The following is a 138,048-nucleotide window of genomic DNA, read 5'->3' as shown; positions in this document are numbered from 1 at the left end:
ATATTTTAAAAAAACAAATACATGTTAATAATCATAAACACCTCCGAAATGTAATACATATTTTTCAAATAGTATAAGTGATTACTTTTTATAATAAAGTTCAGTATGGATATCCAAAACCGAGAGGGCACCATTGTCTGGTCAGTTAAGTTGCTTCTTCCTAGCGAAGTGGGAGTAGGTTGCTAACCAACTCACGAGGGAACTAACATGTGGCACAAGCGGATAAAACAAAATGGGGGGGAAAAAAATGACATGGAAAATAAAAACTAAAATCTTGCCAGTTTCAGATAGGCTTCGATGTACCACTGATTGGCTATGAATGGGTGGCATCTAGCTCCACCATACAAACCATTTTTGCCTGAATTTTCACAATATTTTAATATGTGGAATAGCTTCAGATGTTCAGGTTATAAAGTGTACTTTCACAACAAAAAACTTGCTGTAAAATTTCCTGAATGAGCGAATAGAGTTTTTGAATTTTGTGTAACTTTGGAGCATTATGATGGTCACAATGGGCGCTGCACTCACATGAACACTGAACCCCACTACTCAACGATGCAGCATTGGTGGTGCCACTGTAGAGTCGCTTCAGCCCCACAACCACCCCGAGATATCCGCGCTCCTCTAATTCTGCCCTCTGGAGCATCCCTGATTATAATCGCTCAACCTTTGGTGGCCGTGCCTTCTGTTGCCTAGGCCCTAAGCTCTGGAATTCCCTGCCTAAACCTCTCCGCCTCTCTATCCTCCTTTAAGGCGCTCCTTAAGACCTACCTCTTTGACCAAGCTTTTGGTCACCTGCCCTAATTTCTCCTTATGTGGCTCGGTGTCAAATTTTTTGTCTTTTAATACTCCTGTGAAGCACCTTGGGACGTTTTACTACGTTAAAGGCGCTATATAAATACAAGTTGTTGTTGTTGCTGCGTAAAGTGGATGGAAGGAAGATTGGCCCATGACACTGCAACGCCTCCGTCTCACAGGACTGCGGTTTCAAACTATGGCAGGAGGTGTTTTGAAGGCCAGTTAAAAGGCAGTTTCCACAGGTAGGTCCACGTTGATGCATAGAGTGATTGGCAAAAAGAGTGCATCAGGGTTAACAAATCCATGCTTTTCCACTAGTCTATACACCAGTAATAGTACGGGGCACCCACCATACGCTCTTGACCTTTCCGACAGATGAAAATAACCACACTGACAGGCCACATGGTTCAAGCTAAAACCACTTAAGAATTCATTATTACAAAAAAGAAATATATGCAGAAGCAGATAAAACAGCACTTAACATGATATTTACGATAGTTTCACCCTCAGTAACAAAGCAGTTTAGATCCTGAAAATCCCATTTCAGAGTCCTTTAAAAGTGTTTAAATGAACTTTCTCGTGCTGCTGCACTCCCCAAGTTCTCTCTTAGAACCGTCACCAGGAAGTACGGTTGAACAGAGTGACCTAAAGAAATGGCGAAAGCTTGACATGTTTACCTCAGACTAAAAGATCGCTGATTATCATAATGTCAATCGTTCCAGAACAAAGACACACTAGAACCTTTGGAGCATATAACGCGATGAACAAATATGTCATACCTTATCTGGACTTGCCATATCCAATTAATACTTTTACACAACATAATCTGATTAGACATAGGAAAAGGCAGCTGATCTGCAGATCAAAGCTCCAGGTGCGTGTTTTCCAAATCCCCTACCCCTCAAGCTCCAACAAATGAGGTTGAAGGGTGAAGTGGTCACCATCTTAACATGTTAGTTCAAAATCATTCACATTTCTCTATATGTAATTGAAGTCATAAAATTAACAAACTATATAAATGGCAGAGTTTTATCATTCGCAGCAGGACAGAACTTAGCTTCCATTACAGGAAGATGCGTGCAGCGTGAATTAAACAGGAATTTGGCAAAAGGAATCCCTGTCTGATTTTTAAGCCTGGAATGCCTATTCCATGCCAGGGGCACAGATCCCAATGGCTGGAAAATCTACCGAAAGATTCATTTGGTACTTAAGCAATCTTTCATAATTTATATTACCACTGAGGTAGAATCTGGGATTAGTACCAAGATGCATGTCGGAGCCAGGATGTAAGTGCTGGTCCCCTGTGGCATAATATTTGGGATGCTAGTGCTGGGATTTGATCATTTTTGGACACCAATTCAAGTACAACATAATCAGATGTTCAAGTAAAACATTCTCTGCTTCGGACTAAAAACAGGCATCCGCCCCAACCTGGATTTTTTCCTTTTCCCAATACAAAGCACCTGTGGCCTCACCGAGCAAATTTTGTGCCAAATTCGGATCAATATTGTGCTGTGGGCCTGCAGCCACCAGGAACTGTATTTCACGGAGCTCTCTTACAAGTAACATTTAGTCAGCCATGGCTCAGCAGTAGTACTCTCCGAGCCAGAGGATCTTGGGTTCAAGCCCCACTTCAGCGCACATAATATAGGGGATACTTTAGTGCAGTGCTGAAGGAGTGCTGCACTGTCAGAGGTGCCATCTTTCAGATAAATTCACGACTCTGGATGGATTTCTGTGCTTAGCTTCATTGTTGATGGTATTAAGGGAAAATGGCAGTATTGAATTTTAATATTTAAAGGATTCATTCTGGCCGGTGGAAAATAACAGAGGAAAATATCCAGGCTGATGTTTGTTGGCTGCAAGGCGTAGGTTCCCTGTTCTATTTCTGATATTTCTTTTTTAGTGGTGGGTCTCACAGTGGAAATGAACACCCAGGGCATTCTACTGCTGCATGGTGATTGAAGAATTTAATCACTGCACGCTCGTTAAATAAAAATCTAGAGTTGATTTCAGGAAATAACAGTACTGATGTATTGTATACATTTTTTTTTTAAGATTATATATATTGTCCAGGAATCAAACCACAGATCAACGTTAAGTAACCTACAAAATGCCTGTACTTTACTCACTGTAAATACTCTGATCCACATTTATTATTTATCTTAGGAATCAATGTGATTTATGATTTCAGTAATTGTGGAACAATAAAATTTTACACACAGAAGTAGGTCGTTCAGACCATCGTGCCTATGCCAGCTCTCTGAAAGATTTATCCACTTGGGTCCATTCCTCTAGCCTTTTTCATTTTTTTCTTTTTCAAATTTGGATCTACTTCTTTGATAAAGCTCTAATAGATTCTGTTTCCACCACTGTTTCTGGTAGGGAATTCCCTGTCGTAACAACCCGTTGCAAAAAAAATGTCCCAACCTCACCTTTTGGCGATGATCTTAAATTTATGCCTTCGAGTTACTGACTGATCGACCAGCGGAAAAGGCTTTTCCTGCTTTACTCTATCAAACCATCTCAATTTGCTCACTGGGTGGGGATTGCAGTAGACAACTTTGCATTGTGTGAATTGTAGCATCTCTGTAAAGAGCAGGGGGCTGTCCCTGTTATTTTTCGATCTTACAGTTCTTGCAAACGATTACGCATAATAAAACATTCCATCGAACTAGTTAAATATTCATTCTGCTAACTACCAATCTACTATCTTTCACATTCCGTCACGTCATACTTTTACTTGAATTTGTTCCTTTCATTTTAACTTTTTGTGTGTGGGGTCATGCAAGAACAGCGTGTGCTGAAAACACTCAGATTATCAACGTACGATAGCAAAATACTGCAGATGTTGGAAATCCGAAATAACAACAGAAAATGCTGGAAAAACTCAGCAGGTCAGGCAACATCCGTGGAGAGAAATTTGAGTTGACGTTTCGGGTCGAACCCTTCTTCAAAACCGGAAAGAAAAGAAAATAGATCGAAGGCAGGGCTGCGATCGGACAAAAGAATAAAAGAAACAAAAGAGCTAGACGAGATGGTAATAGGCTGAGATTAGGTGTGAAGTGCACTGGCAGGGCAAGAGATAGCTGCCAGGTGTGAGAGAGAAACAAAAGGAAAGGGGGGGGGGGGAAAAGGAGTGGAAAAATTACAAGAAAAAATGTGTAATAGGGGCCGAGGTTATGGTCTGAAATTGTTGAACTCGATATTGAGTCCGGAAGGCTGCAGAGTGCCTAATCGGAAGATGAGGTGCTGTTCCTCGAGTTTACGTTGAGCTTCCGTGGAACAATACAAGAGGCCAAGGACGGTGAGGTCCGAGTGGGAATGGAGCGGTGAATTAAAATGACAGGCGACCGGAAGCTCGGGGTCACCCTTACGGACTGAACGGAGGTGTTCCCTGAGCTTCCGGTCGCCTGTCATTTTAATTCACCGCTCCATTCCCACTCGGACCTCACCGTCCTTGGCCTCTTGTATTGTTCCACGGAAGCTCAACGTAAACTCGAGGAACAGCACCTCATCTTCCGATTAGGCACTCTGCAGCCTTCCGGACTCAATATCGAGTTCAACAATTTCAGATCATAACCTCGGCCCCCTATTACACATTTTTTCTTGTAATTTTTCCACTCCTTTCCCCCCCCCCCCCCCTTTCCTTTTGTTTCTCTCTCACACCTGGCAGCTATCTCTTGCCCTGCCAGTGCACTTTACACCTAATCTCGGCCTATTACCATCTCGTCTAGCTCTTTTGTTTCTTTCACTTCTTTTGTCCGATCGCAGCCCTGCCTTCGATCTATTTTCTTTTCTTTCCAGTTTTGAAGAAGGGTTCGACCCGAAACGTCAACTCAAATTTCTCTCCACGGATGTTGCCTGACCTGCTGAGTTTTTCCAGCATTTTCTGTTGTTAACTCAGATTATCCACCTTGGCTCCATCCACTATTCTCAGCTGTCAGGAGTGAGCAGTTGAGAAATATGATCCACTCAGATTTTCCAGAAAAGGGGTTCTCTCATTCCGGGTTTGGGGGAAGGGAGGACAAAGTGGAAAACCTGGGGGAGTCAAACTCACAATTTCCAAAAGTCTTTCAGCTTTCTGTAATGCATTTTCAATCCACTTGAGTGCAACAGCTCTGCTCCAAAATCCAGGGGCGCCGCGTTGCTCACCTTAGCACAGACAGCGCTGAACAGGGCGAAATTTGGAACCATCCAAATAGATCCGAATTAAGCCAGGTTGAATTTGGAAAGAACTCTGGAGGCCATCACTAGTAGTTATGGTAACAATCGTTACCATAGCAACACAGTGTCTGAGTACTGAACTTGGACTGGCCAAATAAAATCAATTATGGCATTGGAAAATATGAATAGACTGCATATAAAAGCTTTCGCAATAAAGTTTGCATTTCTGAATCTGCCCAAAATCAACTTTATTGTAGAAAACTTGCATCTTTTGACATTGGTGCAATCAGAATGATGCCATCCCATGATTCAACAAGGAGGAGCCTCAATTAAAATGCAGCAGGACAGCTTGGAATGTGGAAGCCAAGAAGAATGAGCTGTCATCCAAGAGCAGTTTAGCTGTAGCTAGCATTTATATAATTTAACTAGCTGGGGGGGCCCGGCGTTGCCAAGGCTTTTTTGTAAAACGGCAGTTTACAGGGCCGCGTGGTTTACGGCCGGCCGCTGCCACCCCCCCGCTCTGTGTCTCGGGCCGAGCGGTTGTGAGGCCCGGCCCGAGTGACACCAACTCACCTCCCGCTCTGGCGGGCCGGGAGCGGGATACTGTGACGGAGCCGCACTGTGGGGGTTTGTTGTGCTGGTTGGTGCTGTCGCTGTCGGTATTAAAAAAATGGCGGCGACGTTTCAGGAGGCTGCAGTATTAGGCCCGCCCACACATGGAATGAAACGCTCCCCGTGATGCGAGAGAGAGAGAAGGAAGGAGAGAGAGAGGGAAGGAGAGAGAGAGAGAGAGAGGGAAGGAGAGAGAGACAAAGAGAGAGGGAAGGAGAGAGAGACAGAGAGAGGGAAGGAGAGAGAGACAGAGAGAGAGAGAAAGGGAAGGAGAGAGAGACAGAGAGAGAGGGAAGGAGAGAGAGACAGAGAGGGAAGGAGAGAGAGACAGAGAGGGAAGGAGAGAGAGATGGGGGAGAGAGAGACGGGGGGAGAGAGAGAGACGGGGAGAGAGAAAGAGTAGAGAGACTGGGGGGAGAGAGGGAGAGAGAGATGGGAAGATAGAGAGAGAGAGAGAGACTGGGGAGACAGAGAGAGAGACTGAGGGGGAGAGAGAGAGACTGGGGTAGAGAGAGAGAGAGACGGGAGAGAGAGAGAGAGAGAGAGAGAGAGAGAGTATAGAGAAACTGGGGGGAGAGAGAAGAGAGAGACTGGGGAGAGAGAGAATGGGGAGATAGAGAGAGAGAGGGAAGGAGAGAGACAGAGAGAGGGAAGGAGAGAGAGACAGAGAGAGGGAAGGAGAGAAAGACAGAGAGAGAGAGAGAGAGAGAGAGGGAAGGAGAGAGACAGAGAGAGAGGGAAGGAGAGAGAGACACAGAGAGGGAAGGAGAGAGAGACAGACAGAGACAGAGAGGGAAGGAGAGGGAGACGGAGGGAGAGAGAGAGAGACGGGGAGAGAGAAAGAGTAGAGAGACTGGGGGGGAGAGAGGGAGAGAGAGATGGGAAGATAGAGAGAGAGAGAGACTGGGGAGAGAGAGAGAGAGAGACTGAGGGGGAGAGAGAGAGACTGAGGGGGAGAGAGAGAGAGAGAGAGAGTAGAGAGACTGGGAGGGGAGAGAGAAGAGAGAGACTGGGGAGAGAGAGAGAGAATGGGGAGATAGAGAGAGAGAGAGAGAGACTGAGGGGGAGAGAGAGAGCGACTGAGGGGGGAGAGAGATAGAGAGAGATGGGGAGAGAGAGAGAGGGAGAGACTGGGGAGAGAGAGAGACTGGGGAGATAGAGAGAGAGAGAGACTGAGGGGGGAGAGAGAGAGCGACTGAGGGGGAGAGAGAGAGACTGGGGGAGAGAGAGAGACGGGGGGAGAGAGAGAGTAGAGAGACTGAGGGGAGAGAGAGAGAGAATGGGAGATAGATAGAGAGAGAGAGAGAGAGACTGGGGGAGAGAGACGGGGAGAGAGAGACTGGGGGAGAGAGAGAGAGAGAGAGAGACGGGGGAAGGGAGAGAGAGACTGGGGAGAGAGAGAGATGGGGAGATAGAGAGAGAGAGAGACTTGGGGGAGAGGGAGAGAGTGGAGGGAGAGGGAGAGAGTGGGGGAGAGAGAGAGAGATAGACTGGGGGGAGAGGGAGAGAGTGGGGGAGAGAGAGAGAGAGATAGACTGGGGGAGAGGGAGAGAGTGGGGAGAGAGAGAGAGAGAGACTGGGGGGAGAGAGAGACTGGGGAGAGAGACTGGAGGAGAGAGAGAGAGAGACTGGGGGGAGAGAGAGAGACTGGGGGAGAGAGAGAGAGACTGGGAGAGAGAGAGAGACGGGGAGAGAGAGAGATGGGGAGAGAGAGAGAGACTGGGGAGATAGAGAGCGCGAGACTGGAGGAGGGAGAGTCTGGAGGAGAGAGAGAGACTGGGAGACTGGGGGAGAGAGAGAGACTGGGAGATAGAGAGAGAGAGAGAGAGAGAGAGAGAGAGGGAGAGGGGGAGAGAGAGAGACTGAGGGGGGAGAGAGAGAGAGACGGGGAGAGAGAAGAGAGGAAGAGGCCCGGCCCGAGTCACCCCAGCTGAGTAGGCTGGGCACAGTGAAAGCATTGATTTCTTTATGACAGCACAAAAACTGTTCTGACATCATAGCAGCTCTTCGACATCATAGTCACTCAATGCTAATGGAGGGGATAATGAGCGGAATTTTGAACGTTTTTTGGATACCGACGGCACAATTTTTGTCTCACCGAAAAGTAAATACGCTTATGACCGTTCCGGAATCGTAAGCTTTCTTTTGATGTAACACACATGTAGGTACACTCTATAACTTTTGAGTGTATAGAGGACAGACAGAAATTTTAAAGAAGAGCTTTAAATTAAATTATTGAGTGTAGCTCTGGAGCTGCTACTTATTGTGCCAGGACAGTAAAGCACAGGTTCACGACCATGACCTCTTGCATTGTTTGCTTCCAGTGTCAACTACAGCAGCAGAGGATCTGCAGATGCCAGGTACTTCGAATCATAGAATCTTACAGCACAGAGGGAGGCCATTCGGCCCATCGTGCCTATGCCGGCTCATTGAACGAGGTTTCCAATTTAGTCCCACACCCCAGCTTTTTCCCCATAACCCTGCAAATTAGTCGGATTAAGTACACGTCCAATTGCCTTTCGAAAGTTACTATGGAATCTGATTCTACCACACTTTCAGGAAGTGCGTTCCAGATTTTAACAACCCTACGTGTGAAGAAAGTTTTCCTCATATCCCCTCTAGTTCTTTTCCCAATTATTTTAAACCTATGACCTCTGGTTACTGATCCACTTCCCAGAGGAAATAGTTTCTCCCTATTTGCTCTATCAAAGCCCCTTGTAAATTTGGATACCTTAACCTTCTCTGCTCTAAGGAGAACAATGCCAGCTTCTCCGCATCACTGAACTCCCTAATCACTGGTGCCATCCTGGCAAACCTCCTTTGTACTCTCTCCTCGAGAACTAAGTGGAGAGTCAATCACACCGAACCATTCTCATGCGGACCACTGTGACCAGAGTGTGTCATTACCAAAGACCAAGAGAGCTCTGGCTAGCTTGGGGTTGCCACTGGCTTGTGCAAGACCTGGCACCTGGCTAAACCCAATATAAAAGTCGCTCAACATCGCAGTGCCACTTCAGGAGATGAAGTCAAACAAAACCAGAGCTGTGAGCTTTGCTGCCCATTCTGGAGGTCATGCTGGGTCGCTGCCACATGCCCCCAAGCCATCATGTAGCACAAACACACCAGAATTACTGCTGTGAATTAGGCATCTGACAGCAAAGAGGTGGCAGGTCTCCCAGACAACAAGCACCTCAAACAAGAGACTTCTCAGCTTCCATTTTACACCATTTTCAGCACCTGTAAAAACATACGCTGCACAGATGATAAACAGGTTGACAATTTTTTGCCAGTTCTATTCTACTTTTGTCACTTACAATCACAAAGATTTCCATTAGCATCCCAGATGAGTAAGTTGGAAGTGAAATCACCTCTGCATGGGTGTCGTCAGCGCACTGATAGATGTGACAAATGGTTTCCAATTAGTACAGGGGGGAAAATCTTGCTCTGGGGAAATTTTTGAATATAGTGGACTGAGTCACAAAGTGACTGCTGAGTTATCAGCTACTTCTTGTGCAATAAGTTCTATATTTCACGGTTTGGCGTTGAGTCACTTTAAATAAATGAGGATTTTAACAAAACATCTGCTGTATAAAGAAAAATACAAACTATTTCTGTCTGTTCATGTCTATTTAGAGATTTGTCCTGTTAACACCATACTTTGTGAAGTTATGCAGACAGAAACAATTTGTCATGCAGTTATGAATAACAATTTAAACTGCACTTCTGAATTGGAAACTGCCGTTTTATCTTTCTGCTGCCAATGCTCATCTCTCTTCCTTCAAAAACCCTCCTAAATGCATCTCTCCTCGATTGACCCTTTTGTTTCCCTCCCCCCTCCTCCCCACACATAATCCTTCCTGTCCCTGGGTTGCCAGCATCCTGGCCTCTACTCCTTTAAAACACACCGCAATTTGTCTTTACGTGAAGGGTGGTGTATAAGTGTAAGCTGTTTGCACGTCATCAACGCCTGCCACTATCCCTGACAATTGATGAGCTCCCACAGGGGAGGTAGAGACATGAAACTTTGATATCCTGCTCTCAACAGTGGTAAACTTGAGCATTACTGCAACATATTGCCACTTCTCTGTTATTCTCATCAATATTCAGCACCAGCCCAACCAATTCCTTTTGTTCACGTTGCTTTTGTTCCGAGCCTGTTGTTCTCCCTCTCGACATCCCGAGGTTGCCAACTCCCCGACCAGACTCTCATGGTGCTTCAAGATTCAGATCGAACATTTATTAAAAAATGAACAAATACTATAAGGGCTCCATTGATGCATGCTCAATGCCTCTTCCTTAAATTCGTTTTTGGAAATTATACCATTTGGATAAAAAATGCATTCAACTATACCAACCTACAAGCCCCTTTCATGTAACAAACCTTCCGAGGGTCCTTTACTTTGGGCACCTGTGCTGAAACAGAGAACTGGGAGAGCTGACCGAAAGCACGGTCAAAGTAGCTTTGAGGAAGCTCGCGAAGGTTGGTAGAGAATTAGAACATGGAAGGTTTTAGGCAAAGCAATTCAGAATGTAAGGTGTGATGGTTAAAGCCTGTATCACGGATGAGAGAGCGAGGAACGAGTTATGCAGAGGAGACCAGAGGGTGCATATTGAGTGTAGATTGCATAGGCAAGGGATTTGAAAATGAGCATGAGAATTGTAACGCTTGGCATGCTGGGTTTTAATGGAGGGTCGCATTTATTTCTGTTGTGTTTGTACCGCTACACACAACTACATAAAATAATAAAGTAGCAGAGACTGAGAGTAACTTCAAGTGATCTTTACTGGGTAACTGGAACTTCGGCACTGACTGTACAAATCGATACGCGTCTGTTATATACGCTCGCAACTAAGGATGTACATCCGCAATACAAAGTAGTCCCTTCAATGTTGTATACATTACAATTTCCAACACCAAATCTCGGATTGGTCACCTTGAAGGCAACATCAGCAGCAGGGGATCAGGTGCGCATGCGCGGCTCCGGATATCGTGCGCATGCGCAGAAGGCCGCAAAAATGTTCGTGTAGATAATCACAGCGTTAATGGAGAATGGCGGTGCAGGATAGGACTCGCTCAGTAGAGTCCTGGACAAGTGGAGTTTAGGGAGGTTGGTGAGGAAAGCCTTTGAGAAATCAAGTTAGTGGCTTGGCGGCCATGAGGGTGGCATAAAGAAAGACTTGCATTTATATAGCGCTTTTCACAATCTCAGGACATTCGAAAGTGTAGTCACTGTTGTAATGTAGAAAACGCGGCAGCCAATTTGCACACTCTAAGGTCCCACAAACAGCAATGTGATAATGACCAGATAATTTGTTTTTTGGTATCGGTTGAAGGATAAATATTGGCCCAGGACACCCAGGGCGAACTCCCCTGCTCTTCTTCAAAATAGTGTCATGCGATCTTTTACATCCGTCCGAGAGGGCAGACAGGGCATCGTCCGAAAGATGCCACCTCCAACAGTGCAGCACTCCCTCAGTACTGTACTGGACTATCAGCCTAGATTTTGCGTTCAAATCTCTGGAGTGGGACTTGAACCCATGACCTTCTGACTCAGAGGCAAGAGTGCTACCCACTGAGCCACGGCTGACACTTCTATGATAAGAGATAAGCGTGAGTGAGTGATGCTGTGACTGTGGAAGGAGGTCGTCTTACTGACGGACCAAATGTGTAATTCAAAGTTCAGCTGAAGACCGAGCAGATAGACAAATTTCCAGAATGCCTGAGCGAGCAACCCCGAGATGTGCTGGACAATCACTGCTCATTTCTAATATAGAAACTCTCAAACATAGAGGGCGATTTTGCCAGCCCTGGAGAGGAAGGTTTGGAGGCGGGACTGCCGGGAAAATGGGAAAATCTGGGGGCGGGTGCCCATCCCGCCTCCGTACCATCTTCCCAGGAGGCGGGTAGCCGACCAGCGCCGGGTCCCGTCTCCTGGAGGCGGGAAGGGGACTACAGCCACTTATCTGCCTGTTAACAGATAGTTAACAGGCAGTTAAGAGGATTATCCCCATTTTTCCACCAGAGGCGCGGGCTTCCCGACGTCGGACAACCCCGCCAGGGTCACCGAGGCGAGCAGTGGGTCTGCGAGGGTCAGAGGGGTGGAAAAGTGCGCTGTGAAGCTAAGTGATGGGTGCAAGTGTGGAGAGGTGAGTATGTGAGGTGAGTGGAAAGCGATAGAAAATGTTTATTTACCTGCGTTTCTTCCTGCAGGCTTCAACCGTTGGGGATGCGGAGAGTCTCGCATCTCACCGGCAGAGATGACAGATTGCTGCTGCATTCTCCGATGCAACAACCATCTAATTTCTGCTCACAAAAGAGGTTTGATGAGTCTTGCATACAAGAACTCATCAAACAACAGAGAATGTCAGTGTTTGACAGCTTCACACAGCTGTCAAATGATGACAATTCATCTGTCGAAACATCATACGCTGACATTTTCTGTAACCAGCTTCCCCTTAATTGGCCTGCTAAGCCCGCTGGGTGGGCTTAACAAGGTCAATCAAGGGAAAATATCGTGGGTTGGCCACAAGTCAATGGAGGCGGGACTAAAACCCGACAAGTGGGAGTCCCGCCTCCAAAAATTCAGCTCATGGGATCAGCTCCCATGTTTGCAGTTCTTGTATTACAATGATGACAGAATCGTAGACCCACATTTTTGTAAAAGCTCCTTTATTGTGTCCATGCATCCTCACCAGCTTGCTGTATCTGGTACAACAGATTAGTTGTAGAGAGACAGACCGTTACAACAACAACAACTTGTATTTAAACAGCACCTTTAAAGTTGTAAAATGTCCCAAGTCGCTTCACAGGAACGTTATCAAACAAAATTTGACACTGAGCCACATGAGATATTAGGGCAGATGAGCAAAAGCTTGGCCAAAGAGGTAGGTTTTCAGGAGCATCTTAAAGGAGGAAAGAAAGGTAGCGAGGTGGAGAGGTTTAGGGAGGGAATTCCAGAGCTTAGGGCCTTGGCAGCTGAAGGCACGGCCACCAAAGGTGGAGCGATTAAAATCAGGGATGCTCCAGAGGCCAGAATTAGTGGAGCACAGATATCTCGGTGCGTTTTGGGGCTGTAGGAGGTTACAGAGATAGGGAGGGGATGAGGCCATGGAGGGATTTGAAAGCAAAGATGAGAATTTTGAAATCGAGGTGTTGCTTAACCGGGAGCCAATGTAGGTTCAACACAACAACACAAAAGTACCCACCAGACTTTCCTGCTGAGGAAAAGACCCCCCACCTCTAAACTTAGGTAGTTGAGGGGAGAGAGCAATGATTGTGATGGACTTATGGGGTTTAAAGCTGTAATTCTTTTCCAGCAGCCACAATCATCTCGTATGGGTTGCAGAAGATTTCCTTCTTTGCTTCTCCAGGCTGCCTGATTCAGACACGATGGCGTGGTCTGTCTTTTTTCCTTTTTTGGTCTCTCCCAACAAGCTGAGTCACTCTGCTTCCTGTGAACTTCCTCAACTGGCTTGAAGAGGAAGTATCGTTAACCTATCCATTCTCACCCCAGGGGTCCTTTTGTTATCTCACTAATGGCTGCTTGCAACTCAAGGCAAAAATAATAATTGTGACAGGATGCATTTCCATTATTTTTAAATGGAGTCAATTCAACTGGTGGCTGGCAAATTGACTCTCGACAGAGACACATAATCCAGTAAAGGATATCATTTTAAATACTTATCACTTAAGAGCACCATACATGTTATTATCCAGTCAAACACATTCATGATTGCCTGACAAATCCACAGGAAACCTATACAAACTTCCATGGCCTCGCCACCCCCATATCTCTGTAAACTCCTCCAGCCCTACAACCCTCCGAGATCTCTGCGCTCCTCCAGCTCTGGCCTCTTGCGCATCCCTGATTATAATCGCTCCACCATTGGTGGCCGTGCCTTCAGTTGCCTCGGCCCGAAGCTCTGGAATTGCCTCCCTAAACCTCTCCAGCTCTCTCTCCTCCTTTAAGATGCTCCTTAAAACCTACCTCTTTGGCCAAGCTTTTGGTCATCTTGGTCATATAGAAATGCAAGTCTTTCTTTTCTTTTTCGTCTGTCCTAATATCTGCTTATGTGGCTCGGTGTCAAATTTTGTTAGATAACGCTCATGTGAAGTGCCTTGGGATATTTTACTACATTAAAGGCGCTATATAAATGCAAGTTGTTGTTATTAAGATATTCACCTTGTGCTTTACTGCAGAGTAAAATAACATTTGTCTTATGCTCCATGAAGTAAATGTTAAAAGTTTGTAAAAACTGAGGGCTTCCATTATTGTTCGGGGAAATTCCAAACTTAATCTTTGAATATAGAGAGAAAAAGAAAAAGACAAGTGCTGGCAATCTGAAATAAAAACAGAACATGCTGGAAACACACAGAAGGTTCACCCACATTTCAAAAGAAAACAAACAAGTAGCATTTTGTTGTGTCCGTGTATAATAAGACACAGACTGCAGGAGAAACAGTACAACAGGTGTTTACTCAACGTGGCTCACAGTGGAACTGATCTGTACAGATTACTACTCAGTGCTATATACAGGTGTGGTCACTGCCGGTACTGCAGTACACATGAGCTGTAAAAGATAGTTCCCCTCTTAAAAGGTATATACGTTACACATTTCAGGTATGGACCCCTCATATTTCAGTTCTCTCTAATGCTCTACACTTGCAGCATGAACACTCATTTTCCCTTTGAATGCAGATACTGTATTAACTTCCAGAAACAAACCAGTCACCAATGTAAAAATGCCAGTGAATAGGTGTTGAAGAAGCTGTAATGTCAGACACCTAACACCTGTTGTTTTCAATAGATAATTTGGGTGTCAAGGGATGTGGAGCAAAAGTGGGTGTCATGAATCTTATCATGACTCATGAAATAACACTGGGCGGCCAGCTGGTGGCGCAGTCCAAAGAGTATAAATACTCGGGCGTGAGCCCAGCTTGCTCAGGATATTTCTGTAACCAGGAACTAGTGATGTAACTAGAAATCTCATGGTTCTGAAACAGTTGATTAAAGCCTTGTTTTATACTCAAATCAAGCGCTTAGTAGTCTGTTTACATCCGTGGGTATATGGAGTTGAGGTAGAGATCATCCATGATCTAATTTAATGGCAGAACAGGCACTAATGGCTGAATCCAAGGCAAATTTAGAGTTTTGCCTTAGATATTCTCTTGGGCACATCAGGTCTGGTCAACCTCCTAAGTGCCTTATATTTAGTGTGCTCTTGTTACCCAATATTATGATAGCGTAACCCGGGATGTAGCAAGTACCTCCCTTGTGATCTGAGCTGGATATTCATGTCGTTCTCAATTGCTTACCATTGATAGCCTTTGGGGAAACAACAAAGCTTCGCTCATTAGCATTTTAACCACCTTTTGTCTCTGCATTTTTTAAAAACTCACGTGAATGTACTTTGGTTTAAAACATAACCCTTAAAAGTAACTTATTCTCAAATTCTTTGTGGAAAAATGGTCAAAAAATCTCAAATCGTGACGCTCCATTTCAAAATGCATTGAAAACTCCAATGCCAATCTCGTCTCGATGATAATACCGAAAGTGTCCACATTAACTGATATCTGTTATGCCTGTAGAAGGCGCTGTGATGGGGTTTTTTAATGTAAAGCTTTGCTAACATTAGAGCCACCATAACGCTTTATCTTAGAAACAAATCTGCAGATGTTGGCGCCTGTTCAAAAAATATGCCAGTACAGGTAGGCATTCCCGCCTACCCTACTGAGGTAGTTTCTCTCCACTCCCACTGAGGTTGTTTTCCAACCCTGCCGAGGTAATAGTTCAACCCTGCCACTCTACCCCCCGCCCCGCTGAGGTACTTTTACAACCTGCACGACCTCTTCAGCTCCCCCCACTGAGGTAGTTTCAGTTTTCCCCAGTGAGGTACTTTTCAAATTCTCTGCAGTTTTTGCACTTCCCCGTGCGCCGCCACCCACCCACAAACGAAGCAGCTTCCCCCACCCTCTCCTCAACTACCTTTCTTGATTCCTTCCTTATCCCCACCCTTCTCCCTCTGCCATGGTCCAATTATCTCCCTGCCCTTTAACCCAGCTTGGCCTGAAGACAGCCGTTGCTCTTGACTACCCATGCGGAATGCCACAGGAGATCGACTCGTAATATGAAAATATGTTGCTTTATACTCTGTTCTCCCTCTCTCAGGCTCTCTTTTTCATAGCGCAGTCTAACTATTAACAGCTGTAAATACTATTCCAGTCACTGAAAAGTTTGGTGTATGTGCAGTATATTTGTGTGATTACTCATGTTAAATGATTCAAGCCTTGCTCTGCTGTTTTGTGCAGAGTAAATCCCCACTATATTAATCTGCGAACTTGTTGCTGTGTCTAAGTGACCTGCTTTTGCCCTACCCAACAACTTTCACTTCTATAGCACTCGTCCTAGACAGACTAACATTTTAAGGCATTTTACAGGGCATATTATTCTCCCAAGAGTAATGTTTTATTTAGCAGAAGTGTGAAAAATGTACTTCTCAGGAGTAGCTAACAATCTTTCAGATTGAAAATCACAATTTGGACCCAATGGCAACTTTATCTCCAGCCCCTCCTCCCTCCTGCTCTCTCTCTCTCAAGTTTCTCGATTCTTTTCCAAGCTGCAGGTTTCTAAAATCCCTTCTACTCACTTACATATTCCCAAGACCATCACTCCCACTCGGTGTCTCTGAGATGCACTGAAATGGCAGGATATTCTGATCTTTGAGTAGCCGTGGGAGCTGCCATGACAGGCATGATATAAGACAGGTCCAAGGAGATAAGGCATGGTGAAATTTCTCCCTGACCTCAGGATATTCACCCAATTTTACAACCTATAATATTTCAGCAGCACGGGAACCATCATGCTCTTTAGAGCACCTATATCCATCCTTAAACCCATAGTTCCGTTCTTAACCAAGCATTTACGTAGTTCTTTTATTTTAAAATGGTGACTGATATAGCACTAATTCCTTGTCCTGGGACGCAATGCCATATATCCCAGTATTCTGATTAGCCATAATTCTCCAAACCAAGTTTTCTAGCTTAAGGGCAGCAGTAAAGTTGGGGCAGAATCCATACAAATATCCCTCAATATTATTCTATTCTTGGAAGTCAAAAGACTAGACACTTGAGCACAAAAGTCTAGGTTGACTCTCCAGGGCAGTACTGAGAGTACTGCACTGTCAGAGGTGCCGTTAAACCGAGGCCCCGTCTGCCCTCTCAGGTGGACGTAAAAGATCCCATGGCACTATTTTGAAGAGGAGCAGGGAAGTTATCCTCGGTGTCAGGGCCAATATTTATCTCTCAATCAACATCACTAAAAAAACATTTATCTGGTCATTATCAGATTGCTGTTTGTGGGAGCTTGCTGTGCACAAATTGGCTCCCGTGTTTCCCACATTTCAACAGTGACTACACTTCAAAAGTACTTCATTGGCTGTAAAACGCTTTGGGATATCCGGAGGTTGTGAACGGCGCTATAGAAATGCGAGACTTTTTAAAAATTAACTTGTTTGGTCGGGGAACGGCCGACTGCTTTCCCACCGGAACAGGGATGAACAGAACTGCAGGACTAGCATTTTATTCTTAAAGAAAGATGAATATGAGTAAATGTTAAAAAGACCGGAGGTGGAGCTTGAAGTGAATGTGCGTATTCCTGTAAACTGTATCGTCTGCTGTTTGACTTAGTGATTGACTGTACTGATAAGAAGTTTCAAGACCATTTCATCTTAAATATCTTGCTGTTCCTTGTACTAATGACTATTTAACCTCTGTCTAGTTTTGTTCATTCCCCCAATCATTGGCTTTACTGTGGATAAGGTTAATTTGAGAAAGAAGTGTTGACTATTCCATTAAAAAAATGTTTTTATTGGTTTATGGGATGTGGGCATCGCTGGCAAGGCCAGCATTTATTGCCCATCCCTAATTGCCCTTGAGAAGTGGTTGGGCTGCTTTCTTGAACCACTGCAGTCCGTGTGGTGAATGTACTCCCACAGTGCTGTTAAGGAGGGAGTTCCAGGATTCTGACCCAGCGACAATGAAGGATCGGCGATATACTTCCAAGTCAGGATGGTGTGTGACTTGGTGGGGAACTTGGAGGTGGTGGTGTTCCCATGTGTCTGCTGCCCTTGTCCTTCTAGGTGTTAGAGGTGTTTGGGAGGTGCTGCCAAAGGAGCCTTGGCGAGTTGCTGCAGTGCATCTTGTAGATGGTACACACTGCAGCCACGGTACGCCAGTGGTGGAGAGAGTGAATGTTTAAGGTGGTAGATGGGGTGCCAATCAAGCGGGCTGCTTTGTCCTGGATGGTGTCGAGCTTCTTGAGTGTTGTTGGAGCTGCACTCATCCAGGCAAGTGGAGAGTATTCCATCACACTCCTTACTTGTGCCTTGTAGATGGTGGAAAGGCTTTGGGGAGTCAGGAGGTGAGACCTCGCCACAGAATACCCCTAGCCTCTGACCTGCTCTTGTTGCCACAGTATTTATGTAGCTGGTCCAGGTAAGTTTCTGGTCAATGGTGACCCCCAGGATGTTGATGGTGGGGGATTCGGCGATGGTAATGCCATTGACTGTCAAGGGGCGGTGGTTAGACTCTCGCTTGTTGGAGATAGTCATGACACTTGTGTGGCATGAATGTTACCTGCCACTTATCAGCCCAAGCAAATTGGGATTGCTATTAACTATTTTACTGAAATATATTCTGATCAGAAATATTTGAAATTCTTGCCAGATTAATCTTTGCCTCCATCAAATCGTTACCAGCTGACAACGGATTAATGGTCATGAAGCTGGTTTTGAGGAGCACAGCTGGCCGCCATCCACTTGGCTTGAACAGCAGTGATGGATTAGTTACAAGCGATGAATTAGCATGCACTATAATTGATCCATCACTAATAGGAGACTCTCCCCACCAGTAGCAAGATACCATTTTTTTTTACACTGCTTGGAGTTGCACAACATTCATGCTGCTTAGCAATAATTATTAACTGCTCAACAGTACGAATTTGGTGCAATTCAGTGTGAAAAATACAGTGTGATTTCAGGAGGCCTGCAGAAACGGCACTGTATCTGAAATGGTGTTGTTAAAGAGACGGTTGTAACAAAGGACAACGGTATCACTTTGTAAAGACACCATCAGGCAGCAGTGTGCTAAAGACATCAGCTGGCAAGAAACTGTTACTGCACCGATTGTTTGATCACTAAATATAAAAAGCTCGGTTTCACTTTTCCTTGTCGAAAATTTTGTACTTTGCTGGTTTTTTTGCAACAAATATTCTATTTACAGCAGATTTACCAATTTTCTTTAGAATAAATGCTGTTTGGACTGTGAAAAATGGTTGATCTCAGCAGGATGTTTGTCCTTATTTATGGAAGAGCTGTTTTAGTTCTGAATTTTGAGCGTTTAAAAAAAAATTAAAGGAAGTTACCTTTAAATAATCTTAATTCGAAGTAATTGTGATTTTAATCTACTTTCAGTCTTGCACTTATCAGTTATTGTTCACCATAAAATGAAAGTGACAATTCCCCCATACGATGCCTAAACTCTACAGTACAAACATTTCAATTTAAAACAACTTTCTAATCCTAATCCCCCCCCACCCCAAGCATGCCACCTTACATATCAGGGATGCACAGCAAAATCCACAGAAACTACGCAAAGTTTTTCACGCTGAATATAATCAATAAACATGTCATACACGTGTAGCATTTCCTGATATAAACATAAACAAACTTATAATTTGATCTTCTAAGAAGATAAGAAATAAGTGTAGGAGTAGGCCATACGGCCCCTCGAGCCAGCTCCGCCATTCAATAAGATCATGGCTGATCTTCGACCTCAACTCCGAAGGGGGGCACGGTGACATAGTGGTTAGCACTGTTGCCTCACAGCGCCAGGGACCCGGGTTCAAATCTGGCCTCGGGCGACTGTCTGTGTGGAGTTTGCACATTCTCCTTGTGTCTGCGTGGGTTTCCTCCGGTTTCCTCCCACAGTCCAAAGATGTGCAGGTTAGGTTGATTTGGCTATGATAAATTGACCCTTAGTGTTAGGGGATTAAATACATGGGGTTACGGGGATAGGGTGGGATATGTGTCGGTGCAGGCTCGATGGGCCGAAATGGCCTCTATCTGCACTGTAGATTCTGTGAACTCCACTTTCCCACCCGATCCCCATATCCCTTGATTCCCCTAGAGTCCAAAAACCTATCGATCTCAGCCTTGAATATTTGTTTAGTTTGGTGCAGACATTCAAATGCAGTCTTTCAATTACTCCCCCCCCCCCCCCATGATGACTTATGTTGGGAGTAGTTTCATGGGTGACCCATGCTACCTTGTCCAAATGGGTATTCTTCCTGCTCGAACCTTAAAATCAGCCACGTGAAGCAAAATACCTTGGTTTTAAAGTCAAGGCATTTGTATATCTTCTTGCACTTTCACTCATGTATATTTTACAAAGGTTTTACATCAAAAATGGTTTATTTTTAATTGCCTGATTAAAACAAATCTTCCTTCAATTACTTTTTGTTAACATTTACTAACAACCTCTCCAAAACAGTAAATGGTTGGTGAGTGGAAAATATTCATCCTGAAACTTGTGGGGAAAAAAATTATTACAGAAGCTAGCTACTGTAGGTATGTTTATCATACATAATTTGGAAACTGGAATTTTAACTGAAAACTGCTCCAACAGCCACAGCGTATCCTGACCCCAGTTCACTGGGAATGTTCGATGATGGACAAAGTCGGAAGAACAAACCTTACTGCTTATATATATATATATATATATACTTTATTCTGTATATATATACTTTATTCTATATATTACTGTTCTAATGACTAAGTAATTACCAAGACTAACAACAACAACTTGCATTTATACAGTGCCTTTAATGTAGCAAAGCATCCCAAGGCACTTCACAGGAGAGTTATCAAACTAAATTTGAGACCGAGCCACATGAAGAGGTATTGGTCAAACTTGGCTAGACTTGGTCAAAGAGGTAGGTTTTAATGAGCGTCTTAAAGGAGGAGAGGTAGAGGGGCGGGGAGGTTTAGGGAGGGAATTCCAGAGCTTAGGGCCGAGGCAGCTGAAGGCACAGCTGCCAATGGTGGAGCGATGAAAATCAGGAATGGGCAAGAGGCCAGAATTGGAGGAGCGCAGAGATCTCGGAGGGTTGTAGGCTGGAGGAGGATGCAGAGATAGGGAGGTCCGTCAGCACAGGGGTGATGGGCGAACGGGACTTGGTGAGAGTTAGGATGCGGGCAGCTGAGTTTTGGATGAGCTCAAGTTTATGGAAGATGGGAGACCGGCCTGGAGTGCGTTGGAATAGTCAAGTCTAGAGGTAACAAAGACATGGATGAGGGTTTCAGCAGCAGATGAGCTGAGGCAGGGGCAGACAGTCATATTTAAAAGAGCTTCAAGAGCAGTTATTGCGAGCTAACAGACAAATGATAGTCCTCCATTAATATTTATCCAATGTGAGAGATGGCACAATACATTACCCATAAGATTGCTAATTAATCAGGACGTGTAGGCAGCTGGTACCAAGAAACATTTACCAATTTCCTCTACCTCTCCCCAAAGAAAACAGAATTGCAACATTAGTCTTGAATTATGACTTTAGATTTCAGCTTCAGGAAATTAATTCACTTTTTTTAAGCAGCAAAGTGAAGGTTCACTGAGGTTGGACATTTTTGGAGGCCAAGCTATTAATGAGATTTAAACAGCGTGCACCATCCTTCGCCCCTCTCAGATTAAACCATGCCATGTCACTTTAAAATTCAAGAGGTCAGCCGGCTCCAGCCTGGCTGGACTTGCTGTGTGGGATTTGGGACATTTGGTTTGAAATTCAAAATTGACGGATCCTCACAGCAGCAGCAGCTGCTTCTGTTGACTGGCTTCGTAGGGTGGTGGTTCTCTGCCTGCAAACACAAAGGTATTATATTGGCTGTAGCTCCTGGGATTACCAATGCTGCAGTCTTGGTTGCATTTCAATGTGCCGGAGTCAATTTTTCATTTCTTGTTTCAAGTACATCATTGTGCATTTAAAAGAAAATCTAGATGTGTTAAGGAAATCTCTCACTTTTCATGCAACTTCATTGTTAATTGCCTATCTCAAAAAAAAACCTCAACCTTATGTCAAAGAAAATGCCGTTTAGAAACTGGTATTTTGTTCTTGTTGCAGAGATAAAGGGGGAGAAATTCGGTGGAGCCGCAAACGGGGCGCCCAGCTCGCCTGGGCGCCGGAATTACCGCTGCAATCGGAGCAGTTGCGCCCGCCGGAAATTCATCTTGAACGCCCCAAGAGGGACTCGGGGCGCTGTTCAAGGTGCCCCGCGTCCCTCTTAGGGCGCTGAAACTGAATATCGCAGCGCCAAGTGCCGCAGCGCCACACGGGGGGGGGGGTGTATCAGGAGGCCGGGGACGGAGGTGCTGGCAGGCGGCCACCGAAAAAACAGCCGCCCCGCACCTCCACCTTAATTTGCGCCACTGCCGTCACAGGTAGGCCCCGTGAACCGGGCGCGATTTGCGACCGGCATTACAGAGGCGGGCGCTAACAAATATCGTGATCGGGGCAGTAGCGGGGCGCTGCGCACACCGATGGCGTCATCGGTGGTGGCGCAGCACAACAGGCTAACGCCGCCATTAGCGCCCCGCTAAATATCGCGGGAGGCGTGGCCAGTGGCGCTAAAGCCACTGAGTGCCCTCTTTAGGCGCTAACTGATGGCACAGCCCACCGAATTTCTAAGCCAGAGCATCTAAAAGAGCTGATTTTCGCAGGCAGCGTTCTTCCTCCCAGGTTTGAATAGGAAGAAATCAAAGCTTGTTGATGAACTGCTTGTATTTTCCCGTGGCGTCTGGAGGCCTTGGTTTGTTTCTAGTAGAGAGGAGTTAATAACAACAACTTGTATTTATATAGCACCTTTAACGTAATAAAACATCCCAAGGTGCTTCACAGGAGTATTATACAGGAAACTTTTTTTTATCCGGATAACCGAGAGCTATAGTAAAAGATACGGAGAGCTGAGAGCTCTGTATAAAGCAACAAACCCTGTTGCTTAGCAACAGGTGCAGAACAATGGCCAAAAGTTCCAAGTGTCTCTGTAGCTTAGCAACAGCTGCAACCACACCCAACTGCACAGCAACAGATCGAGGAAGGCAAGTAATATGAAGTAAAACTTACCTGAACCTAATCCTGAATTTTGCCGGTTAACCGAGATTTCCGGTTATTTAGGTGCCGGTAAATCGAAAGTTTCCTGTAAGACAAAAAATTTGACACCGATCCACATAAGGAGAAATTAGGGCAGGTGACCAAAGGCTTGGTCAAAGAGGTAGGTTTAAGGAGCGTCTTAAAGGAGGAAAGAGAGGTAGAGAGGCGGAGAGGTTTAGGCAGGGAATTCCAGAACTTTGGGCCTAGGCAACAGAAGGCACGGCCACCAATGGTTGAGCGATTATAATCAGGGATGCTCAAGAGGGCAGAATTAGAGGAGCGCAGATATCTCGGGGGGTTGCGGGGCTGAAGGAGATTCGAGATATGGAGAGGCGAGGCTATGGAGGGATTTGAAAACAAGGATGAGAATTTTGAAATCGAGGTGTTGATTAACCGGGAGCCAATGTAGGTCAGCGAGCACAGGGGTGATGGGTGAACGGGACTTGGTGCGAGTTAGGACACGGGCAGCCAAGTTTTGGATCACCTCAAGTTTACGTAGGATGGAATGTGGGAGGCCAGCCAGGAGTGTGTTGGAATAGTCAAGTCTAGAGGTAACAAAGGCATGGATGAGGGTTTCAGCAGCGGATGAGCTGAGGCAAGGACAGAAACGGGCGATGTTACGGAGGTGGGAACAGGCGGTCTTAGTTATGCTGCGGATATGTAGCTGTAAGTTCATTTCAGGGTTGCGAACAGTGTGGTTCAGCCTCAGACAGATGTTAGGGAGAGGGTTGGAGTCAGTTGCTAGGGAATGAAGTTTGAGGCGGGAACCGAAAACAATGGCTTCGGTCTTCCCAATATTTAATTGGAGAAAATTTTTGCTCATCCAGAACTGGATGTCGGACAAGCAGTCTGACAATTTAGAGACCGTGGAGGGGTCGAGAGAAGTGGTAGTGAGGTAAAGCTGGGTGTTGTCAGTGTACATGCTGTGTTTTCAGATGATGTCGCCAAGGGGCAACATGTAGATGAGAACCAGGAGGGGGCCAAGGATAGATCCTTGGGGGACACCAGAGGTAACGATGCGAGAGCAGGAAGAGAAGCCGTTGCAGGTGATTCTCTGATGTAGAGATTCACGTATCTCTGGTAAACAGGATCGAGTGCAAACCAATATGGTGGGTATATTGTGTTTAATCAGAGTTTAGGATGGAATATAGCACACTAGTAATACAGCAAAAACATACGACCGTGACAAGCAGGTTGTACTGGACCCGATCAGACAGACGGCTGGCATGTGTGAACAGTTCTCTGGCTTCTGGCCTCTCTCTCTTTCTCTCTCTAGGGCCTTCGATGGTGAGCATGGGATCACTCTCAAAAGAGCGTTCGACCAGCCCAACTTTTCTTTGGCTCTCCCTTCCACCGTCTGTGTGCAAGCCCTTGGGGTGTCACTTTTTATTCTCTTTTTAAGGGCGGGCCTGAGGCCAAGCTATTGACAAGACCATTTAACCTGTAGAGGTTCCTCCAAAACTTCAACCACCAATGACAGCTCAAGTTCTTTGTCTTGGTTCTTGGATGAAAGCCCTCCCCAAAAGAGGGTCTCATTACTTCATCCAATTTATCTTTCTTGTTTTTACATTTTGAAGGTTCTTCCACTGGAATCCATCTCATCTCTTTTGATTCGATCCTCCTTAACCCAGCAAGTACAAGGCCTGGCCCTGTCCTTCTTAATCATGGCCCCAGCCAGAGCTGTCGCACATTAACCAGTCACTGTCTCACCATTCTGACCTTCACAAGGTCGGTCTATGATTCCCTCCCCTTGTCTGCTGTGAGCTTTACTATGAGAAATACATAGCAACTTGCAGCTGCTTGGGCTATCTCACCTTCATCTAACAAATGGCCCATTCTAAGATGGATACCTTAGCCTCCTCAAATTCCTTTCATTCTATGTCTTTTCCTAATTAACTTTTAATTATCTTCACAAGCAGTTCTGCTAAATAAACTCCAAATTCTATCTGTGGAGATTATAATATGGTTATTAGTAATAATGGAAGAAACATAGGTTGGGCCTTCACTAGCCAAATTAAAGATACATTAACAAAGTCAAAACCCTAACTTACAAACAACAGATAACTAGCCTGGCAGGACCATCCTATGGGCCCTCGTGTGGAATGTTTATGTTTCACCAAATCTAACTGATTGATTAAAAAGACTGTCTCAAATTCTAATGTAAGCTTTCCAGGAAAATGAAACTTATCATTTAAACACAGTATTATTCGTGTAGCCATATACATTTTTAGGCACCCCTAGTTTCTAACTCTGATTACAATTAGATAGATAAGAATGGAACCAGGCGAGTGCAGTCCCACCCAGCTGGACGACGGTGGAGAGGCGCTGGAGAAGGATGGAGTGGTCAACCATGTCAAAGGCTGCAAACAAGTCAATAAGGACGAGGAGGGATAGTTTACCTTTGTCACAGTCACAAAGCATGTCATTTGTGACTTTGATGAGAGCCGTTTTGGTACTGTGGCAGGGGCGGAAACCTGATTGGAGGGATTCAAACATGGAATTGCGGGAAAGATGGGCATGGATTTGGGAGGCAACAACATGTTCAAGGACTTTGGAGAGGAAAGGGAGGTTGGAGATGGGGTGGAGGTTTGCAAGGACAGAGGGGTCAAGGGTTATTTGCTAATGGACTTTCTGTGCTGTGCATTTATGACAATTACCCTGTGCTCTTGGGTTTTGTGCTGTCTTTAGCCTGTAACAGCTCAGATCGGAGTGGTCATACACTATTTAAAGTGTAGGTCAACTCTGCAATTGAGGTAATTGTTAGGCCTGACTGCTTGTAAGGAAGGGCTCAAAGAAGCGAAGCTTCCTAACCATGAGGGACAAGATCCATTCATGGGAAGTGAAGCGAAACTGCTGAAGGGAAAAAGATTATTTTTTTAAAATGGTTACAGCTTTATCTATTTATTACTCAATTTCAATGCCTGAGTATTTCACACCTCGTTTGAGAGAATCAGATTACAAGTGACGCCTTACTATGACACAGTCATGCAATGAATTCCACAGCTGGAGCACAGGCATGCGTGGAATCTCACACCTAGCTGTGACAACACAAAAAGAAATAAAAGGCCGAGGAACAGCACCTCATCTTTCAATTAGGCACTTTAGTGTCTTCTGGACTCAACATAGAGTTCATCAATTTCAGACCATTACCTCGGCCCCTATCCTTTTTTTTCCCTATTTATTTCATTTTTTTTTCTCTGTCCCCCATGGCAGCTGTCCTTCATTCTGCCAGTGTCATTTACACATCATCTAGAGCCATCTTTTGTTTCTTAACTTGTCCCATTACCATCGCCTTTTGCCTCACACCATCTCTTAATCTCTCCTGCCTTCCACCCTATCACAGACCTTCCCTTTTGTTCTTTCCTCCCCTCCTCCCTTTCCCTGCCCCTACACTTGCTTAAAATCTGTTACATCTCCAGCTTTTTCCAGTTCTGACAAAGGGTCATTGACCTGAAACGTTCACCCTGTTTCTCTCTCCACAGATGCTGCCTGACCTGCTGAGTATCTCCAGCATTTTCTGTTTTTATTTCAGATTTCCAGCATCTGCAGTATTTTGCTTTTGTAATAAAGGGCCGACTTGGCTAGGCTTCCACCAGTAATTTGCCAGCAGGCTGTTTTTCTATACAAGTACAAATTGCATGTCGGGCCTTGGAATGGAGATACAACAGGAAAAGTGAGACTGGCTCAAACCTGAGGGCCTCAACAGAGCCTCCTTAAGGCCATAGTTAGCGCCTGACCCATTTAATGACTATCACTGACTTAGCTCATTTAAAGGAATCAGTACAATTGAATGAAAGGCAAATGACAGTGTATTGATATTTTCTGAAAGTAAAAAAAAATGCTACCGGCACATAATTTGTTTATATCACGTTGACGACCATTTCCTTTCAACTAGATAATATTTTTCTGAATATATAGTGTACTAAAGCCAGACCATTGAAACAGGTTCACACAGTTCCATGTGCTGAGGCTAAGAGTGATTACAATTAAACATTGTATACTATCTTTCAATGACAGTATACCCCAGATACCATCCACACGCTGTTAAGGCAATAGGCAAAAAAGCACAGGAACGCCAGTAGCTTTAAGACATTTGTGGATCAAAAATTGTAATCTTTCCCCCCCTCTCTGCTGTTTAAGGATACATTCAGGCAGCTGTCACTATTATTTTTGACTGCTGGCGGCACAGGCAAAAGATCATCAAATGATCACAGAAAGACTCAAAAACCTAAGCATAAGGGCTGTGGTAAAAATGAACTTTATCAGCAGCCTCTTTATAATTTTTTACCAAAGTACTTTCTTTAAAAAAATAATGTATGCTTTACAAAAGCAGATTTAGTGCTTTGATATACGGTTCAATTTCCCTGGTGGCATAGAAAGTTTATCAAGCAAGTCGCCACGCCATATAGATTAGGAAGGCCCAAGGTTCTATCCCAGTCTGTTCCGAATGAACTAATCTCAGCTGGAGCAATGGGTCCAATGACATGGAGTTAGAGGGTGAACAATTTGCCAGGGTTCCCACTCCTGGTCACTATCCAGGGACCCTTGCTGGATGTTCATGTGTGTTAGACACTGGGTGATGACAGCTTTTCCTAGCCCCTGCACTAGTCATTGAACAAGCCTGCCAATATTCACCATCAAAGCTCGCACATGACTAAATGCTCACTGGGGTAAAGCACAGGAGGCCAATAAATACCCGTGTACCTGAACCACAAGGGATGAAAATTGGGGAGAAAAAGTGAAGAGAAAAAAAAAAAAAAAATTTATATAGTGACTTTCACATCCTCAGGATGTCCCAAAGTGCTTTATACCCAATTACTTTTTGTTTTAGTGTAGTCATAGGTAAGCACTGCAGCCAATTTGCAGCAAATGAGGTGAATGACTGGTTAAGCTGTTTTTTTTGGTGATGGCTGAGTGAGGAATATGGGCCAGGACACCAGGAGAACTCTCCTGCTCGCCTTCAAAAAGTGCCATGGGATCTTTTACATCCACCTGAACATGTGATCAGGGCCTTGGTTTAATGTTTTATCCAAAAGATAGCACCTCTGACAATGCAATGCTCCCACAGTACTATAATGGGGTATCAACATAGATTACATGCACAATCCTGGAGTAGGACTTGACCCATAACATTCTGACTCAGACAAAAATGCTATTGTAGTGTATGTACCTTTAAGAGCCCCTGTGTACTGTAATACCGGTAGTAACCACTCGGGTATATAAGCCTGTATAGCGTCTTGTATCTTTTAGTTCAGCCCTGACCTTCGACTAGTAAAGACCTGTTAAAGTTATTCTTGTGGTCTGTGTGCAGTGATTCATATTAACCATAACTGGAACACACAGACTTAACAGTGGCGACGAGTACGATCTTACCCTGCGGCAGAGACATATCCAAGGCAGTTTAACGGGCGTCGAGAAGAGGCATCTGCCCTCATCATCCTGCTGAGAAGAGACTCGGGTCTGAAGAGCAAGGAAGAATCCTGACACGAAGCCTTCCATCAGCAACAGGCAGTGATCATCCCTTCTATCACGGTGGTGGGTAAGCCGATCAGCGACGAGCAGCAAGTCGGCCACGTTGGCTGTGAAGTAGGGGAGGGAAAAACGGAGGATATAAGGGCGGAGAACTCGACCACGGCCGGGGAAAAGAGCCGGACAGAAGTCGGGGCCAGAGGCGCTGAGACTGGGGCAGCGTAAGGCACGGGGGCCGCGGTGAATGCAAACGCAGCCGGTGTAAAAGACCGGGCTGCAAGCGGGCTGGGAGACGCAACAGCGTCGAGAGAGAGCTCGACCGCGACCGGTGAAAAAGGCCGGGCAGCTACTGAGGCCGCGAGGCGCAGCGACCGGGACAGCGTAAGGCGCGGGAGAAAAAAAAAACCGTGGAGAACTCAGCCGCAGCCGGGGGAAAGGACCGGACTGCAAGAGGGGCTTAGAGGCACGATTTGAGAACCGCTGGGGAGGATGAACGCAGCAATACGGCAATCGCCATTACAGCCAGCGGGGGAGAAAGGCAAACGCGGGAAGCCGCCATTTTCGTAGGCGGGGGAAGAAGACAAGCGCGGGAAACCACCATTTAAAAAAAAAAAAATTAAAGAAAAATTTATTTTTGTTTCTCAAGAAGTGCGAGGATGCCTAAGCGTGGTAACATCAACGATTTCGATCCCGATGTTGAAGATTGGGCCACGTATGTGGAACGCATAGGGATTTATTGTAAGGCAAATAAAATATCCGATGAAGATAAAGCACTAACCTTACTAAACTCAATGGGTGTGAAGACATACGGGCTATTGAAGCAACTTCTATCACCAGCTAAACCGGCGGATCAGGCTTTCGCTAATATTGTTGCTGTCCTGAGAAATCATTTGAACCCCACACCGCTGATGTTAGCGGAACGATTTAAATTTTATGCGAGAACGCAACTGAAAGAGGAAAGCAACGCGGAGTATTTAATTGAACTGCGTAAGCTAGCGAAATACTGTCAGTTTGGGGAAAGACTGACAGAGGCACTGAGAGACAAATTCGTGTGTGGATTGTCGAAAGAAGGAACACAAAAGCGGCTGCTTGAAGAGAATGATCTTACACTTGATAAGGCTGTCACTATTGCAGCATCGCACGAAGCCGCAGCGAGAGGCACTGCGGAAATGCAGCTGAAGGCAGCGGTACTCAGCGTAGATCAAATGGCTTTGGGTACAGCAAAATGTTATCGTTGTGGAAAGACAACACACGATCAGAACCAATGCTGGTTTAAAAACCAGGAATGTAGAAAATGTGGCAAGCTTGGTCACATAGCTAAAGTATGCTGGTCAGGAAAGAAGACCAGCAACAAAAAGTCACCGCAGGAAAAGTGCAGAAAGGTACATAAGGTGGCTGAGAAGAGTTCGGATGAACAGAATTCGGATTCAGACTCCAACAGCAAGGAACTGGGTAGTCTGAGAATTCACAATGTGAGTAAGGAAGCTGACCTACAAACTATCTGGGTCACACTGCAGATAGCAGGAGTCCAAGTGAAGATGGAATTGGACACCGGATCGGCGTTGACGGTCATGAATAAGCAAGATTACAAAAGGTTATTCACACATATTCCCCTACGGGATACGGAGATAGTATTGCAGACATACACGGGGCAAAGAGTATACCCCATCGGAAAGATAAAAGTCAAGGTGATACACAAGGGAAAAGAACACCAAGGAATGGACTTATATGTACTACCTGAGGGAGGTCCACCACTTCTGGGACGCGAGTGGATCAGGAAAATAAATATGGACTGGCACTCCCTAAAAGCAATAACGGTAGATTCCGGAAAAAAAATGTCAAACCTGAACGATTGTCCAGAATATTGGATGAGGCTAAAGAGGTGTTCCAACAGGGACTGGGAACACTGAGAGGAATTAAGGCAAAAATCAAGATTGCAGAACATGCAAACCCAAAATTTTTCAAAGCCAGACCGGTACCTTATGCGATACGACCTGCTGTGGAAGCTGAGCTGGAAGGGCTAGAACGTTCAGGAGTACTGTCTAAGGTGGACTGGAGTGAGTGGGCCACGCCCATTGTTCCTGTCATGAAGTGTTCATCGAGTAACAAGCCAGGGGAACCGGGGAAGGTCCGCATCTGTGGAGACTTCAAGATCACAGTTAATCCGGTGCTTCACACGGTGCAATATCCGCTTCCGCGGATTGAGGATATCTTTGCTTCATTGTCTGGCGGGAAACACTTTACCAAGATAGACCTGGCGCAAGCGTACTTACAGATGGAAGTTGAGGAAGAGTCGCGCCAGTATCTCACAATCAACACGCACAGAGGCTTGTATCGATATAATAGACTGGTTTTTGGAGTGGCTTCGGCTCCAGCAATTTGGCAGAGGGCCATGGAGCAGGTATTACAGGGAATTCCAAGCACTCAATGTTACTTGGACGATATCCTGATTACAGGAGATGACGATGAGGAACACCTTGCAAATTTGAAACTGGTGCTCACCAGATTGAAGGAATATGGACTTCGAGTTAATCGCCAGAAATGTGAGTTCTTTCAGAAACGGATCTCGTACTGTGGTCATGTCATTGACCAGGAGGGGCTGCACAAGTCACCTGACAAGATCGAAGCTGTTGCGAAGGCTCCCGCTCCGGAAAATGTATCCCAGTTGAGGTCGTTCCTAGGGTTGATTAACTATTACCATAAGTTTCTGCCAAATCTATCCACGGTGCTGCACCCGCTGAACGCTCTTTTGCAGAAAGAAGTACCATGGAAGTGGAGCGAGGACTGTAAAAAGGCCTTTCGCAAAAGCAAGACATTGATCACCTCAGAGGAAGTGTTGGCTCACTTCAACCCAACGCTACCTATTCGTTTAGCTTGTGATGCTTCTCCTTATGGTATTGGAGCAGTACTCTCACACAAGTTGCCAAATGGCTTGGAAAGGCCAGTCGCATTTGCATCCAGATCATTGACCTCTGCTGAGTGCAACTATGCTCAGATAGATAGGGAGGCTCTCAGCCTTATGTGGGGAGTAAAGAAGTTTAATCATTACCTGCAGGGCCAGAAGTTTACACTGCTGACAAACCACCAGCCGTTGGTATCCATATTCAACCCTAAAAAGGGCGTTCCCATTATGACAGCGCAAAGGCTACAGAGGTGGTCCCTTTTCCTAGGGGCACACCAATATGACATAGAATACAAAGGATCAAAACAGCATGGGAATGCTGATGGTTTATCGCGCCTACCGTTGCCAACGGTAGAAGAGGCGCCTACAGTGGACCCAGTGGAGATGTTCCACTCAACCATAGTGGAATGTCTACCAGTAACAAATTCTACCATTGAAAAGGAAACGAGAAATGACCCGACTCTCTCATGAGTCTACGATTTAACGGTGAAGGGATGGCCAGCACATGGCGAACCACTGTTGCCAGCATTCTCGCAAAGAAGAGAACAGCTGTCAGTGTGCCGAGGAACCTTGATGTGTGGATCCAGAGTGGTGATTCCACCCAAACTCCAGTATAAAGTGCTAAAGGAGCTTCACGAGGGGCATCTGGGTGGAGTGAAAATGAAGAACCTAGCCAGAGCGTTTGTGTGGTGGCCAGGTATCGATGGAGACATCGAGGAAATGACCAAGAGCTGTCTAGGATGCCAGAAGGTCCAAAACGCCCCACCACAAGCCCCTCTACATCCATGGGAGTGGCCCTCATCTCCATGGCAAAGGGTACATATCGACTTTGCTGGTCCATTTATGGACTCAATGTTCTTAATCGCGGTGGATGCACACTCCAAGTGGCCGGAGGTAATAAAGATGTCCTCCACCACCATGGAAAAAACCATCACAGTATTAAGAACCATATTTGCCAGGAATGGGCTGCCGGAACAGATCTGTTCTGATAATGGACCGCAATTTGTGTCCGAAGAATTCAGGAAGTTCTTAAAAAACAATGGGGTTAAGCACTACACGTCCGCCCCATACCATCCCGCCACCAATGGATTAGCTGAAAGGTTTGTCCAGACCTTCAAGAAGGCCATAAAGGCCATGGGTAATGAAGACATAAATCTACAACATAAGGTAGATAACTTCTTGTTTGCATACAGGAATGCAACACATGTGGTTACAAACCAAACTCCCGCCATGATGTTTTTCAATAGAAGACTAAGATGCCGGCTGGATTTGATCAAGCCAAACATCAGAAGGGACGTAGAGAACCGGCAATTTCAAGGCATGAATGAAAGGCCAACTAGAACCTTCCAAATAGGTCAACAAGTTTTGGCCCAGGACTACCGTACCGAGAAATGGCAGCCTGGAACTATTTGCACACGACTAGGACCGCTGATGTATACCGTGGACATTGGTGACCAGATCATAGAGTCATCCGAAAAGGGACAGCCTACACCACAACTCTATACGCCTAATGATGAAGCAGAGATAACCATAGTATCTACCTCCGATCCGGTGATACTGGAACCAGCTGAACCCGACACTGGCATTCAAGCCGAATCGACCTTGCCAAAAGAACCTACTACACCACCGAAAACTACTACACCACCGAGGCGTTATCCGGACCGAGTCAGGAAGCCTCCAGAGAGACTGACTTATAATTGATTAACTGCAGCAAATGTGTAGATTATTGTTCTTGTAAACATGTTAATTAATGATTACTTAAAATGTTATGTACTAATTATCTAAAAGGGGAGGAATTGTAGTGTATGTACCTTTAAGAGCCCCTGTGTACTGTAATACCGGTAGTGACCACTCGGGTATATAAGCCTGTATAGCATCTTGTATCTTTTAGTTCAGCCCTGACCTTCGACTAGTAAAGACCTGTTAAAGTTATTCTTGTGGTCTGTGTGCAGTGATTCATATTAACCATAACTGGAACACACAGACTTAACAGCTATCACTGACTCAAACTGACACTTAACATTAGCATGCTAAGGAGGTTAATACACCGAACCTCTTTCATTAAACTCGGCTTTGTGTGATATGATTCCAAGGAGCTCTAGTTCAGATGAAAAGCAGTGGTGGCATTGGGCTTAATGTCTATATCTGAACACACCTGGAGTTAGTTTAGGACCTGGTACTTCAGTCTTGAGGTGTCTATTTATCCACCTGCGAAAAATGCTTCAATTAGTTTGCTTGCAAGAGATAAGAATATATCACCAGAAATGGAACGAAGTGGTTTCCAGGGCCAAGAATGATATGTCAAGATGCTCTGCCTCTCCATTGGACAGCCATGGCTCAGTGTGTAGCACACTCGCCTCGGAGTCAGAAGGCTGTGGGTTCAAGTCCCACTCCAGAGACATGAGCACACAATCTAGGCTGACACGCCAGTGCGGTACTGAGCGGGTGCTGCACTGTCGGAGGTGCCATCTTTCAGATGAGACATTAAACCGAGGCCCCGTCTGCTCTCTCGGGTAAAAGATCCCATGGCATTATTTCGAAGAGGAGCAGGGGAGTTATCCCTGGTGTCCTGGCCAATATTTATCCCTCAATCAACATTACTAAAAAAAAAAGCAGATTACAGGAAACTTTGGTTTATCCGGAGGTTGTATGTCTGGAATACTTGATCTAACGGCAAAAATCAGGAGCCATTTTCTGTAAGTTTTTTTTAGATCTCGTTTTTTCCTCCCCAGTCAGCCACTGCAAGATCTGTAGCTACAGCAACAGCTTCAGCTAGAGACACTTGCAGCTGCAGCCGACTCTTTAGAAGCTGTTGCTAAGCAAGTGTTTGTTGTCAGATACGGAGATGAAAACCTCCGTAGGCTTCAACATTAACTTTGTATGTCCGGCAGTTTTGATAGATCAGCAACACGCCGGTCCCATCGGTGCCGGATATCACAAAGTTTCCTGTATCTGGTCATTATCAGATTGCTGTTTGTGGGAGCTTGCTGTGGGCAAATTGGCTGCCGCATTTCTTACATTACAACAGTGACTACACTTCAAAAGTGCTTCATTGGCAGTAAAGCGCTTTGGGATGTCCTGAGGTCATGAAAGGCGCTATATAAATGCAAGTCTTTCTTTTTTGCTAAAGATTCTGGAAAATCAGACAAAATTGGGAGGGGAGACAGATAAAGGAACCTCCCTTACTAGGGAAGTGACTGACTTGCTACGTCCAAGGTTCTGAGTCTGGGGTTGGGGTTGAGACGGACCCACCATTCCCACCCTCACTAAAGGCAAATAAGTCCACTTGTGGATGTCCCCATACTTGCCTACAAATCGGGACCAGAAAGAATATTTTACTGTCAGGAAATAAGATAACAATCTCGGGTTATAACAGCACAACAGCTGTGTGCATGGAAACAAAATGGAAGAAACAGCTTTTATTAAGTGAATTGAATCAACACATTTAATCTTCAAGGATAAAAATAAAACTGATGATAATTAGACACCCACAAGAGGTTGGTGGATGTTAAACTGCTACATTCAGATTGATGCATTCACAAAAACTCAATCTCATCCTTCTTTTTGATGAAATATATAACTATGTGGTGCTTTAAATTTAAATTGCCACTTAATCACAGGTCACCTTCAAGATTAGACACTTACAATTTTTTTAATGTAAAATTAAATTAAAGCATCTACTGGAAAATGACAGCCACCATAAACCTATAATTAGCCTGAAGTTTCCACAGTATTTTCTATGTTTTCAGAATTTTATACAAAATTGGCAAATTTCTACAGGACAATCAAGCCTTCAGGCTGAGCAGAATTACATATTCAACCAGAGAAAGATTTGAGATAAAAAGAAAAACTGCAAGTGCTGGACCTCTGAAGTAAAAATGAAACATGCCCCAACTCTGACAAAGGATATATTTTTTGCACTTTCAGATCCTGGGATGTGGGCGTCGCCGGTAAGGCCAGCATATTGCCCATCCCTAATTGCCCTCGAGAAGGTGGTGGTGAGCCGCTTTCTTCAATACAACTAAATACAAGTGGCTCGGCCATTTCAGGGGGCAGTTAAGAGTCAACCACGTTGCTGTGGGTCTGGAGTCACATATAGGCCCAGACCGGGTGAGGATGGCAGGTTTCCTTCCCTAAAGGACATTAGTGAACCAGATGGGGTTTTTACGACAATCTCATTACTGACACGAGCTTTTTATTCCATTTAATTAACTGAATTTAAATTCCCCAGTTACCGTGGTGGAATTTTAACTCGTGTCTCCAGATCATTAATCAAGGGCCCTGGATTACTAGTTCAGTAACATAACCACTATGCTACTATAACCCCTATATCCAGCATTTTCTGTTATTTTGGGGAATAAAATCTAATTTGCATGTAATTACCTTTGCATGCAACATTATCTCAAAATATTGTTTTAGTGCTATACATTCCATCAACAATTTTCTTTTGAGTTCCAATTTGCAAAATAATTGCTATTAAATCTGAACAACTAAAACCCTTCTGTTAACTACAGCCAAGTGTAATGCGACAAGGTGGACAAGCAAACTGAGTAAATGCTGATTTATGCAACAGTGTGCTTGTAGCTCACCAGTTTCAACTTGATTGGTTCGTCCAATTGTTCCCTTAGACATATGGCAAGGGCTTAAGTTACAATCCTATCCATTAAATTTTGCAATGTGATCTTTGGGCTATGTAAAACTTCACAAGAATCTGCAAGAGCAAAGTTATTTGTGCCACATGATCTAGGCACATGGAAAATGATAAGAAGGTCAAATCCATCATTCCCTATCCAGGAACAGGTGTGGTTGCTTTGTATCGGCTTCATACTGGGTAGGAACGGAAACAACACGGTTAAACTCTGTCATTAGTTCAGTTAATTTTACAGTTAATCATTAGATTGTTAGGCAAGTTTATATACATTGCAAAGATGGATAAAATAAAAGGAAAACAGAACACGCACCAAAGGTGTAGTGTCCAATTAAGGGGGAGGTGTTGAGTGCAGTTCCACAGGGAACAGTGCATGGATCTCGGTTATTCTAATCTACATTAATGACCTTGAAATCAAAACCAAACAGAAGCTTTTCAAGTTCAATGACAAGGAGAATACAGACAGACAATGCAGCAAATTATTTGCAGAAAGATTTAGATTGCATATGCATTGGACAGGCAAATAAAAAATGTAATTTAATAATAAACTATTGCACATTATGGATCATAAGTATACAATGAATGGAATTGCATTGGCAGAGGGAGACTTGGAAAGGGAGAGGGGAGTAATAGCAGATTCATCACTTGCAATATTTGGACAATGTGGTGAAGTAAACAGAAGGCTGGGATAAATAGCAAGTAGAGTGTAAGTCTCCAGAAGTGCTAAAGTTTTACAATGCACTAGTGAGGCCGCGATTGGAGTACTACTCAACATGAATTTAAAAATCTACACATTCACTGGACAGTGTACAAAGAAGACGGATCCCAAGTGTAAAGAGGAAGAGGAAAGATTAAAGACGCTCCAGCTGTACAGTCTGGAAGGAAGGTGGTTAAAAGGAGAGAGGGGAACTTCAAGTGATACAAGATATTAAATGTATTGGCAAGGTAAACCCATAACAACTTCAAATGAAACCAGGAAAGTAGGACCAGAGGACATCAACTTAAATTGATGAAAAGTAAATTTGAAACAGAAATTAGAAAGAACATATTTACTAAGTGTAATAAATATTTGGAGTAATGTCAGGTGGCATAGTAGACACAAATCTTAGGATGTTCAAAATACCATTGGATGCTATAATGGGAGGGCGGGGGTACTAGAAGGATGAGCTTCAATGGGCTTGAATGGCTTTTTCTTACCCTTAACTTTTCTTATGTTATATATATGCACACACACTTCTAAATTTGGGTGCTTTTCAACGAGGAATGTTTTCTACAATAAATTGCCTGGTGCACAGGCTAAAAAGTGTACAAAGAGCTTGAGCCTGAAGCACAAGAGAAGAAACTCCAGATAAGGAGACAGATGGCACGCACTCCGCATTCTCAACTGTAACATATTGTCCCGGAATTTGTGGTCAGCTGCAAAGCAAGGGCGTTCTTGCGATCTCTGTGGCGAGAAGCTTGCCTTTTTCGACACATAATTGATTTCAGTGCAGTGGGAATTCCTTAGTGCGATCTGCTGTGATGTCAACAAGCTGCCTAAGCAGCCAATCACATTGCAGAATTCTCATAGACCGGGAACCAGGAAATGAGAAGCTGCTTTTATCCCAACTTTTTAAAAATGTTACAGAGCAAAACAAAGATTGGGGCTCTCACATGGGGATAAGGTAGAATCTGAAATATCGTGAACAAATTAAAAAAGTTTTTAAAAAGTTTCTTAAAAATGGTAATTTTTATCAATGTAGAAATTCTCACTTTACAAATGAGTTTTTTCAGGGCCATAACGTTTATTTAGCAGTCACTACACTGTTAAAACCCGTTACACCTAATCCAACAAGGCCTAACATTTAATGGGGTATTTAACAGCAATATTACCGCGGAAAAGCCCCCATTTTCGGCAGCTTCACTGATTACATCGATTGCCGGCTATGGGGTTGGGGAGATGGGGGGGTGGGGGGAGAGTGGGGGAGCCACAGCGGAGCCAGTGTCGGAGCAGTGAATGACTGACTGCAACTTCAGGTTTTCTGCTTTCAGTTGCGCATGCGCTACATCCTGAAGTTGCAGTCAGTTTCAAAGGGGTAATAACGGCTTACCAGTGCAAATTCTGGCCAATTAATCATTTCAGTGACCAGTGAACGACACTGATTGAGACATGGCTTAGGCTATTTACATGGCACTGCCAGTGCATCTTTCTTCTCATTGTGTAGCCAAAATTCCACTGTATTTCAGTCCAAATGTCGCTGATCAATCATCCATGGTTGTCACAATGGTGCTAACTATTGCATAGATGATAGATGCTGATAAACAACCACTCACACTTTGTCTAGTTCCCAAGGAACGGTTAGTACCTTGGCAATTTATAATTTAATTGGCACTTAGAACAAGGCACCTGTATCCCAACTATTTAAAGTTCATCTAACATGGTCTATTGCCACAAGCAATTCATCTCCAGGCCATCATTTTGAAATTGGACAAGACAGTTTCCATTTTAACTAAATTGTAGGAAATAAGAATAATTTTGTTACAATTTTTGGGCTCTCTCAACGTAGACTTTTTAAGCTTACACATTATTTTGACACCAATGACAATCCTGAGCTACCACGGGCATTGAAATAATGCTAATTAGAAATTCTAGCCCATTAACTCCCAGAAGTTATCAGTATTTTGTTTGGTACAGAGGCAGGCAAGGAGGATGATTCCAGGCATTAAAAAGTTAAATTATGAGGAAAAAGTTTGGAAAGTTTGAGGTGATTTATTTGAAGATTTAAAAGCCAGACTAAGTTGATCTGAGCAAATTGTTCACAATGGTAAAGGGCGCCACATCACTGGCACAAGTTAAAAATGAATGTTAGGATAGGAAGAGATATCAGGCAGAACTTTAACAAGGGTAATGTTTCCAGAGAAGGCTGTTGAAATGGACAATTTAAATGGGTTTCAAAAGAGAATTAGCTGTATTTCTGCAGAGAAAGTGGATTGAGTGATATGGGGAGAAAGTGGTTTAAGATCTTTTAAAAATGGACAGGCTTGTTGACCTGAATGTTCCTATAAATTATTATGCTCATATGCTTTTGTCATTTTGTAAATAGTTTCAACAGTATGTAATTGTTTCTAGCTGAAAGATGGATTATCACTATACTGTTACAGCACGTGGAACAACCGTTACTTATGCAGAGTGACTTAGTCCCACATGCTTAGTAATCAAATAGCTAAATATTGCTTTAAAGGTATATGTTAAATGGGAGAAATTGGCAGTTCATTACAAAATACCAATGTCTTGTGAAGGAAGGCCTGTAAACGGTCACATCAGGGACCTCTTCAAACAGGTTTATGTTTACTTTGTTTTTTTAACTAAAAACAGTGCAGCATGAGGTACTTTAAGACTTTTATTTTAGCATTATTAATTATTGAATTGTACATGATTTTACAAAATTATAATTTTATTAGAATGGTACAGCAAAAAGGCTTATAACGCTTCTGTGAAGTGCTTTGGTACTTTTTTCCTACATTAAAGGCACAATCTAAATGCAAGTAGTGGTTATACCTTTGAAAAATACAAGCAGTCATGCTCAATGGCAAAATTACACTGAATTGATCCACTCATACAAAATATGAGCAGAAAAATTCTCAGAAAAAGTAACTTTGTATTTGAAAAGGTTTAGCTTAAACCAACTATGCTTTTTCATAATATAAAAAGGGAAACATTTGTTTTATTTTTGCCATTAGAATTATATAACTGTTGATAATCGTGTTTAGATTCCACACAAATATCAAGCCAAAGTTAACTTTTTCTTTCTTTGAGACTGGTTGCAAATAAATGAATCAATTCTAGTTATGAAGTAGTTACATGCACATTTTAGGCTCCATATCAGAGCTCAAATGAGTACAAATTCTGTGAAAGCAATTTAATAATTCTTCATATAAAGTTTGTGAATGGTTTTGTAACAAAGCTTCACTTACAGATAATCCATTCAAAAAACAGTACTCCCGAGATGTTAGCATTTCATATACCTGAGGTAAGCTTTTATGCAATTCCCGATTATAATGCAAAAGCTTTAATACTGCTTAAAAGTATTTAAGATAGCATCTCTGCTGCAATATTGTTTACCCAGTCGCCAAAATGCACAGCCATCGGGTGATCTCTCATTCATTCCAATTACTCTCCCCATCCAAAGTGTAAAATGCGAAAGGATTCTATTTATGAAAGACTATCTTCATCTGTTCTGATCACTGCTGGCTGGCAATGTCAGGTACCAGGTTTCAGAGGACATTAGGGCAGAGACTAGGGGACAGCCCAGAAGCTGGGAGGAAGGTGGCAGGCTCTGGAGGTGGAACAGTGAACCATAATAAACGCTTACTGCACTCTGTGCTAGAATTATAAGAAGCTTAGTTTTTGCAACCCAGGCATCAAGTCAAAGTTTGAGTGTATAAAAAAAATCCAATTTGTTTCCTTCCTTGTTGATGCCATTCTATTTTCATTAGTTCAATTTTTACTTCTAAAGTATTTTTTTTATGCATTTATGATTTTTCTGTTAATTTTCCATTTCTCCTTAATCGCTTTTGTGTCTTTTTATTCATCCTTTTTTTGATCTTATCCAACCCCTTCTGTTTTTGTCCCATTTTATTTTGTCCCATCGTCAGCTTTTTATCTATGCCGTCTGATGTAGGTCATGTTCTTGGCTTCCTTTAGTGGAAGCAGCTGGAGAAACGGCTCAGCAAGACTTGGCAGGAAAACATCCAGACACGGCCAGGACGATAACAGTGCAAGAAAACACAGACATGGAAGATGCAAGAAGTCCATGTGAGAGATTTTCCTCTTATTGTACATGGGCATCAAGGATCGCCTGGCTGCAGCATACAGAGGAAATTCGGGAAGGGTGGTGGGGTGGGAGGGGAAAGTAGGATATGTGTGTGTACAAAGAACCCTGCCTGAAATTGCCCAAGCACAGTAAGATGGAAATATGTCCCATGCAAGTCCTGGTTGAATCATGTACAAGAAAGATTAGGGCTAACGCTACGAGGTCACAGGTCATTCTAATCAGAGCAATAATTAACATTTAAAAAGGACCCATGCATATTGTTAATTATGATTCTCAGCAATGAAACCCAACTATAGAACCACATGGAGAAGAAAAACCAAGGGAGCAAATTAAAAAGGGCTAGAAATATATGTGTTGTTTAAAGACATAATATCATTGCTTATGATGGTATGGCTTGGAACAAAGAGTCAAAACAACTAATTCCATCAGTGCTGTTAGATAGGAAGTTCCAGGATTTTGAACCAGCGACGATGAGGGAACGCCGATATATTTTCAAATCAGGATGGTGTGTGACTTGGAGGGGAACTTGCAGGGAGTGGTGTTCCCATGCGTCTGCTGCCCTTGTCCTTCTAGGTGTTAGAGGTGTTTGGGAGGTGCTGCCGAAGAAGCCTTGGCGAATTGCTGTAGTGCATCTTGTAGGTGGTACACATTGCAGCCACGGTGCGCCGGTGGTGGAGGGAGTGAATGTTTAAGGTGGTAGATATGGTGCCAATCAAGCGGGCTGCTTTGTCCTGGATGGTGTCGAGCTTCTTGAGTGTTGTTGGAGCTGCACTCATCCAGGCAAGTGGAGAGTATCCCATCACACTCCTGACTTGTGCCTTGGAGATGGTGGAAAGGCTTTGGGGAGTCAGGAGGTGAGACACTCACCACAGAATACCCAGCCTCTGACCTGCTCTTGTTGCCACAGTATTTATGTAGCTGGTCCAGTTAAGTTTCTGGTCAATGGTGACCCCCAGGATGTTGATGGCAGGGGATTCAGCGATGGTAATGCCACTGAATGTCAAGGGGCGTGGTTAGACTCTCGCTTATTGGAAATAGTTATTGCCTGGCACTTGTGTGGCTGTTCCCATCCACCTTCCCAAGCCCTTGTCCTTCTCGGTGGTAGAGGTCCCAGGTTTGGGAGGTGCTGTCGAAGAAGCATTGGCGAGTTGCTCCAGTGCATCTTGTAGATGGTACACACTGCAGCCACGATACGCCGGTAGTGGAAGGAGTGAATGTTTAAGGTGCTAGATGGGGTACCAATCAAACAGGCTGCTTTGTCCTGGATAGTGTCGAGCTTCATGAGTGTTGTTGGAGCTGCACCCATCCAGGCAAGTGGAGAGTATTCCATCACACTAATGACTTGTGCCTTGTAGATGGTGGAAAGGCTTTGGTGAGTCACTCGCTGCAGAATACCTTGCCTCAGACCTGCACTTGTAGCCACCCTGTTTATGTGACTGGTCAAGTTAAGTTTCTGGTCAATGGTGTCCGCAGGATGTTGATGGTGGGGGATTAGACGATGGTAATGCTGTTGAATGTCAAGGGGAGGTGGTTAGACTCTCTCTTGTTGGAGATGACCATTGCCTGGCAGACCTGAAATGTTAACTCGGTTTCTACCTTCACAGATGCTGCCTGACCTGCTGAGTATTTCCACCATTTTCATTTTTTTTAAATTTCCAGCAGCCTCAGTATTTGGCTGTTGTAAATTTAGGACTTAATAAATTCTTCTTTACGTAAGGTGTATAGAGCTACTGATAACTAATATTTATACAGAAAAAATATTTGTGTTGTGTTACAGGGGGGTCCGGGCGAGGGGGGCCTCGGAAGCAAAAAGTTTTGAGAACCCCTGATCGAGGTGACTGCTATTTGTAAGGCCCAGCTAAGTTTTAAAATGCTGCAGCTGTGTTTGTTGTAACTCAGTATCCATAAATCAGATGTTACCACAGAATAAGAGAGACCTTTAAAAAACAGACAAGAGTTATGTTTATTCCAACTAGATAATGAGCGACATAGATGGAGAAATCCAGAGGATTTGTATCAAATCACAAGCAGCAAATTAGGTGGAAAGTACCATACCAGGCTGATGAATGCTACAATGAGTAAAGGTATTGTTGGTATGCTTCTGGTTATGTGCTGTGCTAGATTTTAGACATATGAAAGTAGTTACTGTAATCATGAAAAAAAAGGGTTTAGGTACTACTCAACTGTTGTTTTTGTTGGAATGCAGCCCATTTACCACTGCCAAAATGTGTACTGCTGCTAGTAAAGTAACTGGAACAAGAACATGATCAGAGGATTTTTTAAAAAATGCCAAGTAACTGATCTGTTCCACATGCTCTTCTCTCAAGATTTTACTGTGACATTTTTCAGTAGATATATGCTTATATTCTCTGATCATATTAGGAAGAGAATACCGTGACTATAAGGCAACAAGAATTTAAATCTTACTGTACACGGACACATAATAGATGTAGGACTGTTTCTAGTTATTATGCCAACAACTGGGCTATGCAGTCGTTGGTTCTCGCTCTTTTCGATCAGTGAAAGGAGAGGTTAAGCTCAAGGTGAAGTCTATTTCACCGAGTGCCACACAAATGTAAATGTAATAAAGAGAAATACCTGTAAACTTACCAGTCCCTTTCTCCAGTGACAGTTGGGGACAGGAGACCACAGACCCCATTTCCATATTCAAGATCACCGAGGAGAGGATTCCACACAAAATGTCTCCTCCCAGGCTAACTCTTGACTAGCATTAAGGAATATGAAAACACAGAGATAATGGAGGCCTAATGCACACGAGTAAGAATCATTACAACTTTTAAGCTTATGTGGCATTTCAGTGGAATACAGGAACGTCATATTATGTAATGACCATCAACAAGTCGTTAATGTATGATGGATTAACCTCTGGATCAATAAAGTAGTACAATTGAACAGGCTGGTCACAAAAAGGTTTCAGGCGACTGCCTGAGCAGCTGCTTGTGTGTGTAAATAAACAAAATGGTCAAAACACAAATTGTAAAATACATTTGACAGTGCAGACTCCTCCAGTACTTAAACTATCACTATCTTTCTGGTCAACCTTACAATACATTCAACATTAATATTCATTCCAAAATGTACTATTTATTTATATAGAATAACTTTCGTTTGGTCTGTAATGACCATGCACATTTAGGGCTGTTCCTATGCCTGCTGATTGGCCCAAAGTGTCTCATGGGCAGGGCAGTGGGCCAATGAGTTTTAAGATATGACAGCGCCTCGCCGAATGGGGATGGGTAGGGCAGGAACCACAGTTAAGATTCTTCCTCCCACAAAAATAATTTACAGTATATTACCAGCTGATGTTTTAATGCCTGAAATCTATTAAAATTTGAGGCAGTTAGAGGCTCAAATGCCGATTGAAGTCTGAGAGATTTTTAAACGAAAATACTGCTGAAAGTGCAGGGTCATGTCTGAGACACCTACCCCTTGAGATCCCTGGGACTAGTTCTATAAGCAGCTCATGAACTACTCACTGGAGTTTGCTGCTCAAGTGTATTCAACTTTATATTTTTTGGAAGTCCATGAGCAATGCCACAGAAATTACCATACAATTTAAAAGAACATTAACAGACAGTTGGCTGATAATACTAAAAGCTACATGCCAGAAATGCACATTATGAAAAACAATTAACTTCATAACAGTTCAGTGAGTAAACCAACCTCTCACTGAAGCAACATGTAATTACCCATTTACCAACTTTATATTCTATAAAACTTTACAGCTTCTTACATGAAAATGTGTCACATTTTTTTCCATTTACTTTGTTTTATTCCACAGTTGTAAACTAAAGAAATCTAGCAGTGGTTTGTATTTTGGCCAACACCAATTTTGATCACACGTCTCTTGACTCATTAGCTGATCATTGCACAAATTGACATAATAAATCAATGGTGTAATGGAAAATTTCTAAGTGGATATGCTATACTGACTGCTGCCTGTAGTTGGTGCAGTTCCAGGTGGCTGCCCGCAACCTGGTTCTGTTCTACTTGCCCCCATAGCGATCCAGGAACTGGTGCCCCTCCCAGTCACCTGGACCCAGACAGCGGAGTGGGGTGCGGTCACTGACCAGAGGAAAGCTGGTGATTGGGAGAGACTTACCCGAAAGATGGAGATGAGGAGGGAAATAGGGAGGACACCACCAGTAACGACAACAGCCAGAGACTGTGGATCATTGACAGTCTGAGGTAAGATGCAGACTCACAATCATGGACACTGGTGTGAAGCAAAACAATCTTAAGATAAAAAGAAAGCAAGGCATTTCATCATAGTTTCTGAACTGGAGCCTGAAGCATAAAAAAGGAAGTACATTTTCCGTGACTTAACTGACAATTCTAACAAAAACAAGACAAACCACAGTCCTTTTGGAATTGGTTATTCAACATCACTACTTAATGGCCTATTTTTTTTTTTAAAAAACAGCTCTCCAACATCTGAACACGAGTTGTGAAATTGTTAGCATACAAGTTGCTTATAACTAATTGTTTTATTATATAAATATTTTATTTGAGATTGAAATTGTGGTTTATTACCAAATAGATTGTAATGCCCAGGTTTTGCCAAATGAAAGAAAACTACAAATAGGAAAAAAAATGTTATCTAAACAGTGCAATTAACCACCTCATACAAAGTTTTCTTTGACCTTTAAGCAGTTATGCCAAAATGGGTTTCCTTTTATTTATTGGTTCGCAGTTTTCCCCCTTGAGCTTACATTAAACATCACCTTCCAGGTGACAGACGTTCAAAGTGCGTCGGAGTTTGACGTTTAAAAAATGACAAGAAATCTTCACTAGAAATTAACGATTCCCCAGAGGTGTGTGAATCATAATAGTTTTCAGTACGAGCTGAAAAGGATCATAATCTTTCCAAAGTTTTCTGAAAGCTTGATGTAGTCTTGCAAATCATAAAGGCATACTGAATATCATGGTTGGAACTTCCTATAGAACCGTGCTATTCAGAGCGTTCCGACTTTCCAATGTCTCTTCCAAGTTCTGACAGCAGTTCATTCGTCATGAGATCTGTCAGCTAAGCAGTTCAAAAACCTGTAGACACTTGATAGAGCAGCAGTATGCTACAAAGCTCATTTTTGTCCTCCTATGAAAACAGATAAATCATAATCTTGGTATTCATCAGATATATTTTGATGGATGAAATAAGGTTCAATTATTAGTCAACAGCTCTGGTTTGTATCTGGGTCAGTTTGTTTTTATTGCAGAATTACTCTCTCCAAGAATACAATTTCACTATCCTGGTGAGAAATTATTTTCACTGAGTATTGCCTATGTCAGAGTTTATATTATTGGCCATTCTATGCTCTAGCCCATATAAATTAACCACCTCAAGACTTGCTTTCTTGATTTCATTTCAAAAATATTATTTTGAGAACTTCAGCATTCAACAGTATTTAACATAGGGCTGTATTTTCCAGCAATTTACTAAAAACAGGGAAAAAAATGTCATGAATGATGGGCACAGTATCAAGAAGATGTACTCCAGCTTCCAAATTGCAAGTTGGTAAATGCACTGTATGGTATGGTACTGAGCCATATAGATTAGGACCATCTCAGAATTGATCTCCGTTCTAGGCTGAGTTAGCTAATCTCAGCTAGAGTAGGGGAGGATGCACGTACAATTGGCTTCAGTATCCTGAGGCTAAAGCACAGAGTTAAAATTAAAGACAAACTTCCCAACTCCTAATCACAATCCAATGGCTCCTACTGGAAAGGGCACATGGACATTGGAATCTTACATGGCTGTGACGCCCTCACACTCAAAGGGTCTACCACACACTGCGTAGGTTCATACATAAAGTACTCCCAACATAGGGGAGGCACTAGAGGTTGTGGCATCATACCCGCGCATAAGTCACTGCCTTCAGGAGAACAGAATAGAAAAGGTGAGAAAATTGAGAAATAAAACTAACCCTTGAAAAGCTAATCATCATGATGAACAAGAAAAAAATAATTTAGCAGTACTGGGAGATCTTCCATACCATTGGCATCAGTCTTGGCTCAGTTGTGGGTTAAATCCCCACTCGAGAGACTTGAGCACGTAATACAGGAAACTTTTTTTTATCCGGCACAGACGGGACCGACGTGGTGCCGGTTCATCAAAAATTCCGGATAACCGAACGCTATAGTAAAAGATACGGAGCGGAGAGCTCCGTATAAAGCAACAAACCCTGTTGCTTAGCAACAAGTTCAGAACAATGGCCACAAGTTGCAAGCATCTCTGTAGCTTAGCAACAGCTGCAGCCACACCCTTGCACAGCAACAGATGGGGGAACGCAAGTACAATATGAAGTAAAAACCTACTCCTGAATTTTGCCGGTTAACCGAGATTTCCGGTTATTTAGGTGCCGGTAAATCGAAAGTTTCCTGTAGAGGCTGACAATTCAGTGCAATACTGAGGGAGTGCTGGGCTGTAGGAGTTGCCAGGTTTTGGCTGAGGCTGAGGCCCCGTCTGCTTTCTCAGGTGGGCGCAAAAGATGCCACGGCACTATTCGGAGACCACGGGGAGTTCTTCCAATGTCCTAGCCAATATTTATCCCTCAACCCATCGTCGCTAAAACAGATTATCTGCTCATTCATTTCATTGTTGTTTGTAGTACAGGAAACTTTGTGCTATCCGGCACCGAGCTGTTGCCGTCCCATCAAAACTGCCGGACAAACCAGCGCTAATGTTGAAACATACGGAGATTTTGAGCTCCGTATCTGGCAACAAACCCACAGCTTCTAAACAGTCGGCCGTACCTTGCAAGCGTCTCTGTAGCTTAGCAACAGCTTCAGCGAGACCTTGCAGAGCCTGACTGGTGATTGGTTGCCTTCGGGTTACCTACATTACAACAGTGACTACACTTCAAAAAGTACTTGGGCTTGTACTCGCTGGAGTTTAGAAGAATGAGAGGGGATCTCATTGAAACTTATAAAATTCTGACAGGACTGGACAGACTAGATGCAGGAAGGATATTCCCGATGGTCGGGGAGTCCAGAACCAGGGGTCACAGTCTAAGGATAAGGGGTAGGCCATTTAGGACAGAAATGAGGAGGAATTTCTTCACCCAGAGAGTGGTGAACCTGTGGAATTCTCTGCCACAGAAGGCAGTAGAGGCCAATTCATTAAATATATTCAAGAAGGAGTTGGATATATTTCTTACGGCTAAAGGGATCAAGGGGTATGGGAAGAAAGCAGGGACCAGGTACTGAATTTGGATGATCAGCCATGATCGCATTGAATGGCGGAGCAGGCTCGAGGGGCCGAATGGCCTACTCCTGCTCCTATCTTCTATGTTTCTATGTTAATTGGCTATGAAGCGCTTTGGGACATCCTGAGGTTGTGAAAGGCACTATATAAATGCAACTTATTTCTCTTTATTGCTTATAGTAACTCAGAGTGCATGCTGTTTTATGAGGACAGAAGCATTATAGCATACATTTAGGCATATCCAAGGTAAACGAGCATCTTCTCTCTGTATACTTCTAAAAACACGCCATAGACTTTTTTTTAAACTCCAAGTAGGGCATGAATAAAGGCAGTAGATGCCATGTCTTTAATCTTGTATGCCATTACATAATACAACTCAGTGTAATGTTGACAGTGTGATTTAAAGATCGATTCTAATTTCTAATATATCTTGTCTATTTTCTTATATATCTTCTGTCTATTTTTAAGTACTTGCACTTTTTGTATCTTGAAAGGAAGTTGAACTCTCAGGCCCTTTCTGGAGAAAGAGTCCCAACTGCAGTTTTCTCAGGCAAACCTAAGACGACACACTTTAAAGACTTGCATTTATATAGTAACTTTTCACATCTCTCAAACATCCCAAAGCACTTCATAAACAATGAATCACTTATGAAGTGGAATGACTTGTTACATGGGAAAAATGCAGTCAATTTGCACATGAGCCACTGAACGAATGAACAGTTCATCTGTTCTTGGCGATGTTGTTTGAGGAATGAATGTTGGTCGCGACTTCAAGAGAACTCCCTTGTGTTCTTCAAATTGTGCCACAAGATCCTTAGGCTGCGATTTCGCCAGCCGTGGCGAGTTCGGTGTGGCCGGAGTAGGCGGCAGCCTCAAACCCTGCTCCCGTCTTCATCCAGCCGCCTCCAAATGATTTTGCCCTGATTGGGCTTGTTAAGCCCACCCTGCGAGGTTCCCGGCCAATTAAAAGGAAGTGGGTCCGATGATGTCATCTGATGACGCGTCATCAGCCGGTTTCCTTAAAGGGACCATGTCCACATTCATTTTGACAGTTTTGCTGTCAGTGTTCTACAACACTGAGGTGCTGCAAACACTGACAAGCACGGCTGCACCCAGGCTCTCCCATGACTCTCTCCATGTGCTTAAGGAGGGAGTCACAGTATGCAGGGAGGTTCGCTTCCCTTCCAATGGGCGGAAGAGACCTCCCCAGGACACCAACGCAGCCTGGCTACACACTGCACAGGAGGGCACAAACAGGGATGTTGTCAGGAGGACCTGGCAGCAATGATGCAAACCTTTCAATGATCTCGGTAGATCATGGAACATTACTGCAAAGCCACACTCAACCTCATCCTCCTGTGCCACTCATCACATCCCCATCACTCTGCCTTCCCTACCCTACTCCTGCACAGCCTTACTCACACCAACTTACCTTGCACTTCCATCCATCCCTCTCTATCTACATTATCACATCCCCATCTCACTGACCACCACTCACACTCACCTTCATCCGATCATTCAAACTAACAACACACAAGGGTAGGCACTTTTGTGCTTTAGCCAATGTTTGTGTAAAGTTTCTGTTAATGCATTGTCAAGCATTGAAATCCTTATTTTCACCACTTTGCCTTCTTGGACAGATTTGTGTGCACCTTTGAAAGTATCTTAGTGAGTTCCAGTGAATGGTGAGACATAATGTTCCCCCCTCCCCCAATGGTGATAAGTGTGAAGGGAATGGGTTGGACATTGTAGGGATGCTTTATGGTGCTGGTGTGGGGTGGTGCCAACCTGGTGCATCATGTGGCAGCCAGGGTGTACAGTGTTAAGTGAAGCAAATCTGGACATGGTGAGGCCATCGTTGGTGTCCCGGGCAGCAATGTGCATGGCTGATGGTGTCCTGTGTCCAGTGCAGCATCAGTTGATTGCTGAGAAGGTTGGTGGTGTTGTTGGTGCTACTGGTGTTGGGGCTGATCGTGGTGGGATTCTGAGGACCAAGGTGAAATTTTTTCAAGAGCATCCATGCTGATGGAATAGATGGCAGGTGAGGCTGAGATGACAGAAGCGATCTGTCAGTGGTGAGAGGAGTTGTTCCAATGAGGTGACACTGGATAGAGAGTTTGCTGCAAACACTTGCAAGCTGCATAAAGGTCAATCTGTCTTCCAAATGCAGTAAGCAACAGCTTCTAACCTTGGAAAGTGAATAGCTATGAAATGGGAGCTTTCATAGACCATTTGCAGCTGTCAGGTTAGTAAATCATTCCATGCTGACACAATACCTGACCTACTTACCTGATGTGATCACCATGCTCCGGGAGACACGTGGAAAAGCTGGTAAAATGGTAAGTACATGGTAAAATGGTGTTTAACTACCTTTTAACAAGCTTTTAAGTATCTAAATTGGCTGACCCGCCGCTTGGTGTCGGATCTGCTCAGGGATGGCAGACCCGACGCTTGGGAAACCTGCAAGGAGGCGGGTTTACAGCGGGATACCGATTCCCTGTCAATCTTTTTGATTTTGACAGCGGCCCCGCCTCCAAAACCGCACTCTATGAGTGCCGACAAAATTCTGGCCCTCATGTCCACCTGAACCACCAAGATAGACAGACAGGGTCCTGGTTTAACATCTGATCCAAAAGATAGCACCTAAGGCAATGCAGTACTCCCTCAGCACTGTAATGGAGTGTCAGTTCAGATTATGTGGCCAAGTCCTGAAATGAGCCTTGAACCCATGACCTTCCGACTCTGGAGCAAGAATGTTACCAACTAAGACTAGTCAGTTAACACAGACATACAGATCAGATTCTAAATGTTCAACAGAATTTTGAAACAACAGCGAGACCTTCAGAAAGGCACCATAAATTTAATGTACTCAAATTTGCGTAATGCAAAGAACCTGAATTATCTTCAGGAGACCTCCAGAAACAGGCTTCAGGCCCCATCCCTACCATAATTAATTTAAACATGATTGAAGAATTTCTGAACAGCAAGTGCAAAAGTGTAAAATGTTATTACAATAACATCTCTGCAGTTTATCGGAAAATATGTAAAGGTTTCGCTTTTGCATTCATTGCAATCTAAATAGGCAGGCTGTTTAATCAAATAAGAAGTGTTGTGCTTTTGGGTGTTGATGTTTTTCCCTTCAGTGAAAACCTCAATGGACATTCAAAACACAAGACCAATTTCTTTATAATTACCCATTATACAAGGCAGCCATAGGGGTCTCTGTCAGAGGAAAACACTTCGGATAGACGATGGTAAACATTGGCTGGCTGCAGTGATGACAATGTCCCAGTGGGTAGAATAGCAACTTGCACAGATTCCTTGGTAATGAGATTGGGGACAGAAGATCCAGATCTACAGGAGAACATAACATTGTAATTTTTCTTTGCAATAAACATCCTACTTACCGCAGCTTAATCTTTGTAAAGCTTAGTAGCAGCTATACAAACAGAACAGTTTGAATCTAAACCTGCTCATGTACCCGTGTCAAACCATTGCAGCAGACAGAAACAGATGGCTTCACTCACAGTAAATATTATTAATTATCTAACAGGTTCTATAGTTACTGGAAGACTTTTTGTTATTTTCTTTGTATTTGTTCTCCTTCCTTCAGGTATGCTCATACCACAAACTATTTCTTTGGCTCTAAGAGCAGGTAGAGTACCTGCTCCCTGGCCGCTGCCAAACCTGTTCTAAAACTGATCATTACAAGATACTAGGGGCAATCAGATAGTATTTCTCTCTCTTTCTCCCTCCTATTTTCTTCTCCCAATATGTGGTGAAGCGTGCAACTTCTGCTCAGAGCCTACCCTCGGCGCACTGGAGACCAGAAACTTACTGTGTGGGGAGCTGTGTCCCCACATACTATCACTCCGTAACACATGCTCCGTAACACCAATAGACAATAGTACAGGGTATAGCACGGATTTTTCTCAAATTCAGCAGCTGGATGGAAGAGCATTAAACTGTGCCAAATCACTATTAACACGAAGAATGGTGGAAATGTAAAATTATAAGCATGTATTTGTTCTAGCTTCCTCTGAAGATTCCCACATTCACTTACAAATGATAAGCAATTAAAAAAAACTGTATTCCACTAACAATAGTAGTCAATTAGCCAAACTGAAAATGCATTGGGTACCTTTTAGGTTCACTTGTCAACCTATTAAATGCAAAATACATCTCTCAAGGCATTGCTTATAGATTTAAAAAAGTGCATAAAATATGTGCTCCTCACCCACTGCAGAATGAAGAAATAAATTTGTGCCGTTAGAAATTTAACAGAGAAATAATGCAGTTACATAATTTTGTGCATATCACATGCTTGGTTTAAAAAAATCATAAATTGTGTCACAGATTTTGCAAATAAATATATATCCAGAATAGAAATATAAGAAGTCAACATAAGACAGACAATATATATATTACCTATGAATAGAATATAAATATATCAGAAATGTATATTAAAATGTATATAATTCATCTGGCGATCTATTCCAATATGACACACTGCAGATGTTACACACTGTCTAATGCAAATATCTGTCTCCCACTTAAAAAGGTGTAAAGAAATAAAGACAATCATTTATCAAGCACAGAAAAATTCTGCAAAAACACAAAATACCAAAACCACATCTGTAGGCTTTTAACCGATCTTCTCACAAAACCAAGCTTCTAATCTCCAACTTAAATATCAATTAACCTTTTAATTAATTCACCCAATGATTCATCAGACGTTGAAGCCATAAAGAGACACAACCTGCAATTTAGCAATTGAATAATACTGTTTAACATGATTTCGTAATCCTGTCCTTATAAAACAGCGCATCATCTGAATTACCACAAGTAATCCCATGGGAGGTTCATTATTAGAAAAATTTTACATGAGTGTGCACTTGACATTTCAGACATCACGCAGTATGTCTGCAACACCAAATATGTCCTACCTCAGTTTAAACTTCTTCCACCTGATTGACAGAGAAGCAATGTGATTCAAATGTATTAATTGCAACTTGTCAAATTTCTAAGAAATCAAGCAATCAAATTGCTTAAAAAAGCTTCCTGAAAACTTTGTCAGCCACCATTTCCACCCCCCCCCCTTCCAATTCAGATTTACAAATAGGATAAAAAAAATACAAGTTTTACTGGTACATGTAAAAGATCACATTTATGTCTATCTACCTACAGTGAATAAAGAAAATACTAATTTAATTTCCAGAAACCACTTATCTCAGTGCCTCTGGAGAGACCGCGTCCAAACTTACCAATTTTTTTTGTGGCAAGGAGCATCCCTCCCCTACTTCCACTCGAACCGCTCAACACCTGACTCACTATGATCCTGGCCGAGAAAGATGTTCTAACTGCACAAATATGGAACTGCAGATTTAATTCAAGTAATGCAATTGTTTTAAAATGCATATAAATGTGTGTTTGGCTTATTAAGTAGTTTAGCACTGATGGTACTTTTTCCACTCATACAAAGCTCTTTCCAGTTCTATGTCAAAATTGTGCTGCAGTATTTAAAAATTGCATTTATAGTTATTTTTTTTAACCAGACTCAGTACTATATATTCTGTATTATACCAAGGCATGACGAAATGTGAACCTTTAAGCCCAAGGGTAAGGTTCAATCTTCCCATAGATACAATTACTTTTTAAGATCAGTTCTCCTACAGGTATGCAGGCCTTTAGACCACTTGAGGTCTTTTTTTTCCTATCCCAGACGGGCTCCACTGAATCAATAAACCCAAAGTTTTTGTAATTTTCCTCAGAACCATCACCAGCCCCAGTGGAAGACGTAACCCGTTTTCATTTTTAAAAAACCTACTAAAAACCACAGGGTGAAAGCCTGAAGAGAGACAACTGCAGACTGGCAGAAAGATGCACATCACAGTTCCCTGGGGGCCAAGAAAGGAATAGTGCAGGCTCCCATGGCATTGCTCATTGTAAGTCAGATGAGAGGCTAATTTACAAAGACAAGAATGTCACACAATGTAATCCACATTGTATTACAGGAAACTTTGTTATCCGGAGGCTAAATGTCCGGCAAGCTCGAGCCACCGGCAAAAATCAGGAGCCGTTTTGTTAGGTTTTTTTTTCTTCTCGTGGCTTTTTTTTCTTTCTTCTCGTGGCTTTTTTTTCCAACAGTCAGGCTCTGCAAAGTCTCTCTGAAGCTGTTGCTAAGCTAGAGACGCTACAGAGAGTACGGCCGACTGTTTAGAAGCTGTTGCTAAGCAACAGTGTTTGTTGCCAGATAGGGAGCTGAAAAGCTCCGTATGCTTCAACATTAACGCTGATTTGTCCGGCAGTTTTGAGGGAACGGCAACAGCGCGGTCCCGTCGGTGCCGGATAGCACAAAGTTTCCTGTATTCTGCTGCTAAGTTGACATGTGTCCTGCTAAGGCCATGCATCTATGCGGTAAGTAAATACAGCTTCAGATTAATGCGAGTTGAACGGTTTGGTGAGGGAACATTGGAAACTGAAAAATGTTCATCAGTTTCAGGCAACGGTCCGAGGTACTATACAACTTTCTTTTTAAAAAAAACAGGGTGTCGTATCGGCAATGAAGTGTGATGTATGATGCATAAAACAGTATTAGATAGAAATATATTTTATTACAAAGTGAAACCACACTGTGCATAATGCCAGCTTACACAGCTGGTGAAATTAATTCATTTTCAGATCATTAACACACAAAGCCCAAATCACATTATTTGTTGTTTCCAGCAAAATAGTAAAGAATGTGTTTGAAGTGGCTGTTAGGGTGCATGCAAAAGGTGATTTGATTTCCCATCTCCAATTTTCTTTCACCAACACCCGCCCACCCCCCCATGCCAAATTATTGAGCCTCCACTCTGCCCTTCCCTCTAATGACAAAATTGAGATCAAGAACTTGCCACATGAAAAAGTCAGGGCACAAAATGGAATCCTATCACTTTGTGCCCTTGTGCACTGCCACAGCAATGCATCACTAAAAGAACAGATTTTTTTCCATTCTTAACCCTCGGAATGTACTGCAGATCTGTATGGCAAGCAGACATCTAATACAAGTTGCTGAAAATTGTACATGGGCAATGTGTCAGTTATCAGCGACATTCTAGTCGATCCCTTGCAGTGCAGTTTAAAAGTGGAATCCATGCAGACAGAGAGAAAGTAAATAGAACGTTCTTATAAATTCAGTGAGCTGCTTTTATCATCATTAATTGTGCATAGAGACAGTCATATGGTTGGGAATATCCAGCAATCGTCCCCAGTTCCCAATTAGCATGCAAAACTAATGAAATATTTCCCATCTTTACTGTACTGTAATAAAGGTGTTTTTAATATTAGAAGCTTTAAAATCAACCTTACATTTTCTTTCAGACTTGAATCTGTGACCAGCAATAAAAAGAATACTAGTTAGACATGCCTTTCTTTGATGTGCTGTAAAAATTGAAGATAGTCCTCATAACCATTTCTTGAAGTGGTGGTACAGTGTCATTTTCAGTTCCTATTGCCTGGATTTCATCTGGTACAGTAATGGTCAGCTGCCTATGGGTGAATGAAAGCTTCACTTCTTCATTTTGCACACAGGAACCACAACTGTGATTAAACAGGGAAGAAAAACACATCCAAAAGTCACTGCAATGTTAGAGTCACCATTGTATTTGACGGTACAACAACCATTGATCAAATCAAAAGTTCTACTACCGTATCATAGAGTAAAGAAATTTCTAGTATTACATTTCCCAATGTCTTCTGTATATCAAGTATTCTTTTTGGCAATGTTTAGCTTGACAAAAGTCTGATTCCTTCTCAACACTGATGTAGATGATCTCTCCTTATTCTTTAATGTTTTGGGAAAGGCACAGCAAATATGGCCTGAATATTTTAATTTCTATATAGACACAGTTGAAATAATTACATTCGGCCAGATTTTGTGATCAGCGGCGAATGAATGGCGCCAGCCGCTCATTACATGTACACACAGACTTTCTATGGGATTTTACACTGGAACTTGCTGTAAATTAGATAGCCAAACAGGTGTGGTGCCCTCTACATGGAATCTGGGACCTGTATGAAGAGGGAAAGCAACCAATCAGATTGAAGAATTGTTAATGAGCTGCGCAGAGTCTGAAGCAGGAAGTGTCAGTTAGAATATTTAATTCAATGTCAAATCAGGTAGAGAAAGCAAAATAAAGACAGGGAAAGAAAAATGGGATTGAGAGAGAGATAAAAGAGACAGAAAAAAAGTTTTCAAAAAATGTTTTATTTAAAGGTTTTATTTAAAAAAAATCTCCAACAGTAATTAAAATCTGAAGGAATGAGACTTCACACTAAAATTAATTTTCAGTGCTAGAGGTTGTTTGGCAGTCATTAAGACTTATCATGCCGTTAAAATTTGCTTACACTGGAATGGACAAGCCCTAACTTTTTCTGCTGAGTTTAGTGAGTAACTAGTGGATAAATACTGCAACTTCACGCCGTTCCATGTATTTTAATGGGTAGCTCAGCGAGATGCCAGTTTCGCACGGCTTCTGGAGGAGCAGGGCCTATCAGACAGCAACTTCCTGAATTTTGTGTTTAACTGCGCAAGTGTGGTCACCGGAAGTTGCTGTCCAATTTACACTTTAATAACAGTAAGCCTCACCATTATTTCTACAGCAAAATCAGGCCCAATATTTTAAAAACTACATATTTAAGTTGTGTGAACAATGGTTTCACAGCCCAGCACTTTGAAAACTCACTGAAAAACAGATTAATACAAAAATTTACCACATAATGATCTGATTCATTAAGTCATTGAAATATGCATGGAAAGCAAAATAAATCACCCGTGCAATGAAAATAATGATGCAACTTTGATGTTGCGCTACAGATATTTTTTGGAAATGAGTGTTGGCATACAACTCACTTACCCTTTTGCCTTATATGAGTCTGATAATTAACTCATTAGGGAAAAAGTGTTTAAGAAGGGCACATTTCAATAGTTATATCCCTGAGATTTCTTCCAGTGCACAGATCTCTGTGGAGATGACATCAGTCCCAGTAATTCCTCAGGTTTCATTTATATTCACTATAAGCTACATCTCAACTTATAGATCTTGTGCCCGCACAACTTTATATAGAGTATTTCTACGAGAAACTGCTTTTATTTATGTGGAGCTTTTCTGCGGGATCATCTTGAATTCACTATTAGGATGAAGATAGATGCAATGGTCACCATTCTTTGGACGCAGATTAAAAAGCAGATAAAATGGAGAAGGCAAGATCTGGCAACTGTGAAAATCAAAGATGTCCCTTGGTTTACCCTCAAGAAAAGAATCACATGGCTCTGCTATCCTCCACAGGCAACAACCTCCCCATATCCCAGTAGCACGGAGCCACAAAAAATACATAGAAACATAGAAGATAGGAGCAGGAGTAGGCCATTCAGCCCTTCGAGCCTGCTCCGCCATTCAATGAGATCATGGCTGATCATCCAAATTCAGTACCCTGTCTCTGCCTTCTCCCCATATCCCTTGATCCCTTTAGTCTTAAGAAATATATCCAACTCCTTCTTGAATATATTTAATGAACTGGCCTCCACCGCCCTCTGTGGCAGAGAATTCCACAGTTCACCACTCTGGGTGAAGAAATTCCTCCTCATTTCAGTCCTAAATGGCTTACCCCTTATCCTTAGACTATGACCCCTGGTTCTGGACTCCCCGGCCATCAGAAACATCCTTTCTGCATCTAGTCTGTCCAGACCTGACAGAATTTTATAGGTTTCGATGAGATCCCCTCTCAATCTTCTAAACTCCAGTGAGTATAAGCCCAATCGACACAATCTCTCCTCATACGTCATTCCTGCCATCCCAGGTATCAGCCTGGTGAATCTTCGCTGCACTCCCTCCATGGCAAGAACGTCCTTCCTCAGGTAAGGTGACCAAAACTGCACACAATACTCAAGGTGCGGTCTCACCAAGGCCCTGTACAACTGCAGCAAGACATCCTTGTTCTTGTATTCGAACCCTCTTGCTACGAAGGCCAACATACCATTTGCCTTCTTAACCGCCTGCTGCACCTGCATGCTTACCTTCAGCGACTGGTGCACAATAACACCCAGGTCTCTTTGCACTTCCCCTTCTCCCAATCTATTGCCATTCAAATAATCTGCCTTCCTGTTTTTGCCACCAAAGTGGATAACCTCACATTTATCCACATTATAGTGCATTTGCCATGTTTCTGCCCAATCACCCAACCCGTCCAAATCGTACTGGAGTTTCACGACATCCTCCTCACAGCTTACCCTCCCACCCAGCTTTGTGTCGCAGGAATTTACTTTCTCGGACTGATGGCTGTACATCTTTTTGCTTTCATGGTTTTTAGGATTTTATCGGAACCCTTTGACCAAATTAAGCCTTATAATTCTCTATTGGGAAAATAACAGGCAATTAAAGGAAGTGAATCCCAAGCCTCAGGCAACACATGTTCAAGCTCCAGTGACATCATTTATGACCTCATCTAAATCCCGTGCTTACATTACTACATTGCAACTCCCTCAATACCTATCCATTACTCTGTGCACATCACAAAGGAGAACAAACACACCAAAAGGAGATTACATGGCTGGCAGATAATTAAACTTATTCAAAAATTGCAGAAGAACCTTTTATTTACAGATGAAAGCATAATTAAAGTTTCTAGAGTTTTAATTTGTACAGTTATCTATGAAAAGGCTACAGATTTAAAATCGACATATTCCAAGTCTCCAGAATTGACTCCTGCTGAGGGTAACAGTTGCATAAGGTTTTTGGCTGCTTTTAATACCAGCTGCACAGCATACTCTAGTTTTCACAGAATGTGGCCACTGCTACTGATGAACTGTGGCAATTATAATTGGTTTTTAATCTGTTAAAATAGCATTTTGCACACTTAGTGGTATCACTGAACAGTTAACTATCTGATTAATAACACATTAAAATAGCAAACTGTTCTTACCCACTGTGGCCAATAACTTTGTTGTACAGATAAGATGGTAGTCCATATAACTGAACGTTGTTGTCTACATATACGTACTGCAGCTCTGGATATCGGCCTAGGTCTTAAAAAAAGAAAATCGACACAAGAATGACCCAAACAGATTAACATTGGATAAATTTACTTACAAAATAACTATCAAATGGTGTTGACATAGGTTTTTATATGTTCAAAAAGACAGTCCCATTGTAAACAGAACTATACTGATCATTGTGAACTAACACAAATCTTGTTAGACAACTTGCTGCAAACCTGCTGAATGACTCTTCCATTTTGATTTGGCTGCTGGCAAAAAGGTTAAAAAAAATTTCCTCTGCAAACCAAATGGTAGATGCCTCACCTGTAAGTGCTGGTTTTCATACTTGCATTACCCTCAGTTGCTTGATTTACCTTGCGCATGGTATTGAATTCAGAGAAACATAGCAACAACAAAAATTTGGGTGCAAGGATCAGCAAAGAACTATTGAACATTATCACTTGGCAACGTCCTGATTCTAGAAAGCTCTGAAGCCCACTTAAAACCCCTGCCGCAGTTCAAAGGAGGGACTGATGTTCCTGTAATTTACCAACTATGAGATAATTAGAATTTGATTGTTGACTGACACTCTGAATGCCAAAGCTATGTTAATTTTGAGGGAGATGATCATTGTATTAAGCTGCTTAAACAAGATCTGTCCTAAGTTTGGTCGACTGGAAGGGTCGATAATGTTCAATTCCACATTCTCCCATTCAGTATCCTCACCGAGTGAGCACAAGTATTTGGAGGCTTTTTCCTCACCTTCAGTCATTCTGGTAACAACTTGTTGCCCAGTTTTCAGCTTATAGGACTTGTCAGGCATGTCAACCTAGAACACCATTGTATTTTCTAACATCAAAGACTGTCATTTTCAGAAAGAAAACGAGAGAGGGGTGGAAGGTATACAACACCAGAGCTGCCCAATCACATAGTAGGGATAGAAACCTATAGTCTGTTTGATAATAGCTGGCATTTCCAGAACTTAGTAGTGTAGTGCTGGGATGGTTTAAACGGCACTTTATCATCCGGAATACTTTAATAACCGGCATCTTCCTACCATACATTTAACGGAACATTCTGTAGGTGAGTACCCAATTTTGCAGTGGTAGACTATCCTTTATCCGAACTTCCGAAAACCTCTGAAAACCGAAAGTTTTTTCGTTCAGCGTAAGTCGTGCGCATGACATGACCCGAGTGGCGCAAAACATGACAGGAGTGGTCCTCCGGGGCCCAGAACAAGAATTCCTGCAGATTGTCGACACGCCAGCCTTCGCTCTCGATGTTAAGTGTGACTGAGGGAGCTCTGCCTTTCCCTGTGAGCAGGGCAGAGGGTCACAGAGTTCCCTCCTGGGTAGGAGATTGCAGGCCGAGCCGGGCAGTGTGAAGGAGGTACCGGGAGAGTGAACCCAACAATACAGCGGCCCGTCCGATAGCTGCAGCGGCCTGTCCGATATGCTACCGTTCTATCCAAACTTCCGGATAGATCAGCGCTAATGTTGTCAGATACGAAGGTTTTCATCTCCGTATCTGACAACAAACACTGTTGCTCAGCAACAGCTTGTAAACACTCGGCCCGTGGCTTGGAAGCGTCTCTGAAGCTGTTGCTAAGCTACAGAGACGCTTTCCAGAGCCTGCCGTATCTGACAACAAACACTGTTGCTCAGCAACAGCTTGTAAACACTCGGCCCAGTAGCTTGGAAGCGTCTCTGAAGCTGTTGCTAAGCTACAGAGACGCTTTCCAGAGCCTGCCTGTGAAAAGAATGCTAGGAGTTTCCCAGTCTGAAATAATACCTTCTGAAATCCGAAAATTTCCGAAAACCGAAACACAGCTGGTCCCAAGGTTTTCGGATAAGGGATAGTCAACCTGTACATTTCTTGATTTTTTATTTTTGTTTGTGTTAAAATTGCCGTGGTAGGTATACCTCTCTGTTATCCAGAATTTTGCATCAACCGGCACCACCCCGGTCCCATAGGTGCCGGATAAGAAAGAGTTCACTGTAGTAAGCAGATTATCTAAGTTTTTCCAAGTACATACCACTGTAAGGGCAAATCTTAGAAAAGGTGTTTCTGGATCGTGAAGGATAAGATTCACTTTAAAAATTGGCTGCTATTAAACCGTTGAAAGATATGATGGTTCCATAAAACAAAGTTATATAAACAGGATCTGAAACAGTGCAAGAGGCATTCTGATGCCCATGTGGTACTTCAAACTACGTGGAAATCAAATTCACAATAACCAACAATGTTTTCATAGTGGGATATCAATATAGTGCAAATTTGTAATATAATTTCCTCCACATCAGATTATTCAGTTCAGAATGCCTCTAAAATGGAGTAAACATTTGGTGATCAGAACCATAGATGTCATGAACAAATACATTAAAACTGTGGATCAGTTGAGTCTTAATAAGTCCAGCTTAATGTGGGTGCACCTGAATTTATTCCAGAAGGACCTGCTCCAATTTCTTAGCCAAGACCTTACAATCTCTCTCAATCAAGGAGATGGCCTTTAAACTATTTTTATTCTACAAGTTCTTTTCTGGATCCAAGAATAACAATAATAAAATCAAGGTGATTCTTTCTTTAAAGTTATTAAATACATTCACAAAGTCTGTCATTTTAAATTTAAATTTTGAGAAGACTGAAAAACCATCTGGGCCACACTATCTGCCTCCACCGACACTGGGTTTTCAAGATTATGTCGGCTAATTTCCAGTTCCTTGGCACAATTTTCATCTGAGGATTAAAAAATGTTGGTCAGAGTCTCTGCTATCTCCTCTCTGACTTCCTTCAACAGTCTGCAATGTATACCAGCAGGGACCAGTGACCTACCCACCTATTCTATTTTTTTTAGTACAAATTCCTTTTCTACTCTTATGTCTACAATTATTTCACAACCTCCTCTAGTACACTTGGATTCTCACTTCAATCTCTTTGCCATATTTTCAGGCCCCACAACTAGATTTTACTCTATCACCAAGCAGCCCTACCCTCTATTATTTTCATTTATAATTTGCTTATATAAAAAGCCTTTACTATTTCTTTTGCTGGCCATTTTCATATCCTCTTTCAGCCCTTCTAACCCCCTTTTCACTTTCCCACTACTTTCCATATCCCTTGTGATTTTTAGTATTGCTAGCCCTAGTTTCATCATATACCTCCCTTTTAGGTTTGTTTAGTTTCAGTCACAGAACTTTATCCTTTTGAGCACCTCCTTCACCTTGAAACTATATCTATATTGTACTCTATCCTTATCACAGTTACAGTTTTCCTACTCTGATCTATTGTTCTGATGGCTAACTGATCTGTCCAGCTAATATGGGCCAGATCGTTTCTTATCTCCATGCACTGTGCCTTTTACCAATTCACCACCTTTATCTATAAATGTTTATTGTCCTTTTCAGTTTTCACACCAACTATGTTGTAGCCACTATTTCTGAATTACTATCCTACTTGCTCAATAGTTATTTGCCCACTTCATTTGAGTGAGTTTGCAAGACACACACACTTTGCATATGCAGTTCAGCCCTGTAGTTTTTATTTCACATTATACACTTCTGTGCATGTTGTTTGTTAATACTGGAGTCCTTATATTGGACCTCGAAATACAGGAAACTTTCGATTAACCGGCCCCTAAATAACCAGAAATGTCGGTTAACCGGCAAAATTCAGGAGTCGGTTTCAGGTAAGTTTTATAACTTTTATTACTTGCACAGCAACAAATGGAGGAAGACAAGGGTTTGGCTGCAGCTGTTGCTAAGCTACAGAGACGCTTGCAACTTGTGGACGTTCTTCTGAAGCTGTTGCTAAGCAACAGGGTTTGTTGCTTTATACGGAGCTCTGAGCTCCATATAGCGTTTGGTTATCCGGAATTGTTGATGAACCGGCACCACGTCGGTCCCGTCTGTGCCGGATACCAGAAAGTTTCCTGTATGTGGAGTCAACTGGCTGACTGGGAATTATAAAATATGCAGGGGGAGGAAGTGCACAGGATATTCTGAGGCCCAACAGAGGGCATCATGCTGTTTGTGGAAAAAGGTAATGGGGGTAGAAAGCAGAAAGAGGCCTGACCTGTTGAGTTTTTCTAGCATTTTCTGTTGTTATAAGCAGAAAGAGATGCTGTCAGAGCCAAGTTTATGGGTTAAATTATGATTTTTTTTTGTGAATTTAAGTGAATTTCTATTTTTGGTTGGGTGAAGAATCGTCATGGTTACTGCATCTCTTTTGTTGCTGGTTTGTGATTGGGCAGAAATGTTTTCTAGAACATGACCAGTGAATATTAAAAGTAGTAAAAAAAAAAAAATCAGAAAAGGATTAAAAACAAGCATAAATACTTAACTAAAAACTAGCAAAGAAGAAAAAAATTGACCAACAATTTGAGAGTCATGATACAGATGGGAGTCTCACGGCACACAGACACAGGAAAATGTCGTAAAACATAAAAATTAAAAAATACATACCTTTCCAATACAGGAAGCAAATTGCATGCGGTTTGATATTTCCCAATGGCTAAACTCTAACGAATTGCTCTGAAGATCTATACATTTCAACTTCAAAGTTACCATTGCACACCCCAAAATCACAAATTAATTGGTGGCAGAACCAAACGGTTATTATTGCAATGGATGTAATTTGAGTTACTGCTGGCATGTTGCTCTGCTCAAAAACTCTAGGCCTCTCTAAGCAACTTTGTTAGAAACCAGCAGTGGCAGTATTAATGGTGACACTACTATAATAACATTAAGATTTGGGTTGCAACTGCACCAAAATTTAGGATCCAAGTAATACTAGAGAAGAAAAGTGGCAGGAAAAGGCGAGATCATATTTCTTTACAGAACTCTCCTCTGGGGAAACAGAATGACTACCACAGCCATGAGTAGACTCCCAAAACAATTACACCCAAGAGGATAGCTGTAATAAAATAAACATACAAAAACCCCCAGTAGGGGGGGGGGAAAAGCAGCCTTGTGCACATTCTAGAAGATCAGTTTATGCTCCAGAGAGTAGGATAAGACGGAAGAAAGTTTTATTAGCATTATGGACTGATTGAGGCAAAAATTCAAATACTTCAGGGAGCTGTTAAGCATGGGATGATAGCCAATGCAGGCCTCAAGGAACTGTGCAAATAGAGAAATCAGCAACTAAAATCCAGAGTTCTCATGTGCATCGAGCTAACTTCATGCTGTGAAGCACACTAGTTTCCCCCGAGAGTAACTTACTGCTGTGTTACTGATACCTCAGAGGTGTGGGCTTGAATATCAGTCGGTCTGGATCCCACAAAAGGAGGGGCTTTTAACTCATGAGTATAAGATAAAGATAAAACTCGAGGAACAGCATCTCATCTTCCGATTAGGCACTTTACAGCCTTCTGGACTCAATATCGAGTTCAACAATTTCAGATCATAACCTCGGCCCCTATTACATTTTTACTTATATTTTTTATCCACACCTTTGTTTTGGCCTTACCCCCCACCCCACCCTTTCATTTTTTTTCTCTCTCCTACATGGCAGCTGTCTCCCATTCTGCCAGTGCATTTCACACCTAATCTAGAGCTGTCTTTTGTCTCCACTAGTCCTATCACCATCTCGTCTCGTTTTGAACACTTCTTAATGTCTCTTCTCTTTTATTCTCTCCCAGCCTGGCCTCTTAATCTATTTCATGTCCTGTGCTTCTTTAGTCTTGACAAAGGGTTTTCACCCGAAACATTGACTCTATTTTCTCTCCACGGATGTTGCCTGGCCTGCTGAGTTTTCCAGCATTTTCTGTTGTTATTTTAAGATAAAGATGCCTTTCTTAAACCAAGTGAGAGGACTGTGACCTGGGGTTAAAATGTCCTCAAATATTTGCTGGAAGGGAAACAAGTGCAAACCCCAAGCAAACTGGATTTGAACCCAGAGTCCCAGCAACCTGAAGATACAACGTCAAGGAGAGCAGCTGACTGGGTCGCTGTAACAATCAAGGCATCAGACACTGTATCACTCTACGACTTCATATTATAAAACAGCCTTAGTGGAAGAACAAGAAAAATGATGTCGTGATGAGCAGGTGCAGTGGCACAGCGTGTTGGAGCTCTAACATTCTGTGCCACTTTGAGACAGGATGTGGATTTGTTCTTTCATTCTCCATGTGGTGCGTTCCGTGCTGTTGTGGGAAGGTACGGAGTGAATGGCAGGTGCATCCTCACAGGGAGGGAGTAAAACTAATGGAGAGTAAACCTGCTGCTGTCTCACCACCTTGTGACTACACATAAGTATGCAGCTCTGGGGCATTTAATGAAGTGTTATTTTAAATATTTATAGTTATGATGTGCATACCTTGACATATCTATCTATTTTAATATTAAAAATCAGTCCCATCTGCCACCCTCTGATGTCACACTTTTTGACTGGCTGAAATAAAAAACATTATAGCTAACTATTCCATCTCAAAACAAACCGGAAACTCAACCAATCAAATGGAGTAAAATATTTGGACATTTTTTTCATTTGCCATTTTGCCCCTCAGCCTGCTGGCTTAAGGGCTCAAATTAAGGTTTCGAACATAATGGCCCAGTAATTCCTGTCACAACGCGCGAGTACGGACAGGGTACTCACACGTGTGCCAGGAGGAATTGCCGGTTTTCAGCATGCACAGCGCATGCGCTGAAAACCGGCATTTCCTGTCCTCTGACCCAAGGGGTTAAGAGGCTGAACGCATGCGCGGTATTGGGCAGCGCGTGCGACTTGGATTTCCTGTATTTTTACAGATTTGCGCGTGTGTAAAGGGCTCCGGTTTTTACGCATTGAAAAACCACACGTAAGTACTTAGTTTTACAGGTAAGTGGTCTTTTAGTACGATTTAGAATTTTTTTTTCCCACAGGTTTATTATTTTTAAAGAATCTACAGTAAGGTAAGTTTACTTTTAGACCCTATTTTTTAAAAATTTATTTTTTTCAAAAATTTGATTAATTGTTTAAAATAGTTTTTTTAAAGTTATTCATAGTTAATTTAATTATTGGGATGCTTTTTAAAATTTTATTTAAAGTTTTAGTGTTTTGGGGTGCCGTACTTTTCATGAGTTTGACAGTCTTTACTATCAAACTTATGAATGAAGTTTCCCCTCCCCTGATTGGCTGAACAGTGCTCACCTGATCCCAGCCGGCACATCGCACTAACTACGCCGCTGGGTCAGGTTAGCACAGCGCGCCGAGATCAGAACCGGGCCACTTACAGGAAATCCACTGCGGGCCAGGTTTCAGATGTCGGCGCGCCAGGTAAGTGCACATCGGGGGCTTGCACGCGCGGCAAGCCCCCGACACCAAGTTCTGGGCCATAAGTATTAAAAAATTAGATACTTCACAACAGGATTAAAGTCAACTATAACATTTTCTTTTGCGTCTTTAGAATACCTGCAATAAGGGTTGTACTTCAAGGCTTCAGCCTCTCACTAAAGCATGGTGGCTTAAGTTAATATTTTTCCCCACAGATATCACTCTGTGTCTGCAATTCCTTGACTGTTAAAATCTGAGCGTGAACAGAGTGGACAATTTTACAGCGTACATTAAGATTATTCTCCCAGTGTACAACGTGAAGACATGGGGGGCGATTTTGCCAGCCCCGAGGGGACGTGTTTGGAGGCGGGACAGTTGGCAAAATGATTACTATGTGTAACCTGTTCTGGCAACTTTGCCGGAGGCGTTTTTGATGGGTGCGATTCGGTCCCGCCTCCAGCAGTCCAGAGAGGTAGTTAAGACCCTTAAATGGTAGTTAAGGGCCTCTATAATCCTATTTTTACAGGCCCTCATTATTTTTCCACATTTTCAGCGTGTTCCAGGACCCTCCTAAACCACGCCAGCTAAACCTGGCGGGTTGACAAGTGGGTGGCCTCCTCACAGCTGCAGCTCCACCATTAAAACGGAGCTTTCATCAGGGATTAGTTACAGGTGGCAGAACTTTGGTTGAAAAGGTCTTTCAGCACTTTTAGCAGGCCTACCGAAGTCAGAGGTGCTGCATCTTCTACCTCTCAACTGTGGGACCTCCTTGGAAGACCCCCTCCCCACTTGGGCCGCGCGCTTCCCCAACGGAGGCATCTGCCAGCAGCATGGGAACCATTTATTTCCTTTCACCATGGAGCTCAGATTCAGATGAGGAGCAGCCACGGCAGCAGCAGAGCCAGGCAGCTCAGCAGCGACAGCAGCAGGAGCCCCAATCTCCTGCTCATCCACCTGATGCTGCACAGGGCAGAAGGTGCCAGTGCATGGAAGTACGTCGCCACAGGAGATACCCCCAACACAGGGTTTACAGACAGGATGAGCTACCTCAACATGAGTGAGCAGCAGTGCCAAAGGAGGCTGAGGCTTTCGCAAGAGGTTGTCCCGAGACATCTATGCACTACTGCACCAACACCTGGCGCCCAGAGGAGCAGGTGGACACCCCTTACCAGTGGTTGTGAAAGTCATCACCGCACTCAACAACTTTGCCTCAGGCTCCTTCCAGGGATCATCAGCAGACATCAGCAGCATCTCCCAGTCGGCCACCCACAGTTGCATCACGCAGGTTACCGATGCCCTTTTCGCAAAGGCCCACAATTACATCCACTTCTCAAGGGATCAAGCGAGTATAACCGCGCATGCGGTTGGCTTTGCAAATATGGCAGGCCTGCCAAAGGTGCAGCGCGTCATAGACTGCACACATGTGGCCCTTAGGGCACCCTAACACAACCCAGCTATCTTTGTCAACCGCAAGGGCTTCCACTCCCTCAACGTACAGCTGGTGTGTAACCACAAGGAGTTTTTGCATGTTTGCACCAAGTTCTGTGGTAGTTGCCATGACTCTTTCATCCTGCGGAACTCTAGTGTTCCTCCGCTCTTCAATCCGCCAAACCAACTTAATGGATGGCTCCTTGGTGACAAAGGCTACCCCCTGAAGAAATGGCTAATGACGCCGATAAGGAGGCCAGCTAACGAGGCTGAAGAGTGCTACAACGCCAGCCACACTTCAACCAGGTCCATCATCGAGCAAACCATTGGCTTGTTGAAGATGCGCTTCCGATGCCTTGACAGATCAGGTGGAGCCCTGCAGTATTCAGCAGCCAGGGTCTCCAGAATGGTCGTGGTCTGCTGTGCACTGCACAACATAAGAACATAAGAAATAGGAGCAGGAGTAGGCCAATCGGCCCCTCGAGCCTGCTCCGCCATTTAATAAGATCATGGCTGATCTGATCCTAACCGCCAATCTACTATCACAGAACCATCTCCTGAATCTAACAGAATTAGACACACGAAATAGGAGCAGGATCAGGCTACACGGCCCCTGGGCCCGCTCCGCTACCCACAGGGCCATGTCCGATCCGAACCTAGACTCGTCCAAATTCCTGCCCGCTCCCCGTAACCCTTAATTCCCTTTACTTCTAGGAAACTGTCTATTTCTGTTTTAAATTTATGTAATGATGTAGCTTCTACAGCTTTTTGGGGCAGCATATTCCATGGACCTACCACCCTCTGAGTGAAGTAGTTCCTCCTCATCTCAGTTTTGAAAGAGCAGCCCCTTATTCTAAACTATGCCCCCTAGTTCTAGTTTCACCCATCATCGGGAACATCCTCCCCGCATCCACCCGATCCAACCCCTTCATAATCTTATATGTTTCAATAAGATCGCCTCTCATTCTTCTGAACTCCAATGAGTAGAGTCCCAATCAGTGTCGTGGCTTGCAGCTTCCTGATGAGCAAGTGACTCAGTTCCTAGCCTCTTCAGATGAGGATGACGAGGAGCAGGAGGACAGAGCGCCGGCCTATCGACCAGTAGCAGCGGCAGCACGCGAGCACATGGCTGCACGTGATGCAAGGCAAGCACTTATCCTGGCCAGGTTTGCATAGGTTGCCCATGTTGGCACATGTCCTTGGATCCATTTTAAGACATGATAAGACAATGGACATCACTCTCTGGCCATCAAACTGATCACGCAAGTGTCACGGACCCCGCAATGTGGAGCTGCCTAAGGTGAAATAACAGATGCCATCAAATCATTTATTAATTTTCCAACAGGGATGGCATTTCCTCAACACACAAACATTCACCCAAGTGGCTACCCCTGTGACTAATGGTGCTTTATTTTTCTCTTACGCGTGCTCCTATGTGGTGCTCCCCCTGTGGCTTCAGCAGAAGTGGAGGCCCCTTGCTCACTTTGATGCTGCTCCTGCTTCGACACCTTTGGCGGGCGTCCCCTGGGTTTACGAGCCTGTGAGGGCTCGCCAAATGTCTGCTCCTCCTGCGGCAGTGCAGGGGCTGAGACGCCCATCTCAGTTGGGTGCAGACTCTGGTGGGGCTCTGACCGAGGGCTACGCAGTGGCATGGAAGTATGAGCGCTTGAAGAGGAGCCCCCACTTCCTTGTTCTCTGCCACCAACTTCCCTCTCATGGGTCAGGTCCACCTCAGCGCTTGCAAGTGGCTTGAGAGCACCTTGCTGCACATCAGGGGGGCCATGGGGACCCGTCTCTGCACTGGCAGTCCTACTCAAAAGAACTTCCATGAATCTCTGGTTTCTCTGTTCAATAGCTGCCCATCGCTCCTCCAGAGATGTCAGTCTATTCTGAACAATCGCCATGTTTTCCTCACTCCGGCGACTTATTGCCTCCATGGCCGTAGCCAGCCTTTCCTCGGAGGTTGCCATCCTCTCCGTGGTGCTGCATATATGCGCCATTGCCTTCCCAACGGCACTGCATAGGTTAGAGTTGGACTCCTCCATCCTCTCCACACTCGCAGCGACCCTGGAGACAAGGCCTGTCAGAGACCTGGTTACTGTTAATGACTGAAGACACATTTATTTTACAAGAAGCAATCAAAAAATGCTTACTTCAGTATTTCTGGGGTGCTTCTGTATAACTTCATTTCAAATTCGCCCTCCCCACCTCCCTTCCCTCATGCTGCAAGACCCTACATTACACCCCCAAGTTCTGCCAAACCACAGATTTGTCCTCACCAGTTTTGCGAAACCAAAGAATTACATACTACCATCAAACCCCAGGACCACCCCCTCAGTACTACCAATCCAAATGACCACCCTCTCAGTGCTACTGAAACCTGCTCCTGTTCTACTAAGGATTCTGAAGTTTGGCAAAATGGGGGAGGTGGTTTAGGGATTAGGTAGGACATGCAGATGCTTGAATGTTTGGCAACTGTGGAAAGTAAAGGTGTAATGAGGAGGGGGAAGAGTATGTAAAGGTTAGTAGCTGTTTTGTCCTGTTGTTTCTCAGTTGTGATGCACTATGCCAGGCTTATAATTCAACGAGTGAAAAAAAAAAATCACATAGTAAAGCTGGAGAAATACATTTGCCCTATGCTACACTGTCATGTCCAGCTGCTCATTCGATTATCTTCATCTGTGTCCAGCTCCAATTGGACTGTCTCACTAAGGGGAATGTCCCTCTCCTTTATAGTGTACAGTAAATTACCGCCATCTTGCCAACACATTCAGGAGCATATTGTAAAGCAACCCTGGATCAATCCAGGCAATGGAAACATTGCTTCAGAACCCAAAATGTTTGCTCCAAGACAGTCCACAGTTTGATGCTGCCTCAGTAGAGACATGATTCGTGGTAACAAGCCATAAACCTTGTCCCCCTCCCAATTGACTTTCTTTCATGATAGCAAAATACTGCGGATGCTGGAAATCCGAAATAACAACAGAAAACGCTGGAAAAACTCAGCAGGCCAGGCAACATCCGTGGAGAGAGAAACAGAGTTAACGTTTCAGGTCGAAACCCTTAGGCTATGGTCTGCTGTTGGCAGCTACAAACCATCCGTAGGTTCAGGGATTAGAAGCAAGCCTCCAGATTTTAATTGGTGGCTTAAGTAGGTGAATCAACTTCATGCACCTTTGGGAAGCAAGACAAATCCATTCCTTCTCTGCTGCAGCAGCTTTTGTTGAGAGATTCTTATACAAGTCTCGCAATTCATTGAACAGCAGGAATTCCCAGAAAGTACCTGCGTTGGCCAATTAACAAGCAATCGCATGCATTGTAAGTTACTAGTTGGCTCAGTACACGGTGAGATTTCACAACTAGCGATCACAGCGGAAGAAACCTTTGTTACCTCCCGCACTAGAAATCCCACTGGAGGAACATAGTTTCCCCATTTCTTCATTCCACGAACAGCACTATTTTGGGGACATGGTATTATAACTATGAATAAATCATAAATGTCAATGGCAGAAAATTACAGCAAGTACTAGTATCACTTAGATTCTTAAACACTTCAATTTAGTTTCCCACAATCTATAGCTGGTACGGTCTGAATGTCCTAAGTCATTTTCCAGCCATTAAAAAAAAAATGAATTCTTCACACTTGACTTTTCAATCTTTGTACTTTGCAATATTAAATGATCAATTTCTGCAGCGGAAATGTAAGACTTCTGCTGGGAACACAATAACAGCATTAATCAATAAGTTAATAAAAACTTAAGCTGTACGCAGCCTGGAGCAACTCTTTTTTTTTTTAACATTATAACAAAATGATAAATTCCTAACTATTACACAATGCAGGGCATAATGCATTCTGGCAGGTATAACTAATATGAAATCTAAAATGCCGGCACACAACCAAAATCAAAAGTGACTCAACTTGGAGTGCACTGAATAATTTTCAAATCAACTAACTGGTCACACTTCACAGGCTAAATGCCAAAGAAATAATGAGACATATGACCACTTTAGACATGGCTCATTTCCATCTGCAATGGATAATTTATTTAGCTAATAAGCTGTAAATTAAAGTGAAACTTTTAACAGATTAGTGTCTTGCACTGAAACAGCTATAGTCTTGGATAAATTAATAAGATCAGGATTTCATTTTTATTCTGTATTTAAGCATAAAATCATTATGCACCTTTCATGGGGGTACAAGCCTTTGAGATACAATGAAAACTTCAATTAAAAGGATTCTTTACAGTGCGGTAAATATTTGGACCTCAGGGCGCATTCACGCTGCAAGTTTAGCGACTGTGAAGCAATTTCCTCTTTGCCCAACGCTAATTCCAGAATGAAGGCCCGACCTAAATCCCAAGCAAAGTAAGGCGCCCTGGAGGGGATTGTCTCACACCACATAGAATCATAGAATGGTCACAGCACAGAAGGAGGCCAGTCGGCCGGTCAAGCCCGTGCCGGCTCTCTGCAAGAGCACTTCAGCGAGTCCCACTCCCCCGCCCTTTCTCTGTAGCCCTGCAATTTTTTTTCCTTCAGGTACTTATCCAATTCCCTTTTGAAAGCCACGAATGAGTCTTCCGCCATCACCCTCTCAGGCAGTGCATTCCAGATCTTAATCACTCGCTGCGTAAAAAAGTTTTCCCTCATGTCGCCTTTGGTTCTTTTGTCAATCACCTTGAATCTGTCCTCTGATTCTCGACGCTTCCGCCAATGGGAACAGTTTCCCTCTATCTGCTCTGTCTAGACAGCTCATGATTTTGAATACCTCCATCAAATCTCCTCTCAACCTTCTCTGCTCTAAGGAGAACAACCCCAGCTTCTCTAGTCTATCCACATAACTGAAGTCCTTCATCCCTGGAATCATTCTCGTAAATCTTTTCTGCACCCTCTCTAAGGCCTTCATATCCTTCCTAAAGTGCGGTGCCCAGAATTGGACACAATACTCCAGTTGAGGCCGAACCAGTGTTTTATAAAGGTTCATCATCACTTCCTTGCTTTTGTGCTCTATGCCTCTATTTATGAAGCCCAGGATCCCATATGCTTTTTTAACCACTTTCGCAACCTGCCCTGACACTTTCAACGATTTGTGCACATGTGCCCCCAGGTCTCTCTGTTCATGCACCCCCTTTAGGATTGTACCCTTTAGTTTATATTGCCTCTCCTCGTTCTTCCTACCAAAATGTATCGCTTCGCACTTTTCTGCGTTAAATTTCATCTGCCATGTGCCGCCCATTTCACCAGCCTCTCTATGTCTTCTTGAAGTCTATCCTCCTCACTGTTCACTATACCTCCAAGTGTATTGTCATCTGCAAATTTTGAAATTGTGCCCTGTACACCGAAGTCCAAGTCATTAATATATATTAAGAAAAGCAGTGGTTCTAGTACCGACCCCTGGGGAACACCACTGTATACCTTCCTTTAGTCTGAAAAACAAACGTTCACCACTACTCTGTTTCGTTACTTAGCCAATTTCGTATCCATGCTGCCACTGTCCCTTTTATTCCATGGGCTTCAACTTTACTGGCAAGCTTATAATGTGCCACTTTATCAAACGCCTTTTGGAAGTCCATGTATGCCACATCAACCGCACTGCCCTCATCAACCCTCTCTGTTACCTCATCAAAAAACTTAATCAAGTTAGTTAAATGCGATTTGCCTTTAACAAATCCGTGCTGGCTTTCCTCAATTAATCCACACTCGCCCAAGTGACTGTTAATTTTGTCCTGGATTATCATTTCCAAAAGCTTCCCCACTACCGAGGTTAAACTGACTGGTCTGTAGTTGCTGGGTTTATTCTTACATCGTTTTTTGAAAAAGGGTGCAACATTTGCAATTCTCCTGTCCTCTGGCACCACCCTCATATCTAAGGAGGATTGGAAGATTATGGCGAGTACCTCCGCGATTTCCTCCTTAACCTCCCTCAGCATCCTAGGATGCATTTCTATCCGCTCCTGGTGACTTATCAATTCAGTTCAGACAGCCTTTCTAGTACCGCCTCTTTATCAATGCCAGCAAAGTATGCCTGCTGTTAGACTGACTCCCCCCTCCCAGTACTCCAGAGAGATCACCTCCAGGATCCCCGCTAAGTCACACACCATTCTGAGCTGGACATATACCACTGTTCCTTCCTCATCATTGGGTCATAATTCAGTAATTCACTACCTAATACCATCAGCACCAAGACTGTAGTGGTTCAAGGAGAAGACCCAGCACCAACCTCTCAGGTCAACTAGAGATGGGCAACAAATGTGGCCTTGCCAGCATAAGCCACAACTCAAGGGACCCCTCCTTCCCTGCAGATGTTTCCCCTTCTTGCCACAAAGCCACCTCATAGACTGAATTTTTCGAGGGGGTGACTAGGTGTGTGGATGAGGGTAGTGCAGTTGATGTAGTCTACATGGACTTCAGTAAGGCTTTTGATAAAGTCCCACATGGGAGACTGGTCAAGAAGGTAAGAGCCCAAGGGATCCAGGGCAATTTGGCACACTGGATCCAAAATTGGCTTAGTGGCAGGAGGCAGAGGGTGATGGTCAAAGGTTGTTTTTGTGACTGGAAGCCTGTGTTCAGTGGTGTACAGGGATCGGTGCTGGGTCCTTTGCTGTTTGTAGTGTACATTAATGATTTAGATATGAATGTAAGAAGTATGATCAGTAAGTTCGCAGATGACACGAAAATTGGTGGAGTGGTAAATAGCAAGGAGGGAAGCCTCAGGCTACAGGACGATATAGATGGGTTGGTCAGATGGGCAGAACAGTGGCAAATAGAATTTAACCCTGAAAATTGTGAGGGGTGATGCATTTTGGGAGGACTAACAAGGCAAGGGAATACACAATGAATGGTAAGACCCTAGGAAAGACAGAGGATCAGAGGGGCCTTGGTGTGCATGTACATAGATCCCTGAAGGCAGCAGGACAGGTAGATAAGGTGGTTAAAAAGGCATATGGGATACATGCCTTCATTAGCCGAGGCATAGAATATAAGAGCAGGGAGGTTCTATATTTCTTAAGGCTAAAGGGATCAAGGGATATGGGGAGAAAGCAGGGACAGGGTACTGAATTTGGATGATCAGCCATGATCGCATTGAATGGCGGAGCAGGCTCGAGGGGCCGAATGGCCTACTCCTGCTCCTATCTTCTATGTTTCTATGATGGAGCTGTACAAAACGCTAGTTAGGCCACAGCTGGAATACTGTGTGCAGTTCTGGTCGCCACACTATAGGAAGGGTGTGATTGCATTGGAGAGGGTGCAGAGGAGATTCACCAGGATGTTACCTGGGCTGGAGCGCTTCAGCTATGAAGAGAGATTGGACAGGCTGGGGTTGTTTTCCTTAGAGCAGGGAAGGCTGAGGGGGGATCTGATTGAGGTGTACAAAATTATGAGGGGCATAGATAGGGTAGATAGAAAGGAACTTTTCCCCTTAGTAGGGGGGTCAATAACCAGGGGCATAGTTTCAAGGTAAGGGGCAGGAGGTTTAGAGGGGATTTGAGGAAAAACTTTTTCACCCAGAGGGTGGTTGTAATCTGGAACTCATTGCCTGAAAGGGTGGTAGAGGCAGGAACCCTCACAACATTCAAGAAGCATTTAGATGAGCACTTGAAACGCCATAGCATACAAGGCTACGGGCCACGTGCTGGAAAATGGGATTAGAATAGACAGGGCTTGATGGCCGGCACGGACACGATGGGCTGAAGGGCCTCTTTCTGTGCTGTATAACTCTATGACTCTATAGCTTATTCCATTACTAGCATGGCAGCAGGAGTAACTGAAAAATTTTCCATGTTAAGATTTCTGAAACAACGGCCTACAACTGAATTTATGACATCCAATACCAGTCAAATTATTTTTCTTATTAAACAATTGCCATCATTCCCCAAACAAACCTTCCCAAGGAGCAAAGCCTGGCCAATTTACAAACCATGTACATATTGGGCCTGAATTTACAGTCGGAGGCTTCCCACGGGCGAATGCCTCCGAACCGCAAGAAAAGTACGAACCTACCTAATGGTGCTGGAGGTTCGTAGGCTCGTGCTCCTGGGCCTCTATGCGTGCACATGCGTAAAGGCCCATGTATCCCGGGGGCGCATGCGGTTCGCGAGCACCCTGGATCACGCGGTTCGCGAGCACCCTGGGATCACGTGGGCCGGCCCAACCAATGAGGAAGGGGGATCCCCATTATGCTTATGGGGATTCCATTTACGTACGGAATCCCCATAAGCGTAATAGGAATCACCTAAAAAAACACAAATTTCTCACAACCTAAATAAAAATAAATCATTACGTTTAAAATTAATTAAAATACAATTAAACAGTTAAAACAAAAAGGTAATTTTTTGAAAAATAAATTTAAACGTTTTAAAGGGGCTAAAATAACCTATAATTGATTTTAAAGTTTTTTTTATGTTTAAATAATTTTTAAAAATAATTTTAATATTTATTTAAACTCTTACACTGGTAAAAGAAGGCCCTACGCCTTCGTAAGAGTTTCATGAGCATTCGCTGGGTAGTAGTTGGGCAAATAGCCCAACTCTCCGCCGGCAAATGTCCATTTCCTGGGGATGCGGAGGATCTGTCGAGCTGAAACATGACAGATCACAAGTTCCGGGTTTTCGCGCATGCGTTGCGCAAGCGTAAACCCGGAACTTGCGGGGCACTTACTGCCACGTACGCATCATAGGCCCCGGAAAATCCGGGCCAATATGAGCGGTAATACATCTTGAATCCATGAAAGCTTCATTTCTCAATTCAGTACATGGCCAGAATATTTTATTGATAGCATATCAAAGAATTTCTAATTTGTTTTAATGATTGGGAAAATAAGCATGGTCAAGAAACCCAGTAACATTTACCCAGCTATCACTAAAATCCAGTCTTACTCATTAAAGTCGTACACATTTTAAATGATCAACTTCCTTGGTAATCTTTTGTCTCAGTTGCTTATGAAAATGCAACACGATTAAAAAAAATGCAAAATCTACCTAAATAAATGTTCATACATGCTATTTAGTTGCCCAATTTTAGATTTTCCCAGATCTGCTTTATGTATATATATATATGCACTTAATTTTTCAAAGCAAACAGCCAGGGAAAAACTGAACAAAAAAATCCTTGGCATAGACAGCATCGATCTGCTGGAAGCTTACTGGCCTTCAATGCAAGATGAGTTTTTTATTGTATAAATAACCCCATGATAAGTAGAGTATGATGCTGAAGGATCCAACTACAAAGTTTCTCCCACCTAGAATGGCTTACATTAATTCACAGAAAATCATCTCACATCCTCAGAAGCTATATAACAGAGAGGTAAACTACGTTCTGGGAATTTTTCAGTGAATATGAGAAAATTAATAATTAAAAACTAAAATGGATGTTGTCCACTGCTAAGTCATCACTAGATGTGTGATAAGCATTGTTACTGGCGTGATACCAGCCCTTTAGTTTGAAATGCTAAGTGTGTTAAATTATTCTATTATAGCTCGAGAGTGGAGATGGTGAATCACTATTTAAGAATCCTTAACAAAAACTAAATGTTAACAGATGTGAAATCGTAGCAAAATAAAAATTACCTTTGGATTCTTCCATGATTAAAGATTAAATGATAAGAAGAAGTTTCTACAACAACAACAACTTGCATTTATATAGCACCTTCAACATAGCAAAATGTTCCATGGTGCTTCACAAGAGCGTTATTAATCAAAATTTGACATGGTAACAAAACAATAGTTGAAACTCACCTTGTGGTAAACATTTTAAACTGTTGCTAGTTACAGAGAGTTCATTCAAGTTTGGAAGCATGCAAAGCTGTCTAGGTAAATCCTTAAGGTGGTTCCGGTCAGCTGCCAAATACTGCAGTGAAAAGCATAAATGAATGCTCTCTGGCAATGCAGTCAAGCAATTGGTCGAGACGTCTAGAGTCTGCAGTTCTCTCAGATTTCCAATTTCTGTTCAGGAGAAAACACAACCCATTAACAATCATAAACCATTTATACTGTTTTCATTATATAGTTCACAATGAAAAAGATAACACCTTTTGAAAGAGTGCAATATGCCCTCCTCCTTCCTTCCAACAAAAAAAATATCAGGAGTAAAACTGGATGTTGAAGCATTTATAAATTCTAGTGGTCACTTATCAGTTGCATTTTTATACTCACATAGTAGAACCTATGTTCCCATTCATCATTAAAATACAGTTGCATATTATTTCCACTCCCTCGCCTCTTCCAGAAAAAAATCTCCCATTTCCTGTCCCAATTTAGTACAAATGGATATAAAAATCACATCCAAATAGGTTAGCTGTGAATCAAAATCTTGCTCGAAGGAATGGCAACTGAACATATTTTTAAACATAAGTGGCTACTTCTGGATAGGTTGAATTGACAGAACAAAAGTTTTATTACAAGCTCTTAATCCTATTGTTGCAACAGCATTCCTGTTAAAAGTAAATGTAAAAATATAGTCTATTTCCAGTTACTACCCTGTAAATCATGTCTATGATCAGTTCTGCAAAATCAAATCTCGGTTAGGATAAAATGTACAGACAAAACTTTTAGCATGTGACCATTGGGCATCATTTCCATCTCTCAGCCTTCTATATAACTTAAAAGGAAGTCTAACAATTCAAGTTAGTTATTTAAAATACTACCTGGGAGAGGAATGGGGGTCTGGAGATAGGACAGTAGTTTACAAGGATAGAGGCGTTGAGGGTGGTTTTTTTTGAGCAGGGTGATGGTGTTGGATTTTGAAGGGAGTGAGATAGTACCTGAGGAGAGAGAACCATTCACAATGTCAGCTAGCACAGCGGCCAGGGAGGGAAGTCAGGTGGCCAGCAGTTTAGTGGGAATGGAGTCCAGGGCGAAGGAAGCAGGTCCAGGGCGAGATGAGCTCAGAGGGGGCACGAGGGGCGATAGGGGAAACTAGAGAAGGACGTGGGCTCAGGGTTCGGGGGGAGGATGGAAAGCAGCAGAGGCAGCTCAATGGATAGTGTCTTAGTATCAAAGAAGTCGGATAGTGTCTTAGCATCAAAGAGCTCTACACTTGACATTGGAGCTGAGGGGGAAGAGGGATTTAAAGGAAATGGTTGGTAGTGGAGAGAAAAAATTAGTATGGATATAGCACCTACTGGGTTTTTAACATCAACATTTCCTTGGGAAAATGAGAATTTATCTATCAAGATCTCCAATACAGTGGCGATATTAAATATACTGTACTTATACATAACAATTTAGTGCAACATTCAGAACTAAATTCTCAATCTAAGGATTCATTTGTTTGACAAAATAATTACACAAAATGTCTTCATCGATGGGAAGTATAACAATAGACAGTTGAAGCATTACAGTTTAGGGAATATTACACAGATTTGTAACAAGATGAAAAAGGGAAAAAACAGATTAATTAAAATGATTGCTGTATGTGTGAAACAAAGACGGTAAAATAGAGTCGGGCCCCATTTCCTTTGCTGTCAGATCCACCATTGCTGAAAGGATGTTATTCTAGTCACTAAACGATCTGCAAGCAAGAGAAGTGGAAGTCTGTTTATGATACTCAGGAAGTCTGGTGGGGTGGAAGAATACCAGAGCAGGATAGAATGCATCATATGAAACACAAGTGGATAACAAGGTCAGTTTGCATCATAGCGAGTCTGTCTTTTCACGTTTTTTACAAATACAATGTGAAGCAATGTGGGACACTCTGTTTAGCATTGCCAAACCACTGATTTTTTGTTTATGATTTTTAAAATTACTGTAGATGCAACATAGGAGGAACCTCCTGGTTATCAGAAACATAAATGTTACAAGGACCAGGTTTAAAACCAAACATGGCATTACAAGCACTTATGGGTAAGCCTGTGTGGCATTTCAAACATTGATTGACCTATAAACCTTTTAAAACAGTCTGTACCCTTCCCAAGAAAAGAGTCATCTGTAGCCAAGCACTCATTTGGAGAAGGAGCTTGGCTAAAAAGTTCTGTTTAAAACTACAGTGCAAGAATTTTGACTATGAAACCTTCCAAATTCCAACCTCAACTTAAGTTTATATTGAAGTTCCCCCAATGGTAAGTTTGCTAATTTGAGACAGATCTTCACGGGAATTGTAGAGCGCTCGCCTTTCTGCACTGCCAAACTGAATCTGGCAGTGGGTGGAGAGATTCGTAAGCTACACTGTTCCATCCTTAAAGAGGATTTTTTTAAATGGAGAACAGGATTTTTTTTTTTTGGGGGGGGGGGGGGGCGTAGGGTGGAGAGAGGAAAGAGTGAGAAAAAAAAATTGATCATCAATTTTATCTACAAATGCGATTGGCTAGTTGGCTTATACTTTAGTTCAGAATATATACAAAATCTCCTTGAATCTGAAAGCACACAGTAAGCAGCCATGTGCAAACACAGCCAAAAAGGTTAACTTCTAAGAAAACCATCAGTAATTAAATGTAATAAAATGAACAACAGAGCTTTTAGCAGGTATCGTGGAATGCGATGTGCAGCATACAGACCAGAATTAGACTCCGGGCCACACATAACTCAGCAACAAAAGGAGCTTGGACATGTGCACAAACCTCTGCTCCCTCGGCAGCTCATTTTTAATGACAGGAGAGCACGGGTGGAAGCCTGCACTTGCTTCTTACATTAAAAAAATTAGTTTGGGCACTTTCAAAATGCAGCTTCACCCTGGCTGGTGTTATGCTACACTCGCTGAGTGATGGCTGCCTGGGGTGATGCAAAATTGGCAGTGTAACTGCACCCTGATATCACAACAAACCCAAAACACAGCACTATGGCTGCTTGAAGCACAACTGGTATTGAAACAAAAGGAAATCTAGAAATCAGAAAACAGCATTGTGCTTATTTCCACTCCCCCCTCGCTTCAGCACTATCAAATGGCAATTTTATCGACAGCATTTTATAAAGAGTGGAGTTGAAAGAAACAAATGCTACACAGCAATTCAGCTCCATTCTATAGAAGGTAACGTGCCTTTGTAAGGTGACTGATTACAGATGATAGCCAATTTACACATGATAATATGTGCATTATTGATGGGGAGGGGGAAGAGGAAGTAGCTGGGAGCAATGCTTTGGGATGGTGTGGGAGAGAAGAGCACCAGCATTGACTGGGGGTGGGGGGGAAATTATCAATTTCAGGTGAGGATGTTGGAGGGCAAAGCAGTGCTAGCTTGAACAGAAAGGTAAAAGAGGACTACCAGGTTGAACTAAGTTGTTGGGGGGGGGGGGGGGGGCAGAGAGCAGGGGAGAGGAGAAACAGTGTCAGGCTGAATTGAAGAACAGATGGAGACGAGTGCAAGCGTCAACTGGGAGGGTTAGAGGAGAGAGTACCTTTATGAAAGGGGGGGGGGGTGTTGGAGAAGGTAGCCTCTCTTGAACTCGGATTGTGGAGGGGGGGGGGGGGGCGCTGGATGTGGGAAAGTGACTGTTGAGGTAAATTTTGGGGAAGTGATGCACTGCACAATCAGAGCACATGTTTTGGCAGGATATATGAAAGCCTAATTTTAATTGGAGGAGTTGATTGGCAAATGTTAAGTGTATCGCAAATTAAACTCTACACTTTAGCAAAAATATTTTTTGCACCAGCTCCTAACCTGTGGCTTTGAGTAGTGTTGTCATAGGAACTCCTAACAAAACTGAACAACAAAAATCCCTCAATTGTGGCTCCATCTCCGCTGTAGTCAGGCTGCAGTATGGTTCTCTGTGTAACATATTGAGTGTACAACGGCAATTTATTTTGTGTGTCTTATTGTCGCAGTAGGTTAAATATACAGACATTGTGTCTTCCACTAAAATGTTGAAACAAAATACTTTTCTTGGTACACAGTAGTGTTGGAGATGGGGCAATCTTTTTCCAGACATGTCCTGAAAACTTTAGGAAATTGGCTTTTGCACCCCAGCCAAAATAAAAACATACACACATGCCTCTCAAGAGGTTTACTGTAATGGTCACTGAATGCATTTTACTTGCAGGAAATTCAAAGCTTTAACTATTGCTTGAGATCAGTAAATAGTAAAAATGAAAAAAGCAGCCTCTGGAATTATACTCATGCACATTTAAAATACTTTTAATTTAATTGATTTTAAGGATTTTTTTTTTTTAAATTGGCACATATGCAGGCTACTTCCTCACCATTTTACATGTGTGAAGCTGTACTAATTAATCTGGGAGTTGGAAATCCACACTCCTTGCCAAGTGCAAAAAAGAGCTATGTTCTACTGCTGAAAAACCTGCCAGTATCAATATCCAATGAGATTACACATATAGGTAGCGCCCCCTCATTGGATTGCTGCACTTTCACTCGGAGGTATTCATTGTTCTCTATATTGCAATCACACAAGCAGTGTTTTTTGTACTTTTTTTTGATAAAGAGGACGATACAAAAATCAGATCAGTTCCTATTCCTTTTACAGCCATAGTAGCAAGCATTCCATAGCATGTTATGGGAAATAACACTCTTACTGTAATGCACTTTAATCTATACAGACTTCAGGTATCTCAGGAATGAGGCAGACAAACTGGTGCCAATTAGGAAAAGTGTGGTTTACGTACATCCATCACATGCCAGACGGAATGGTATCAAAACTGCTTACCTGTGAATCTAAGTAGTTATTAGAGTAAAACACAAATTCAAACTCATTTCTCCCTTCTTCCCCTCCCCCCCCATCTTTCACATCAGCCTTTATTCTAAGCAGCTCAGTGGAGGTATTCACATACACACAAAAAAATCACCTATGCTGGGTTACAGCATGATAAAATACACAGCATGACATAGTAGTTACGGTACACAGACAGACATTTCGGCCCAACAGGTCTCTGCCAGTGTTAATGCTCCACAGGAGCCTCCTCCCACCTTACTTCATCTCACTCTATCAACATAGTCTTCTATTCTTTCTCCTTCATGTACTTATTTAAATTCCCCTTATATGTATCTAAATATGAACACAGAATAGAAACAAACTGGAGTTCTCATGGGATTGATCTGTAACTTTTTTTTAAATTTGTTCCTGGGATGTGGGCGTCGCTGGCAAGGCCGGCATTTATTGCCCATCCCTAGTTGCCCTCGAGAAGGTGGTGGTGAGTCGCCTTCTTGAACCGCTGCAGTCCGTGTGGTGAAGGTGCTCCCACAGCGCGGGTAGGGAGTGAGTTCCAGGATTTTGACCCAGCGACGATGAAGGAACGGCGATATACTTCCAAGTCAGGATGGTGTGTGACTCGGAGGGGGAACTTGGAGGTGGTGGTGTTCCCGTGCGCCTGCTGCCCTTGTCCTTCTAGGTGGAAGAGGTCGCAGGTTTGGGAGGTGCTGCCGAAGAAACCTTGGCGAGTTGCTGCAGTGCAACTTGTAGATGGTACACACTGCAGCCACGGTACGCCGGTGGTGGAAGGAGTGAATGTTTAAGGTGGTGGATGGGGTGCCAATCAAGCGGGCTGCTTTGTCTTGGATGGTGTCGAGCTTCTTGAGTGTTGTTGGAGCTGCACTGATCCAGACAGGTGGAGAGTATTCCATCACACTCCTGACTTGTGCCTTGTAGATGGTGGAAAGGCTTTGGGAAGTCAGGAGGTGAGACACTCGCCGCAGAATACCCAGCCTCTGGCCTGCTCTTGTCGCCACAGTATTTATGTGGCTGGTCCAGTTAAGTTTCTGGTCAATGGTGACCCCCAGGATGTTGATGATGGGGGACTCTGCGATGGCAATGCCGTTGAATGTCAAGGGGCGGTGGTTAGACTCTCGCTTGTTGGAGATAGTCATTGCCTGGCATTTGTGTGGCACGAATGTTACCTGCCACTCATCAGGTCGTCCAGGTCTTGCTGCATGCTGGCATGAACTGCTTCATTATTTGAGGAGTTGCGAATGGCACTGAACACTGTGCAGTCATCAGCGAACATCCCTACTTCTGACCTTATGATGGAGGGAAGGTCATTGATGAAGCAGCTGAAGATGGTTGGGCCTAGGACACTGCCCCAAGGAACTCCTGCAGCGATGTCCTGGGGCTGTGATGATTGACCTCCAACCACCACAACCATCTTCCTTTGTGCTAGGTATGACTCCAGCCAGTGGAGAGTTTAACCCCTGATTCCCATTGACTTCAGTTTTACTAGGGCTCCTTGATGCCACACTCAGTCAAATGCTGCCTTGATACTATATCTGTTATAAACGCAAGGGCAGAAAATGCTTTGCTCAAGATGAAAACATGAAAGAAATGAACGAACAAACTTGCATTTATATAGCGCCTTTCACATCCTCAGGACATAAGATCTGGAAATTGTTTTTTTTAGCAAGTGTGCTCCTTCGATCTTTCTGAAGACGGACTGAGAAAACACTGGGTAAGGCAAGGTCATGTATGAATCGATAAGCTGCTTTAGTTTACAGAAAGTGAACATACAGAACAACAGACTCAATCAGTATAACTTTGCTTTCCAGAACACAAAATAAACATGATACCTTTACCCACTTGCATTAAACAAAATCCTACCTGCATTTCTAATTTTTCTGAGTCTGTCCAAAGCTTTTGAAACCCTACTGGTTCTTTATTTTACATCTCCTACACTCCCAGAGAGAACAAGAGGTAATAAAAACACCAGCCAGCTGGGATGCTATCCTTCTCTCACTTCTAGCATCCAAACTCTCGGTCACAAATTTCTGGTCTTTCTGTTAATTGTTACTATGATCATTGTTCCTCTGAGCCCATTGTTTTTACTTTAAAAGAGCTGAACTGCCTCATCCTAAGCAACATCATTAACTTTCTTTGCGGTAACGAGATGCCTTCAGCATTACGAGTTTGTTATGGTTTAATGCCAAGATAGGAATGTGGCAAATACAGGAAATTCACCTCAGTAGGACACACACAACAAAACCTGTGGTAACCCACACTGTAGCCATTTAACTATCTAGGTGTGAATTGGATTGTGCATTTTAGATTATTAGCTGGCATGGGGGTTTGTCCACAGGTACTGCAATCATTTGACTTCAAACACCGAAATGCTAAGTCAGCTAAAATACCAAGCAATGCATATTTACCTCCTCCCCGGCGTTCTATGGGTCTCCCATGATATTGTGATCTAGTCTTAGAGAATTGTAAGAAAATTTAACAACTTGCATTTATATAGCACCTTTAGCATCCTAAGGTGCTTCACAGAAGTGTTATCATACAAAATTTGACACCGAGCCACAGAGATATTAGGACAGGCGAGGTACAGTATTAAGAAATGACTTAAAGAAGGAAAGAGAGGTTGAGAGGCGGAGAGGTTTCGGGAGGAAAGTCCAGAGCCTTTTCCCACTTTTATTCTCTTTGTCCCGAACCCCGTCTACCGTAATCCCTTTTGTTAATTTTCCAAAAGGAGGTACCATTGGTGGTTCTTTTATTAAAAGCAGCACTAATTGAAGGTTGCAGTGTCATACTGTCAAATACGAAGCACTTCACAACATTTAAGAATAAAATAATACTCCTTTGAGTGCCAAATGATGTGGTTCCACTGTCATATTAATCATAACTAGTTCAATGTCAAGCTTTTGAAGGATGAAAGTACATCAATTTTTCCTACTAAATGGACCAAGAAGCATCGCACGTTGATTGGTGACTGCACGTCTTGCCTAAATGCTAAAGTACCTTAACTCAATCCCTTTAAATGACAGGTCACAAATCTGAACAAAATAAATACAAGGATCCAATCATTTCCTTTTTAAAGCAAAATCAATCCACACAATTCTCTGTCCCCACTACACTACATTAGTCAATAAACTGAGCTCAATCTATTTGAGGGTCTCCTTCACATGACATCATAGGATTAATAGGCTGTCAACTGAATTATTTTTGCGACTAGAGAAATTACAACATTTTAGGGCAAGTTCCTCCCTTTTCCCTATAATTGAATGCCCGCGGCATCTTCGCAGTGCAGAAGGGAGACGCATAGTCTTCTCTCACATTGCCATAAAATGGTAGGAAACACTAGCATAATTATTAATCATCCTTCTCTCCCTCTCTGCCCCCAAGAGACACCACAGTCTCTGTTCAATGCAGCTCATGTCAAGAACAGAGTAAAGCTGTGTAATTTGTTTTCAATATATTTTCTCTCTCACGCATCCAGTGGAACATTGTTTCTTCTGTGAGGAAGGTCCTTGTGACTCTTTATAGAACCAGCTGGTGCAAACTGACCATTTTCAGTTTGAAGACTTCACAACTCAAAGCAGAATAGTCAACTGATTAACTTCACAAGCAAGTTGAGTAAAGTGTACTTCTAAACCAATTGAATAGGCGTTCATTTAAAAAGTGGTACAATTGTACCCAACATTAACATTTCTCAGGAATTTACTCATTTCGCAAATACAAAATCTTCACAGTGGCCTGGAAAAGCAAAAGAGAAAAAAAAAGATATTGTATGGAATATTGCTGCTTTCTGTCGCAGGATTGTTTTTTGTCTTTGTGGTGCATACTAATGAGTTTCAATCTGCATTTCCCCCCCCCCCCCCCCCCGTGTATTGCATAATTGGGGGTGGGATTGTATTCTGACCTTTGTTTTGTGGTCTCAACTTTCAGGCCACCAAGTCTATCATTTGATAAGACAACTACATAAGACTGTTGAAGTCTGTACCAACGTCATTGAAAAAAAAAATCTGAATAAAATTTTAATAAGGTGCATAAAACCTTTTTTCAAGTTACCCTTGTCAAAATCGAATAATTACATGCCAGAATATTTATACTGAAGGCGCGTGATAGTTATACTAATTTATAGTGCTTAACTTTGCAGGCACTAGTAAGAATTACTATGGATTACATTCTATTAAAAAAGTGTTTCAGTTCTTGCTTGGAAACACTACCACTTAGTTATAACAAACCACTAGTCACTTGGAACTATATTATACTGCAGTACTTCTGCCCTCTAGTGGATTGAAATTACAATTTTTACAGAACAGGCCACTTACTGGATGAGATGAGCCAAACTCCAGTTTCCTTTCAAATGAGAAATCGGTCTTCCCAATTAATTCAGAAATGACTGAACACATTACACATGATCATAGGAAACAGCTTACATTTATATAGCACCTTTAGTGTCAGTCGTGACTCGGTTTGTAGGCACTCTTGCCTCTGAGTCAGAAGGTTGTGGGTTTAAGTCCCACTCCAGGGACTTGAGCACAAAATCTAGGCCGACACTCCAGTGCAGTGCTGAGGGAGTGCTCCACTGTCGGAGGTGCCGTCTTTCGGATGAGACGTTAAACCGAGGCCCCGTCTGCTCTCTCGTGGACGTAAAAGATCCCATGGCACTATTTCAAAGAAGAGCAGGAGAGTTATCCCCGGTGTCCTGGCCAATATTTATCCCTGTATCAACAGCTCTTCATTGGCTGTCAAAGCGCTTTGGGACATTGAGGTCGTGAAAGGCGCTATAAAAAGGCAAGGCCTTTTTCTTTTAACATTGCAAAATGTCCCAAGGTGTCTTCACAGTTGGCACTCAAAGGAAGAGATAAATTAGGAGAAGCGGCAGAAGGCACAAAGAGGGAAGTTTTAAGGGGTCTTTTCAAGCTGAGGCAAAATGTAGCGAGACCAGATAAGTTTTCCAGAGTGTGGGGCCAAGATGGCTGAAGGCTCTGGCACCAGTGGCAGAGCAAGGCAGGGAGAACAATGCATTGTAGACCAGAGCAGAGGGTGCAAGCAAGGACATAGAGCTGGAGTGAGACAGTGGAGGACTTGGTAGATATAGATGAGGATTTTAAAGTCAATGAGTTGAAGGATGAGGAGCCCATAGAAGTCAGCAAAGTCACAGGTGATTAAGTGAGCATGATTTTGTGAGAGAGACGATGCAGGCCAGAGGGGTGTGGATGTGGGCTGAGATAGGGACAAAGACGGGCAATATTTCAGAGGTGGTGATGAATAGCATGGAAGGCAGAAATCAGAAAAACTTCCTAGCTCTTCTCACCATATACCCAATAAATTGTACTTATATAAACAAAACTCGGAAATTGGCACAAAACTCAAGTAGAAGAACTTTTCTCCAGATGCTGGTATGGAGAGAAGAGTTTTGGGTTCAGTAAGAATGCTAACTTTTTTTTTAATGAATCACATTTAATAAGATGCATTATCCAATGAATGGAGCGTTTATAAAAGGAGCATTAAGATATTCCTGATGAGGTTAAAGAACAAAGCTTCATTTAACATTTCTGCTGCATTGCTACAGACACATACTGTGCATATGTTTGAATAGCTAACTAATGCAGACCCAACGCACTCAGTTTTCCAACAAGCTACTTGCCTTTACTACAGAAGTTAAAGGCACCATAATACTGATTTGTGTAAGTGGTTTCTCTGCAACTGCTGTGCAATTGATTAGGAAACTACTTACATTTTTTGGTTGGTAGACAACCTTCTCGAAACTACTAGGCAGTGCAAGTGAAACAAATTTTACTCCAACTTCATATTTATCCCCTTCATCCCAATTTCCTCACAGGCTTTGCACTGCGACTTGGTAACTTCAATCTGCAACTAAGCTTTCCGGCCAATTCCTCCTCCAGTTCTTCCTGTTGTCCTCATCCTGCACTGAACCTTCCTCACCTGCATATTGCACTTAATCGGTGAACCCATCCACTTCCCTGCTGTTGGAGCTGACTGAACCAGACAGGACACAACCTCAAGTGTCCTGTTCATCCCCAAGCCGAGCCTCAAGTCCCCTCACCAAGGATACCTACTTCCGCCTCTGTAACATGACCAGTCTCTGTCCTCATCACTGCTGAAACCCTCATCACCGCCTTCATCGCTTAAAAGCTCGATTTCTCCACTGCTCTCCTCAGCAGCCTTCTCAGCTACACCCTACGTAAACTCCAACTCATCTGGAATTCCATCACACATGTTGCATTCCGTACCAGGTCCTGCACACCCATCACCCCAATCCTTCCAGACCTCTCCATTTCTTTCATTATTGCTATCCCAATCTTCCAAAAAGCAGTAGGCTGAGAACTGCAGAATTCTCCAGTTCTTATTGGTTAAGACAGATCTTGTAATGAACAAAGTGTTGGAAATCAAGGTTTCCACTTTAAGCACTTGTTACAGTATTTTCTTTCACCAGCGACAGGTTCAATAGGATGAGAGACTATCGCATATATGTTGTGAAAGATTAGCCTATACTGGGATACATTGCTATATAGGATGTGGTGCTTAGCTGAACAGTAAAATACTGCACTGGAATACCCTTCTAGATGTATTTCCTCTATACACTGCTACATTATATATCACATACAGGTAATTCCATAGGACTTGAAAAAGGACACTATATACTCATGAAAAGATCTATAAGGATGAGCAAAATGCTTTGAAAATATCATATATCCAATGGATCATGTTAACCACAAGAATATCAATAGGTTTGCAACTACCCTTTTGTAAGACATGTCTGTTTGTGAGCCTCGTTAGCATTTAGTCACCTTTCATAATTTGAGTGATCTTTGGGAGCCCAATCATTTCAAGAACACGTATACTTGACTCTTTACAAACAATGGTGCTGGGTATAATGAAAATATTACTGGCACGGTCGTACATATTTCCAATTATGTCAGATTCACAGCTACCTAAAAGAAAAGGAAACTGCAGTCTGCCTATCCCGGGGTTTAACTGTACATTTAAAATACCTAGTTCAATGTCTTTCACAGCTAGAACTTAGGGTTATTTCCTCACCTGATGGGAGGAATTTCAGCTGGTTGTTGGCCAATCGCAGGTGTCGTAAAGATTTCAGCTGACCAATCTCGGGGCAGAGAACTGCCAATGCATTATTACTAAGATCCAATGACTGAAGTTTAACCAAGGTGCCAATCGCTAGCAGGGAGAAAAATGAAAAAGTTAACATTATCATCCCAACAATTCATACACAAGAATATGTGCTCTGGAATTCAGGAAAGATGTACTGGATATACAGTAGCATATCACAGAGAATATTTTCTTACTATATGGGAAACGATTACTTAGTTCTAATAGCTAACCAGTATATACTTTTTAGATGAAACAAAACACATGGCTGAGTAGACAGTTTAGTTGCAGTGAACTATTCACAAACCCAACATTGCACAACGCATGTACACAACAGCAGGACTTTAAACTGTTGTGCATCCCACAAACTTTTAACAATGGGCAACAGCACTACAAACAGCAATGATTCCTCTAGTCATTGGTATCTTGCTTGAATTATAAACTTAATGAATGCTTTCATCCGGGGCCCAGATAAGTCACTCAACTCTTGTGCCCAAGTTATGTACCATCACTCAGTCCCATCACATATTCCTTATCTGCCGGATCTAAAGAAAACCTGCCAGAAGGACAAATACTAAAAATATTGAGGAACAGTTCTGCAACTATATTAAAATATCTACAAACAAACTTCATGGAATATGATTTTAAAATACTAGACATTTCTCTAAAGTGATCTATATGGCATAATGTAAATGCTGTATTTAATTATTTATTAAGAAACAAAGTTACAGGCCCTTATTATAGTGTATGAGGGCACCACTTACTGGATACCAGATCACTACTGATTATATATTGGGGTCTATTGCGAGAGCCCTTGTTCCTGTATATCAGTGGGTGGGGTGCTTCCTTTTTCAGAAGCCAAAGAGACCATAATTACAGAATCAGTTTATTTTTAAGCAGATGTTAAGAAAAACAATTCGGTCCACAAATTGACACAACATTTGGCAGGCTTCATAAAATGACCTCAATTAAACTTAAAGGTTAAATAAAATGCATCACCCTCAACCATTAGGAAATGAAAGTAACTTCACAACATTAAAAAGATAATTTAAATAAATTACAGTAATATGCAAGTTGAAGAACACATGCGTGGAATAGATTTTCCATCTATTGACTACCAATCCCACGTTCTGCACAAGATCTTGTGGCTTTTTATTTTAACGCATGTCTTTCTCATGGAGCTTTGTCCAAAGCTTTCTGATAGTGTAAACAAAGGAGTTCCACTACTTACTTTTAACATGCTGAAAAAAGTAAAGGATATTTGTCAATCATGGCCTTCCTCTTTTAAATCCATGCTGACTGTGAAGTTATTGCTTTATGAGTACTCCTGCAAATCACCTCTTACAACACATTTCCATTATTTTACTGGATAATGATGTTTGAGTAAAAAAACTGCAATTTTACGGGTCTGATTTATCACCCTTTTAAAAATGTGTACCATACTGGCTTGCTTCTAGTCCTGCAGAACCTGACTCAAAGAAATCAGTACTGTATCTCCAAAATGTCTGCTCGAGGCTTTGGCTGCACTATGGGTATTCTTTTAAGCTTAGAAGAATGTTACTTTAACATTTTCAATCTGCTCCAAAATTTCAACCATTATTGAAAATTCATCTTCACCCCACAGAGGAGGGCAATGAAGCGAAGAGAATGCAAACATTCAAACCATCTCCCATTCACCAGAAGAAGTTATTTATGCTCTTTTAGACCAGTCATCTGGGCAGAGTGGTTGATTTCCATTTGTACTTGCTTCTTCCCCCTTTCCCCAAAATAAGGTGAAGATGAAAAGTTGCTCTCTTAACAATTGTTCTTTTGGAACAAGGTTAACTTGGTAAGATAACTGTAATCTAAGCCTCAAGGGCAAACATTGAGGAGAATACAGGACTGATTTCTCAACAACACAGTGGGTTTCTTAAATATGGAAATGTCTGACTGCTAAAACATCAACAACAAATAGTATTTTCTATATAAACTAGGCTCACCTTCAGGAATGACTGCAATGTTATTTGAATGCAAGTATCTAGAAGAGGAAGAGAGTTGCATCTTAGTTTAGAGAATGACAAATTATTGTGATTAATTACATGGATAGAGAGATGAGATTCTAAATGAGTGAGTGCAGCTCTAAAGGTTATTATCTTTATTCCCTTGTGACCACTATGGTAAAGGTAAATGGAAGTGGGTACAGAGGGGGAAAAACAGTAAATACAAAGATTAATACATTTATATAAAAACAAATTTAAATATCCAGAAAACAAGTAACCTACCTACCTTGTAATTATAGAATTCAGCTTTCTAAGCATATTTGTGCTGGACCAGTACCCAGAAACATTATTTTTGATCCTTGCATTAGGATACAAATTGGTAAAGCATAGCATCCAGATTGCTACACTTACTACATGTAGTGCAAATTACCCCTCGTCCGATTTTACGATCAATTGACTTCAATTGAGAGCAAAATCAGATGGGATGTAAAACGGGCATCTGACACAAACCCACTCTGTTCCTGCTGGGTGGGTTAAGTTACAATTGCCCCATTAAGCTTGTAAATTAACCCTCTAAAGTTTAAAGCATTACTTACCTGCAAATTTTCTGTGTAGTAATACTGTAACACTTTGTCCCTCTTTTTAAACTAATGAAACTCCATTAACTAAATTATCAAAAATTTTAATTGTCAAAATTTAGGATGATTCAAGTTGAAATCAGACCAAACCAAATGAATGAATCTTTTCATACTTAAATTTTTTTTTCATTTTTCAATAAAATGCCACCTTAGGCAATAGCATATCAAGCTGTTTCACTATAAACCAATTCTGCAACTTAATTCATATTCTAGAACTGAAGATTCCACTGCAGTTTTATTTTCTTTGCAAGGCTGAATACATATGAAGTATTTAATTAGTGACTCCTGGAGATTAATAGCGATATAATCTAACGCACATATCACAATTCCAACAATTTTTGTAAACTGATACTGAACTAATCAATAGAAATATCCACGTGGTTTGGCTAATCTCGATGAGCAACTGCCGTATCAAACCAAGCATTAACAAACATTGTGATTTTTCTTGCTGTAGAATAAAAGAAGATTAATGCACAACTCCCCTGGAGACTAAGTAGCTATTACTATAAGGTCATGTCATGACAACAAGTGCTGCTACTCACTAACGTGACTGGTTTACTTACTACTAATCCACTCCTGATAAAATATGCATAATACTATACTGACAATTAAGTACTGTCATATCCCTTGGGTCCATCATCAACTTTATTAACCTTCAAACCAAGTTACACTAATCATTTTGCTCGACATGGCTACCATAACTAATTATCAAGCAAACACATTAAAATATAAGAGGCACTATAGAGAACAACAACATAAATGTACATAGGATGTTTTACTACGTTATATGCGCTAAGGCTCGTCACAAGAGCAGTATCAGTAAGATACATTTTTGACATCGAGCCACAGAAGGAGATATCAGGACAGATGAATAATAGCTTGATCAAAGAAGTAGGTTTTAAGGAGCATCTTAAGAGACAAATAGAGAGGCAGAGAGGTTTACGGAGCGAATTCCAGAGCTTAGGGTCAAGGCAGCTTAGGGATGGGCAAGAGGCCAGAATTGGAAGAGCACAGAGATCTCGAATGCTTGTAGGGCTGGTGGAGGCTACAGAGATAGGGAGGGGCGAGGCATGGAGCGATTTGAAAACAAGGATGAGGATTTTAAAATTGAGGCGCTGTCGGACCGGCAGCCAGTGAAAGTCAGCGAGCACAGGGGTGATGGGTGAACGAGATTTGGAGCAAGTTAAGATACGGGCAGCAGATTATTGGATGAAGACAAGTTTCTGTAGGGTGGAAGATGGGAAGCCGGCCAGGAGTGCATTGGAATAGTCAAGTCTAGAGGTAACAAAGACATGGACGAGGGTTTCAGCAGATCACAGAAACCCCCCAGTGCAGATAGAGGCCATTTCGGCCCATCGAGCCTGCACCGACACATATCCCACCCGATCCCCATAACCCCATGTATTTAATCCCCCTAACACTAAGGGTCAATTTATCATAGCCAATCAACCTAACCCGCACATCTTTGGACTGTGGGAGGAAACCGGAGCACCCGGAGAAAACCCACGCAAACACGGGGAGAATGTGCAAACTCCACACAGACAGTCGCCCGAGGCCGGATTCGAACCCGGGTCCCTGGCGCTGTGAGGCAACAGTGCTAACCACTATGCCACCGTGCTGAGCAATGTTACAGAGGTGGAAGTAGACAGTCTTGTAATGGAGCGGATATGGGTCAGAAACTCATCTCAGGGTCAAACACAACACCAAGGTTGCGAACAGACTTGCTCAGCTTAAGACAGTTGCCAGGGATGGAAACAGCGGTCAGGGAATGGAGTTTGTGCTTCAGTCTTCCCAATATTTAAGGTCCGAGCTCTCCCTGGTGCTACATATTGAGGCTACACTGTCTTACAGGAACACATTTTTAAAATGAGAGTAATTGGTATACTGAAATATTTTTTTCATTCTCAACTTAGAGAAACAAATTCATGACACTAACAGGACAATATCCTTATTGAGTTATGAGACATTTCCCCCAATAAAGGGATGGAAATAATCAAAATGCTTCCAGGCCTTTGCATCTGCTCATTTAGGGATGGGTGGTAGGGTGGAAAATGGATCCAAAAGGCTGTATGACAGGGCACAAGCTCAACTGAAGATTCTTTGATGGGAAAGGGAGAAATAGAGGGGTCAGTCTTGCCAGGCAATATGCAATGACAGAGCATTTCATCAGGTTTATTAAAAGTAAAATCTAAACTTACTGGTAAATTAAGATCCAGGTGATTTTTCTGGGTTGAAGTTGGGTGGAATTCAATGTTCCAGATAAATTCAGTGAATTTTTGCCCTTAAATTACAAATTAAGGGGTTTGCAAACTACCACCCCATCTCCAACCTCCCTTTCCCCTCCAAAGTCCTTGAACATGTTGTCACCTCCCAAATCCGTGCCCATCTTTCCTGCAACTCCATTATCTGAATCCCTCCAATCAGGTTTCCGCCCCTGCCACAGTACCGAAACGGCTCTCATCAAAGTCACAAATGACACCCTTGTGACTGTGACAAAGGTAAACTATCCCTTCTCGTCCTTCTTGACTTGTCTGCAGCCTTTGACACGGTTGACCACTCCGTCCTTCTCCAACGCCTCTCCACCGTCGTCCAGCTGGGTGGGACTGCACTCGCCTGGTTCCATTCTTATCTATCTAATCATAGACAGAGAATCACCTGCAACAGCTTCTCTTCCCGCTCCCGCATCGTTACCTCTGGTGTCCCCCAAGGATCTATCCCTGGCCCCCTCCTATTTCTCATCTACATGCTGCCCCTTGATGACATCATCCGGAAACACAGCGTCAGTTTCCACATGTATGCTGGTGACACCCAACTCTACCTCACTACCACTTCTCTCGACCCCTCCACGGTCTCTAAATTGTCAGACCGCTTGTCCAACATCCATTTCTGAATAAGCAGAAATTTTCTCCCAATTAAATATTGGGAAGACTGAAGCCATTGTTTTCAGTCCCCACCACAAACTCCGTTCCCCAGCCACTGACTCCATCCCACTCCCTAACATCTGTCTGAGGCTGAACCACACTGTTCGCAACCTTGGTGTCATATTAGACCCTGAAATGAGCTTCCGACCACATATCCCCGGCATAACTAAGACCGTCTATTTCCACCTCCAAAACATCACCCATCTCCGCCCTTGCCTCAGCTCATCCGCTGCTGAAACCTTCATCCATACCTTCGTTACCTCTAGATTTGACTATTCCAACGCATTCCTGGCTGGCCTCCCACATTCTACCCTACGTAAACTTGAGGTCATCCAAAAAGCTGCCCGTGTCCTAACTCGCACCAAATCCCGTTCACCCATCGCCCTTGTGCTTGCTGACCTACACTGGCTCCCGGTTAAGCAACGTCTCGATTTCAAAATTCTCATCCTTGTTTTCAAATCCCTCCACGGCCTCACCCCTCCCTATCTCTGTAATCTCCTTCAGCTCTCCTCTAGTTCTGCCCTCTTGAGCATCCGATTACAATCGCGCAACCATCGGTGACCGTGCCTTCTGTTGCCGAGGCCCTAAGCTCTGCAATTCCCTGCCTAAACCTCTCCGCCTCACTACCTCTCTTTCCTCCTTTAAGACACTCCTTAAAACCTACCTCTTTGACCAAGCTTTTGGTCACCTGCCCTTATTTCTCCTTATGTGGCTTGGTGTCAATTTTTTTGTCTTATAACACTCCTGTGACGCGCCTTGGGACGTTTGACTACGTTAAAGGCACTATATAAATAGAAGAAGTTGTTGTTGAATGCAAAGTGAAAAATGCAGAGTGAAACTAGACTTAAATTTAATTCTAAATACTCGATCAGTTAAAATTGACATTTTAGGTCTCTCTTATTTTAGGAGTCTATCACAATACTACAGGAAACTTTGGTTTATTCAGATGTTAACTGTCCGGAATGCTCGCGCCACCGGCAAAATTCAGGAGCCGTTTCGTTAGTTTTTTTTTTCTTTTCGTTGCTTTTTTTTCCACCAGTCAGGCTCTGCAAGGTCTCGCTGAAGCTGTTGCTAAGCTACAGAGACGCTTGCAAGGTACGGCCGACTGTTTAGAAGCTGTTGCTAAGCAACAGGGTTTGTTGCTAGATACGGAGCTCAAAATCTCCGTATGTTTCAACATTAGCGCTGGTTTGTCCGGCAGTTTTGATGGGAACGGCAACAGCTCGGTCCAGTCAGTGCCGGATAGCACAAAGTTTCCTGTATTATATTTCTTACAGTACCTGAAATGTGGAACAGGTGCGATTTATATAGCCGACTCTCTTGTATTTGGGTTTTGCACAAATACAGTAATTATTCTATACTGAGAAGCCATTTAATCAGGACATCAGTGGAAACAGATTTATGGTGATTAATCGACCATCCCACCTAACCAGCCACAGCTGACTTCTGTTTATATGGTACACGAGCCAACCAACTAAGGCCTGACCAGTCTACTGGCGTGCAGACAGAGTGAGTCCTGGTTAAAACATTGTTTTTATCTGTTTACATTCCAGTGCAATAGCCAAGTCTCCTGGCTGATTGAAATACTGGTAGGCTGGAGAAGTAGCTGAGCTTGGGAGCTCTGTCAACAGAACAGCAGTAGAACAGCTCAGTCTCGCCTTGATCAGTGTGTAAGCAACGATCAAATGCCCCAAAACTTTCTACAATGCATTAAAGCAGATCCTGGTTGCCCCTACCCCACCTTGAGCAGCTGTACCATTCAGCTAATTTTAAACACCTCAATTAGATCTCCCCATAACCTTCAGTGACAATTCATATTCTTTAAGTGGGACTCAGCTTTTTACTGGTGTTTTAAGAATTATCTGAAAACCAGTGCCTTGCCTATAATAAACAAGTATTCAAAGGTCTGCTGGGGCTCTTTTCTCTAGAAAGGGGAAGGCTGAGGGGTGACCTAATGGAGGCCTTTAAGCTTATATAGGGTAGATGCAGAGAAAATGTTTCCACTTGTGGGGGAAGTCCAAAACTAGGGGCCATAAATATAAGATAGTCATTAATAAATCCAATAGGGAATGCAAGAGAAGCTTCTTTACTCAGAGAGTGGTTAGAATGTGGAACTCGCTATCACAAAGAGTAGTTGAGGCGATTGGCATAGTTGCATTTAAGAGAAAGCTGGATAAAGACACAAGGGAGAAAGGAATCGAAGGTTATGCTGATAGGATTAGATGAAGAGGTGTAGGAGGCGGCTCATGTGCAGCATAAACAGCTTGGACCAATTGGGCTGAGTGGCCTGCTTCTGTGCTGATATGAAATTATCTATTTTAACTTTTAATAACACCAGGCCCTATATCTGCAAACCATCTATAAGTCACCATCCTGACGAGGATTATTTATAAAGCAAACAATTATGTGGCACAATGTTAAGCAAATAGGTGGCACATCAGCTACTCTTAAACAATTGTCTGCACCAAAGGCTTACTCACTCCTTATTCCCACCAGTTCCTTATTTACAAGACAAAAACCATCAAAAGTTCAATCGTCTTCATATTCCCACAGCAAAAATAAATAACATTTTCTCTCCATATGTAAATATCCTAACAGTACAGCCAAACTCCACAAAAATCGGCATCCTACACCAGCTCCAAAAATATCCATCACATCACGTTGCTGAGTTACACCCAGCCTCAACCATGTCGGTAACATTGAACCATCTGGGGTAGAGATGTGGGTTAGCTCTGAGCAGGGACAGGGTCAATGGTTTTTTGTAGTCGGATTGGCAGGCAACGTTGTTGCCAGGGGATTCTAATGCCACATTTTTATTGCGTTAACTGTACGTAACTCAGTCCAAGGTCAGCAGAGAGATTGCACTCGATCTGGCTCCACGGAAATTCTTCGCTGTGTAAGAAGTGAGCAACTGTTTTTAATGATCAATATTATGTTGAGAGCACTCCAGAGAAGCGTCTTTGCTACTTTTGATATATTGTAGAGAATAGTAAGGTGTATAAATTATTGTAAAATATACAGTTTGCACTGAATACTGTTCATTTACCTGTTCTGTGTTAAATAAAGTTGCCTTACAAAAAACCTTCAAGAATCAGATAAGAAACAGAAAAACATGGTGTAGCGTTTCAACTGCTTAACATATTTAATAAAGGAGTTGGATCTAGCTGCAGTTTAGTTGCTTACGGGTTTGGAGATTCCATATTATACGGACTAACTCCTTTAAAATAAAATTCTTCCCAAAATGCTCTTCTGTTAATTCAAAGTTTGAGAATGAAAAATGGATCTATTTTAAATAATCTGTCTGTTTACATTTTTTGTATTTGGTGTTCAATCTGGTTACACACTATCCATAGTGAAAAGATTTTGCAATAGAACCCTCCAATATAGCAGGGCACAATCAGCGCAGCTTCTTCACACTGAACATCACCTAAAATAATGTTTAATAAAACTAACATTCAGCAGCACAGCTTTAAAATTACTATGCAGATCTGTAAAAAGACACTAACTGTAGGGAAAATATATACATTTAAATTAAGCAACAAATGTTTGATTCATAAAACATAAATTGTATTCTTAATGGTGACAAACAAGACATGCGTGTGGCTAAAAAACATCAACGTGAACAAAGCAGTTTGTGAATACTCACAATTCAATGAGATTTGGAAGTTTCTGCCCAAGGTTTTCTGGCTGAAAATAGTAAAAAGTTGCACTTCATTTTTAATGCTTTCAATTTGTGTGTACAGTACTGAGCTTTTGGTAGCTGTTACAGTTTTAGAAAATATAAGACGGAATTTACAAAAACATTTCTTCATATTTTCAGTACAAGGCATGATTGCAGAACACAACCAATAAATCACGTAATGCAATAAGTAAGGGAGATCTTTGATTACAGAACAAGCTAAGTTTTGGTTCCAGGATACAGCCCTGCAGGCTAAAGGAAACTGCTCTACAATATAATGTGCCTGTGCCGTTGAAGGTTAAAATGTTTCCCCAGGATAAAATGTTTCACTGGCAATTTGTTCCCCTATATTCTTTAGTGTAACTGAAATCACTATTATACAGCAGTGTCACCTGTCAAAGAGAGCAAAATGCTCAAGCCCAAATACTAACAGCTCTTACAAAAGCAAAATACTGCGGATGCTGGAAATCTGAGTCAGGCAGCATCTGTGGAGAGATTCAGGTTAACTGGGTTCTGACGAAAGGTCATCAACCGGAAACGTTAACTCTGTTTCTCTCTCCCTCTCTCCACAGATGCTGCCGGACCTGCTGAGTATTCCCAGCATTTTCTGTTTTTATTACTAACAGCTCTTAACCAATTACTTTAGCCTTGGAGAAATAGCTAACAGCTCCCACTGAATTGAATGGTTAAGTAGTATACACGTAACCAGAAACAGCACTTCGGTAGGAAAAACAGAAAGGCAGAGTATTATTTAAATGGTGACAGATTGGGAAATGTTGATGTACAGAGGGACCTGGGTGTCCTTGTACACCAGTCACTGAAAGCAAACATGCAGGTGCAGCAAGCAGTTAGGAAGGCAAATGGTATGTTGGCCTTCATTACAAGAGGATTTGAGTACAGGAGCAAGGATGTCTTACTTACAGTTATACAGGGCCTTGGTGAGACCACACCTGGAGTACTGTGTGCAGTTTTGGTCTCCTTACCTAAGAAAGGATATACCTGCCATAGAGGGAGTGCAGCGAAGGTTCACCAGACTGATTCCTGGGATGGCAGGACTGTCGTATGAGGACAGATTGGGTCGACTAGGCATGTATTCACTAGAGTTTTGAAGAATGAGAGGGATTCTCATTGAAACGTATAAAATTCTGACAGGGCTAGACAGACTGGATGCAGGGAGGATGTTTCCCCTGGCTGGGAGCTCTAGAACGAGAGGTCACAGTCTCAGGATACGGGGTAGGACATTTAGGACTGAGATGAGGAGAAATTTCTTCACTCAGAGGGTGGTGAACCTGTGGAATTCTCTACCACAGAAGGCTGTGGAGGCCAAGTCACTGAATATATTTAAGAAGGAGATAGATAGATTTCTAGACACAAAAGGCATCACGGGGTATGGGGAGAGAGCGGGAATATGGATTTGAGATAGAGGATCAGCCATGATCATATTGAATGGTGGAGCAGGCTCGAAGGGCCGAATGGCCTACTCCTGCTCCTATTTTTCTAAAATGAGGTGACAGGCTCAGCTACAAACACTTATACCCTTCCATTACAGAATAGTTTGTTATCTCTTGCTTTCCATTTGATTTAGTCATGTGTGCAGTAACTTTAAAAAGTGCAGTATCACTTTAAATTTTTCTCCCTCGACAATTCTTGCCCCTCCCCTTCCTAAACTCTTTGCTGGTGTACAATCCCACAGTTGCCAGTCACACTCTGAAACCTTGTCCAAGTGAACATTACTCACACGGGGTGTCTAAACAGTGTCAACAGGCTGCTGAACTGCAGGGGCACAATGTCCAAAGCTGATCATGTCCTGACATCGCCCGGCATGTACACAAACAACCTTCCAGCAATGGAAACAATCAGGAATGGGAACACTGGCCAGTTTTTTTTTTTTAGCATCCCTAACACCACCCTGTATGAAATCAGCTATCTCAGCACAGGCTGCGAGTCAAACGTGGAACTTTTTGGATTATATGACCCAGCATCAATTTAAAATTTATCTGTTTGCCACTCAATCTAATTAAGCTCGGGTCACACACAAAACCACCTGAAACTTGCTCATAAGCTTTTGAAACAACTTGACAATTTATCTTTAATATAAAGCAACAAAGAGCAGGAAATACCAAACATACCAGTGTTGTTAATGAATTCATCTTCATATAGAGATGTTCCAAGTGATGTGAGCCACCGTCTTTCAGTAACTCATGAGGAAATTTGCGTAGGTTCCTGTAATTCAGAAACAGGTTTTTGTGCTTCTCGTGCTTGGCCACCCAGATAGTTTTGCAAAGGTCGGTGTTCATGATTGAACTGTTTCAAACAGCTGTCACAACGTCAAAGATCCGTGGTTTCTTTAAAAGATAATACAGCCCGAGGTTAACCAAAAAGAAAATCTGTTATAATTCAGCACCACCACTGACAAAATAAAACTGGCAAAAATTTACAGGAAACATTATCTAAAGGGCACAGTCAACAAAAAGTTAAGAAATACTTTTTTTTAAAACCATATTTATCCAATCCCTGCTTTTATATTGCTAGAGCAACCATATTTAGAAGAGCTAAGTTATGCCTTGAGTAGCACGTCATTTTATGTAGTATTTAAAAAAAAATTAAACTGGTAGAAAAACATGAATCATGTTGCTGTAAAATGATGGAAGTGGCTGAACCTAGTTTTAGCTTAATGACTGGCAGAAATCCAAGAAACGAGAATAGAGATTATCCATACATGAACTAGCCCGACTATCAGCTACAGGTTCTATGTTGCAAAGTTTTATATCTTTCCAACAGAATTTATTGAGGGATATTGGCCTGGAGTTTCCCTCTTTAGCATAACCCAGAAGCTAGAATCGAAAATACACCCAATCATGGCCTAATTTTGCCGATGTCCAATCTCATTTGAATATGCCCAAATTTAAAATGGGTCTAAATAGGCATAAATCAGCTTAAACAATCAAGACCCAAAGAAACACCGAGCCCACACCAGTATATTTCATCTTTTAGTCTAAAAATTTAATTTTCAATTCATTTAACTATCATTTATGCACAGCAGGAACAGCGGGGTTGAGTTTCCGCTTGTGATATCAGAAAAATCGGGGAATTTTAAATGCGAGTTACGCCCAAAACCCCTTGCGTTCCGGTTTTCCATGATCTTTTAAACTGGCTCAAGATTCAATCCGCTCAGATTAGGCCCTGCCCACAAAACTGGCCCCACCCCCAGATCAAAATTACAAGATTCTGCCGATTGCACTGGTTCAGGAAGGCTCTTCAAATTGCGCTCATTTTCTTAGGCAAACAGGCACCAGTAAGCACATTTTCAAGGTTTTTTTCCAAATCAAACAATATTGAATTTACTAAGAAACTGACTAGTGTACACCAATAAAACTTCAGTATAGTTTTTTAAGTCATTTTAACTCGGGTTACACACAGGTGGAGGACTGGACACCTTATTAAAAATGGTTATTTTTGGTGATAAATCCATTTTTAGCTGTTTTAATAAAACTGCACCAGGTTACCACTCTTAAATACATCAAGGAATACTTTTTAATAGAAAGAGAAAAGAAGAAACAATTATGTCTATTATGATGCCCGATTGGCTGGCTCATGGAAGATTTTACAGTTCTGATTATGCAAATTAATTTTAGCGGTAACGTCAACAATAATCTAACCAGCATAATTTCAAGTGCATTTTGGGCGCAATTTCCCGATTCTAATCTATCCCAGCATGGTTAAAAACCTGCAATTGGGGAAGCTTTTCAATTGTTAATGTGACTTATACTTATGCCATAAAGATGCATTAAATGAAACAGAAAATAAAGAGCAGGCTCAGTGGGGATACATTTTTCTCAAACGCTCAAAAAATTACAATGAAAAAGGCCAGAAAAACTGCTTTGCTTCCTGCTGCGCCTGAAAATCTGGTCACAATGTTGAGCTCCCCAAAACAGGTGAAACCGGAAGAGTACACACATTTGAAAGTCGGAGGCGTGGCCAGGTTTGATTCATTCCGACGGAGGGTTTGACGGACAGACGTAAAAGATCGAGGAAACTTGGGCGTATTGTAGTTACAGGAGTAACTCACTTCTACCCAAAATTCTGCGATCTTTTAAGCCGTGTAATTGGTTTGCGCCCTGACTACGGGTGTATCTGGGTGCAAATGTGCGGAAATTCCCAGCCATTAACTTCATAACCCTACCTATACAGACAGGAAGTGTAATTTTAGGGCATACTGCAGCTTTTAATCAGGCAGCTTGTTCAGGCAGGGTGGAATGAAATAGATTAGATAGAATATACAGCACAGAAACAAGCCATTTGGCCCAACCAGTCTGTGCTGGTGGTTATACTCCACACGAGTCTCCACCCATTCTATCTACATCTCAGCTTTGCAGCATATCTTTCTAGTCCTTTTTCTCTCATGTACTCGCCCAGTTTCCTTTTGAAAGCATCGAAGCTATTTGCCTCAACCACTTCCTATTGTAACGAGTTCCACATTCGAATCACTCTCTGAGTAAATAGATTTAAAGTCATTGGTAGAAGGATTTGAGAGGAGTTGAGGAGAATTTCTTTCACCCAGAGGGCGGTGGGGGTCTGGAACGCACTGCCTGATAGGGTAATAGAGGCAGAGACCCTCATCACATTTAAAAAGTAAATGGATATGTACTCAGTGTTGTAACCTGCAAGGCTATGGACCAAGAGCTGGAAAGTGGGATTAGGCTGGATAACTCTCTTGCGACCAGTGCAGACACGATGGGCCGAATGGCCTCCTTCTGTGCTGTAAATTTCTATGATTCTAAATAAATTTCTCCTGAATTCCCTATTGGATTTATTAGTAACTATCTTGTATTTATGGCCACTAGTTTTGGGTTCTCCCCTAAGTGGAAACATTCTCTCCACATCTACACTGTCCAACCCATTCCTAATTTTAAAGAACTCAATCAGGTCACCCTTAAGTCTTCTCTTTTCTAAAGAAAAAAGCCCCAATCTGTTCAATCGTTCCCGATAGCTGTAATATCTCGGTTCGGGTACCATCCTTGTAAATCTTTTTTGCACTTTCTCCAGTGTTTCTATGTCCTTTTTATAGTTTAGAGACCAAAACTGCAAAGTACACCAAATTGGACCAGGGTCCTATACAAGTTTAATTAATGTAACGTCTACATTTGAATTCTATACCTCGAGAAATAAATCCCAGTGCTTGTTAGCATTTGCTGACCTGCAATACTGCTTTTAATGATTTGTTCACGTGTATCCCTCGATCCCTTTGCTCTTCTACCCCATTCAGTTTCTTATTTTCTAAGGTGTAGGTGATGTTTCTATTTTTCCTACCAAAGTGCATCACCTCACATTTATCTATGTTAAAGTTCATGACACTTTATTGCCCAGTCAGCACATTTTCTGGTATTATGTTGTAATCTTCCTCAGTTTTAGTTGTACCCCCCAGTTTGGTATCATCTGCAAATGTTGAGTTACTTCCAAGTCCAAATCATTAATGTAAATGAGTAACAGTGGTCCCTCCAATCTAAGTAGCTACCCTTACCCCTACTTTCTGCTTTCTATTTTTTAAGCCAATTTACTATCAGCTATTTGTCCCGACTCCAAATGCCCTAATCTTTGTATAATAGCAAAATGCTGCGGATGCTGGAAATCTGAAATAACAGAAAATGCTGGAAAAACTCAGCAGGCCAGGCAGCATCCGTGGAGAGAGAAACAGAGTTAACGTTTCAGGTCTGGGACCCTTCATCAGAACTGGAAAAAGCTGGAAATGTAACAGATATTAAGCAGGTGCAGAGACGGGGGGTGGGGGAGGAATTGAAAGAAAATGTTGCAAATGGGAATAGCAAAATCATACTGCATGAAAAAAGGGGGCAGGGATTATTATCTGAAATTGTTGAACTCTATGTTGAGTCCGGCAGGCTGTAAAGTGCCTAATCGAAAGATGAGGTGCTGTTCCTCGAGCATGAGCCTACCGTGTGAATCACAGTACAGCAGAGGCGGCCATTTGCCCAATCGAGTCTGTGCCAGCTCTTTCGAAGAGCAATTCTGTTAACCCCACTCCCCCGCTCTTTCCCATATCCCTCCATTTTTTCCTCCTTCAAGTATTTATCCAATTCCCTTTGGAAGACTACTATTGGTTCTATATGCCACATCCTGTTAGGCAGTGCATTCCAAATCCTAACCACTCATTGCGGACATTTTTTTCCCCCTCACGTCACCTTTGGTTCTTCTACCAATCATTAAATCTGTGCCCTCTGGTTATCGACCCTTGGAATGGTATATTCTCGATTATAGTCTCATCTCTCCCACCCCTCAAAAAGAAAAAATATATATACATACTGTGATTCAAAATAAAGTAATTTAGGGAAAACAAAGCCCCAGAGTAAAAAGATAAAATCTGTTCACCTACACAAAGACTGCACTTCAAAGTACACGAAGAGCGTTGGGACTTGACATCACTGCAGTGCATATTTGGATGCCCTGGGACTTGGTATATTTATTATAAATGTGAGTTTATTCTTTAAATAGCAGACCCACAACGAAAAGGTTATTTACTTGCAGGTCACACAAGTGGATGAGGAAGCGAGGCGCTGCTGTGACAGCACTGGCATTTTATGAAAGAAATCAATAGTATGACTGGGTGCAGAAGCAAAATACCTGCTGGAGCTTTGTGCAATGCTGGGGGTGGACTCGGGCCTGGTGGAGCTACTCGCCAAACCTGGGGACACAGTAAACAAAGCCCGGGCGCGGTGCCGAGCTCTCGGTCTCTGTGGGGCCGTCTGCAGCTTCGCACAAACACATCCTAAAACAACCGAGCCCGCAGCTCCACGGCACCGCCGTCGCCCATTCCCCGCCTCACACACCGACAGCAGAGCCCGAGGCCCAAACCACCCGCCCACCAACCAGCGCCGCAACAAACCCGCGCCTCATTCGCTCCTTCTTCATCCGCTGCCCGCCAATCGCCTGCCAGAATCTCGCACACCAGCAGCATCAAGCCTCCCCATTGGGCAGCGGGATGGGCCGCTCGCTGAGCCTACCGGGAGTTGTAGTCAGGCCTTACTCCCCCTCTGTCCCCCCTTTCATAGAAACATAGAAGATAGGAGCAGTAGACCACCATTCTCAACCAAATTCTAATTTAATTTGTTAAGGTTTATTTAAAGTTTTATTAATTTACAGACAATTTGTTTAAGCACCCAATCAAAAAGAGTAGACCACCATTCGGCCCCTCCAGCCTGCTCCGCCATTCAATGCGATCATGGCTGATCATCCAAATTCAGTACCCTGTCCCTGCTTTCTCCCCAGACCCCTATCCCCATATTCAGTCCGTAAGGATGACCCCGAGCTTCCGGTCGCCTGTCATTTTAATTCACCGCTCCATTCCCACTCAGACCTCACTGTATTCGGGCTCTTGCATTGTTCCACGGAAGCTCAGCGTAAGCTCGAGGAACAGCACCTCATCTTCCGATTAGGCACTTTACAGCCTTCCGGACTCAACATAGAGTTCAACAATTTCAGATCATAACCTCGGCCCCCATTACATTCCCACTTATTTTTTATCCACACCTTTGTTTTGGCCCTTCCCCTCCCCCCCTTTTTTTTCTCTCCCACATGGCAGCTGTCACCCATTCTGCCAGCGCATTTCACACCTAATCTAGAGCCGTCTTTTGTCTCCACCAGTCCCATCACCATCTCATCTCGTTTTGAATACCCTCTTAATGTCTCTTCACTTCTCTTTTGTTCTCTCCCAGCCTGGCCTTCAGTCTTGACAAAGGGTTTGACCTGAAACGTTGACTCTATTTTCTCTCCACGGATGTTGCCTGGCCTGCTGAGTTTTTCCAGCATTTTCTGTTGTTATTTCGGATTTCCAGCATCTGCAGTATTTTGCTATCATCCAAATTCAGTACCCTGTCCCTGCCTTCTCCCCATATCCCTTGATCCCTTTAGCCTTAAGAAATATATCTAACTCCTTCTTGAATATATTTAATGAATTGGCCTCTACTGCCTTTTGTGGTAGAGAATTCCACAGGTTCACCACTCTCTGGGTGAAGAAATTCCTCCTCATCTCTGTCCTAAATGGCTTTAGACTGCGACCCCTGGTTCTGGACTCCCCCGCCATCGGGAACATCCTTCCTGCATCCAGTCTGTCTAGTCCTGTCAGAATTTTATAAGTTTCAATGAGATCCCCTCTCATTTTTCTAAACTCCAGTGAGTATAAGCCCAATCGACCCAATCTCTCCTCATACGTCATTCCTGCCATCCCAGGTATCAGTCTGGTGAATCTTCGCTGCACTCCCTCCATGGCAAGAACATCCTTCCTCAGATAAGGCGACCAAAACTGCACACAATACTCAAGATGTGCCCGTTGGTCCCATAATTAATACAAAAAGAAAATACTGCAGGTGCTGGAAATCTGAAATAAAAACTGAAAATGCTGGAGACACTCAGCAGGTCAGGCAGCATCTGTGAAGAGAGAAACAGAGTTAACGTTTCAGGTCGATGACCTTTCCTCACATAATTAATGCTGACTCTTCTCCTTACTTCAGGCAGTTGCCTATTTGAAGTTAATCATAAAGGGGCACAACCAATAAAAACTAACTCAACAAAAAAAAATAGGGAAACTTTACAAATTAAATTAAAATACTATTCCTTGGGGTGATGATGCACTCCAATCCCTCTGGTGCCTCAAGCGTGCCAGTGGACACCATCTTCAGGGACACCATAATTAATGCTGACACTCATCGTCCTTCCGCAACCCAAAGTGCTTCTGCTCCATTTCTCTCTCTCTCTCACTGCCATCCGTTTACCCATCTTCTTTCCCCTCAGCAGGGCTCCTCGGAGTCCTATCTTGCTCAGTCACTTTGAGTTTGAAAGTCCTGGGTTCATAGTCCCAAAATCCAGGCTGACACTCCAGGTTGAGCTGCAGTTTTTGGAGGCTGGAGGATGGGAGGCCTGCCAGGAGAGTATTGAATTAATCGAGTCTGGAAGTGTAAAGGCATGGATGAGTGCTTCATCGCAACATAGGAGCAGGAGGAGGCCATTCGGCCCCTCGAGCCTGCTCCGCCATTCAATGCGATCATGGCTGATCATCCAAATTCAGTACCCTATCCCTGCTTTCTCCCCATATCCCTTGATCCCTTTAGCCTTAAGAAATATATCCAACTCCTTCTTGCATATATTTAATGAATTGGCCTCTACTGCCTTCTGTGGTAGAGAATTCCACAGGTTCACCACTCTCTGGGTGAAGAAATTCCTCCTCATTTCTGTCCTAAATGGCTTACCCCTTATCCTTAGACTGTGACCCCTGGTTCTGGACTCCCCGGCCATCGGGAACAGCCTTCCTGCATCTAGTCTGTCTAGTCCTGTCAGAATTTTATAAGTTTCAATGATGAAGTAAGATTTAAAAATGAGCGTAACAGGGCATGTTTAGTAGAACGCAATTGCGGCAGCAAAATGTTTAAAGATGAAATGTACTAATTATTCGTATGTTTAATTGCAGAAATGACCATACCAGTTTAGAGAGATGAAACTTACAAAAAGAGACACTGACATAACCCTTTTCTGGAAAAACGAAACTTAGTCATGGTCAAGAGAGAGAGGGTCTCGTTTCTCAGAAATCACATGTCCTGATGACTCATTTCCAAGAAATCAGAGGGTCCACAGGCCCCTGCAGTGAAAAGTGAAACTTATGTTATAGGTTACCTTGTATAAGTTGGACACACCTAGTTAGTGATTAATGTATAGACTTTTAAATCGATTGGACCTCTTGTAGTAGGAGGTCTCGGAATATGTGTATAACTGTGTAAACCTCAAGAGATTTGGTGGAGTTGGAGCCTTGTGTTGGGACGCAAGAGCCACAGCTCCCCAGGCCTGAATAAACCGTTTTTACTTCAATTATTGGGTCTGTCTTTCTTACAACAAGCCAGTGTAGTCGACTTTGTATATCACTTAGTCCACACTTTGGGGGCTTACATCAATTGGCGACGAGGATGGGATGTGCGTTCTGAACCAGACTCTCGGACAGCGTTAACCTAAGACGGGTGAGTATGTTTTAATTACCACCTGTAAAATTAGGGGTTAATCGCTGGCGAGACGTTGAGTCAGAATCGACGTATAAAAAGAAAGACACCTTTAATTGAAGGCGGTTAAAAAGTAAACTGCAGTAGGGGTAGGGGCAGGTAGTTCCCTACCAACCTTTGGGGCAGGTAGTTCCCTAAGGACTGTGAGGCGGGAAAACCTCAGTAGGGGCAGGTAGTTCCCTACCAACCTTTGGGGCAGGTAGTTCCCTAAGGACCGTGAGGTGGTGATACCTCAGTTCGGGGCAGGTAGTTCCCTAAAATCCGTGAGACAGCGAAATCTCAACAATTGAATGAATGGGTGCACCGTGGTGAGTGAATGAGATAAAACCCTACGGTCATAAAGAGGTTAGAACGGACAAGGGTGAGGTCTGTCCCCAGCACCTAGCCTGAGCCTGAATTAAGAGGACAGTAGTCCCACGTGACGGCCAGGATCAAGTAGGACGCCGGGAGCTACAGACCCCACAGTACCGAAACCTCGGAACTAAAGGGTTGGTGTGTGTCTAACGAAACGAAGTGACTAACAGAAAGCAAGAAACTAACTAAGGTGACGCTATAGGGGCGAACAATGTAGCGTACAAACCTAATTCACCAATACCGTGAATTAAGCATTAAACGTAGCAGTTAGCTATGACTAAGAGGGTGGAAGAAGAATCCTCAAGGGACCTGGATTCTATAACCCGACTCCTGGAAAATAAAAAGAAACAGTGCAGAGAGCCAAAGGCTTGGTGGGGAGGAGCTAAAGATAAAGAGGCAACAGATAATGTAAGGAATTGAAACAGAAGGGAGAGATAAAGAAGGAAAAAGATCTAATTTGCAGGCGAACCAATTTGAAACCCCAGCAAAAAAAAAAGAAACAAACAGGGATTTGGAAACTAGGGAAAGCTGTTGAGTCACAGATTTAAAAAGGAAGGAAAAGATAAACTTAAAGCTTTACCAACATGGAAGTTATTAGCATCTGTACCAAGACAAGTAAAACACGAGATTTGCTGAGTGAAAGGAACCTTAGACATATGCTGAAATTACAGTTTGTATAAAAATGTGAGAGTGTGGATGTTTTCCTGATTAGGAATGTTTAAGAGGTTACAATATTCCTTTGTCTGAAAATCTGTCCGTTAAGAAAAAGAACTGTCTGCTGTGTGTTGTAGCTCCACCCACTTCTCTGTGTTAAAGAAAAAGCATTTAACCCCTTTGTCTGGTCTTGGATTTTGGAAGTTTAAGAATGTGCAAATAAGATTGTGCCCTCAGAATGAAAAAAACCTATTACAATTTAAGTTAAGCTGGAGTGTAAAAACTGAGAAGAGCAACAAAAAGTTTGTTTAACGAAAGATTAAGTTTCAGTCCAAGATCTAACCTTGAAGTTATGAGGTAAATTAACCTATTAAAACCAGACTTTCATTGTGGCCACAGTGAAATTCTGGTTGATGTAAATTGGTGTAGTCCGAATTGAATAAGATAACTCCACTCCGCAAGAATATCTGATAGTGGCAGGTCCCTCTACAATATTTAATTGACTATGGTACTGGAAGCCTTATAGAAGGCGGGACTAGAGTTAAACCTTAGAAAGGTATAGGTAGGGAAGGATGAAGTAGTCTACCTAGGATACATAGTGACACAAGGGAAGAGACAAATGCCCAAAAACAGATGGGAGGGAAATTAGGACTGGCTGCGTGCTTTGATTGCTCGCAAGCTTCTAGGGATGGCAACAGGAAGGGACCGCGCCAGAGAGGGGAGGGGGATCCGAGGATGTTTGTTGACGCATTGGTAGGGGGCCGACAGTGCAAAATGTTAATAGACACAGGAGCCACAATCTCATTGACAGACTTACCCTTACCCCAAACGAAACTTTCAGTTAGTATAGCAGGAATCGGTGGATGAAGAATCAGGACTTACAAGAGCGAAACAGTCTTACTAGAAATTGGATGTATAATAGTACCTACACAGTTGTGGGTATGCGAGAACACCAAAGGAACAATCCTAGGGATAGATATACTGCGAGAAGTAGGAGCTTTAGTCGACCCTAAAGTGAATGAAGTGTACTGGCCCCCAGATTATAAGTTAAACAAACAGACAGACCCGGGAAACAAAGTAGAAATGGCCCAGCCTATACAGGATTTGATCAAAGGGGGGTAGCCAAAGGAAAAAGTGTAAACCTATATAGATAGTCGGAATGCCTTTGGGGTGGTGTCTGATTACATGATAGCGGGAGTAGGCAGGGATATATGACACCAGGAGGAAGACCCGTAAGAGACAAGAATATAATCAAGGAATGAGTAGAAACCTCTCTCCTACCCAAAGAGTGCGTAATAATAAATTAAAGCACACAAGAGGATGGGCAGCTAAACGAGCAATTGAGAGAGAATCTGACCAATGAAGCCCAAATGTTAATGTTGAATCAAAGTGTGAAACCACAACTGTCTTTCAGTCAGGGATGTTTTTTGGGTTGCGTGAAGTGACGCAATAATGTTTAGCTCCACCTTCAGAAGCCTGCGAAGGAGTTAACCCTTTCCACTGACAGCTGTTTGAGTTCACCAAGCAACAACTTCAGTATTACTGAATAGAATTTAAAGATATTGGACATTAATACATGTAAATTTCTTAATGTTGAGTTAATATTTCCCCACAGTGATAGAAGGAAAATTAGAATTTGATAAATGGAAGTTATCTTATAAACTAATTGCAGCACCGTCTCAAACAGCAGGGAGACTGCTGGGGAAGCTGTCCTGATACCCAAAGATAAATCTGGACAGATAGTTAGAGACATGAGGCCAAAGACCAACAGATTATACGGGATCGAGAACAGGATACACGGGACGACCAGAAGGAGGTCTTAGCAATAGATAGCAAAGTGATAGCAGAAATAATACCAGCCAAACCAGGGCTAGCACCCAGATGGTCAGGACCTTATGAAGTATTAATGAATAGTGACACATGTGCTCATGTAGATGGGTCTGGAACGGGTAAAGGAAGGTGGAAACACTGGACTCAGTTAAAAATATATAAGAAAGACAATGAGTAAACCAGAGATGGTGCCCTTTTTGACAGAGTGAGGAGTATACTAGAAGATATAAAGAATGGGAAGGGGAGTTACTACATATATCAACGATAGGGCTGTGTATGATGATAATAGGCTGTGTATGATGATAATGTTATATGCCATAGTTTGCATCTTCAGGTATGTCTGGGGACAGTGCCACAGAACAAGAAATGAACCAGATGTACAGCATTTTGAACTGATAAAATGGATAAGAGCAGAATAATTCTAACTGGCTGGTGACGACCAGCCCCCTTTTTGTAATTACAGGAACATTGGACGTCCGGAATGAGATGGAGCGTCCTCGCCTTGATTCTAGGGATAAATATAAGTATTGCCATTATCGAGGGGGATTAGTAATAAGGAGAACACAGGATGAGGTGTATTTTAGTGTAGCACAGAGAGTTACTAAGCTTGCCATTAATATGAGTACTTTTGAGATACAAAACAAACCTGGAACTCCCTGTGGGTAAAACAATTAGAGGATCCACAGGAGAAAAAATCTATCTTACAAAAATGTAAGAAACAGGGAGTATTGGAAACGACCGGAGCAGGGTATGCGGCCGGGTTAGCAACAGTTAATAGCTTGGACATAGAAGGAGTAAACGAAGGAGTAGAAGAATTACAAGCAAAAATAGAGAAGTTACTAAAACAAGCTACTGGAAATAGCCAGCAATTGACACTGGCAGGGAAACCAAACAATAATGCAATTGTCGGGGGTGGAAGAGATAGTAGCCCCCCATGCAGAAACAATCAATACAATTATTGATAGACTTAATAATGCTTCTCACCAAACCGATAAGGAACTAATATGTGCCACGTAGGGCTCATGGCTATTGTCGAATGCTCAGCATAACATGAGGCAAATAAATAATGGACAGATCCCTGATTGGATTACTAATAAGGATCTGGAACCTTGGATTGACACAAATAAAAGCCTATGTAAGGAATGTAAAATGGGACAAGTATACCGGGCAGGTGATTGTCTGACCCCATGGACTAAGGTCATGATGTCCCTACCAAGGCGCTTTGGGAAAGGGATGAAGATAATAAACAGAAGAATGAAACCTAAAGGGGGGTGGTAGTGGACGGGTGCCACCACAAGGGAAGGACATGGGTGTGCACACACCCCCCCACCGAGGGAGACACATCCGAGTGTGGATTTACGAAAATTACCAATTGCACCCTCGAGGTACACCCAAGAGGGATACACTGGACATGGGTAGCACCAAGGAACAACAGGACATGTTGTGTCACCACAATTGAACAGAAATATGAATATCAAGATATGGGTTGTCCCATTCCCCAACCAAACCTTTGTTTTGGTCTAAAGATACCTACACAGATAGGAAAACCTGGTCATTTGATAATATGGGACTTACTAAAAAGGGTTGAAACTTATGTCATACCAGAGCCCAAGGCAATTCCTAAGTTAGAGGAAGCTTGGCAGAAGTTACGGCAGGAAACGAAGGAAATTTTAAAGTATTATCATAAAATAGAAGACTTAAAGAAGACAACAGAAAGACATTAGTACAACATTAGAGGAAACTCACCCACTTCCTCATATTTTGATAATTGGGGATCAGGATGGTCGGGGACTTTGGGCGCCTCAGTGATACAAGGCATAATGATATTCCTCATGATTGTTATTACGATATATTGTGTATTTTATTTCTCCAGTGCCTCTGTACCAGAATGAGTAAGGCCGATATTGGTGCAGTGAAAGAAGTCGAGCCTGAGGAGGGGCAGGTAGCGAAGTTAAGAATGGACAACTCCCCCGCCTCTCCAAGGCAAATGGTGTAAGACGCGATGGGAAGCCCTGAAATTATATGGGATTAATTGGGCATGGTAATTAAAGACCGGGCCGGACAACCGTAAGATGGAGGTGGCAGAAGGAGGGTGGTGAATGAGGATTGGTGTGTGATGACAGTCTCGAATTGGCACGTCACACACCCCACGTGGGAATGAGGGACAGGCTTGAGCAGAAAGCCTCAACCATTAGTGCAGGGTCTAAGGGGCCCCGGGAATGGTTACACCGGAAGGAGTGCATAAAGGAAAGCCCACCCTAAAGGAAAGCCCACCATACCACAGGGAGGGAAGCCGGCCTCCAAATTAATAAGACATATACATGTATAACCTAGACTGGTAGAAGGCCAGAGAGTGCACGCTTTGGCAGACACCAGGCAGTGGAAATACATGTTGACCTGTTTTGGAACAATTGTCCAAAAGGTCAAAAGGAGGGACTGAAGTAAGATTTAAAAATGAGCATAACAGGGCACGTTTAGTAGAACGCAATTGCGGCAGCAAAATGTTTAAAGATGAAATGTACTAATTATTCGTATGTTTAATTGCAGAAATGACCATACCAGTTTAGAGAGATGAAACTTACAAAAAGAGACAATGACAGAACCCTTTTCTGGAAAAACGAAACTCAGTAGTGGTCAAGAGAGAGAATGACTCGTTTCTCAGAAATCACATGACCTGATGACTCATTTCCAAGAAATCAGAGGGTCCACAGGCCCCTGCAGTGAAAAGTGAAACTTATGTTATAGGCTACCTTGTATAAGTTGGACACACCTAGTTAGTGATTAATGTATAGACTTTTAAATCGATTGGACCTCTGGAGTAGGAGGTCTCGGAATATGTGTATAACTGTGTAAACCTCAAGAGATTTGGTGGAGTCGGAGCCTTGTGTTGGGACGCAAGAGCCATAGCTCCCCAGGCCTGAATAAACCGTTTTTACTTCAATTATTGGGTCTGTCTTTCTTACAACAAGCCAGTGTAGTCGACTTTGTATATCACTTAGTCCACACTTTGGGGGCTTACATCAAATGAGATCCCCTCTCATTCTTCTAAACTCCAGCGAGTATAAGCCCAATCGACCCAATCTCTCCTCATACATCATTCCTGCCATCCCAGGTATCAGCCTGGTGAATCTTCGCTGAACTCCTTCCATGGCAAGAACATCCTTCCTCAGATAAGGCGACCAAAACTGCACACAATACTCAAGATGTGGTCTCACCAAGGCCCTGTGCAACTGCAGCAAGACATCCTTGTTCCTGTACTCAAACCTTCTCGCTACGAAGGCCAACATGCCATTTGCTTTCTTAACCGCCTGCTACACCTACATGCTTACCTTCAGCGACTGGTGCACAAGGACACCATTCAGTGAGCTCATGGCTGATCTGTGACCTAACTCCATATACCCACCTTTAGCCCATATCACTTATTACCTTTGGTTAACAAAAATCTATCAATCTCAAATTTAAAATTACCAATTGATCTAGGATCAATTGCTGTTTGCGGAAAAGAGTTCCAAACTTCTACCACCCTTTATGTGTAGAAGTGTTTCCTAATTTCACTCCTGAAAGGTCTGTGTAGTGTCTGAGGATCAATAATACTCAGACTGCAGGAGAACAAATAAACAGGTATTTACTGAACAGAGAGTAATTCAAGACTGAAGTACAGAAGCCTGCTAGGGCTTTTTATACAGGTGTGGTCACTGCCGGTACTGCAGTATAAAATCAGTTCTTCTCTTAAAGGTACATACACAACAGTCTGGCTCTAATTTTTAGACTATGCCCCCTAGTCCTAGACTCCCCAACCAGCAGAGATAGCTTCTCTCTATCTACCCTATCTGTTCCTCTTAATATCTTGAAAACTTTGATCAAATCACCCTTAACCTTCTAAATTCTAGGAAATACAGGCCTATTTTATGTAGCAGCAGGTGTTACAGAGGTGGAAGTAGGTGGTTTTTGTGATAGAGAGGTTAACAGGTTGGAAGATCAGCTCAGGGTAGAAAGGGACACCAAAGTTGCAAACAATCTTGTTCAACCTGAGACAGTGGCCAGGAAGAGAATGGACTTGGTAGCAAGTGTATGGAGTTTGTGGTGGGGATCAAAAATGATAGGTTCAGCTCTAACCAACATTTACCTGAAGGAGAGTGCGGCTCATCCAAGACTGTGTGTCAGAAAAGCAGTTTGACAAGACAGTCGGTAAAGAGTCTAGAGAGGTGGCGACGAGAGAGCTGGGTGTCGTAAGAGTACATGTGGAAGCTAACCTCATGTCTGCGGATGATGTCGACAAGGGTCAGCATGTAGATGAGGAAGTGGATAGGGCCAAGGGGACTCCAGAAATGCTGGGGCAGAAAGATAAGCTATTACTGTAGATGCTCTGGTTATGATCGGATAGGTAAGAGTGGCACCAAGTGAGGGCAATCCAACTGAGCTGGGCAATGGAGGAGGGGAGTTGGAGGAGGTTGGTGTGGTCGACTATGTTAAAGGTTGCAAAGAGGACGAGGAGGGATAATGCACCATGGTCACAGTCACAGAGGATGTTATTTGTGAATTTTGTTAGAGCCATTTCAGTGCAAAGGCAGAGGTGGAAACCTGATTGGATAAAATCAAACAGGGAGTTGTGGCAAAGGTGGTCACAAATTTGGGAGGTGACAACACTATGGATAGCGAGCTGGGTACAAAATAGAAGACAGAGAGTAGGGGTTAACGGTGGTTACTCAGACTAGCAAAAGGTGGGATATGGTGTGCCACAAGGATCGGTGCTGAGACCACTGCTGTTTACCATTTGTATAAATGATTTGGACTCGGGAATCGGAAGTACAATTTCAAAATTTGCGGCCAACACCAAATTGGTGGATATAATTAATACAGAGGATGACTGTGATAAAATATAGGGAGACATTAATAAACTTGCAGAATGAACTTCAATATACTGTAGATAAGTGTGAGGTGGTAATTTTGGTAGGAAGAATAAGGAGGGCACATACTCCTTGGAAAATAAGGAGGCTAAATTTGGTTGCTTTGTGCCTCCCATTTAACGTGGCGCAAATTAACCAGTGCCCGAGCGCGCGCCGCTAATGCCTCCCGTGAAATTCAGCGGGAGGTTAACGGCGGCGCTAACCGTTAGCACCGCATGCTGCTTCGCCGCCGGCAGTGGCGTCATCACCATGCGCAATGCCCTACTCGCGCCCCGGCTGTAATATTGGGTGGCGCCCCCTGACTTACCGCCGGACACTATGTCCGTCGGGGTCAGGGGGGCCTACCTGCAGCCGGGGTGGCGCTAGTTAAAGGGGAGGTGCCGGGTGGCAATTTTTGTTGCTGGCCGTCTGCCGGCACCAGCCCCCGTTGCTGTCCCTGGCCCCCGTGAAGCCCCCCCGCGGGCTGCCGGCTGCTCCGGGCTTGTTTGCCGGCACTCCCGATCCCTGGTGGCCCAGCTGGGCGCTGCGATGCGCCAGGCCCCTCCCCTTTAATAAGGGGAGGAAGGCCTGCAGTACCGTGGCACGTAGCACTGCGATATTGGCTCGCAGCGCCCCAAGATGGATGCGGGGCGCTTCCAGTAGTGCCCCTCCTCCCTCTTGGGGCGCTTCCTGGGAAAATCAGTTGCGGGGACGTTAACCTTTTTGAGATTCTAAAATTAGCTCCTCGGCAAAGGGCACTCCCCAATTTTTACCCCCAAGTGTCTAAATGGTGTAGAGGAGCAGAGGGATCTCGGGGTACAGATACACGAATCACGAAAAGTAGCAACACAGGTTAATACGGCAATAAAAAAAAAGCAAACAAATCACTGGGATTCATTTCTAGAGGGATAGAATTGAAAAACAGAGAAGCTATGTTAAACTTGTATAGCATCTTGGTTAGACCACACTTGGAGTACTGGGAACAGTTCTGGTCTCCATGTTATAAAAAGGATATAGAGGCACTGGAGAAGGTGCAAAAAAGACTTACTAGAATGATACCAGAACTGAGAGGTTATACCCAGCAGGAAAAATTGAACAGGCTGGGGTTCCTTTCTCAGAAAAGAGAAGACTGAGGGGTGAGCTGATAGAGGTCTTTAAGATTTTGAAAGAGTTTGACCGGGTGAATGTAGAAAAGATGTTTTCACTTGTGGGGAGTCCAAAACAAGGGGGCATAAATATAAGATAGTCACTAATAAATCCAATAGGAAATGCAGGAGAAACTTTACCCAGAGAGTGGTGAGAATGTGGAACTCGCTACCACGTGGAGTAGTTGAGGCGACTCGCCCAGATACATTTAAGGGGAGGCTGGATAAACACATGAGGGAGAAAGGAATAGAAGGATATGTTGATGGCGTTTGATGAAGAGTGGGAGGAGGCTCGCGTGGAGAATAAACACCGACATGGACCTGTTGGGCCGAATAGCCTGTTTCTGTGCTGTAAATTCTTTGTAACGCGTGCAAGGACTTTGGAGAAGAGTAGGAGGTTGGAGATGTGGTGGTAGTTTGCAAGGACAGAGGGGTCGAGGGTGAGCTTTTTGAGGAAGGGGGTCGATAATAGTGGCTTTGAATGGGAAGGGGACAGTACCCGAGGAGAGGGAACCATTACAATGTCAGCTAGCTGGGGGGGGGGGGGCAGGAAGGGACATTGGGTGGTCAGGAGTTTCATGGGATTGAGGTCAAGGGAGCAAGAGCTGGGTCTCATAGACAAGATGAGCTCTGAGAAGGCACCTAAAGGTATGAAACAATATTTCGCAGTGCCAACTAGAAAGGCTGAAATAATACAAAGATCTCTGGTTTAGGCAGTCACCAGAGCATCATATTAGTATTCTCTTACCATGCTTTGGATTCCAGCCCTAGCTGAATTATATTTCAGTAAAATCTCTCAAACAAAATTGAGAACTACATGTGCCGTGTCATGTTACTTTTACAGTTACTCCATGCACAAAGAATATTCATGTGCAAATCAACCATAAAAGGGTCAGTGATCCTGTAATTTACATTCCTACCCTCAATTTGTAGAATCAGGTTTTTGCCAGCCTGACAGCACTGTTAATATCCAGTGTCCAAGATCAGAGAAAATATGACATTCTACCTTATAGAAGAAAAAACTCCATTGGGAATAAAGGGGCAGCAGCAAGAAATTATTTGTGTCACTTGCAAGATATATAAGAAGTGGGAAGTCTATAATATTCCTGATATTTTCATTTGCCTGACAGTCAGTCAGGCAAGATTTGCTGACAGGTAAATTGATGATTTGACAGCAGTTACAGCTCCCCCTGGTGGCTTAATGTATAAATACATTGTCTGGTGTGGTAATGAGCTACGACAAGCTGAAAAAGTCCCAGATACATCCATGAATTAGCTGCCCACAGCTAGGAGAGTGGGAAGGGCACTACAGCTAGCTTTAATGTCTGTAGCAAGGTGAAAAAAATCAAATAGGGCGTGTTTGCAATTAGCTGCCACGTTTCCCTATATTGCAACAGCGACTGCATTTTAAAAAGTACTTCATCAGCTGTGAAGTGCTAAATTTGTGAAAGGCACTGTATAGATACAAATTCATTCTTTCTTTCTGCTTCTGATCATATTCCAGAGACTCCAGCTGGAAAGTATATGTGTGGATGTCATGAGAGGATATGATTTCCTAGCCCACCAAGTCAAAGTGCTCCAAGGTTCCCCCATGCCCTCGCCCTGAACTTGCCTCTTTCACTAGTTTCTCTCCTGATGCTGTCTCTGAGCTCACCTTATCCAAGAGACCAAGCTCCTGCTCCGTTAACCCTATTCCCACTAAACTGCTGACCACCCAACTCCCCTTCCTGGACCCCGTGATAGCTGTTACTGTAAACGTCCCCCTCCCTTTCAAATCTGCCATCATCACCTGCTCAAAAAATCAACCCTTAACCCTTCATCCTTGCAAACTACTGCCCCATCTAAAAACTGCATCCCCCCCCCCCGTCTTCCTCTCCAGTCTTGAATGTGTTGTCACCTCCCAAATCTGTGCCCATCTTTCCCACAACTCCATGTCTGAACCTTTCCAATCAGGTTTCCGCCCCTGCCGCAGCACTGAAAAGACCCTTGTCAAAGTCACAAATGACATCCTGTGAGACTGTGACCATGGTCAAATGTCTCTCCTCCTTCCTCTTGACCTGTATGCAGCCTTTGACACAGTTGACCACCGTCCTCCAATGCCTCCCTTCTGTTGTTCAGCTGAATGGAACTGTCCTTGCGTGGTTTCATTTTTTATCTATGCAGACACAGCCAGAGAATCTTCTACAAGGGCTTATCTTCCCACTCCACACCGTTACCTGTGGAGTCCCCCAAGGATCTATCCTTGGCCCCTCCTATTTCTCATCTACATACTGCCCCTTGGCGACATCATCAGGTTCCACATGTATGCTGACGACACCCAGCTCTGCCTCTCTACCACCTCTCTCGACCCATTTACTATGATTTGTCACGCTGCTTGTCCGACATTAGATAAGCATAAATTTCCTCCAATTAAATATTGTGAAGATCAAAGCCATTGACTTTGGCCCTCGCCACAAATTCTGTCCCCTAGCCATCGACTCAATCCCTGGCCACTGTCTGAGACTGAACCAGACTATTCGCAACCTCGCTGTCCAATGTGACCCTGACCTGAGCTTCAAACACCCACCATATCCTCTCCATCACCAAGACTACCTACTTCCACCTCCATAACATCGCCCGACTCCACCCCTGGCTCAGCCCATCTGCTACTGAAACCCTCGTCCATACCCTTGTTACCTCCAGACTCGGCTATTCCAATGCCTTCCTGGAATTCCTCCCACCTTCCACCATCAATAAACTTGAGCTCATCCAAAACTCTGCTGCCCGTATCCTAACTCATAAGAACATAAGAACATAAGAAATAGGAGCAGGAGTAGGCCATACGGCCCCTCGGGCCTGCTCCGCCATTCAATAGGATCATGGCTGATCCAAACCTAGACTCACGTCCACTTCCCTGCCCTCTCCCCGTAACCCCTAATTCCCTTATCAGCTAGGAAACTGTCTATCTCCGTTATAAATTTATTTAATGTCGCAGCTTCCACAGCTCTCTGAGGTAGCAAATTCCATAGATTTACTACCCTCTGAGTGAAGAAGTTTTTCCTCATCTCAGTTTTGAAAGGGCAGCCCCTTATTCTAAGATTATGCCCCCTAGTTCTAGTCTCACCCATCAGTGGAAACATCCTCATCGCATCCACCCGATCAAGCCCCCTCACAATCTTATATATTTCGATAAGATCGCCTCTCAATCTTCTGAATTCCAATGAGTAGAGGCCCAACCTACTCAACCTTTCCTCATAAGCCAACCCCCTCATCTCCGGAATCAACCGAGTGAACCTTCTCTGAACTGCCTCGAGAGCAAGTACCTGTATATCTTTTCTTAAATATGGAAACCAAAACTGTACGCAGTATTCCAGGTGTGGCCTCACCAGTACCCTGTATAACTGAAGCAAGACTTCCCTGCTTTTATACTCCACCCCCCTTGCAATAAAAGCCAAGATTCCATTGGCCTCCCTGATCACCTGCTGTACCTGCGTTTCATGCACCAGGACCCCCAAATCCTTTTGTACTGTAGCACTTTGCAGTTTCTCTCCATTTAGATAATAACTTGCTCTTTGATTTTTTCTGCCAAGTGCATAACCTCACACTTTCCAACATTATATTCCATCTGCCAAATTTCTGCCCACTCACTTAGCCTGTTTATGTCCTTTTGCAGGTTTTTAATGTCCTCCTCACTCACTGCTTTCCCTCCCATCTTTGTATCATCGGCAAACTTGGATACGTTGCACTCGGTCCCTTCCTCCAAATCATTAATATAGATTGTAAAGAGTTGGGGTCCCAGCACTGACCCCTGCGGAACACCACTAGTCACTGATTGCCAACCCGAGAATGAACCATTTATCCCAACTCTCTGTTTTTTGTTAGATAGCAAATCTTCCACCCATGCCAGTATATTACCCCCAATCCCGTGATTTTTTATCTTGTGCAGTAATCTTTTGTGTGGCACCTTGTCAAATGCCTTTTGGAAATCCAAATACACCACATCCACTGGTTCCCCTTTATCCACCCTGTTTGTTACGTCCTCAAAGAATTCGAGCAAATTTGTCAAACATGACTTCCCCTTCATAAAACCATGCTGACTCTGTCTGATTAAATTATGATTATCCAAATGTCCTGTTACTGCTTCCTTAATAATGGACTCCAACATTTTACCAACCACGGATGTTAGGCTAACTGGTCTATAAGTTTCCAGTCTTTTGTCTACTTCCCTTTTTAAATAAGGGTGTTACATTAGCAGTTTTCCAATCTGCTGGGACTTTTCCTGAATCCAGGGAGTTTTGGAAAATTACCACTAATGCAGCCACAATCCCTACCGCCACTTCTCTCAAGACCCTAGGATGTAAGCCATCAGGTCCAGGGGACTTATCCGCCTTTAGTCCCATTATCTTACCAAGTACCACCTCCTTAGTGATTTTAATCGTGTTTAGCTCCTCCCCCCCTATAGCCCCCTGTTTGTCCAGTGTTGGGATATTTTTAGTGTCCTCTACTGTAAAGACTGATACAAAATATTTGTTCAGCGTTTTTGCCATCTCCATGTTCCCCACCACTAGTTTCCCGGTCCCATCCTCTAAGGGACCAACATTCACTTTAGCCACCCTTTTTCTTTTTATATAACTGTAGAAACTCTTGCTATCTGTTTTTATATTTTTTGCTAGTTTACTGTCATAATCTACCTTCCCTTTCTTAATTCATCTTTTAGTTATTCTTTGCTGGCTTTTAAATGCTTCCCAATCTTCTATCCTCCCACTAGATTTGGCTACTTTATATGCCCTTGTTTTCAGTCGGATACTATCCTTTATTACTTTACTTAGCCACGGATGGCTGTCTTTTCTTTTACGCCCCTTTTTCCTCAGTGGAATATATTTTTCTTGAAAGTTGTGAAATATCTCCTTGAATGTACACCACTGCTCATGTACCGTCTTACACTTTAATCTATTTTCCCAGTCCACTTTAGTCAACTCTGCTTTCATACCTTCATAGCCTCCTTTATTTAAGCTTGGTACGCTGGTTTGAGATCCAACTCTCTCACCCTTCAACTGAATTTGGAATTCAACCATGTTATGGTCACTCATTCCAAAGGGATCCTTTACTAGGACATTTTTTATTAATCCTGTCTCATTACACAGGACCAGATCTAAGATTGCCTGCCCCCCTGGTTGGTTCAGTAACATACTGCTCAAGGAACCCGTCCCTAATGCACTCTATGAACTCTTCCTCAAGGCTGCCCTGCCCAATTTGATTTGTCCAGTCAATATGAAAGTTAAAATCCCCCATGATTATAGCTGTTCCCTTATTACAAGCCCCAACTATTTCCTGATTTATACTCCGACCAACAGAGTTGCAACTGTTAGCAGGCCTATAGACTACGCCCACGAGTGACTTTTTCCCCTTATTATTCCTTATCTCCACCCAAACTGTTTCACTATCCTGATCCTTTGACCCAATATCATTTCTCACTATTGCAGTGATTCCATCCTTTATTAATATAGCCACCCCACCTCCCTTTCCTTCCTGTCTTCCCTTCCTAATTGTCAAATACTCCTGGATGTTTAGTTCCCAGTCATGGTCACCTTGCAGCCATGTTTCTGTAATGGCCACCAGATCATACCCATGTGTAGTTATTTGTACCGTCAACTCGTTTATTTTGTTACGAATGTTGCGTGCATTCAGATAAAGAACTTTTAAATATGTTTTGTGACAATTTATTCCTGCTTTTACCCCTTTACTACTTTACCTTTATCTTTATACATTCTGTCCCTTCCTGACATGCTCTGGTTTTTAATTCCCCCACTGCTACCTTGCTCTATTGCCTTCTCCGCTGACATTTTTATTTTTTGCTCTCTTGAAACCTCCCTCCCACTAATTAGTTTAAAGCCCTCTCTACAGCCCTAGTTATTTGATTCGCCAGGATTCTAGTCCCAGCACTGGCCAAGTGAAGTCCGTCCCAACGGAACAGCTCTCTCCTGTCCCAGTACTGGTGCCAGTGTCCCAAGAAGCAAAACCCATTTCTCCCACACCAGTCTTTGAGCCACGCATTTAACTCTCTGATTTTATTTACCCTAGCCAAATTTGCTCGTGGCTCAGGTAGTAATCCAGAGATTATTACCCTAGTGGTTCTGTTTTTTAATTTGGCCCCTAGCTGCTCATGCTCCCTCAGCAGAACCTCTTTCCTTGTCCTATCTATGTCGTTGGTACCAACATGGACCACGACAACTGGATCCACCCCCTCCCACTCCAAGTTTCTCTCCAGCCCAGAGGAGATGTCCTTAACTCTGGCACCGGGCAGGCAACACAGCCTTCGGGACTCTCGCTCTCGGCTGCAAAGAACCCTATCTATCCCCCTAATGATACTATCCCCTACCACTACAACATTTCTTTTTACTCCCCCCACTTGAATGGCCCCTCGTTCCACGGTACTGTGGCCAGTTTGCTCATCCTCCCTGCAGTCACCGCTCCCGTCCCCACAGGGAGTAAGAGCCTTGAACCTGTTGGACAAGGGCAAGGGCTGCGGCTCCTCCAACACTACCTCCTGGATCCCCGTACCTGCCTCATTCATAGTCACACCCTCCTGTCCCTGACCACGGACTACATCTGAATTAGTTAATCTAATTGGTGTGACTACTTCCTGGAACACAGAGTCCAGGTAACTCTCCCCCTCCCTGATGTGTCGCAGTGTTTGAAGCTCGGACTCCAGCTCATCAACACGGAGCCGGAGTTCCTCGAGCAGCCAACACTTACTGCAAATGTGATCACTGTGAACATCAATGGTGTCCACCAGCTCCCACATATTGCAGCAGTAACACATCACCTGCTCTCCCATTCTATGTAATTAATTAAATTTATTATTATTATTTTTAAATGATATATTTAAGGGCCCTGGTTTACAAACTGTCCCGCTACACCACAGAGACCTTAAAAACTATAAACCACAGAGTTAAAGTTTTAAAAAAGAGAGAAATACTCCCAACCAATCACTTACCTGCTTTGTGGTGACGTCACATCTCGATTACTTTTTACTTCTCTCCCTCTGAGATTGGAGAGTGGTGAGGCCTACCCGTGCCTCGGGCTTACCTTTTATAGGTCGCTGCCGCTCGGATTCCTCCCGCCACCGCTCTGAGGCCTACCTGCGCCTCGCACCAAGTCCTGTTCTCCCATCACTCCTGTGCTCGCTTACCGACATTGGCTCTCAGTCTAGCAAGGCCTCAAATTTAAAATTCTCAACCTTGTGTTCAAATCCCTCCATGGCCTCACCACTCCCTATCTCGGTAATCTCCTCCAGCCCTACAACTCTTCAAGAACTCTGCAGTTCCTCAATTCTGGCCTGTTGTGCATCCCCGATTTCCTTCGCCCCATCATTGGCGGCCGTGCCTTCAGCTGCCTAGGCCCTAAGCTCTGGAATTCCTTCTCTAAACCTCTCTACCTCTCTCTCCTCCTTTGAGACACTCCTTAAAACCTACCTCTTTGTCCAATCTTTTGGTCACATGTCCGAATATCTCCTTATGTGGCCTGGGGTCAAATTCTGACTGATAACGCTCCTGTGAAGCATCATGGGATGTTTTACTATGTTAAAGGTGCTATATAAATACAATGTTGAAAAAAGCACAAGAAATAAGAGCAGGAGTAGACCATATGGCCCCTCGAGCCTGCTCCACCATTCAATAACATCACGGCTGATCATCGACCTCAACTCCACTTTCCCGCCCGATCTCCATATCACTTGATTCCCCTAGAGTCCAAAAATCTATCAGTCCGTCTGTCTCAGCTATTGTGTTGGAAAGTCAGTGATTCCTATCATGCATGATCACCTATCGTGCTCCCTCTTAGACAAACAGTATGCTGACACTGACTATCTAGACTTGTACACGAAGAATCGTCACTTGGGTATAGTAGCAGAAGTCTGCTGGTTTCCGCAGCACCACATTCTAGTACAAGGCACCACCATCTTGAGAGGAGGGAAGGAAATTGCAATAAAGAACAAAAAAAGCGCTTATTATAATTTGTTCTGACGATGTGAGCAATACTGGCGAGCCTGCAAGTTATTGCACATCCTAGTTGCCCTGAGAGGGTGTGGTGAGCCTTCTCTTTAAATTGCTGCAGTCCTTATCCCACACTGATAGTAGTTAAGTGCCGTATTTCAGTGTCTTTCTTTCGCAAAAGTTTTGATAAAAAAAGGAGCTGCATTTAAATCTTGTGCTTTAAATGGATGATAGTTTATTCACGCATATTTTCAAAAATGGCTCTGAGATGAAAGATGGTTAAAAAGCCAATGAACTAGCTTTGATGCGATAGCAAAATACTGTGGATGCTGGAAATCCGAAATAACAACAGAAAATGCTCGAAAAACTCAGCAGGCCAGGCAACATCCGTAGAGAGAGAAACAGAGTCAATGTTTCAGGTCGAAACCCTTCGTCCTGATGAAGGGTCTTTGACCTGAAACATTGACTCTGTTTCTCTCTCCACGGATGTTGCCTGAACTAGCTTTGATGTTGTTTCCGCATAGACTGTAAGTAATAAGCAATTCATTAGTCTGTCTCAGCAATTGAATACACCTCTTCTTCTCTCTTAGGCAGTCCCTCGGAATCGAGGATGAATTGCTTCCACATTAAAAATGAGTTCTCAGGTGACTGATGAGTCCAATGCAGGACCTACAGTCTCTGTCACAGGTGGGTCAGACGGTGGTTGAAGGGGCGGGTGGGTGGGGTGCTTGGGTTGATGTGCGCTCCTTGCGCTGCCTGCGCTTGCTCCCGGCGAAGAGACACGAGGTGTTCGGCGCCTTCCCGGATGCTCCTCCTCCACTTTGTGCGGTCTTGGGCCAGGGATTCCCAGGTGTCGGTGGGGATGTTACACTTTTTCAAGGAGGCTTTGAGGGTGTCCTTGAAGCGTTTCCTCTGCCCACCTGGGGCTCTCTTGCCGTGCCGGAGCTTCGAGTAGAGCGCTCACCTCACACCTATTGTGTTGGAAAGGCAGTGATTGCTATTTGCCTGTGAATGGAGGAGGACAAAACACAAAGGTCCAGTAAAGGCTGTGGAGGGGTTCAGATTTGTTGATGCTGTGGGGCAAGCAGCAAGAAAGACTTGCATTTATATAGCGCCTTTCATGACCACCGGACATCCCAAAACATTTTACAGCCGATGAAGTACCTTTTCGCGTGTAGTCACTGTTGTAATGTGGGAAACGCGGCAGACAAATTGTGCACAGCAAGCTCCCACAAACAGCAATGTTATAATGACCAGATAATCTGTTTTTTTAGTGATGGTGATTGAGGGATAAATATTGACCAGGACACCGGGGATAATTCCTCTGCTCTCCATCGAGATAGTGGCATGGGATCTTTCACGTCCCCCTGAGAGCAGACGGGGCCTCCGGTTAACGTCTCATCCAAAATTCGGCACCTCCGACAGTGCAGCGCTCCCTCAGTACTGCACTGAGTACTGCCCCCTCCGACGTAGGGGGCGCTCTACGCAGAGTGAACACACGAAAGGCTACTGGACCGGATAGCATCCCTGGACGGGTACTCAAGGAATGTGCTGATCAGCTGGCTGATGTCTTCACCGCCATCTTCAACCTGTCATTGGCCCAGGCAGTAGTCCCTACATGCTTCAAGACCGCCACCATCATTCCTGTGCCTAAACAAGCGGCTGTGACGTGTCTGAACGACTATCGGCCTGTCGCACTCACACCCATCGTAATGAAGTGTTTCGAGAGACTGGTCTTAGCCCACATCAAAGCCAGTGTTCCTGCCTCCCTTGACCAACACCAGTTTGCCTATCAGGCAAACAGATCAACGGAGGATGCAATCACAACTGCTCTACACTCGGCACTGAATCACCTAGATGGTAAGGAGACCTACATCAGAATGTTGTTTATAGACTACAGCTCAGCATTCAACACTATCGTCCCCAACAAGCTGGCCACCAAACTCCAAACTCTTGGCCTGAACACTTCCCTCTGCAACTGGACCCTGGACTTCCTAACAAACAGACCCCAGTCTGTCAAATTAGGTAACCACACCTCCCCCCCCGACCCTGAACACGGGGGCCCCACAAGGATGTGTGCTGAGCCCCCTCCTCTACTCCCTCTTCACCCACGACTGTGTGGCTGTTAATGGTTCCAACACCATCATCAAGTTCACAGATGACACCACGGTAGTAGGCCAGATCACCAACAACGATGAGTCAGCCTACAGGGAGGAGGTCCAGCATCTCGTGAAGTGGTGCGCCGACAACAACCTGGCCCTTAACACCAAGAAAACAAAGGAAATAATCGTGGACTTCAGGAAGTCCAAAGGCGGAAGTCACACCCCCATCCACATCAATGGGGCGGAGGTGGAAAGGGTGGCCAGCTTTAAGTTCCTCGGAGTCCACATCACGGAAGACCTCTCCTGGTCCCTCAACACCTCCTCTCTGGTGAAGAAGGCCCAGCAGCGCCTATATTTCTTGAGGAGGCTGAAGGGATGTAATCTGTCACCCCCGATCCTCTCTAACTTCTACCGCTGCACTATAGAGAGCATCCTGACAAACTGTATCACGGTATGGTATGGCAGCTGTAGCTCCCATGACCGGAAAGCCCTGCAGCAGGCAGTCAAAACTGCCCAACGCATTACCGGCACCCGGCTACTGACCATAGAACATATATATCAGAAACGCTGCCTACGGAGGGCACGGTCCATCATCAAAGACCCTACCCACCCCAGCCACAGTCTGTTCGCTCTCCTACCATCTGGAAGACGCTACAGATGCATTCGCATCCGTACGACCAGATTTAGGAACAGCTTCTTTCCCAGGGCTGTCATCCTACTGAATTCCACAAATAAACACTAAAGCCTGCACATCTGCCGATGCACTTTATTATGGTCATATTTATGCTAATATATATGTACAAGTGTATGTTGAAATGTTTAAGTGTCCTAATCCAAATTGTACACTCTCGGGAGCCGCAAGCCTACATTTCGTTGTACTGCACTTGTGCACTAACAATGACAATAAAAGTTGATTTGATTTGGAGTGTCTGTCTAGATTTTTGTGCTCAAGTCTCTGGAGTGGGACTTGAACCCACAACCTTCTAGACTCAGAGGCGAGGGTGCTATCTGCTGAGACACAGCTGACAAGCCTGGGGAAAAATTGAGACTAAGAGGTTAGAAGTGTTGGAGGGCAGTTAGAAGTCATGCTCAAGTCATCAACTGATGTAGGGAAGCATGATGTATTTTTATTTTGTATTATTATGCAAAGATAGTTGCACTGATTGAATTAAGTGAGTCCAGCTGTTCAGTGCGTTCACCCTGCTATGAAATAAAGCAGCTTATTAATTCGTAGGAGGCCTCCTCTCCCAGGTTGAAATCGCGAGATTCCACCGATTGCACTGGTTCAGGAAGGCTCTTCAGATTGTGCTCATTTTCTTAGGCGCACAGGCACTAGCTTTAAAAGTTTTTTTCACATCAAAAAATATTCAATTTACTAAGAAACTGCCTAGTGTACACCAATGAAACCATTAAATGGTTCACTATAGTTTTTTTTTTAAAGTCATTTTCAGTGATTTAAAATCAGATTACTCAAAGGTGGAGGACTGTATTAGGGTATTATATTAAAAATGCTAATTTTTGGTGATAAATCCATTTTCAGCTGTATTAATCAAACTGCACCGGGTTACCACTCTCAAATACATCAAGGAATACTTTTTAATGGAAAGGAAAAAAGACAAATGTGCTGGCTGTGCCGAGGACAGCTCAAATTCAGAAAGGAGTCCTACAACAGACATTAGGCCTCCTAATTGCATATGCAAAGGGCCTAACTCCCGTTTCACAGGCAGGCCCTGGACGCCTCCTACTGGAGCCTTTAGCAATATGGCGGGGGGCGGAATATTCCACGCACGCTGCCCGCCATATTAGACACAGACGTCCGATTTACACCAGTAAAACTGGCGCAATGCCAATGGATTTCTAGCCCATTATTTGGCTACTCTTTTTGTTCGGTAAGGGAGAAAGGGGCACAAGAGTTGTGTGTCATTCTTGTTATGATGGGTCATTTCACTGTGATTTGCATCATTGCATTGCGCATTTGTCACCAAACGTGAAACGCTTTGCCAAACATTTCCCCTTCAAAAATACCAATAAACAAATTAAACTTTGGACATACACCACATCAGGCAGAATTTAACAAACTTTACTAAAACCAACAGGAAAAATGCTATTCCGACGAAGGGTTTAAGCTGAAGGGGTTAAAGGAGAATCTTGCAATTGTGTTGTTTGCACACTTAGGGGAAGTTTGTTTTCCTTAGTTAAGTCATTGCACTGGCTGAATACATTGAAGGACTACTTGCTCAGGTTACTGCCAGGTAGTGAATGAAAATGTCTACTGTGTAATACATCTCTACAAACAGAGTCATAATTGTTAGGACCGTTTCAAGTACCTGGGTCAGTTGAATGACCTTCAGATCTCTCAGATCACTGAATGTGAGTGAAGACGGTATAATGAATGAAACCAATTATTTCCTACTTCAAAACATGTGCAATAGGATGGCCTGCATACCACCACTATTCAAATATATTATTACACACCGGGTACGCACTGCCAACTTAGGCTTTAGTCAAATTTCAAAAGTCTGCCCTACTTTCATTCAGATCAGTCCCACAAAGACAAGGAGAGAAAAAGGAAACCACGGGCCTAAAGCTGTCAACTGCAAGAGATAGCAGGGACATTTGCACTTCATTAGCAAGTGTGGGAGGAAATGTTCAAAACTACTTTATACAATCATTTTAAATTGACCTAAAAGACAACACCCAAATTCTGTTGCATATCCCAAGTTTAGATGCCAAAACATGCTCATCCCTCAGTAACCCACATTATAACCTACATTAAGAGAGTGTTTGAAGACCAGGACCTCAAACCCAGCACCAAGCTCATGGTCTACAGAGCAGCAGTGATACCCGCCCTCCTGTATGCCTCAGAGACATGGACCATGCACAGCAGACACCTCAAAGCACTGGAGAGGTACCACCAACGCTGCCTCCGCAAGATCCTGCAAATCCATTGGCAGGATAGGCACACCAACGTCAGTGTTCTCGCTCAGTCCAATATCCCCAGCATCGAAGCTTTGACCACGCTTGATCAGCTCCGATGGACGGGTCACATTGTCCGCATGCCTGATACGAGACTCCCAAAACAAGCGCTCTACTCGGAGCTCCGACACGGCAAGAGAGCCCCAGGTGGGCAGAGGAAATGCTTCAAGGATAACCTCAAAGCCTCCTTGAAAAAGTGCAACATCCCCACCGACACCTGGGAATCCCTGGCCCAAGACCGCACAAAGTGGAGGAGAAGCATCCGGGAAGGCGCCCAACACCTCGAGTCTCTTCGCCGGGAGCAAGCAGAAGCCAAGCACAAACAGCAGAAGGAGGGCGCGTCAACCCAAGCACCCCACCCACCCGCCCCTTCAACCACAGTCTGCCCCACCTGTGACAGAGACTGTAGGTCCCGCATTGGACTCATCAGCCACCTGAGAACTCATTTTTAGTGTAGAAGCAAGTCATCCTCGGTTCCGAGGGACTGCTTAAGAGATACATTATAACAGTGACTAAACTTCAACAGTACTTCATTGGCTGTAAAGCGCTTTGATTCGTCCGGTGGTCGTGAAAGGCGCTATAGAAATGCAAGTCTTTCTTTTCTCTTTTAACCAGCAATACTGCAGCAACTTTATCAAGTAAGCACTTTCTTTTCAATACCAGCTACTTCAGGTGCTTAGCTGGTTCCTAGTTACAGTTCACAGCTAGTCTACTGTGTTCGAGAGACAGCCCACAGTTATACCCATGGACTGAAAACAGCAATATGGTGGGCAAACTGACAGGAGTAAATTCCCCCTGAAACTTTTGGTAACCCTCAGTTTACCCATGAATAGAACCAACAGCAATGTCCAGATGCATATCTATATTAATATTAAAAGAACTGGTTTGAAACTTCTGTTTTTATAAAACATAATTATGGAATCTGAGTATTACACACACATATAAGAAAGAATTTGCATTTATATGACACCTTTCTTGATTGCTTTTGAAATTTAGTCAGTGTTGTTATGTAGGCAAATGCATCAGTCAATTTGCATACAGCAAAGTTCCACAAGTACTAAACATGATAACTGACTAGTTAATCTGTTCTGGTGGTGTTAGTTGAAGGATAACTGTATGCCATTATATCTAGCATGGAAAAACATTGGATATGTGTGTCCTGTGAAGTGTCTTGTATTGCATAATTTCACTTTCTGGAGTTTTCTGTCAGTTGTGCCTTGTCTTTGTTTACTGGTCCTTATCATATAGAAGGTTGCTTGTCTTCAGTAAGGTTACACAAACACAAAGGCCCCGATATTTACTCAGGCCGTAAAGAGAGCGGGGACGAGCGGAGGATTTCCAGACAGGAAAACCGAAAGGGTTTCCCAGACGTCCTGGTGAAATTAACAGCAGGACATCTTTTACATTTTTTCAGCCGGTTTCCCACCCGGCAGCTAGCCAGATTGACAGGCCGACTGCCTGTCGGGCAGGAAAGCCTGCAGCACAAGGCCGCAACAGGGAGCGGAGGGGAGGGAGGGAGAGAGAGATGGGGATTTGGGGGGGGGGGGGGAGGTGAGTGTGGTGTATGTAACCTGTTCCACCTTAAGAGAACTTAAGCCTGTTCCACCTTAAGAGATGTACTACTTTCTCTGGCTGCTGTATACGTAATACCGGTGGTGACCACACCGGTATATAAGCACTGTGTAGTAATATTGTATTCAGAATAGTCCCGACCTCCAACCAGTAAAGACCTGTTGAATTTACTCTTGTAGTCTGTGTAGTAATTATCACGATAACACACAGACTTAACAGTGGCGACGAGTCCGATTCTTACCCTGCGGCAGTTATTTCCACGGCGGCTTCGTCCACAGACAGGACGTCGAAGAGAGGTTTCCACCCTCATCACCCTACTGGAAGACACGTCGAGCGGCAGGCATCGAGAAACCGGAGCGCAGAAGACATCCTGACCTCGAAGCCTCCATCAGCGACTGTCAGCTTTCTTCTTTCTACCTCGGTGGTGGGTAAGCCGGGCAGCGACGCGACAGAAAGTCAACCGCGTTGGCTGTACAGACGGGGCTGGGAAGACGGAGGAATAAGGGCGGTGAGATCGATCGCGACCGTAGATAAGGGCCGGGCCGCTTTCGAGCGAGAGGCGCAGCGCGGGGACATCGATCGCGACCGGAGATAAGGGCCACATTCGGGCTAAAAGGCGCAGCGTCTGGGGAAACTGAAGGCGCGAGAGCCGCGGTGAAGCGGAGACAGCGTCGGGGGACGGTTGAAGACCGCCAAGCGCGGGAAAACCGCCATTTTGTGGGCGGAGGACGACGACAAGAGCGGGAAGCCGCCATCTTGGATAACATAAAAATACAATAAATTGCAACGATGCCTAAACATGGGAACATTAATACCTTTGATAGTGACATCGAAGATTGGGCCATGTATGTAGAACGCATACAAAATTATTGTAAGGCAAATAAAATTCCTGATGCAGATAAAGTACTAACATTATTAAATTTAATGGGTGCGAAGACATACGGGCAATTGAAACACCTGTTATCACCAGATGAACCGGCGGATAAGACGTTCGATGAGATTGTTACTGTCCTGAAAAATTATCTAAACCCCACGCCGCTGATGCTAGCGGAACGATTTAAATTTTACGACAGAAGGCAGCTGCAGAATGAAAGCAATGCTGAATATTTGATGGAATTACGTAAGCTAGCAAAATATTGTCAGTTTGGAACGGGACTGACAGAGGCACTACGAGATAAATTTGTGTGTGGTTTATTTAAACAGGATACACAAAAGCGACTGCTCGAGGAGAATGAGCTGACGCTTGAGAAGGCGGTCACTATGGCAGCAGCACACGAAGCCGCAGCGAGAGGCACGGCAGTAATGCAGCTACGGTCACCGGAACTCGGTACAAACAAATTGGGTTTGAGTTCTGTCAAATGTTATCGTTGTGGAAAGACAACGCACGATCAGAACCAGTGTTGGTTTAAAAACCAAGAATGCAGAACGTGTGGCAGGCTTGGCCACATAGCTAAAGTATGCCGGTCAGGAAAGAAGACCAGCAACAAAAAGTCACCGCAAGGAAAATATGCAAAGGTACACAAGGTGACAAAGAACAGTTTGACTGAACAGAAGTCAGATTCAGACGCTAGCAGTAATGAACTGGATAGCTTAAGAGTACACAACGTTGGTAAGGATGCAGATCTCCAGACAATTTGGGTCACTCTTCAGATAGCAGGAGTCCAAGTAAAAATGGAATTGGACACTGGATCGGCATTGACGGTCATGAATAAGAAAGATTACAGAAGGTTATTCCAACATATTCCCCTACAGGATACGGAGATTATATTGAAAACATACACGGGGCAAAGAGTGTACCCCATCGGAAAAATAGAGGTAGAAGTGGTCCACAAGGGCGAAGAAAGCCAAGTAATGGACTTATATGTGCTACCTGAAGGAGGTCCACCACTACTAGGATGGGAGTGGATTAGGAAAATGAATATGGACTGGCACTCCTTGAAGGCACTAACGGTAGATTCCGGGGAAACAGATGTCAAACCTAAACGATTGTCCAGAATATTGGATGATGCTAAAGAGGTGTTCCAGCAGGGACTGGGAACACTGAGAGGAATTACGGCAAACATCAAGATTGATGAACATGCACAACCAAAATTTTTTAAAGCCAGACCGGTACCCTATGCAATACGACCTACTGTTGAAGCGGAACTGGAAGCACTAGAACGTTCAGGTGTACTGTCTAAGGTAGATTGGAGTGAGTGGGCTACGCCCACTGTTCCCATTATGAAACGTCCTGCGAGCAACAAGCCAGGAGATCCAGGGAAGGTTCGCATCTGTGGAGATTTCAAAATCACCGTTAATCCGGTGCTTCACACGGTGCAGTATCCGCTTCCACGGATTGAGGATATTTTCGCTTCATTGTCTGGCGGGAAACACTTCACCAAGATAGACCTGGCGCAGGCATACTTGCAGATGGAGGTTGAGGAAGAGTCACGCCAATACCTCACGATCAACACGCATCGAGGGTTGTACCGGTACAATAGGCTGGTTTTTGGAGCGGCATCGGCTCCAGCAATTTGGCAGAGGGCCATGGAGCAGGTATTACAGGGAATTCCAGGCACACAATGTTACCTGGACGATATTCTGATCACAGGTGATGGTGATGAACAACATCTCGCAAACTTGGAACTGGTGCTCAACAGACTGAAAGAGTATGGACTTAGAGTAAATCGGCAGAAATGTGAGTTCTTCCAGAAGCGGATCTCATACTGTGGCCATGTCATTGACCGGGAGGGGCTTCATAAGTCTCCTGACAAGATTGAGGCAGTTGTAAAGGCTCCCGCTCCGGAGAATGTCTCTCAGTTGAGGTCGTTTCTAGGATTAATTAACTATTACCATAAATTTCTGCCAAATCTATCCACGGCACTGCACCCGTTAAACGCTCTTTTACAGAAAGGGGTACCATGGGAATGGGGCGAAAACTGTAAGAAGGCATTTCACAAAAGCAAAGAATTGATCACCTCAGAGGAAGTGTTGGCTCACTTCAACCCGACACTGCCTATTCGGTTGGCTTGTGATGCTTCTCCATATGGTATTGGGGCAGTACTCTCACACAAGTTGCCAAATGGCACGGAAAGGCCAGTCGCGTTTGCATCCAGATCGTTGACCTCCGCTGAGCGCAACTATGCGCAGATCGATAGGGAGGCTCTTAGCCTTGTATGGGGAGTGAAGAAGTTTAATCATTACCTGCAGGGCCAAAAATTCACACTTCTGACAGACCATCAACCGTTGATATCCATTTTTAACCCTAAGAAGGGTGTTTCGGTGATGACAGCGCAGCGTCTCCAGAGATGGTCTCTTTTCCTAGGGGCACATCAATATCAAATAGAATTCAAAGGTACGAAACAGCATGGCAATGCTGATGGGCTGTCGCGCCTGCCACTACCTGAAGAAGAAGACATGACGAAAGTTGACCCTGTTGAGTTATTTCATTCGACCATCATCGAGTGTTTACCAGTCACCAATGCAAGTATTGAAAGAGAAACCAGGAACGACCCGACACTGTCCAGAGTCCACGAGGTGACAGTGAAAGGATGGCCAACACGGGGTGATCCTCTGTTACCGGCATTTTCGGCAAGGCGAGACCAGCTGTCCATCTGCCATGGTACCTTGATGTACGGGACAAGAGTGATTATTCCTCCCAAGTTAAGGGAAAGAGTTTTAAACGAACTGCATGAAGGTCATCTGGGGGGAGTTAAAATGAAAAGTCTTGCTAGGGCTTATGTATGGTGGCCGGGTATTGGCCAACAGATTGAGGAGTTAACGAAAGGCTGCGCTGGGTGCCAAAAAGTGCAAAATGCACCTCCGATAGCACCGCTACACCCATGGGAATGGCCTTCAGCCCCATGGCAACGCGTACACATTGACTTTGCTGGTCCATTCATGGACTCCATGTTCCTAATCGCGGTGGACGCACATTCCAAATGGCCAGAAGTCATCAAGATGAATACCACTACTTCAGAAAAGACAATTGCGGTGTTAAGAACAATATTCGCAAGGAACGGATTGCCAGAACAGATCTGTTCGGACAACGGACCACAGTTTGTATCGGAAGAATTCCGACAATTCTTAAAGAAGAATGGAGTAAAACATTATACCTCTGCCCCATATCATCCGGCGACAAACGGGTTGGCTGAAAGATTTGTCCAGACATTCAAAAAGGCAATTAAGGCCATGAACGATGATCAGATTCCGCTGCAACACAAGGTCGACAAGTTCCTGATGTCCTATCGAAACGCCGATCATGCAGTGACTAACCAAAGTCCTGCCATGATGTTTTATAACAGGAGGTTGCGGTCCAAGTTGGACTTGTTAAAACCAAATGTGCGGAGGGAAGTGGAAAACAAACAGTTTCGGCATATTAACAACAAGACCACGCGAACTTTCGACGTAGGACAACCAGTGTTGGCAAGGGGCTATGGAAACGAAAAATGGCAGTCCGGAACAATTCGGGCCAGACAAGGACCTCTGATGTACACAGTAGATATTGGTCATAATGTGATAAGGTGTCATGCGGATCAACTGGTAGAGTCGAGAGCAAGGGTCGAACCCATGGTTGTGACAGAGACAACTGTGGAAGACGTTAATGAACCTGAAGCATCTACCTCGGCAGGGAATGTACTTGATGATGATGACACCCAATACATTGGAAACCAAATAGAGGAGGCACCTCAACAACAAGAATCAGAGACTACTGAGAGGCGTTATCCAAGCCGCATCAGAAAGCCTCCTGAGAGACTGAACCTTTGAACTGTTATACCTGAAGTTATATATGTATATATGTTATTATGTTATGTTAAATGGGGATATGACTGTTAAGCTAAAAAGGGAGGATTGTGGTGTATGTAACCTGTTCCACCTTAAGAGAACTTAAGCCTGTTCCACCTTAAAAGATGTACTACTTTCTCTGGCTGCTGTATACGTAATACCGGTGGTGACCACACCGGTATATAAGCACTGTGTAGCAATATTGTATTCAGAATAGTCCCGACCTCCAACCAGTAAAGACCTGTTGAATTTACTCTTGTAGTCTGTGTAGTAATTATCACTATAACACACAGACTTAACAGTGAGGGGGTGTCGGAATGTGATAAAAATTACATGCCAAGCAAATAGGCATTGTTAATTATCCTTTTAAATTTGGAATATAAAGAAAACAAAATACAGTCTTGAAACATTAGGCAGCATGTATTGGAGCCATTTCATTTTGCAAGAAGAAGAACACTTTCCACAATATGAAGGTCATGTCAGTTGTTAGGATTTGAATGTTAGAATTTATCTCTTTTCTTGCCTAGGCTCTCCTCTGAACTCATTTATTCTGCTCTGCCTCTGTATAACCACTGTGCCGATAAATGCTACAGGGACCTGAGTCAGCACAACGGAACAAGCTTAAACCAGGCAAAGTTAACGACATTTTATCTTTTGTTCGGGCTAGTGGGACCTCATTTTCAGACTCTAATTTAGCTGCCTCCAACACCTGGGGGGAGATTGGGGTGGGGGTCGGGGGGGGGGGAAATGGGGGGAGGATTGTGGAGGTCGGTGGGGACAGATTATGGAGGCCGGGGTGGGGGGGGGGGGGGAAATGGGGGGAGGATTGTGGAGGTCGGTGGGGACAGATTATGGAGGCCGGGGTGGGGGGGGGGGGGGAAATGGGGGGAGGATTGTGGAGGTCGGTGGGGACAGATTATGGAGGCCGGGGTGGGGGGGGTGGTGGAGGGTGGGAATGGGAGATCAGACGATGCAGGCTCTGTAAAGAGGTTAGCAAAATACTGCGGATGCTGGAAATCCGAAATAACAACAGAAAATGCTGGAAAAACTCAGCAGGCCAGGGCAGCATCCGTGGAGAGAGAAATAGAGTTAACGTTTCAGGTCAAAACCCTTCTACAGAAGAAGGGTTTCGACCCGAAACCTGTTCTATAGAATGGTTTCGACCTGAAATGTTTACTCTGTTTCTCTCTCCACGGATGTTGCCTGGCCTGCTGAGTTTTTCCAGCATTTTCTGTTGTTATTTCTGTAAAGAGGTTTGTTTGTTGG

The 138,048-nt window shown here is 43.4% G+C and overlaps 1 protein-coding gene across 7 annotated transcripts; it reads right to left on the bottom strand.

Moving 5' to 3' along the window:
- Nucleotides 1-34,553: 34,553 nt before the first annotated feature.
- Nucleotides 34,554-105,393, bottom strand: lrrc28 (leucine rich repeat containing 28). Of its 7 annotated transcripts, none has more exons than XM_085968804.1 (10): nt 105,370-105,393; nt 100,601-100,816; nt 98,439-98,479; nt 91,234-91,271; nt 89,186-89,323; nt 77,264-77,470; nt 58,799-58,901; nt 55,245-55,417; nt 51,031-51,190; nt 34,554-45,727 (listed from the first exon to the last, which is right to left on the bottom strand). In XM_085968804.1, exons 2-10 carry the CDS (start codon nt 100,766-100,768, stop codon nt 45,655-45,657), a joined length of 1,101 nt encoding a protein of 366 aa, XP_085824930.1. In that variant the 5' UTR covers nt 100,769-100,816; nt 105,370-105,393; the 3' UTR covers nt 34,554-45,654. The 7 variants fall into 7 exon arrangements, 6 of the variants coding, with proteins under 6 accessions (XP_085824930.1, XP_085824929.1, XP_085824928.1 ...); XM_085968803.1 differs by lacking the exon at nt 105,370-105,393 and adding an exon at nt 104,856-105,363; XM_085968802.1 differs by lacking the exon at nt 105,370-105,393 and adding an exon at nt 104,860-105,363.
- Between the last annotated feature and the right edge of the window lie 32,655 nt (nt 105,394-138,048).

Source organism: Somniosus microcephalus, chromosome 27 (genome assembly GCF_052327205.1).
Source record: "Somniosus microcephalus isolate GS21.2 chromosome 27, FLI_Smic_1.0, whole genome shotgun sequence".
NCBI classification, from domain to species: domain Eukaryota; kingdom Metazoa; phylum Chordata; class Chondrichthyes; order Squaliformes; family Somniosidae; genus Somniosus; species Somniosus microcephalus.
This window is presented reverse-complemented; position numbering and strand designations above follow the sequence as displayed.

Excerpts from the sequence above, each read along its gene's own strand:
- lrrc28 (XM_085968804.1), bottom strand. The coding sequence starts at position 100,768 with ATGAACACCGACCTTTGCAAAACTATCTGGGTGGCCAAGCACGAGAAG. Across the intron at positions 77,471-89,185 it reads GCTGAAATTCCTCCCATCAG|AAATTGGAAATCTGAGAGAA; the intron begins GTGAGGAAATAA and ends TCTCCTGAACAG. Across the intron at positions 51,191-55,244 it reads TTACAGCACATCAAAGAAAG|ATCTGGATCTTCTGTCCCCA; the intron begins GCATGTCTAACT and ends GTTCTCCTGTAG.